The sequence below is a fragment of the Hoplias malabaricus genome, chromosome X2, assembly GCF_029633855.1.
Source record: "Hoplias malabaricus isolate fHopMal1 chromosome X2, fHopMal1.hap1, whole genome shotgun sequence".
In the NCBI taxonomy this organism is placed as follows: domain Eukaryota; kingdom Metazoa; phylum Chordata; class Actinopteri; order Characiformes; family Erythrinidae; genus Hoplias; species Hoplias malabaricus.
Window position 1 is genome coordinate 46,380,808 of NC_089819.1, and position 121,896 is coordinate 46,502,703.

Here is a 121,896-nt window from a genome sequence, read left to right on the forward strand (position 1 = left end):
ACCCAGTCATGTGACGGACCAACCATCTGACCACAGTGACGTACGAGACCTCAGGTTACTTACGATAGAAGGCTTTCTTTCTAAAGTTTTTTTTATGTTAAATGTTGTTGAGAGGTGGTTGTACACATAAGATTTTTCCCCTATTCTTTTTTTTCTCGCAAAAGAACAACATGGGAATACAATAAAGTTAGAATTAAATTCCTTTCTGTGGTATACAATCCAGCAAATTCTCTAATTGTTTAGGATTTCTGAACTCAAGGCCTACGGTTTCCACAAACTGGGGAGATTAAGTAATCCACATGTACGCGAAATTATAAATTTAGATGTGATGTATTGGCTTTGTGATCCTGTTATTCTAAAGAAAATGAATGGAAACGGTGCTAGAATAAGAAAAAAAGTTAAAACAAGCATAAATGCAAATACAACGTAAACATCAGAAGACCCCAGTAAAATAAAACACATCAAAAATAAAGGAAATCAAAATAAGTATCAAAATAGTATGTAATAATAGTAATACATTTTAGTAATAATAATAAATGTTAAATATATATCTATAATAATTGATATAATAAAAATATCACAATACCATAAACAAGGTAAGGAGCACTGGTTTTACAGGATTTTTCTTTCCTGTTGTGCATGCTTTTGTGTTCATAAAGTTCCAGTAAGAGTCCCTTTTTAATATTATCTTTTATTTGTTTATTGTTTACAAACATTAAAAGCATATAGCTTAAATAAATCAAACAAGTATAGGAAATGATTGTGATGCTATTGCTGTTTGCTAAATGCACTATACCAAGAAATGATATTGACTTGCTGTTCCACCAAAATAACCGTAAGTGCAGAAATACAAGTTACTCATTTTTTCTTTGAACAAGAAATTAAGTGAAATCATCTTAATGTAGTCTCAGTAAAAGCTTGCTCTATTTAAACACAGAAGCATGCAGTCCCTGGTAATTGTCCATATCATGGTTATCAAGCTTCAGTATTATATAGTTACAAGTAAAGAACACAATTCTTTTATTTTCACACAAACCTTTTATTTTCAGAAAAGAAACTTTACACAGGTAAGATATAAATAACAAAACAAAACAAACAAAAAAATTTCGTTTCAGTTAATGTAAAAAGATTTTACTTGAAGTAATTTTGAATGATGATAATGATTTGGATGATGATAACAATAATAATAAATATGATAGTATAATTATATATGCAAATAGATTAAATTATTTATTTTGTTAATTTCTAACTGAAAGTTATCACAAACTTTATAGAGTAAATATTTAAAAGTGTAATCTTCCAGCAAGGTTTAATTTATATGTTGAGTTTAATATAACAAATACTGGAAAAGAAAAAAAAAAAACACAAAACATAGAATATAAACTTTTGCACCGGATATATTATGTTTTATTCTTGTTTGCAGTATAATTTTAGCAAACAGCAATTGTCCATAAATGAGCTGGACTGTGTTCTCTGTAGAGGATTTATACTTACATTTACTTTGAAAATTGACCAAACAAGTCACTTGACCAGACACACCAAATATTCACATACAACAGAACAGAGCATGACAAACATGGGGGCTTGTGTTGACTGGGACACAATGTTTTAAGCATCTTAATTCAATCCTACTTAGTGCTCACATCATATACTACTCATCAATATCTATTTCCCCATATTTCCTTTCCATTACCCCAATTCTGATTAAAACAAGCATTATGGGGCAGGACTGATTGAAGTTGATGTGCAGACCCATGGAAATTTATTGCTTGTTCCCTGTATTTGCAGAGCTTGGATGCTTTACTGCGTCACTGATTTAAAAAGACCTACCAGAGTCACCAGCTCATGGAGGATGTATTAACTTCAATGCTTCTTCTACTGCAGTGTTTACCAAGCAGCAATAAACGGAAGTGTAGAAATTAAATGGTCATTTTGTTCTCTGAGAGGTCTACACACACACACACACACACACACACACACACACACACACACACATTGTTTTCTGGATTCTTAAAAGGGGCATTGGAAAGATGAAAATAATAATAATAACAATGAAAATTTTAAAAAGCAACCATTCCTGTCCTGACCTCACTAATGTCAACATGGCAGAAGCAGATCTTCATAGAAATGTTCCATCATCTAGTCCAAAGCCATCTTAGATTAGTGTAAATTGCTCCTGCAGCCAAGAGAGACAAACTACATATTATAATCTTCAGGAGCAATGTTTGATGTGGTGTCCACAAACGTTTGGCAATATGGAGTATGCAAAATAGGAAGGGGCAAATATTTTTTCATATCACCATACAAAAGGGGCAAATTGTGAAAATTTGATTCTATACTAAATCTGTATTAAACATCCACCTAAGCATAAAATGGTTAATTATGAGACTAACAAATGGTAACTTTCATAAGTATTGTTTGCTAAAGTTATATATTATATTATATCTTTAAAGGATTAGTTTTGTGGTATTTTGCTTGTCTATGAATTACAACCATATTTTCAGAAAATCAAGAAAACCATAAATCACTGATGTGTCAGTTCTCTAGGAGCTTATTTAGCTGACAAATGTACAAAGCAATGTTTCCTATGATTTCACTGATGAACTTATAAAATATATTCATTTAAAACTCACTCCAAAAAAGTTGCAACAGGGGAATGTTCATTTTACCAAGGTGTCATATTACTTTCCATTTAGTTGCCTTTTTTAATGATTTGGGAACTGAGGATACTAATTGTTGCTGTTTTAAAATTGGAATTATTACATATTTTTGTGTAATACAAGACTCCAGCTGCTCAAATGTCTCTGGTCATTGTTTTCTCTCTTCTCTTCTTGATGACACATCTGGACTCCAGGCATTCATTCATTCATTCTCTGGAATCGTTTATTCAGTTTAGAGTCACTGTGGGTCCAGAGCCTACCCAGAATCACTGGGTACAATTTGGGAACACACCCTGGAGGGGGTGCCCATCCTTCACAAGGCAACCAACCTGTACCAAGCCCAGTTCTCAGAGCTTGGGTTTAAAGAACTTCCCATGGTGCTTCTGCAAAGAATTGATATATGCCTTTCTCCTTGAAGTCACATAGAATGATGCTGTTACAGACTGTGCTAATTTTTCCTGAATCCACGTAGCTGTATTTGTCACAGTAGCATTACATTTTCTCATGCATCTGAACTTGAGAATGAATACATCACAGATTCTTGTTTTTATTGCAGTTTACAAAACACCCCAACTTTTTTTAGCTGAATTTGCTGTAGATGTTAACTGAACTGAGCATATAGCCAACATCAGGAAAGTAATACCAATATAGGTAGTTTGTTTGTGTGTGTGTGTCTGAAAACAGGCATTAGAGACCACACCCCCCCTCCCCTGATTAGGATCATGTGGCCCTCCTCCAAACTCTGAGACTTTTATAAAGCTGAGAGTTGCACACACCCTTAACAAAGGATCAGGAATACTGCAGGTATGAGACATACACATATGGAGAGACAAAAGGCATGCCTACATAAATACATGCACATATACTTATGCTTCTGAGTAAACATGTTATTGTGTGCTTCAGTCAGCTTTAAGCCTCATATAAGAGGTTTCTTGGGCTAAATCCCAGACTCATGTTCATTTTGTGGCTTTTCTTGTATTTTTGTTAATTTGTTCATGATTTAGAACTTCTTGTAATCTGCTTCTGGGAAACCAGCATTATACAAACGGCTTGGCTTTTGGCTGCAGGGGGCTTTATGAATATGAATCTTTATACCATGCTTTATGCTTAGGAATAACTGGGCCCATTTAAATCAGTGTATTTTTATGTGACCTATTAACTGTTGAATCAAATGACTTCTATGTTGATGGCTGATTATTTTTGTCAGACCATATTTTCTAGAGTCTAGATATTTTAATGCAGTGTCATGAAGTGTAGTTTGTAGTTGCTTTTATTTTAAAAGGTTGTGAAAGTGAAGGACACTGGATCTTTGACAATGCTGAGTCTTGCAATCTACTGCTGGATAAGTCTGAGCATGGTGAATGTGGCGTCCAGCCTCATCCGGACTACCCGCATGGAGGACACGCGTCCAACTATGAAGAGAACAGACAGTTCCTATTTCTCAGACATTAGTAAGTGATGTGTATTTAGACCAAATATGATTGTAGAAAGCATGGGAAATAAAAAAATCTACATTCTTTTCTTGCTGCTAGTGATGTATTCAGACTTCTGTTATTATTCTGAAGTAATTTTTCAAGCTCATAAAAAGTTAATAGAACTGCCACTTTGTACAAGCCATTCTCTTTTACGTATGATGTAAACAGTTGCAGTGTCTCCAAGTAAATATATTCATTTGCTATCTAAACAATCAGGGTGGTATTCTACAATGCAGGATTTTTCAGTTGAGCCAGATGACATAAACCTGATGTCAAGCTTGTCTAATAGGAAATGAGATGAGGAGCACTCCTATTGGACAACTCTCAACATTGGGTTTAACCTTTCTGGCTAAATGAGATTCACTTACTGGTGAATAAAACCCTACATGTCACCCACATGTCTTCTCAGTTTTAAGTGTATGTTTAATGATGATAATTTGGAAGTCTGTGAACAAATCATTCAGTATGTTTTTCTCTCTATAAATGGACTGGTTTAAATTGTAATTTTGTTAATTTTAGAGGCAGGTTCATTTTAATAACTTCTTAGTGTGTTGGATGATAGTGGTGCAGCAGGTAATGTTGCAATCACACAGCTCCAGGTTATGAGTTCAAGTTCTGCTCCGGGTGACTGTCTGTGAGGAGATTGTGTTCTCCCTGTGTCTGTGTGGGTTTCCTCCAGGTGCTCTGTTTTCCTCCTGCGGTCCAAAAAGCACACATTTGGTAGGTGGATTGGCGATTCAAGTGTCCATAGGTGTCCCTCTTTGAAGGACTGGTGCCCTCTCCAGGGTGTGTTCCCACCTTGCCCCCAATGATTCTGGGTAGCCTCTGGACCCACCGAAACCCTGAACTGGATGAGCGGTTTCAGATGAATGGATGGCATTGGATTATCTTATTAGTTACATGATGTTTAATGCATGATCATGATTTAAACTTTAAACTGAAATGTTCAAATATTGTTTTGACTGTTTTGTAGCTGTTCAAGACTCTGTTCCTGGCGTGGAACCTGTACGACCAAGAATTGACTCACAGGAAGAACAACTGCTAATGGATTCTGGTTCCTATGATGAAGTAGGATTTACTCCCATTTAAAACTAGCCATGCTCCTTTTTGCATAATGCATTATACTCTGTTTAATTTTAGGGCAGATAAACATGCTTGTCTGAGGGGGTGGGGTGGAAAGTTTATTTTTTGTACCAAGGATCCATTCATAACTTGCTATGTAGACACCTTATTGTTTAAGTTGAACTCATTCTGGTGCTATTTTAAAAAACATGTCCTATAAATTCTTTATGGGGCGTTCAAATGGTTGGCTTAATGGTCTAGGCTTTATATATAGATTACTATCCAGAATTTCTAGTGATAAAAATAACACCTGTACATGCTGCACACCGCTGAATGTTAAATGTTTACTGACCTCAGGAACAAAATTTACCCCTTCATCTAGGGAATTAGTAATGATGCCCCAGGAGTGGATAGAGTGAGAATGGCAGAGTGGCCATTAATAAAATCCTAAAAGCGGTATTATAATATTTGGTGCAATGCATTTAGTGAAATGACTGACCATTTTAAAAAAATTAACTGTAGTCTGTATTCTGCTATATCCACACTTCCTGTAAAACAGGTACTCATTATCTCAGTACTGGAGATCTCATACTTCCCTTTGCCCATTTGACCCAGAACATAAGATTGTATATTAGCTGATGAGTTTGAAATAAATTATGAAAGAGATTGGTCAGATACGGCTCATCCAAAATTTCTTGAATCAAAAATAACAGGAAGGCTTTGTTAGATGTTGGGGCATTGCTATGAAGATTTGATGGCAATCGGCTATCAAGTAATGAGGTCACAAATCATCCCTGAAAATGCTCTATAGCCTTATGTGCTTGTATACTCCTTTAGGTGAAACTTGGAATTGATCTTAAAGTTTTTAGGCTCAGTTGCTGCTTCTAAAGAGTTTCCCATTGTACTTTCCTATGGAAATTATGCAGCTGTACAGTATTCACTAAATGTGTATGTATAACATGTATATTGTCTGTGCTGTTTTTATCCAGTACCCACAGGAGGTTGCTTACACAGTACAGTTGCAGAGAAGAGGGACCCGCTCTCCTGGACGCTGTATTCCACACCAGCAGTCCTGCCTTGGACACCAGCTTCCCTGCTGCGACTCCTGTGACACCTGCTACTGCCGCTTCTTCAAAGCCTTCTGCTACTGCCGCAGTATGGACCACAGTTGTAAGCATGGACGAGCCTAGCATTTACCAGCAAAGGGGCCAGTGGCTGGGAACCTGCACAATGTAGTCAAACTCGCGCATACACACACACACACGGAAAACGTGCAAGATGCACCTTTATTTTTTTTTTTTTTTTTTTTTTTAAGTTTTTAACCACGGTACCACATTCAGTATCGTATCTCAGTATTATTTGACTTTTGTATTTTTTATGCATACATGTAGTTCTACTATGCTTTACATAGTTGTTAAAACGATAACCATAGCAAATTATGTACTACTGTATCAGAGTTTTGTAAATTTAAAGTTGAATGAGAAATGCTTTAGAATTTTAATGTAACTTAATAAAACATTTAAAAGCAGTTTAAACCATTTCTACTTTCCGTACATCACGCATTTTTACACAAAGAAAAGCATTTTCAAAAAGTGTTCTAATAGTGACTAGATTTGTAATAACATCAAAAATTGTCCTTTACAGAGATAGGAAAATGAATCCCTTGCAAAGGTTGTTTAATAAACATTACGGGTAAAAATATTTTGTTTTAAATGTGGCCTTAATGCAACTGCTGTACACAATTTCAAGAGTTCTGGTGTAAGCTTTTTTCTCTTTTCATTTAAAGGTCCTAAAATGTTTGAGCTTAGTATTGCCCTGGATTCAGATATAAACAACATTCCTGTCCATGTAATATCCCAGTGCCATTTACTGTTAATTCTGCTTCAGCTTTTGTACAGATTTCATGCGAACTTTGTCTGAAAATGTGTTGCATCAATAAACGGTGAGCAAAGCAAGAAGCCGTGTTTGTTTTGTATGGTTGATTAGTTTATTAGCATTTGTTTCTGTCCTAATCTTTGAAATGGAAACAGGAGGACTGTGGATCATTTAAAACAATGTTGCTTAACTCAGTTCTAAGTCAAAACTATTAGAATTATGAATATTTTGTATTGGAGAATATTACAACTACTATTGCTGAAGGTGAACGTTATCAGTTAAATAGGTTTTCTTTAATTTGAAATGAAAAAATGTTTTTCACTTGTGCATTATTTACTAAAAATCTATCTAAATATAAAACAATATTAGCATTGATAACATCTGTCTAGTTTAGCTCTTATAGACATCCAAAGATATTCAGAAACATGCACACACACAAATACACACGCAGACATTCATCTTCAAAGTACGCAGCCAATTCACGTGTCTATGAGCATGAAGAAATATAAAGTGTCTCTTTGTGGATCTTTCTGACCCTAGGCTCAGCAAAGGACAGAGACAGCTGACTTATTCCCCCTCATCAGTTTTGCTCATATTTCCATGTAATGTGTCCCGAGATTTTCCAGTAGGGTAAACCCCTTCTCAGGATAACACTTCACTGGCGCACTCAAATACATGCCTGTATGTATTTCAGAAATGTATCATGAGTCAGTAAGCAGTCAACACCATAGCTTAGCATTTCCTCCAAAGACTGTGTCAAAGGCAGGTGTGGCGAGTGTATATGGAGTTAGAGGCAGGGCTGATATATTCATACACATGCATATTCATACATCAGCGTGTACAGAGTTAATTAAGGAATTATAATTAAAAATTTAAAGATACTAATTCAGTTAATAAATTGACTGAAACAGTAAAGGAGAGAAATAATGTAGTTCAGATTCCCTGTAGGCTCCGGACCCACCACAACCCTGAATTTGATAAGTGGTTACAGACAATGAATGAACAATACAGTTAATTTTTTTAATTTCTTGACAGGAATGGGCTTCTATAGGTTTCTCTGATGTAGAAGTAATGGTAGTTTAATGTCTACTAATGCATGTGAGTTATTTTCAAAATCATAACTGCAAAAACTGTACTTTTTCTCTTTTTATTTGAGGTCTTTTTATTTTCAGCAGCATTTCATCTTGTCTGAGTATTTCATGAGGAATGATCCAATTAGAAATGTTACAAAATTGAGTGGGATAAAATATCTTTGCATTAATATAATCTTTCACTTCGTTTTTAAAACTAACATTAATAAGTGATGTGGTTTCAGAAACAGCCATATTCAGGATTATAGAAGTATACCCGCCAGAGCTGCATAGACACTGAATTGACTTATTTTGACTCAGCTTATAACTGGTCTTAATCCCATATTAACAGCCTACATTATTATTAAGTGAAAAATTCTTTCCCTTTTAGAGCAGTATTAAAGCCAGCATTGAGCTATGAATTAGTATTTGATTGTTTTGATTTGTGTTTGTAGCATTAAAAGCTCTTTTCTGATTTGCAAAATACAAGAAAATAGTAGAATGGATATTAAGATATCAAGGCATTTTATTGATGTTGAATGGACATGAGTTAAGATGCCTTAATTAGCAGCAATGGTCTGGTCCATCCAGGCACGGAGTTCAGTGACCCGAGCATACACTCCAGGTGTGGTAGGGGTGCATGTGCCACTGCCCCAAGAAACGATACCAACCAAGGTCCAAGCTCCTGCCTTCTGACACACCAGAGGACCACCTGAGTCACCCTGAATAACACATAGAAATGTCTTTTCAGTCAGATCTAAGCAGAAAATGATAACTTGTAAACATGAGTGTAAGACTTGTCAGAACGAGACTTGTAAGAGCAGAATGCAATAATCTTCCTTAAAGATGACCCTGCTCACACCCCAGTAAAAAGCTATTAGAATTCTTTAATAGTGCCACAGCAGGGAAATTAACGTTGTTACAGCAGCATAGGTATAGCAAGGACCACGAAAGCCTTCTAGTTCATGCTAAAATCTAATTTAAGGTTGTTTTGATTTGTATTTTTCTAGATCTGATGGCCTACCATGCATGACGAAGCTCCAGATGCTCCAGCACAGATCATCAAGTCAGAGATCTTAGAGCCCCAGTAACGCTTGCAGTCGTCATTTGTCAGCAGAGGCAGAGTGGCCTGCTGGAGCAGGGCGGGGGTGTCAGGAGCTGGTACACAGTACAGAAAAACAGCCATTTAAATGACAGGATTTGAGTGCATTTTATTCCTAACCAAACAAATGTTCGATTTAGTCAGGTACCACAACTTCCTATTTACTGGAAAAGCAAGTGTCTGCAAACTTTTCCATACAATGTATTTTCTGAGGGAAACTGTAATAGGAAATATTAGCTGTTAATTTTAATGTTTATAATAAGAAAATCTAATCTGATCAGACAATGTGTATTTGAATTCTTGTTATTTTTTGTTTTGAAGCTACAGTGCTAATGTTATTACAAAATAAGTTTTTTTTTTCACCAATAAGATTCCTATAAATGAAATACATTCCTAAATCATCACCAATATGCTCAGCATCAGAAAAACTGACATGACATATAAATAATATTTTTGCAGCCATCTTGAAACTTCAATTGTTTTCATTTGTGTAGCTGTTAATCATAATTCCTTAGCCTTATAGCTCTAGTGCAAAAGTAAATGGATGCCAAAGAAAGTGTAGAATGGTACCATTGTATCTGGTCAGGCCCCATCCAGAGGTCACACACTTCATGCCACCGGGGAAGTTGTCAGTGGTCTCAGCCACACAAACAGGGGACACACGAGGATTCAGCTGAGCAGGGGAGGCCAGCTTGATCAGGAGGATGTCATTGTTGATAGTGAAACTATTGTACTTGGGGTGCTTGAAAACCTGATGTGGAATTTAAATAGAGTTTTATTAAGTTAATTAAACCAGGCAAAAATTAATACACAACAATATACAAAAATATATATTTGTATCTATCTATAATTAAATTTAAAATATTATTAATTTCCCCAATGCTATAATTCAAATAATTCCGTCAACATTTGTAATTCATACTCTGCCAACTGTCATGGTCTGAATGGGTTCAGCATTGGATGAACGGTCATGCTCTCCCAGGATCACACGGTGGGAAGTTCTGTAAGACATTAAAGTTAGTTGGTACATTATATCAACATAAAAATATTAGGTTCTCTTACTGAACAGGTTTGGGAGCAAAAAATGTTTAGACTCACTTCACATTGCAGTGGGCAGCAGTCACAACCCACCACTCATTGACCAGGGAGCCACCACAGAAGTGGAAGCCAGTGTAGTCCTGTAAAATGTAAAGATTTTTTGTACACTTAAATTGCAAAATTCTACTACACAACTCTCCAAGTAATGAATGTTTGGATAGTACAAGCCTCTGATTATATTCATCCTTTAGTGCTGTTGTCCATGTATTTATTAAATCATGCAAACACTCTGCTTTTAGAAATTAAGGCTCCTAAATTTTAATTGGATTGATCTCATGATCTTAGGGAATGTGTTAATAGTAATTAGTATAGAACTAGAGGTATTTTTAAAATTAATTTTTAAAATGTCATACGTGTAAAGACAACCTAGGGAACCACAGTTGGTTCTTCAAAACCTTTTTGGACCTTCGTGTTTAAAGGATCAGTAGAATGGTGCTTATCTTCACAGAAAGGAACGGTCTATTCAATTTTATGTTTAAATATATGTGACTCAATATTGATTCATACCTGCAGAGACACCTGCCAGGGCCAGGAGTGGGGCACTGCCTCCTCACCATTCACAATCCTGGAGTAGCCAGAGATGATTGGAGGGATTGCAGGAACTCCACAGCCTGTGAGAAATATACACCTCAGTCAGTAAATAAATGTTGACCAGTTTCTACCAAGTGAAACATTTAAATTGTGCCACTGAACAGTATTTTGGAATAAACATCTCTATTATAAAATCCACATAATCTTTTAGCAACATTAGAATATCTCTCAAGTTCTTACCATAGGCTGTGCCGATGAAGGCAAGGCAGGAGAGGATCCAGAGGAAGGCCATGTTTTCAACTGAATGACTGTCCTGACTCTGAGGGCATTATATACCTACCACCAGTCCCTAGCCCTCATATCTTATCTCCAGCCTGTGGGATAGTGTACACCTTGCAAAAGAGTGAGCACATTTTTCCCCCACAAGATATAAAAAAAAATCCACTGGCACTGAATTGAAACTTTCCATTCTTCATAGACCCAACCTACTTTACCTGCTTTAGCTTTCACCTACAGAGCACAGTTTAACCATACACTTTATAAGTAAAGATCAATGAGATATGTCAATAAGTTGCAATTTGTTTTTTGATCATCTTCTCGTGTTATTGATAAAATCGAAGATTATTATTGTCATATAATGTCATATTAATGTCATAATGTAATGTAAAAAGTCATTCAATGAAATGTGTCCAAGCATTTATTCTGGTTTTCAAACGTCTATGAAAAATGTATCTTTTTTAATAATTGTATTATAAAGAGCAGCCTGGCTCCCAGTGTTTCTGGGTAGGCTCCAACCCACCCACCAACTGAATAAGCAGTTACAGACAATGAATGAATGAATGAATGAATTATAAAGAGCATGATGCAAACATTTATGTAGCATTAGGCGTCTTGCCGAGTGACTCCTGTAAAGCATGGTGTTCCAGCCCAAGCAGGACCCTTGAACTCTTAATCCAGTGCTCCAGACCACTGCAAGGACAGTGATGTTTTCTTCTACACCACTTCAATTATCAATATTAATTACTTTTTAAACCTTTTTTAAGGAATTGTTGCATCTTTCTATGTTTGTTTGAATGTTAAAAGAGAATGTTTGCTCCTGGGGCTTCCCTTATTGTAATTCCTATACTTTTGTAGCTGTCTAAGAATAAAAGAGTGTACAAAAATGGTGACCAACAATTTTCAAGTCTAGTTAAACTTTCTCTGGAGTGAATTTCTGTGGGCTAACCCTACCCTCACATCAGTGGGCAATTAAAGTGCATATTGTTCTACAGATCTGTTGCTTGCAGCATAAGTATGTTTTACTTTTGGAGGCACCAGACTTAAGGAAAGGTCATTGTGATGAAATACGTGATTCCATGCATTCAGCAGAAACCTTGACTTGGGCTGCTCATCTGGCAGTCTTTCCCAGTACACACCTGCAGTTTTCTCATGCATATTGAGGCAGCTGGCCAGATCGCAAGGACTTAAAATACTAGGGTGTGAGTTAAGGTTCCTGAGCGGGCTACAGCCAATGAGCACTGCTGAATTTGCAGGTTTAGCATGTGGATGTTTGGGAGCTGTACAATAAGCATGGTTCATGTTAGATCGTTATGTTGGTTGGTGTGTGTGTGTGTGTGTGTGTGTGTGTGTGTTCACCCTAGAGTAGAAGGCAGGTGACAATGGTAGCATGGATGCTGTTGCAGCTATTGAGTAGCCAATAAAGGGGTTCATTTAAGCCTCAAGCTCTACTTTCTTTTCTGTTAAGCTTTATTTCTAAGAATGAAAGTAGAAATGTTTCCAAGAGCCTCTTCCTTGATTATGTTGATGCAATATAACATACAAATTATACCACACACACACACACACACACACACACATACATATATATATATATATATATATATATATATATATAGAGCCACATTTTTTGTTTTATTTATAAAAAATAAAGTAATACTAGATTATTATAGATTTTTAATTTTGTTTCTGTTGTCTATGAAGGAACCCTATTCATACTGGTTTTTTTTATTTTGCATTTGGCATTTCGTTTCCTTTTGCAAAAGGAGTAGTTTCTCTTCATCTTTTTAGAAGTCTTTATTTAAAAAAAACTTTCCACAAATATATGAAGGCATTGTGTGTGTTTGGAGCTATATGTTAAGAAGTTCAAGCTGTATTTACTGTGTTAAGAAAATAAAAAGTATCTCTGCCAGAAAGACAAACCTCACTTGAACCGGCTTCTTCAGCCATTAATAAGCTCATTACTGCAATCGAAGCACACAGGGAAAGAGATGTATCTTACTGCAGACTGTGTCAATAAAGGCAAAGCAAGACCAGAGGAGAGGAGTTTGATCATACTTAATCACATCCCTCAGAGTTTCCATGTATTTACTTAGTATCGTCATCGAAAACCATGACACAAAACTGGCCACTCTGGAGCATCTTCTCATGAGCCTAAAAACACTGTGCCCAAGGCCAAAAGACTGCAAGTAGGGCATCAATCCTGCAAACCATGGACTGGTAAGTAATGTTACTGTGTTCTCTGGAGCCATGCAATTCCTTTCAGTACCTTTGGAATGAGTTGGAATTGAGGTGTGATCCAGAACTAACCATCCAATTTTAGTACCTGACAATTATTCAGAGCAATGTTCTAAAATCTAGTCTATAGTCTTGTCAGAGTTCTAAAAGTCTAAACTACATGTTGGGACATGCATTAAAACATATATAGACAGTACATTTGTGCTAGAACATAAAATATAGATTTTTATAGTTATGTATGTGTTCCTTTTGTGCCTAGGAAGTGAAATATTCTCTCTCTCTCTCTCTCTCTCTCTCTCTCTCTCTGTCTCTCTCACTCTCACACGCACTTTTTTTAGCATAGAATCTAGAAATTGATTTAATATGCAAATTTTAATTTAAGCATGTCATTGCTTTTTGAATTTGGAGATATTCTTAAATCCACCATGATGAATACAAAACCTGTGTTCGCATTTTCAACTACGCCGCCTAATTCTTGGTATCCTTACACACAGTAAATTCACCCGTGTTAAATCAAGACTATTAGTGTTAAATTAACACTGTTAGTGTAATATTTTAACACTCCCAGTGTTAAGTTAACTAATAGTGTTGATTTAACATGGGTGAATTTACAGTAACTGTATTGCAAGAGCAGGTTAGTTGTCTTGGGCATCCAAGAATCCAAAATGAAGCACTATACATTTGTAATATCCAGGGATTGGGGAAAAGTGGTAAAAGTGTGATAGCATTCATTTTTTGTGACTTTACCTCTGTCAATACAATTAGAGGGTTTTGGATTTTTTTTAAACCGATGACTAATTTTGCATAAGTGATTCTTAATAAAACAGTGACATTTGTAATGGCAGCACCCCAAATACATCCTAAAACTGTGTGATTCTTTGATCACATCATTTCTCTTACGCTATATCATACAGCCATGGGCTGTAAGAAAAACATCCAACTCAGAAATATGGTGATAATAGAAGAGTCATCAAAGTCAGTTAAAAGAAAGCTGTGGGTGTTCTTTCATATTTATGAGACTAAGCTATATAGACAACTCCTGAAGCAGTGAGGAGTGTTGGATGGAGATGTAGGAAGTGACTGATTCAGCTCACTGAGTTGGAAAGAACTACTGGGATAAAAGTTGTGCTGTACCAAATGTAACAAATTTAATTATGTTAGAATTATTAAGTCAAAAATTTAACAGATTTTACTGACAAAGTGTTACCTCTGAGTACAGCTCACAAAAGAGTGACAAAATGGGCTAGAAATACATTTAGCGTAGGAAAATGTGTGGGACGAAAGACTTTGCAATGTCCATGTGGATGGCTCTTTGTAGAAGTAGGTCAGGAAGAAGCAAGCATTTAATTTGCTTATATAGAAAATGTTATATGAAGGTGGAGCCATTGATGAGTGTAGGCTCAAAAGGCTGAGAATGGGAGCACGGTGGGATGTTAGACACTAAGGTCTAAATGTACTAAATCTTCTGGAGCAGTTTTAATATAAATCAGACTTTTGTGCCCATATATTATGCAAAAAATATGCATAAGGTCCAAAACGATAGGTTTAAAGGCAATGCATGGAAATATATGGAAATTGGAGCAAAACATTGGAGCAAATCTTAGGAGGATAACACTGAAAACAGGTGGACATAGTCTGAGCAATTATCTTCGAACAGATAACAGTGGATGGGTTTTCAATTCCACATTGTTAGAGTATTGAAATGTTGGTTTTTGATAGACTTCTTTTAACAATGGCAGAGAACAGAGAGGTTAGATAGAGACAAAGTCATTGAACACATTCTAAAAGTATATTTACCATGAGAATAAGTGTTGAAACTCCCAAGACCAGATGGATGTGCATGAGAAGCATAAAGAATTGCTGTGATGCATTTTCAAAAACTCTCAGCAGGGATAGGATAACATTCCTACATAATGGAATTCAATTGGAAAGAATGATGTAACGGTGTAAAGAAAGTTTTCTTAAAAAGTCTTGGACAAATTGGTTTAGTACCTTTAGATAATAGGGTACTTCTAATCAGTACAAATTTAATAAAACAGATCCATATTACACTAGGATAGAATACATCTCATCCCAGTTGTGTCCAACAAATTAGACAATGTTCTCCAGCACCATCTTCATCCAAACACCAGATCTCTAAGGCTAGATCTTTTCATTTTTCCTTTAAACTGTCAATAAGATGAACAATAAAGAATGAATACACTCTGTCACTGTGATGGTACCTTCTAGTTATAGTACATAATTGTACCACATTCTTTATTACTTGTAAATTTTAAAGCTGTGATAATTTCTTATGCCCAGTTTCATTCGGGACTTTTATTTTACACAGTTCTATAATAAAAGCGTACAAATATTCACCTGTCCTTCTGGATTCACGTTCATGATTTTAATTAAAACAAGACTTTTTATAAAATTCTGAGGATGTTTCCTCTCCATTTGCTAGATCTCCAGTCTGTTTATGTGCTATAAACTGGTCTAATATGTTTACACATGTTTAACAGTGTCTGTAAATTGGTAGAAAACTAAGGACCTTAGTCCGGTATGCTAGGCTTTCTCTCTCTGCCCACAGCAGAGAAACAGCATCTGAAGATTTTTAAGACCTTCAAATGTTGAAAACCATAAACTGAGGTTAGGGTATTGCTCTATACCTGCTCCATAGGAGGGTAAGATTGGCTTATTTTTGCTGTAGATGGATTGAACTCTAAATTTGGCAGACAAGTTAAACTTCAGCCATGTACAAACATATCATTCCACCTTAAAAGACACAGAGCTTCTGAACATAAACAAACGAGAGAACAGTGTTTTCCCACTGAAAACATTGCCTTGAAAGTTCCATCAATACTGTCTGTATCTTTAGTGACGATAATGTAACTCTACTGTACCTTTTTATCTGAGAGTGTAAAAATAAATAAATAAAATGTGCTGAATTTATTTTAATTTTTTAAATTATATGCATACTTGCATATATGGCCAAACGTTGCAGTATATGGGCAAAGGGAGAGTTGATCCTCTAATATGTCTTGTGAAGCAGCTATTTTTAGGTAAACTCTCCCTGTTTTCAATTTACTTTAGTCTTATAGACCAGATGTAGATGCATTCAACCATGACAATATTTGTATGGCATGTTTGGATGACTAATTGGATGATTCATCACTGCAGAAAAGGCAGTTCCACTATTCTATAGCCCATTGCTAAGGGTCTTAATACCCTCTATCTGGTGCATTTCATTGTGCATGGGGACCTTAAGCTCATGTGCAGCTGCTCCAGAGAACCGAATTCCCAAATGCCTATCGATTGTGATTATTCAAGGTGTACACAATTTAATGCCCCTGCTCATTATCAGTACACCTTGAAACAGAATTCACTCAGTTTAAGGGGCATCAAAAATATTTGCTCATATACCACATTTGCAAATGCAAAATTACCCATCATAGCTCATATCTGGGTGTATTAATCCTCTCACTGTATTATTTGTCAGATTGTCTCATAAATTATATCTGAAATACATTTTTTCTTTTAAACTATCTGAGCTTGTGTCTGTGAGTTGGGTTCCTTTTATTACAGCACACCTACGCCTCATATATTTGACCTTATGATGTGGAAATTTTGCTCTGAATTGATTAGTAGGGCTTTTACTGAAAATAATCATTCATTTAGGTGATATAATTGTTGTGAAGTCTTTCAGATTCATTAGTTCTACACCTCTCTCAACAATAGGGAAAAGACTAAGCTTAATCTAAATATACCACAGCTAATGCCACTTCTAAAATGTAGCAATATACAATACATTGAATGCAGTTATGTTTGCGGTCAAGAGAAAAACCTGCCAAAATGAAAAAAAAAAAGGGTAGGAGATAATGGATTAGGTTTCAAATGATTTTGGGACCATTTCATTCAGTCATTCATTATCTTTAACCACTTATCCAGTTCAGGGTCGCGGTGGGTCCAGAGCCTACCTGGAATCATTGGGTGCAAGGCAGGAATACACCCTGGAGGGGGCGCCGGTCCTTCACAGGGCAACACAGACACACACACACACACACTCACACATTCACTCACACACTCACACCTACGGACACTTTTGAGTCGCCAATCCACCTACCAACGTGTGTTTTTGGACTGTGGGAGGAAACTGGAGCACCCGGAGGAAACCCATGCGGACACAGGGAGAACACATCAACTCCTCACAGACAGTCACCCGGAGCGGGAAACGAACCCACAACCTCCAAGCTCCTGAAGCTGTGTGACTGTGACACTACCTGCTGCGCCATCGAGCCGCCCCGGGACCATTTCTATTAGTACATAAAAAAATAGTCAACACAAAATGAAAATCCAAAATCCAGCTTTAGGTAGAAGCAATGCTTTGGTAGTGGGATTGGCTACTCAAATGTGTCCATAGGTGTGAGTGTATGTCACCCTGCGAAGGACTGGTGGCCCCTCAAGGGTGTGTTCCCGCATTGTGCCCAATGTATCTGGGTAGGCTTCGGACCTACCGCGACCCTGAACTGAATAAGCGGTTACAGACACTGAATGAGTAGTGAACCGCTCAGAATCTGAGAAAGTAACTTTACAAACTCTACTTAAAAGATTTCTTCATTATCTATGCATCAGAAAGACTCCAGACATTAAAGGTATCTGGTGTTTGTCTGTTCTTTAAAGTTAGGTAAAGATTATTTTTTTTACCATAGACTGTTAATGAAGGCAAGGCACCCAGAGGACAGGTGTGACTCAAGCAGAAGTAAATCACCAACATCTGGATATTTTTATACTGCAATATTATCATTATATGTGTTAATCACAGCGTATGTGCATCTCTATTTATATCTTTCTGTCTTTCTCTCACTCTCTCTATGTCTATGTGTGTGTGTGTAGGTGTGTGTATTTTCTAGATTTTATGGAAAAATCACAGCAAATCACTGTATAAAAAGAACAACAGATATAATGAGGTTAAGATTTATGTTGAATTATCACACACACACACACACACACACACACACACACACACACACACACACACACACACATATATACCAAACTCTAGCCAACTTTTAATCCTTTGGACTGTGGAAGTCCACTCCACTGAGCAGGACATTCCCGTAGGAATTTTAAATATTGACAGTACTTTTATTTCAGTGTGCTGGAATTCAAGATAAATCCTTTCATGAAAAAGGGAAAATGTCTTGATGCTGATAATATTTATTAAAATACCAGTCCCAGAGTCAATATATGTAATGACTGTGATAGGATTATTTAAAATATAAATCCAACTCTGTAATTAACTTTGCTGAATTATAAGTTGTTATAATGTTATCATTGAAAATTAGTAGCTTGTTAAAGTGCATGTATTTTTTTTTATTTAGATCAGTCTCAGCCTAAACACTTTTAGCATTGTGACCGGAAACAATGCTTTAAGACAACAGAAAATTTCCCCCCTACACTAAATGCAGATTTGAAGTTCACGTTCCAAATAGTGCCACCTAGTGTTTCGTGTCAGTGTCTACTGGTCATCACTAAATGGTTCCATATAAACCCAAAGCAGAATCTATACTGAACAGACATTCAGAAATTAAAGTGTCACGTCTTTAGATGAAGAGTTACATCCTATGTGATGAAAATTGTATAGATAGTACATATGCTGATTTTTTATATTTTAATGTTGATTATTATTATAAAAGTTAGGATAAGAATACACTTTCATGTTTTTAAATACTTTCTCAGACAGATCCAAAAAACTAATTCATATTCAGAAGTTATTTAATATAATATATAAAAGACAAAATTTTTAAATAAACCTTGCAGGTTTGTGATATAATAAACCCTGCCTGTTGGAATCCGTTTTTGAGCTTGCCTTTGGTAAACGGCAGTTTCAAAGCAGAAATGCATAGCCATGATATTATTTCACTTATAATACATCTTCATGAAACAACCCCTCACAATCATGTATTAATCATGAGACAGCACTTATATGTCTTGAATGTGGACAAAACTAACCATATAAACATAGATTCTGAAGCTGAAATCTATAACACATTCCAAAATAAGTCGGTTTTAGTTGGTTAATTGAGTTAAAGCGTCGTGATTGGTCATTGGGGTTTTAAGTATTCTATTGTGTAAAATTTCCACAGATCAGCTTTAAAAACTGAATCAATTATTGTCTTTGGTGCCCAAATTATTATATGCAACTGAAATGAAAAGTGAAGAAACAGTGATAAACATGTATAAACTAAATTTATACATACATTTTACATGTAAAAATATCAGATTTGTTTTAATAAGTAAAAAATTATTGTTTGTTTTCTGTTTTGACTAGAATTAAAACAGCATGCAAGGGTAAAAATCAGCTTCTATATATTTTATGAATCATATACAGTACTGTGCTCATCTTAGGCACCTAAGATTATTATATATATGTAAACTAATGCTTTCTCAGTAAGAGTGATGCTTGTATAAAGTTATATATAATCACAGTAAATACAAAATAATAATGATATGAAACAAATAAGAAATATAAGATAATATTTATTTTCTACAAAGTAGTAGGTGAGAGTGAGTTTGAAGAACAATGTTTTGTTCAGATTCGCCTTGATTGCATGAATTTGTTAAATCAACAGCACACTTATTTAAAATCATTATTTATTAACTAGGTATTTGATGATAACCTCTAATAATACGGACTGCCATGAGATTAGTTAAACCAACAATTCAAACACAGAATATCACCCTTATTGGAATAATGTTATTTCTAATGCTGGGTGTTATTTGTTGCTTGTTTGTTTGTTTGTTTTAGCAAATAAACACTTACTGCTCAGATAAATAGCTTTTCAAATCTCTGGTGCCCAAAATTTTAAACAGTGCTGTATGTGCCTGCTTATTTCAGTGAAGGTCAGTGTCTGATATTGGACCAAAAGAGGGAACCGGTTAGGAAAATTGGTGAGAATTAGGAGACTAGCCACAGGTGAGACACAGCCGACGCTGGATTTCCTATTCTGAGTGACGTGTTGGGTTTAGAGCAGCGCATTGGTAAGAGTGTGGTTATGCAAAAGACTTAAATAAGGCCACTGCATTCCTTAGTGGTCAGATACACAGACATGGCTTTCCTGTGGTTAGTATCCTGCCTGGCCTTGGTCAGCGCAGCCTACGGTGAGTGATTTCATGTGCCCACCATTTGAATAACCTGTTTTTATTATTTGTAGTAGAAGTAGTAGTAGTAGTAGTAGCCGCAGCAGTATTATTATTATTATTATTTATTTATTTATTTTAATAAAAAACAGAATTGAAATATTTGATTTTTTTATTTGACTAAATGTTTAGCAACACTTTATAAACTCATATTGCGACTTGCTTGTGGGGAAAAATTTTTAAGTTTGGTAAAAGAGTAAATGGGCGGCACGGTGGCACAGCAGATAGTGTCACAGTCACACAGCTCCAGGGAGTTTTTGTGTGTTCTCCCCGTGTCTGCGTGGGTTTCCTCCGGGTGCTCCGGTTTCCTCCCACAGTCCAAAAACACAGATTAGTAAGTGAATTGGCGACTCGAAAGTGTCCGTAGGTGTGAGTGTGTGAGCGAATGTTTGTGTGTTGCCCTGTGAAGGACTGGCGCCCCCTCCAGGGTGTGTTCCTGCCTTGCGCCCAATGATTCCAGGTAGGCTCTGGACCCACCGCAACTCTGAATTGGAAAAAGCGGTTACAGATAATGAATGAATGAATGATAAAAGAGTAAATGAGAGTCTATGTAATGTCCCCACAATTTACAAATACAATAAATGTATGTGTGTTTTTGAGATAATACTCAGGTTATAGTGTCTGTGCTGCTTTACATTGAAATGCTGATTGTATGTTACTGTGCACTGTGAGCTGTTGAGGAATTAGACACATACATTGTATTCACAAATATTCTTGGCCAGCAAAGCCTGATTCTGATAAGCATTTCATGACAAACAGAATAAACCTCTCTCTCTCTCTCTCTCTCTCTCTCTCTCTCTCTCTCTCTAGGTTGTGGGGTACCTGCTATCACCCCTGTGGTGACAGGCTATGCTCGTATTGTGAACGGTGAAGAGGCAGTTCCTCACTCTTGGCCGTGGCAGGTGTCTCTGCAGGTCTGAAGCTTAAGCAATGACATTCAGTTTCATTCCAACTCATAGTAACATCAACATTGCTCAGGACTGGTCAAAAGTCAGTGCAAGCTAGGGATAGAAATATATGTAAAATGTTTGAACACCCTGTTTTAATATTAGGTTGAGATATCCTCGCCTTAGAGCAAATGAAATTTTTAAAAATTAAATAAATAATAATTTATTGAATTATTATTATTTTTATTATTAATAAATAATAAAATTAAATATTTTGTAAATTTTATCATTTGATTAGTTTAATGTTGTGGAAAATTATTTAATATGCCTTGATGTAAACACAACAATTTTATTTATTTTATTATATATTTATATTTACTACATTCATTCATTCATTATCTGTAACCGCTTATCCAGTTCAGGGTCACGGTGGGTCAGGAGCCTACCTAGAATCATTGGGCACAAGGCAGGAACACACCATGGAGGGGGCGCCTGTCCTTCACAGGGCGACTCACACTCACACATTCACTCACACCTACGGACACTTTTTGAGTCGCCAATCCACCTACCAACGTGTGTTTTTGGGCCGTGGGAGGAAACCGGAGCACCCAGAGGAAACCATTGCAGACACTGTGAGAACACACCAAACTCCTCACAGACTGTCACCAGGAGTGGGACTTGAACCCACAACCTCCAGGTCCCCGGATCTGTATGATTGCGACACTACCTGCAGCGCCAACATGCCGCCTCATTTACTACATTTGACAGACAAAGCTAAACAGCGCATGCAATAAATATGATTATCATCCATTCATTCATTCATTATCTGTGAATATGATTATAATTTATTTTAATGTTAGGCGTCTTGCTTAAGAACCTGGGGTTACCTAAACCAAACTCAAACCCTAGAATTAATCTTACACCAACCAGCAAAAAACATTAAAATGGCCACCTTGTTTCTATAACTCATTGTGCATTTTATCATCTCCACTTAACACATAGGTGCCCTTTGTAGTTCTAATATTTTGGCTGACCTCTGTATGTTAATCAAAATAGTGTTAATGCAGTGTGTTCTCTTGAGAGTTTGTGTATTTATTTGCACATTACACCATGGGTGCTAAAACTCTGCACACCTCTGTACATTGTGAGACATTGCCAGACGTTTTTGCTTTATAAGATTTACCTCAGTTGTGGAAGTGAAGGTCTCAGCCCATGCGTGATTTCACGTATCACACCACTACTTATGAATTACAGGATTTCACTGGATTTCACTTCTGTGGTGCTTCTCTGATCAATGAGAACTGGGTGGTGACGGCTGCCCACTGCAATGTCAGGTATGACTTACAAGCACACACACATACACACACACACGCACACACACACAGACACACACACACACGCATACGTGTGCATTTGACATATATTGGCATTGAGCATCGTCACTTATATTTATACTTGGCATTAAACAGGGTTGCTTTAGGCCATTGGCTGCACAGAGTCAACATTGCTTTTCTTCTTCTCCATGGAGAGTGTGTAGAACACTTGTCTTCACAATGAGGGCACCTTAAAGTAGTTAAAAGTGGATATATTTTTTTTAATACTTTTGATGTCTGGGCTGAAAAACCAAATGAATGAAAGCCCTATGTGTGCTTAAAATGGTATGGTTCTTGTACCTGTTATATTTACAGAACTAGTCATCGTGTGATCCTTGGAGAGCATGACAAAGGCAAGAGTGGAGAGAAAATTCAGACCCTGAGAGTGAGCAAGGTAAATACTAAAAGAGAAAATCTAAAGATCTGCTTCAGGAAAAGAGTGGATAGGTAATATTAACAATGTTATCATTAAACCAGTATCTTTTGTAGACCCCCTATTCATTTATAAAATCTCCACTTAAAATGGTCGTAATATAAAACTGATTAATGTCAGTGTCAGATTAAATATATCAGCATTACGAGTATGAGTGATGTTTTCCCCACATTGTTAGTGGTTTCCACAGAAAACTGAATCATCAAGGGTGGTCTCTGACTGTCACACCACTGTAAATAAGCTGAAAACTCTTTAAGACCAATTATAATTAAATTCTCAACTACAGAGCTCAATTTTAAGCTGATGTAGCTTATTAAGATGATAAATGTCAAATGGCTTAAGGTGCTTCTTTTTTTTGGATTTTGTTCTTTTATTCAATGTTCTTCTGAATCATAAATATATCTGACAGAACAAATCAAAAAAATCCAATGCAGGTTTTCACGCATCCCAACTGGAACCCCAGCACTATCAACAATGACATTGCTCTGATTAAGCTGGCCTCCCCTGCCTCTATCGAAACCACTGTCTCCCCTGTATGTCTGGCTGAAAGCAGTGATGTGTTCGCCCCAGGCATGAAATGTGTGACCACTGGATGGGGCCTGACCCGTCATAATGGTGAGATTGAACACATTACTGTAGGGAAGCTCCAATATGAGACTTATGTGCTGTTTCAGATAAGCAATACAAATTAAAATATATAATAATATGTATGCATGCAGAACTTTGAGATTAGTAACACATGTAAAAACTGTGCTCCTCCGCAGTACAAAGAAATACATCAGTAAATTCACACATCTCTTGCCAAATAATGATACTTTTTAAGCTCACAAGAGACAAATGTGATGCAATATAATTCCAATACCATTGTGCAGCCATTTTGTACTCATTATTATTAATTAATAATATTACTACTATTTATTACTATTTACTACGACTGTTTACTCCTGTTGAGCCACTGTAAACAAATAATAATTTAGCAAAAAAAATAACATAATGTATTAACAAATACTTGGCAAATACACTCATGCATTTAAGCAAACGTTCATCAATCAGAAATCAAAATCATACAATTCCCTCTTTTCCCCAATTTAATTTTGTAAAAAGAAAAAAAATGCCTGCTTTAGTTTTGCGCTGACACTAAGAGGCTAGATGAAGTCTGTCCTGACCAATTAACACTGTTTAATAATAGAATAAATGGTGTGCCATCATTTCTCCCCATCTCACTTCCGGATGGATTTAAACTCCACCTGTCGATTCTTGCCACTGAGCATGATAACGCTGAGCTGATGTACAGCTATTTCAGAGCATACTACGTAGTGTTCACAATGGGTGCAATTGTTCACTAATTATAAAAGGACATAAAGTAAAATGTAAAGGAAAAACATTTTTTTCTGCTCTTGTCTCCTCTTTTCCTTAGCTATGTTTACTCCTGATAAGCTGCAGCAGGCTGCTCTGCCTCTGCTCTCTAACGAAGACTGCAAGAAACACTGGGGAAGCAACGTCAGTGACGTCATGATCTGCGCTGGGGCTGATGGAGCTTCTTCTTGCATGGTGAGAAACATGCAGCTGACTTTTACTTAGTCCTGTTATTATTTATTAATAACAGAAATGCAGAAAATGAAAAAATAAGGTAAAGACGGTTTTCTAACAAAAAAAAAAAGAAAATGGCTGGATGAATCTGTTTACACAACAGATTAAAAAGATAACATAGCACTGTTATCATACCACTGACCCTTTCTTACAGAAACGATAGATGCGCAATGTGCATATTTCCAGTCAGTTTTGATTTCTTATTCGTTCTTTTTTCCCCTCTTTCTGCAGGGTGACTCTGGTGGTCCTCTGGTGTGTCAGAAGGGTAGTGTATGGACTCTGGTGGGCATCGTGTCCTGGGGCAGCAGTACTTGCTCCACCACCACTCCTGCTGCATATGCTCGGGTCACTGAGCTCCGTGCCTGGGTGGACCAGACCCTGGCGTCCAACTAAACCACAACAAAATTCCTTTTGTTTCCCTTCAAACTGTACAACAGCCTACTCTTCACAACCTAATAAAACTTACTTTTCTTTTCAATCAAGGTCTAAAAACAAGGTCTCTGTTGCTCAATGGCTGATTTCTGACAGATGGGGGCACTAGTGGCTCAGCTCTTACACCACGTATCAGGGTTTGAAGGTCTACCGTACATGATTTACCTTTGCTATCAACCATTCATTTGTTTTGATGTTGAAGCATTGAGTTGTTAATGCTGTCCAGCAAATGCTCTAAATGTAGCTCATTTCTGATTGTTGCTGGTGACTCTGACAAGCGCCGGCAAATGAGATCAGTAAATTAAGCTCAGCATGATAGGTTTCATTAAATAGAAGAGTTACAATCACCAGACATAGTGTTCAGCCACAGGCAACTGATTTATTTCAATCACTTATTGGTGAGAGTCCAAAAAAAAGCAGCAAATGGCACCAATAAACCTTTCTCATGAAGGACCTGGAAACCTAGACTCATTTTACTGATCAAGAGTTATTGATTGATGGGGAGTTAATGATGATTTCTTTTGAATTACCAAGAAACAGTAGCTACTAAAAGGAAACTGAAGACATCTGTGGCCTAGATAATAAAGGATAACACCTATTTACAGCATCAGTACAGAGAAGGTCCTTAAAGTTGGATTCAAAATGGTCACATATTTAAGAGATTCCTGGGAACAAAGCTGGGCATCAGAAGACTACTTTCTGTGACTGATCTTGTTATTGTCTAGGAGAAACAACTACAAAAGAAACAGAAATATTATACAAAAAAAATCTTATTGCTGTTGGGTTCCTATGGGCATGAGCATGAGACAAAGAAAGGGAAGAAAGACCCTCTGAGTGTAGTGGCTCCTAGGCGATCATCTCTTTGTCTTTTCTGCAGCAGCGTGTGTAATAATCTGAGTGCAAATTGACAGGTTTTCTTTACTGGAGAGAGTCCTAGCCCTGGGGATTTTTCTAGTGCTCTGAGCAAGAGAGAAAAAAGCTTCAGGTATTTCCATGACAACGGCTTGATCCTCCTTAAGTAGCCTATGGAGTGGAGTAGGTCACTTGTTGCGCCGAAGCAAAGCATAGTAGAAAGAGAGGCAGAAAAGATGGCATGACTCAAATAGTACAATATGAGAGGCACTTAAAATCCCTCTGTGATCCTGTTAGAAGCTATTATTATACAGAACACAACAGAACACTAGGCAAGAAAACAAGGCCCCCAAGCATGCAATCCTCTTTTATTTAATGTACATAAGCACATATATCGAACTGCGGAAGACAATAAGGTGCAATTTGCTCTGAGTGCCTTTCCATGAATCCATCCACTGGTATTAGTTTCTGGTGAGTGAAGCTGACTACCAAAACATCTATCTTCTCTTGCTGCCATTTTATTTCAGTGCTTGCTCAATGCATGCTCATGGCTAGACTCCAGCCAAGCTGGAATTGAATGTTCTTGACAGAATGAGTAGAATCCAATTCGACTCACAGCTCTAGAGCTATTTTTGTAATGGCCAGCTCTATAAACTGCATAACTGTTGACAGAGGTTATAGGTTTTTAGGGAGGTGTGTAAAGGTGGTGGGTGGTTCTCTAGTTCTCCACAGGGTAAGAGTGGTCATTACTTGGGCAAAGTCAGAATAACTCCATGGCTAAGTGTGCTCAATTTGCTTGTACGGGCAACCATGCAAGACTGGGCAAGATATTTGGTATTACATTAAAAAGAAGAGATAAAAAAAAGAAAACAATTATCATAATCAGCATTCATTGAAGTCTATAGTCCTAATTATGATGAAGTAGGAGGCTTATGAGTAGTTACATGATGAATTAATTGTAATTACTTTTGTGGAATAGTGCTTTCAGCAGTGAATACACAACTAATTTTTATAGAAGAGCTTAAAACGTGATGCTCTAACCATGCTCAATGTCAAGTGTTGACCATATGGGTATAAAGCCCCCCCCCACTTCCATTTTATACACTCATTGATCTTAATTAGTATGAAAAATGAATATTATCCAGGGCTAAGTTTCCACTAGGACCACAGCACTTAGGGCATGTCCCAGTTTTTTCAAAGACAGTCCCACCTATGACAGATCTGGTTCAGCAGTGTTCAAAAAAGTTTTATTAGCACATTTAACAAGGCTTTAAAAGTACAGTAAGTTTTATCGCTGTGGTATTTCTTACTTTTGTTCTTCACGTGATAACTAATTTAAAAGATGCTGTGTTGAGACTTCTTTCACACCACCCTTATACATCACCCTCTGGCTCTTACACCCCTCTGAGACCACCTGTCAGCCCTCTACTGCTCCAGCCTATTAACCACCAGATCCACCTCCCTCATCAGTGACAGTACCCCTCTCTCATCAAACTTGCTTGTGAAGTTTTCACACAGTGTTGTCATTAGTACAAGTCAGGAGAGTTCAAAAAGCAATTAAAAGATATGAAGACAATAGAACACTATACAATGATGCAGACACAGAAGGCCACCCCAACAGACAAATAGATTTTAAAGCTATGTTACTATCCTTCAGCGTGCTGTGAGAAGACAACTCAGCAAACTGGGTCTGAAAGGACATGGAGCTGTAAAGAAGCCATCTCTAAAAATGAAGGTGAATGATAGTTACCGTTACAGGTAGTGTAGATGAATTGTTTTTGAAAATACTTTTTCCCAGAATACTCTTTACATCCGAACAGTAACAGGTAAATGCTCTGGGGACATAAATACAATTATCCTTTTTTTATAAAAAAAACAGAATTGTAAATATTCTGACCAAACTTATAATTCAGACCAAATGAAATGATTGAATGTCTTACCTGTCTTTGTACTACATCAGCCTTCCATCAGTATTCTCTGTCCACATGCGCCAGCTGGATGGAGAGAGCTGCAGAATATGAAGAAAAAGATAGAGAAAGCTTTCTAACAAAAAAGATAAAGAAGCCTTACATCACCTAGCGCAATGCAAATTGTTTGATGCAGTGGTGTTAAGTATGCCACCACTGGCCTCTAGAGCAGTGGAGTTCTCTGGAGTGACGAATCATACTTCTACATCTGGTAACGGATAAGTCTGGGTTTGGCAGTTGCCAGGAGAATGCCACTTGTATGACCGAATTGTGCCAAGTGTAAAGTTTGGTGGAGGTGGGGTTATGGTGTGGTGCCCTTTCCTGTTCCAACATGACTGTGCACCAGTGCACAAAGCAAGGTCCATAAAGACATAAATGAGCAAGTTAGGTATAAAAGATCTTGACTGGCCTCAACCTCAGTCCTAACCTCAACCTGATAGACCACCTTTGGGATGAATTAGAGTGGAGACTTTGAGTCAGGCCTTCTCATTCAATATATGTGTCTGACTTCACAAATGTGCTTCTGGATGAATGGTGAAATATTTCCATAAACACACTCCTAAACCTTGTGGAAAGCCTTGCCTGAAGAGTTGAAACTGTTACAGCTGCCAAGGGTGGGCTGACATCATGTTAAACCCTGTGAATTAAGAATGAGATGTCGCTCAAGTTCATATGAGTGCAAAGGCAAATGAGCAAATACTTTTGGCAATAATTTCCAAAAAGAAAGTTGCTGGCATCAACTAAAATTGGCAAATATCTAATATATTTAATAAAAAAAATTACATTTCTTAGTTTCAACATCTGAAATAATAAATAAATATAGGGTTTAAATAATTTGCATATTGCTGCATTCAAAATGGGGCAGCACGGTGACACAGCATGTAGTGTCAAAGTCACACAGTGCAAGGGTCCTTGGGTTGTGGGTTCAAGTCCTGCTCTGGGTGACTGTGAGTCTGTGTTCTCCCTGTTTTTGCTTGGGTTTCCTCTGGGTGCTCTGGGTTCCTCCCATGGTACAAAAACACACATTTGTAGATGATTGGCTACTCAAAAGTGTCCTTAGGTGTGAGTGTGTGTTGCCCTGTGAAGGACTGGCACCCCCTCCATGGTGTGTTCCTGCCTTGCGCCCAGTGATTCTGGGTAGGCTCTGAAACATTTAAAACAGGTCTAATGACGTCCATGCTTGATAGATATAAAAGGTCTCCAACATTGTGCTGGGGTATAGTGGAGCTGTGCTCTCTGAGTGATGGAGACCTATTCAATATCTTTGGGATGTGGCTGATGTGGCTTTTGTGATCCTGCGCTAATATTTCAGCATCAGTGAAAAATTAATGCCATTCAGCAACAAGAACATTAAAGAGGTCAACCTGACCTTCTTAATGTTCTTGTGGCTGAATGCCATCTACCTGACCTCTCTAATTGTCTTGCAGTTGAATCCCATCCAGGTTTCACAGAAATGATCCAACATCTAGTACAAATCTGTCCTAAAAGATTTGAAGCTGTTACTGGACAGAGGGTTAAAAACTGCATATTGAGACCTTTTCAGGCCAAATGTTGGATCAGCCGGTGTCCACATGCATATGGCCATCTTATCAACATCATCTGAAGTGAGATTTTCTGGTTTTTAACCCAAGGTCTCACTCTAGGGATTACTTTAGAATGCTGAAAAAAGTTGAAGGTGGTCTTTTGCTAGAACTATATTCCAAAGCCAAGAACAATTTAGAAACTCTTTTAAGAATGCAGTCTAAAGTGTTGAAGTTCTTCTTCAGAACAGATAGCGGAAATGTCAAGACTAAGCAAACACCTTCAACTGAGAGAACAGGCTTCTAAAATTGACTTACTGTATTAAATGGTGCAATCTAGCAATAGATTAAAACAGGGCAGGGCTAATGATACAAAATCTCTTTGAGGATGGAATCCAAAACGTCCTTGTTCAACATAAATATTAAAATTTAGATGGGGGTAAATAAATTATCTAAGGATCTCTGGGGACAGCTGCTAATCACTCTCAACTCTTTCATTTTGATTCTCTTACTCCCTCCCCTGAAGAGGACAGCTTCTAAACTAATGGGACTATTTTCCACCTCGCTGTGGGAGAGATTCCTTTTTCTAGATCAGAACTCCTGCCGACAAGGGAACAGAATTAACTCCCACTGGGACTCCAAACTGCGCTGCAACAGCTTGTGTTAGCTTAAAATGTCTAGTTCTGAAAGGCAAAATTATCCAAAGCATAGACAAATGGAATAATGAATTGTGGATGTAGAAGCAGGTATTTTAAAGTGTATGAATCTATCATGCCAGTATGGTTTTCTCAAAACAAATAAAAAATAAAAAGTGAAACCATCATTAATAGCTGATCGTTTACTTTCCAAAGTAGAGTTCAAAAGCATTATTAAGACCTAAAAATAAATGAAAACTACCTGTAGCAGTTATTAGGAAGCTTCTAGAATGCATTCTTGAAAAGTGACAAAGCTCACAGTTTGCTGTTTATGCAGTTTAGGCAACAGATAGGCAAAGTGCCTACAGCTCTTTTCCAGATTTATCTTCAGAAACTGCCCTCACTACTCTCTATGAGTGAACAGATAGCGTGCCAAATGTTGCATAAGTCAACCTCTAGAGATGATGACAAGAAAGAAAAATATTACTAAGAAGAACAGTGATGTTATTACGTCCTCACTGAAGGTCTGTAGTCCAGAGGTGGACTGTGAGAATGCTAACAAAGGTAGGATGTATGGAATAATCAATTATATTTTTTTAATAAATAAGTGGAAGACATACAGTGACAAAGAACATCAAAATGTACAAAAGACAGTTACTGAAGTTAATTGTAAGATCTGTGCACTGACAAACTAGGCTTTATTTTAAACCTTAACTAGCAATACAAAAACTAACTGCTACACTTGGCCACACTAAAGAAGACCTATTGTGGTAACTGCCCTCTATTCTAATGTGTCTAGACAGTAGTTACACAACATAGGTGCACACATATCTAAACCATCCTCCTTTCCAGGGAAACAGAGGAACCAGAACAGACAGGGTGTTATGTGAAGAGGGGCAAAAACAACAACAGCATCAGCAGCAACAGTAATACAAGGACATTAAGAGTATCGGAGCAAAGCTTTAACAACACTAATCTATATATGCTATATATAATCTATAGATAAATCTATATATGCTACTAAACCTATACAAAGTACCATAGCAAACAAGATATATTACCCATAGGATAGTAGCTCAAACAAGACAGAAATGCCCCATAAACCAACCAAATTACAAGTGAGACTAGAAGCCAATTAGCATGGAGCAGCTTATGAACTCACAGCCTCACACCATTTGGACCAGTAATGTACTGTAAAGACACTGAGGGTCAATTAAGTTTGATGCTCCAGTCCTCCTATAAGGGGAGCGAGAGAGAGAGAGAGAGAGAGAGAGAGAGAGCAATAGTCTAGACTGATGTTCTCCTAAAGTACTCTGGGTGGTGACACCTGCAGGACTTGCATGGTTTTTATGAGTCCCATTTTTTGGGCTCCAGTTTCAATAAAGATTCACTGCTTTGCCAAACTTAATGGCATTTTGACAGGAATCTCTGTCTCTGGTACAGCTTTTAAGATGGAATTCGAGTTGTTTAGTTTTGTAGCATTTTAGGTAATACAGTTTGCCATGTCGCCAATTTGAAGTGATTCCACATTAAGTAAACCGAAACCAAAAACATGCCAATGTTACCAACCTATGGAATGTGAATAGAGCAAAATCCTAATCTCTATTCATTCTTTTCAATGTTTGGAGTTTTCTCTGTGGTCTAAAAACTCCAGAATCCTAGCACACCTGACTGAGACTGTTTTTTTTTTTATTGATTTACTGAAACCCTGACTTTGTAAACACAGACTGGCTTCAAGCATGCACGTCGCCTTAAAGTGATGAATGCTAACACATCAAACACAGATAGAAAGACACAGTGAGACCCCAGTGAGACAACTCAAGATATGGTGAGACCCAAGCCAGCGTGGGCTAAGATAGCTCCTGTCACTGATGAGTGAGGTGGAGCTGGTGGTTAATGGTCCAAAGCAGTAGAGGGTTGACAGGTGGTCTCAGAACCAGAGTCTGGCTGAAAGCCAGAGTCTGATGTGTCATGATACTGTGAAAGACATCACATCTTTTAAATTGGTTATCATGTGAAGAACAACAATAATGATTGCTACAATCAGAGGCATTTTCTTCTGCTACTGGCTCGGGGACTGCAGACGGTCATGGGTGGTATGAGTCCTGTTTAAATTTGTATAATTAGCATCACTCAACACGACACAAGTGCGTCATCCTGAGTTATAAGGATATTTAACTCAGGCTTTGATAAGCATGGGCACATTGCCAATAATCGGCAGAATGAATGACCACAAACTTTTAGCACTGTTCAACTGCTTGCTGTAGGCATCCCTTTACTCCATAACAACTTCAGTACATCCTTTCAGAACCATGAATTTGATCTGTCTTCTCACAGTGAAAGGAGTTTCAAACACCTGTGGATTATTTCAGATCTACAACAATAGTAGTTTAAAGGTCCTGTGCCTTGGTTTTGGGTTCAGTAGAAGTTTTGTGGCCTGTGCTGGATAATTTATCTTTCAGGACAGATTTAATAGGTGCTGTAGAGTGGAACATGCCCCAAGTGTCTCATTCCTGGTGGAATATGTGATGGCTGGGTTAAAAATTTTGACTTTCTGCAGGTATGCACACACCGGGGGTTGGAGAGGACATTATAGAATACCGAGAAAGTGTTGGGTTAAAGGGTCTTCTCAGCACTTTTCACAGTGGTCCTACTTTCAGAAACATTCAGAAAGTTAAAACACCTGTTTTTATGTTGTTTTCCCTGGCAAGATTTTACTGTCTGTCTCTCTCTCTCTCTCTCTCTCTCTCTCTTTCTCTCTCTCTCTCTCTCTCTCTCTGACTCAGCAACTCTTTCAGAGTTTTCCTCCTCTAATTAACATTAACACTAGAAAGTGGTCCTAAAGGGAAAACCTCCTGCTGTTTCTCCTCATTTGTTTATGGCATTGGTTTATTGTGTGGGATTATGAACTAGATAACAATAACACTCATAATTCATCTTTACGTGACCCTTTTCCAACTTCAATTTATCCTTTAGTATAACAGTTTTTCTCAATTGCTAAAACACAAAACTCTGTTGTCTGAACCAACTTCTCAATATCCTAAACCCATTTATTAAAATTGTCACCCATTTGCCAGAGCCATAAGTACATTTCACGTAGTTAGCCACAACAGACTAACTATTTTTGGCAGAACCTTAAGCAATTTTCACTTATTAAGATACAATTAGCAAACGTATTTTCACCCACTAAAACACATTTTGCACTGTGATGCACTTGAGCTGCATAATGGTAAGCAGAGGTAGCAAAAGTGAAACTCAAATAAAGCACAGGTGTCACAGCTTAAACACAGGCACTCTAAACTGATCACACATGTGACAAATGATGTGAAGAAGCCAATATAAGCCAGTACAAGGAGGCCCAGTCGTAGAAGTTTCACTTTGGGTAGAAAGAGTCAGAGAGGCAGAGTAAGAGTAACAGGTGGAAGAGGAGGAAGAAGAGGAGGGATGAGATGAAGAACGATAATTTCAGATGAAATACGGGCAACCATCATTGACCACGTTCTTGTCCATGGATGGACTATGATGGAAGCAGGACTTTGAGTTCAGTTCAACCTGAGTAGATTCATCGTGTCCACCATAGTTTAAACATTCAGAGAGGAGAACAGGTAATTGCTCATTCATTTTGTAAATGTTTACATTATGACTCAATAAAGATCTGTAAAAAGTTGTTTCATTTCATGAATTTCCTAAAACATTTGTAGGCTTAGTGCTGTGTGTAATATTTTGTAACCACATGTTCTTTTGTAGAATTGCAAGACTGCCACATTTGGGGGGGGGGGGTATGTCTATGTTGAACCCACACCAAGAGACCCTCATTGTTGACATGGTCCGTCAGATCAATGGATGAAGCTGGGTTCAATCACAGGAACGTGGTTGGCCAATGAGCCATTGTTGCAGTCCCTGTCCAGCATGGTGGCAATGTCACGTTATGTGCTGCCATCAGCAATCATGGGGTTCTCCACCATCATGCCACATTGGGGCCATACAACACCTAACATCTCTTGGCATTTTTGAGTGATCTTCGAGATTGTGTTAGGGCGTGAGCAGCAGGAACATGAACAAACAGGGCATCCTGTCTATGTCATTGTATGGGACAATGTGAGTTTTCACCGTGCCATCCAGGTCAGACAGTGGGTCAATATCAACCAAGATTCCCTAAATGATTTTCTTCCACCATACTCCCTTTTCCTCAGCCCAACAGAGGAGTTCTTCTCTTCATGACCTTGGAAGGTTTATGACCGGCAACCCTACACCAGGGAAAATCTCTTGCAGGCCATGGAACTGGCCTGTAATGACATAGGGGTGGATACATGCCAAGCATACTAGGAGTTATACTCCTATTTACTAGGCGTTTATTCGCCTGGCCAGGGAGATTGTGGCCTGTGATCTAGATGAAGTCCTGTGGCCTGACCCAGCACGTCGACATGATGCTGCAGTAGAGTAGATACTGTATGCACTTCTGCTGTAATGTATTTATATATATATATTTTTTTTTTTTTTCTTTTACACAGTACATAATTACTCATTTTTGATAAACAAGTGTTGTTTTGAAACTGCATTTTCCTTTGTGGACAATGAAGATTATTTCTACAGCTTCATGATCTGATCATAATGTTTTCTTTTTTTCTGTGTTGTGTGTAATGACTGTTCAGTGCTGTTTTTTGAGGTCTGATTTGCCAACATTGTTTGGTTTTGACACTGCTTGAACCGTTTTGAGGAAATGGTTTGGTTCTGGAGGAAGAGAGGTTTTGTTAATTTAGTGTGTGAATTGGGTTTTGTGTTTACAGTTTGTAGAAAGGGATGCATGGTCTCAGGAAATGTGTCTTGGCAATTGAGAAAAACTGTAAACAAGGCAAAATAACATAATGACATCACGAACGTTTATTTCAGGTTATTTATTTATTTTATTTTTTTTGAGGGGGTAGGGTCAGCCCTTCACATTGTGTGAAAATTTCATGATGAATGGACCAGTGCTCCAAAATTTCTTAGAATATAATGTGTGTGTGGTTTTTTTTTGTTTGTTTTTTTTTTTACTTTTGGACAGTATGTCAAAAAAGGTATGATGTTATGGAATGAAGAGATCTTAACAATGATGTCATTAAATATTGAAGGCTCTGAATCTACATTAAATATGTCAAAAAGCTGGGTCATTAAATTGCTCATGAGAAATAAGGTTATAAAATTAGTTTTTATAATACAGCACCAAAACACTAAATCACTGTGTTCTGTGTTTAATACTGTATATTGCCATTGCACTGATTTACAGCACTAGGACTTGTGCACACATACATACCCTTAAAATGACATTGTCCATTACATATATATATATATATATATATATATATATATATATACTGACGTGGTGATGTGTTACAATGTGTGTGTTACGATGGTACAAGTGGATCAGACATACCAGCGCTGCTGAATCTTTGAAATTCTGTGTCCTCTCACTGTACACTCTATTAGATACATCAGTAGACACATGATGCTTGTTTTTCACTGTGTTCAGTCTTGTCAATGATAAAATAATAAATATATATCTGATACAGTTACATATGGTATGAGCCTTTGAACTTGATAGTTCTCTGTACAGAGATGTCTGACATGTCTTAAGACAAGTTACAACATCTGGATTGCATTTGGCCAAAGAGCGCCTCTTTGTTCCAAAGTTAAATTTATTAGGACACACTCTGGGTCCTAATATTTTCCCGTCATAAATCCTTCCTGCCTCATGTGTTGTCCAACATATGTCATACCGTGCTTTGCAGCCACATCTGTTTAAAAAATCTTTGTGGGATTACACAACATTGCTAAGGAGATTTTATGCCTTTCATTTCCCTAATGGCATTCAGGTATTGAATGATACACAATCAATTCAAAGAATAGTTACAATAATCCATATTATTATATACTTTGAGCTGATACTTAGCATTGAGCATATTGAGTTTAGGCTCGAGTGCAGCTGGTGCAGAGCATGTTATTTCATTCACACATCAGTGTCAACAAATGATACATGTTAAAGTAGATGAATTCACCAAATTTATTTATTTATTTTTTTGTATTTGGCTGTTTGTCAATGAAATCATCCAAGGAAACACAAGTGTGTTAAATCATGCGGCATATGCAAATCTTTTGAAATCTCACAGATTTATAGCAGCTTAAAGAATGGGAATAAAATCTCATTAGTGTCAAACAGAACCAACTGAATACAAATTCAATAGCCCAACACTTCAGAGCAGTCACCATTTCTCAGTCTCCAAGCCTCATTCCAAATGTGCTGCCTGTAACACGTTCCACAACAAAGAACAAGGACACGTTACACCACCTTCACAACACAACACCATTTGGAGACTGAAAACCATCACTCCAGAAGACGTAGTTCTAATGTATAACTGCAATACAGGTCTTTTTTACATGGGGTTTTTCTTCTCCCTCTGTCTCACACATTGAGCATTGTGTGATAAGCTCATGCAATTTTTTGTGCTTTTCTAAGGAACTTGAACAGAACTGAGCATCTGTGTCCACAATAGTGCAACTTACAATAATTCAATAATTATAAGATGTATTACATCTTATAACATTAGGATTTGTAGTGTATGTTGCCCTTGCATTGATTTGCTGAAATAAACCCCATGCTCATGTTAAATTATATGGATAGTAAATGTACAAATTAAAAGCCAATTTTTAATGTTAAGGCAGATTTTTTTTACACTTTTTCCACTCCTTTTTTGGCCTCCCAGCCTCACAAAAAAATTGTTTTCTCTAGCTGAAAATACAGGAATCTGAAAACGCATTCCAAAATGGAGATTTTTGAAAGGTCTGGGCAAAAGCAGACATCTGTGTATAAAAGCTTTTTGAGAACCTCAGTGATTCAGAAGAGGTATGATTTGAGATATGTCTTTGCCTCATCATGGCTGAGCCCGTGTTTAGAGGTGGTGGTGTAGCCATGGCAACATAAACAACAACCGCCAAGAAGGGCCTTACTGCTTGTGATGCCTTGATTTTCTGTCAAATTTGTATGAAATATTGAATCATGGAGGACTAGAGCTCTGCCAGTTAAATCCTGGAGTTTTTGGTAACATCTCTTTATTTCACAGAATCTTTGTACACTGCCTTAAGTATGTGGTTCTTGAGGAGCTTAAGGTCATGTTTTATGAATATTTTATCACCCTAATGGAAGCCCTGAGTGACACAATAAAATAATAATAAAAAATAACAATAAAATGTTTTTTGTTACCCCTTTGGCATACCTCATTAGTAGGGAAAATAAACTGAAGAAAAAATATATATATTTAAAATATGTAAGTGATGCTAGAAACTTTTTGTCAACAGTGTGTAGAACAGGCAAATAATAATAATAATAATAATAATAATAATAATCTCAAGGAAATATACTGAACAAAAATATAAATGCAACACTTGTTTTTGCTCCCATTTTTCATGGGCTGACTTGAAATATCTAAGACTTTCTCTATGTACACAAAAAGACTTTTTCTCTCAAATATTGTTCAACAAATTTGTCTAGATATGTGGTAGTGAGCACTTCTCCTTTACTGAGATAATCCATCCACCTCACAAGTATGGCCAGAGCCCCATATGCTCACTACACCACCGCCCCATATGCTCACTATGCATGCTGCGTAGGGCCCCGCATATTAACGAAGGCCCCCTCGACACCCCGTTGCTTAGTGCATCAACTGTATGAAGCGAAATCTTTCTGAATATGAAAAGAGCAGAAAATGAGACTCCACAAGACTGAGCTGCAGGAACAGCAGACATGTAAACCTGTGACTGTTCTTCTCGAGGTTGGATTGTTAACTAATAATAGTCTAGTAACAGTGGGCTTTGGACTTTCCACAACATTAAAAGTGTTGCAGCACCACAGTAAACCTGCATGAACCAAACTTTGAAGAAATGTGAAAAGTGAACACATAATCTTAATTTTATTGTATCTGATTCTCTAAACTCCCCCAAATACACCAGTTCACTCTGAAAATTCCTTACTATACGATTTCACCTTAAACAGTGAATTAGTTATTTCCAAGTGCTAAACTGAGCTCTCGAAAGTTTATGTCCATTTTAAATGCTCCCTCTATATTTACACAATCACACTAACAGCAGCTTTCGATGAAACTGCTGCACTATTTAATGCGACACAAAGCTGCTAGCTTTTTTTCTTCTATTTCACCTTAAATGGTGCATCTGTTATAGAATTAGTATTGGCTTCTTGTTTACACTTCTGTACCATTTTAAAATAAGGCAATGGTTATCCACTCTCTCAGGCTTTCGTTGTAGCCTAGTTACATCTGGACTTAAGGTGGAAAGTAATTAACACTAAAGTTTGAACTGAATGGAACTGAATTTTGATTAGCTGTGTATACCGGGCCAATAGACACATTTGGAATGGACGTCACGTTTACGTCACTGACAGCTGCACGCGCATTATGGAGGCAGTAAAACAGCATAAACAAGTGAAGCGTGTTGTTTGAAACGGGAGCGATACACAACATAGGGGCATAATATGTCATGTTGTGCTGTTGGATACCAGAATCGGAATGGAAAAGCAAATTATCTTCATTTTTATAGAATACCATCATCGAAAACGCCCTTCGAGGCAAACGGCAGATGTTTATGGTTACAAGCTATTAAACGGACAGATTGGACGGATGAAAGCATCCAAAATTCTCTCCTCTGCAGTGTCAAATTTCATATCAGGCAATGTTTTTCGCCACTGTTAATCACGCATCATAATCAATGATGTACTTAGTAACAACAAATTAGTAAAAGCAGCAACCACAAAGCTGGCATTCTCAGCTAGTTTATAATTGTAAATACCATAGGCAATACGTCGGTCCGTAAAACACAAAAAGCATCTGTCAAATCTTGGTATTCAATGTCCTGGACATTGTAAGCATCGAGAGATTTTATGCCTTGAGTGATTCTTTTGTATGCATGCTGGGTTTTTCCACAAGCTATATGAAGATGTCCGGACACTGTAATTTTGGCCATTTTGTTTGATCTTGGACCCACTTAACCGACAGTGAGTATGGGTCAGGAACCCTCACCCCATTATTAAGAGTAAGCTCCTTAGTATAGAACACCCTCTCTTTTACTCGTAAGCTAATAAAATAACTGGAGAAAGCATCCGGATTAGCCATATTAACATTTTCCTACACTTGACACTGCTATGTCACTGTGACATTCTGCCATCAATTAAGCTCTGCCCACAAACTATGTCATTTTTGTTTGCAAACAAAAATATTGTCTATACATATGCACAACACATCTCATTCAATTATTTCCATTGAGCATTCAGATAATGGTATAAATAGTCACCTACCCTTGAAAAAACTCTTTGAAGAACTGGAACATGTTGTCATTTACGCCGACCCAGAGCATCCAAAACATGCTCTTAACGTCCGATGAATATGCTGGCCATGCAACAACTGGGCTGTTTTCAGCTTCCAGGAATTGTGTACAGATCCTTGCAGCATGGGGCCGTGCATTATCATGCTGCCTCATGAGGTGATGGTCGTGGATGAATGGCACAAAAATGGGCCTCGGGATCTCATCACGGTATCTCTGTGCATTTAAAATGCCATAAACAAAATGCGCCTCTGCTGTCTATAATATATGTCTGCCATAACATAACCCCACCACTAACATGAGCCATTCGATTCACAACGTCAACATCAGCAAACTGCTCACCCACACAATGCCATATATGCAGTCTGCCATCTGCCCTGTTCAGTGAAAACTGGAATTCATCAGTGAAGAGAACACCTCTCCAACGTATCATACGCCATCAAATATGAGCATTTGCCCACTCAAGTCGGTTAAAATGACAAACTGCAGTCAGTTGGAGACAGCGATGAGGATGACGAGCATGCAGATGAGCTTCCCTGAGATGGTCTCTGACAGTTTGTGCAGACATTCTTTGGTTATACAAACCGATTGTTGCAGCAGCAGTCCAGATGGCTGGTCTCAGACGATCTTGGCGGTGAAGATGCTGGATGTGGAGGTCTTGGACTGCTGTGGTTACACATGGTCCGCGGTTGTGGGACCGGTTGGATGTACTGCCAAATTGTCTGAAATGCCTTTGGAGACCTATGGTATAGAAATATACATTCAATTCACGGGCAACAGCTCTGGTAGAAATTATTATTATTATTTGCCTGTTATACACACTGTTGACAAAAAGTTTATTGCATCACTTATTTAGCCATAAAAAGCATATTTTTTTCCTTCAGTTTATTTTCCCCACTAGAGTGGTGAGCCACAGGGGTAACAAAATTAATCTATAATTTTAATGGTTAACATTTATCATGTTATACCAGCATATTCTACTTTTTTGTTACCCCTCCAGACTTCATTTAAGTAGAGGAAAATATTCTGAAAAGCTAGATGCTAAATGTTAACATGTGTTGCTAGAAATATTTTCAGCTGTTACTGCTGTGTAACACTGTGTAAATGTCCCACTACTTGGCTGACATGTTTATATTAACATTTCCTTGAAGACAGATTTTCAAAAGTCCAACTTGAACAAACCAAAAAGTGAGCATACATTGATCCACTGGCATAAAAAAGTTGCCACACTACTGACTGTAGACCACTGCATGTCCACCATTGGACCACTCAGTTTACTGTCCTGTGTACAGGATATAACTTATTTTAATCTTCTCAAACAAATTTAAAATTCACAGAGACTTTTATTCTAGAAAACAAAATAATGACCAATAATTACAAACAATTAATAATAAACAAAAATGACCAAAAACTATGAGTGATATTATAATGAATATGTCTGATATAATAAGGATTATGCTGAAAATGTACTGGATTAAAATAATTTACGAATATAATTTATAAAAAAATAACAAAAGAACATAAGGAAGGAAAAAAAATTAATTGGAAAGTGATTGAAAAGTGCTAAAATGTGGCATTTTGACTAACATTCTGTTTAATCACCAGTGGTCTGCCCAGAAAACTGTGCAAAACACCAGTGGCCCTCCAAATTTGATCCCAGTGGACCAACCATGGTCCGCCATCTTCTTGCTATCATGGAAAACATTATGAAATAGATATATTTTAAAAATAAAAATATGTAATAACAGTGAGCTGTGTCATTTATGTTGTTGCTTCATCAGCCACATGACCTTGACTGACCTTGCAAGGCACACATTCTTTCTTTTTTTCCTCTCTCTATCACTCAGAACTGATAGGGAGACAGTTTATTGCCTTTCATAAAACCATGGACAATTTTGACCCTATAGACAAAGACAACATAAAAAAATGATGTTCGGAAATTCAAGCTTATTTCAAGTTTTTGCTTATTGTAGTATTTAAATGAGTCATTCAGTTGGCTTTTCATAACAGTTTCATCTGTTGGAAGGTTTTCAAATAAATTTCCTCTTAAGGCTGACTGTCAAAAGCCTGAAAAAGTCCAAGTTATCCAGAGTTCCAACACAACAGGACTTGGAACAATCAAGTCAATGGTATTGGTTCTGCTCTTGGTTACATCCCTTGTAGTAGAAGTCTTAAAATGGTGGGTATGTGAAACACATAAACAGCGAACACAGTGGTGGCTGATTTTCTGTGCAACATATTTTCCAGGAAAATGAGACTGTACCCCTTTTGCTTTGGTGATACACCCTTGTTCTTATCCAAATTGTCTCACTTTGCTGATCCCTAAAGACCTGGACTGCAAAAGGAATCTCATCATCAATCTATGAATAAAGTCCTGTCAAGGAGGACCTGTTCCCTGTGATCCAGAATGTTTTGTCAAATGTCTCTTGTTGAACAGCTGTGACCCACGCATAGGCCTAATTTGCAGGGAGGTGATAAGAAGGGTTGCAACTTTCTTAATAATCATAACAGCCCAATAATTCATTTGGATAATTCTTATTTGGCAATAACACATGACAAAACTACTGGGTTTAATGATGTACAAGTTTTATTCATATAGATATAATGAACACAGTTTCAGATATGTGTGTCACTTTATTTCTCCTGTGGCTACAAGGAAGGTTTTGTTGAACTCATAACACACAGCTCCATGTTTGTACTCATCGTCAGTTCTGTACACCAGCTGCAGAGCTGGGGAAATGAGGGTTAGCTTATGCTTTCTCAGAGACATATGAAGCTAAGTACACTTGGGGAGCACTAACTGTGCTAAACACACTCAGGAATTCATTATCCTTCTAGGAGACAGACTTTTCAAAAAAGAAAATATTTAAAGTCTTTCTCATTTTATGATGTACCACTTAGCATTAGATGCGTATAGCTCACTTGAAGAGGAAATACTGCACCATGCTTCATTATTTGAATAACGAAGCATGTTTTGAAATGTATCCATGTATTCTGTGTGCTCTCACTGTGCTACACTGTTGTAGTCACCTAATACCAGCCGTAAAAAATTAAGTCTACAACAATATGTTAATGTACGTGTTGATGTTTGCAACTGATTGATTTTTCCAATTTTTTCCAAAAAGTATTGCATAGCCTGTAACCGACAAGGCAGCAAAGTAGTGCTATATAAAGTTGTGATGAGGTCTTACTAGGTGGGAGTGTGTCAGTCAAGTGTGATAATGTGAGTGAAATTGCATTTACCTTTAATCAGTTAGGAGCATGTTTAATGATATTGAGTTATTACCTTACATCATTGGTTCTGAGTGATTACAGAAGGTCCAAATATTATCTGGGCATGTGGAGTATCTATTACCTGTGGTAATGACTCTGAGGTGCTAAGAATGTATGATGAATTATTTTTTTTCATCCTCAACACTGAATTTCTGAATTTTCTGCATGATCTGATAATTTGACCTGGCTTTACTTTACCTTAAATTGACTATTACATAATATTGGATAAGGAAATTATGTCCTGGCTGTTGCTAGGGATACGCTATGTGTTAGAGAGTTTGTAGACTCCTGAAATCAAAGCTATTAACAGTGAGCCTCTCCAGTTTGTTGCACTAAAAGCCTCTACTCTTCTATGAAGGTTTTATACTATATGTAGGAACATTGTTCTGCAAACTTGATGGCATTCATTCATCATAAGATGCTCCTGTTCATTAATTAATTCTAGATCAGAAAAAGGATCACAAAGAGCTTGATTTTTGACCATAGGCTGTTCTTCAAGATCTGTTTCAGTGAGGCAAATAAATGTGTTTCCATGGTAATAATCACTTTTTTTCACCTGGGTGCCCCTTTGTGGTCAGTTTATTGAGATTTTGCCTCAATAAACTCCAGCTTTTGACATATTTACCAATACATCTGTGCTTGCAATACCACAAACAAAGCACTGATGATCTAGCATAAAACTGCATAATGTGGGTATACTGAACGTCTATACACATGACAGAAAGTGCTCCTAAGAAGTTACTAAAACAAGATGTCATTTTAATAAAGATATTTTAGGCTCTGAGAAGGTCTTAAATAGAACTACAGAATGTATACAGTAATTTGATAGCAATAGGTTACATTATAGCCATTGTATGGTGGATTTTAGTCTATACGTGTCTGCTTCAGATAAAAAGAATTAATAATAATAACCTAGTGAATTTAAAAATTAGTTTGCTTTCCTCTGAAACATGATTCCACTGCTCTCTTTAGATTGCAGATAATTAACTTAATTTCACTGTTCCACAGACCTGCTGTAAGGGGCTTCATTGCAATTTAATTAAAACTTGCCATTGGGCACTGTGACATTAGACTCATGGTTCTGCCGCTCCATAGCCTCCCATTTTATATATCAATAATACATGCACAACTGATCAGTGTCTATTACTGCACCTTAAAACTCACTAACAAGAAGGTGTGACTGGACACTTTAGGACATTTAACACTTTTTTTTTACTAAATACTTGCTTTATTATACTGTGTTATCATTTGAATGCAAAGTTTAAAAAATGGATGTATGGATTTTAAATGATTAAGGTTTAGAGAAAATAATATATATAATACAAAGATCAAACGATGACAGACACTGAAACATCTTCCCCTTAATTTAAATGTTTTATTTTATCATAATGGATATGTCTCATGTGCCTTAAAATGGCAGTTTTATCTTTCAGAAAAAAGATCTCAAAAAATATGTATGTCAGTGGGAACCTTAAATCATTTCTTGGCAAGTGACTCAGACCAGCCTTCATACTTCCATGAGCTGCTTGGGTAAAGTGCTCCATACTTTATGACCTCAAAAATATGCAATTATTTTTATCATTTAATGAATTCACTCAGGTATAAAGATATAGTGGGTGGCTAGGAGAAGGGAGGACTTTATTTTCCTTCCCAGCATTTTTAGCTCTCCATGTTCTTCATGCATTAACACTTTGAGAACATTCTAGTCTACGTACCCCTCAGCACAGCCTTAACAAAGCAGATTCAACAATTTGAGTTCTTGCTTGCACATTTTAAAAACAGGAGAGTGATGTTTTTTATTTATGTTACGTAAAAATTTTACTCCATGTAAGAGTTTCCTGTCTTCATATGAGATTTACATTTAGTTTTTTCAAATTAAGTTGTATGACTATTTTTCCATAAAATTACTCCAAGTCTATTATAAGACAATGATTGAATTTACTGCTTCTAATTTTGGCAAGTAATCCCAAAATCTTGGTCTATAGTTTTGATAAACATGGCAGGTCCTTAGTTTTATTTGCAAATTCTTTATTTATTTATTTATTTATTTGTGTTTTGTTTTGTTTTTTTTGCTGCAGGTTTCACTCTGCATGTACTACTAAAGCTTGGCTTCATAGACCCAGACTCCTGAACTGACTCCTTTGGTGTATCATTAGAAGCATCAGAAAACTATGACCACAGACTGTTGATCAGCTACAGGAAAATGTGCTGTATGACAGTGGTGTCCAAAATTTTTTGCTGTGTTTTACAGGTTTCAGACTCAAAACAGGTTTATATATACGTCATTGGTCAGTAATAAAAATGCAGTTATTAGCAGATCAAATGTTATATTTATATCAAAATCAAAATGACATCTATTCCAGAAATACGGGTGTTATAGCATTAATTTATATTTTATGATTAATCTTTTTAACGGCCGTTATGTCACGTGCCTGCGCCCACATATGCATTATTACTATGGCGACATGTAGCTGCAATTTACAGGTCAAAATGAGCTCTGTGGGTATATTAGGCGTTTATGGACCAATTGACTTCCCACACACGTGACCAATCCTCTCCACCCACCGACCGACCAGCGAAGCCACGTTCCCCGCACCTTATCCCTGAGGAAGATTGCGCGAGGAAGAGCGGGCAGGTCCTCGCGCGTTTTATGGCGGGAAGGCGTCTAAAGTTCAGCACTTTCGCTCTTTAGCGGAACTCGCGCGGGTGTCCTTCGCAGACGCAGTTTTGAAAGTCGTGAGGCTCTCGAGCTCGGTGACACATGCGCGACCGTAGTCGCCCGCGTGCTCTAAGGATGTGCATGAACGGACTGAGAGGAGAGCTGAGGAACGGCGGCGGGAAACTCTCGTGCCACAGCTAAGTCGCGCGCTGCACCTTGTGGACGAGAACCGTATTTACGCACGCCAAGCTCTTCTCTCCGGCACCTGCGGAAATTCGGCGAGCAGTACGCGTGATGTCCAGTGGACGGGTATCAGGCGCGGAACAGCGGGTCAGAGTGTGTGAAGTTCTGCAAATGAGTACGAGCTGCTGACCACTGTAGAATAACACTCCCGGACATTTCAGTTTATCGAGGAGCGCGCGCCGACCGATGCCTTCAGCGTCAGAACAGAGACGTAGTACATCCTCCTTCATCAAGGTACAGAAAACGTGAATATTGCCTAAAGGGGCAGCCACGGTCTTAACGTTTAGGTTATTACCTTAATTATGTTGCAGATGTACACTTTGGAGTATTTCAGAGGAACAATTGTATCCTTATCTGAACCCTTTTACAAACCCGTTTCCAAATAGAAGACATTGTCAGAGAAGTACACCTCTGATCAATTTAGTATAAATAATGTATGTACTGTCAGCGGAGGAAACGTGGCCAGGAGGGTTATTTTTTTTCTTTAAGCGTACATTTACTTTCCAAGAGGATATGAGCATTTCTGTACCATAAAAAGTATAGACAAATGGAGCTAGCCTAGAGTCTCATAGGAGAATACTGGAAGGAAACATAGATAGAAATAATGTAAATGTCTATTAAAAGGCAAAACAATGGACATAAAGTCCCACATTATTCCCTTAAATGAGTACAAATGGTAGTGCCTTGGAATCACCTTCATATATAAATTACAACTAATTAAAATTGCATATCTTTGCCATTTTACAACATAATATTTTGTACGTACTCACAGAAAAAGATGTGGCAGTAACCCGCAACCTGTCACTGTGCTGATACCTTTTCCCTAACACTGTGTTCAGTACATTTAGATGGGGAACATAATTTCAATGTTTTCTGTTTTAATTGTGCATTTATATAAGGTTTTTCTGTTTTTTTTTAGAACTTGTTCATGTTTTCATCAGAAAAAGAGAATGATGTTTGGTTTTAGGGAACACAGCTTAATATATATATAAGAGTCCATTTATTGTCATTGTTGTACATTTTGTGAACAATAACATACCTGTACTGTACAAAATTTAAAGTCATGTCATTCAGGGATTTTTCTGAGTGTGAAAAAATTAATATACCTAAGTAACTACTGATCAGGAGAACAGAACCTTTAGGGCACCACACCAGTGACAGTGGAGTACCTTGTAATTAGATTAAAAGATTAATATGGTTCGGAGAAGATAGGCTACTCATGAGGGCACCACTCCAGTGAAAAGAGGGGTCTTAAAAATGACTTTACAAAAAAATCTTCCCTCACTAAAGGGACTAAAGATGCAAAAATAACGGTGATGTCCCAGAGATAGCTTTATGTTTTCTGTCTGAGAGGTTTCTGTCAGGTTAAGGAATGTATATGGTTTAAAAATAAAGGTAGTTGAGATGTAACTTTCACAGTACCACGGCTGAATGGTGATGGTGCACTGCGTCATTATTCCCTAATGAAATGTACTGAAGCTGCCCTTGAAGACACCACTCCAGTGACAGTGTACCTTTTTATCTGGGATTGTTGTGGTATCATACAAAAAAACTAATACTGTACTATTTTGTTCATTAATAGGACACCACCCCAGTGATGCCAGACAAGATGGGCTTGTCCAGGAATGAAACATTGCTGTGGTCTCACGAGCAAGCAGACACCAATCAAACGGCCAAAGACTCTATTGGCCCAGAGGTGGTGCTGGTGCCAGTCATCTTTGGCTGCATCTTCTTTTTGGGCATCGTGGGGAATGCTCTGGTCATGGTGGTCATTGGGCGGATTAAATCTGGACGCTCCAGGAGCACTACAAACATCTTCATCCTGAACCTGAGCATCGCAGACCTGTCCTTCCTGCTCTTCTGCGTGCCCTTCCAGGCCACCATCTACTCTCTACCAGAGTGGATCTTCGGTGCTTTCCTGTGCAAGTCAGTGCACTACTTTGTGACGGTCACCATGCTGGTCAGCATCTTTACACTGGTGGCCATGTCAGTGGACCGTTATGTGGCCGTAGTGCTCTCCAAAAAGTCACCGTGCATACGGAACCGCAGGAATGCACTGCTGGGCGTCTGGCTCATCTGGCTGCTCTCGCTGGTCTTCGCTGTGCCTGTAGCACAGCACCAGGTGGTGACGAACCATCCGGATGCCCCCAACAGCTCCTTTTGCTGGGAGGTCTGGGGTGAGCGCCTGGCCAGGCAGACCTACAAGGTGACCATCCTGGTCATTGGCTACCTCCTGCCTCTGGTGCTGATCACCTGCTGCTATGCTAGGGTAAGTTTCTTTTGCCAGGTGTAATTTCTTAAAGGTGTGTGGGAGAATAGTGATGTGGATTAAGTGTGCATAAAACAAGTCAATAGCTTAAACACATTGTATTGTAATTTGTGGAAGTTAGAAAGCAGTCCTCTTGTGCTTAGAAGCTGTTTTCTGTTCTTGTTGCCTTCATTACCTCCTCAATATAAAAATGCATCAGTGCCTGAACTTAGCCTTTTCTGGCAGCGTCTGGTCATTTATAAGAATTTACAGGCTTCTTCAGGATGCATTACGCATCTTATAATAAATGCTGGACTGTAGGTGGACACAGTTATGTGTAATGTTCGATTTTATGTTGTAAGATGTCTTTGAGGTTTTATTTGGCATTTCGCCACAAGAAGCGCAGTGAAAAATGTGGGTACAATTTCTTACTGCAAGTATCCAGAATAATATAATTATTTAAAAGCAGTTGAGCTCTTGCAGCAAAAAAAAAAAAACACGTCAACCATTTCTGTGTTTTTTGTTTTTTTGTTTTTTTTTATCAACATTGCCTGCGAGTACTGTCTTAACCATGGAGATAAGCAGTTTTTCAGCATGAACTTGAGTTTAAACTTAAAAGAAAACAGTTATAAACAGAACATTGCAATGACAATGCTGAATCATCTTTAATATAACTACATTACTTATGTGTTTAGGTTAAGTGAGGTGGAGTATTGATCTTGGATCCCACTCAGGAGGCTTTATCACTCCAGACACTACAGAGAATGGAGTTTTACTGCTCCTCAGCCCAGTGCTTTGACACATTGAACCTCTCTGCGCAAAGCTTGGTATTAAACATTGAGCCTTAAAACTCATGTGTAGATGCTCCAGAGCAACCCAATTAATTTAGTAATCTTTTGTGCAGATTATGCATGTTCTACTGTATCGAGTGGTTGTACCATACGGTAACTCAAAATGGAATTTAGAAAGGATGGATTCATTCCCGTGCTGAGAGAGCCATATTATAAACTGTGTTAAGGTATAAAGTTGGTATTTGAGTTGCCCATGCACCTCCATTGAGGGAGGTGATAATGCATTTAAAGACATGAAAGACCACTAATGAACCTGCACTGTTCCAAAGGTGCCTTGAATATGTGTCACATAATAATGTATAGTGGAGTGATATTATGAAAATGTTCCCTGTGGCTCTAGGGTGCTGTTAAGCTGTGCTAATGTGAAAAATATATTCAACATCTTCCTTCCATTATACTGAAATTTTCCCTGTTGTTTGTGTGGTTAAAATAAGTCATTATTAAAATTTGCACACCTCTATTCTAAACTCCCCTTATCTCTTATACTCAAACAAGTTTATTAAAGATACTACTGTCATGTTACTGTACCTTAAAGACTATATGTATAGTATGTATTAAGCCTCTTTTGACAGAAAGTCCATGGAGAAACACTAATTATAACTTCAGTGTGAATGCAGGGTTACACTGCTGTAGGTAGATCAAATAATTGAGTGCATTGAACTGATGGCATTGCCCTGTAATGACCGTAAGTCAGTGACACATGCTGTAAATAATATATATAAAAATATTGGAAATGTGTATAACAATATATCATTGTTATTGAAACATTTCATATTGCGATACATATTGATATTTAAGTATTGTCCAGCCCTAGACTCATGTCTGAAAAGTTTTCTTTTTTAAATAGCTAACTGTAGATTTGTCCCAGCCTGATCTGGAGAGTGTTGGGAGAACATTAGTTGTAAATACATGTGCTTGCTGTGTTCAAAGCTTTGAAAACAGCTTTCATTCTGCTCCTAGTACAGAGACTATACTATTCTTCCCACTAACACTGCTTTGTGCAGCGAGCTACTGCTGAGCTTGAATGATGGTGAAATGGCAGCCCTGTCACCATAGCTCCTTTTGATGTGATATTTGTTTATTTAAAGAATAAAATTATAATTTATTGCTAAAGTATGTCATTTCTGCCACTTTCTGGTGCATGTTGGGTGGTAGTTTTGGATGGTAGAAGTAAAACAAAAAAATGTCATCCGATCAATTACTGGCTGGTTGGTGAGTGGGTGAATGAGTAGGTGGCTACAAGCCAATTCCATGAGGTGCTTCACATCTATAATTCCCAGATTTTTGGACCTCAGTGTAAAAAAAGTTTGTTTTCAGGATTTTACAAAAACAATATATTCATAGAGGACCTTTTTGAAATGCCATTTTTGAAACTGTTAATATAGCACATCACAGTAATTAGAAAACTGAATTGTTGGGCCTTCTGCAAAGGGTTTTTAAAATGTTATAATTCTCTGTTACTGTCTGATTTTGATTTTAGATAAATCGTCCAAATATTTGGCCATGAATAAAAAAATCTAAATCAGGTAGATCAGCTTTAATGGATTGTCTCAATGATTAGATCATGCTGTGCACAAGCCACCTGTTTGTTTGAAGTTTATTAGAGAAATACTTCAGCAGGATTCAGTATAATCTCTCTCTGACACAGTTTTGATTCAGCAGGTTTATGAGTTCCTTTCTAAGTTTGTGTAATCAACATAATAAGTGAAGCACATAGAGATTAGGTTGAAAATAACTTCAAGGTCTGTTTCTCTGCCAGATTTGGAGAATCATGGTTAATTGTATTTGTGTACACCTGTACTCTGGGAAGTCTGTTTTATCTCTGTTACATTACTTATTATACAAGTTCCTTTCAGGCAAACAAAATTATTCCTTATTGTGTGATAAATATTGTAAAAATATTGATTATACTGAGTATCCCAAAGTAATGAATTATATAACATCAGTGTTGTGCAACAGGTCATTTCCCTTTCCACACACTTCCAGGGCTCTGGGTTTAATTCCCACCCGTCTTGTAACGAGGTTGGTGTGTTCTTTCTGTGTCTGAGAGGGTTTCCTCCGGGTGCTTCACAGTCTTAAAAAAACATTGGTCGAATGCGTGAGTGACAGTGTGAGTGTGTGATTCATTGTTAAGGACCGGTGTCCTGTCCAGGATGTGTTCGTGACTTGCGCCCAATGATTCTGGGTAGGTTTCAGATACAGCTCAACCCTGAACAGGATGAAGTGGTTACCGAAGATGAACAAATGAATAAATGAATGAATTTATTCATTCATTTATGTAAATATTGAATAGAATATCGATTCGATCACTCACAATTTTGAGATTTGCTAGAGATGATATGTATCCAAAAGTAGTTATTACATTTTTAAAACATTATAGTTTATACTACACAGATGTGCACACATATATGTTCATCAGTCATAAACACATGCCAAAGTGAACCTTTGCATGATTTATAATGTTATCTATGTTAATTATATGTTAAATGGAAGTAAATAGAAATTAAGCTTGAAATGTGCAGAAAAGCCATATTTAGGTTATTTACGCTTATTTTCAAGTAGAATACTAGCTAAATATTCTGCTCAAACTTTTACATAGCTCCTTTTATGATCTGCTTGTCATAAAATTAGAATATCATGAAAAAGTTGATCTATTTCAGTAATTCCGTTCAAAAAGTGAAACTTCTATATTATATACATTCATTACACACAGACTGATATATTACAATCGCTTATTTCTTTTAATTTGATGATTATAACTGACAACTAATAAAAACCCCAAATTCAGTATCGCATAAAATTTGAATATTACTTAAGACCAATACAAAAAAAGAAATGCTGGCCATCTAAAAGTAGGAACATGAAAAGTATGAGCATAAGTAAGTACAGCGCTCAATACTTAGTTGGGACTTCAGCTCTTCTGCATTGTTGGGTCTGGCATATTGCATCTTCCTCTTCACAATACCTCATAGATTTTCTTTGGGGTTAAGGTCAGGTGAGTTTGCCAGCCAATTAAGAACAGGGATACCATGGTCCTTAAACCAGGTGCTCATAGCTTTGGAAAATGAAATCTGCATCTCCATAAAGTTGGTCAGCAGCAGGAAGCATGAAGTGCTCTAAAACTTCCTGGTAGACGGCTGCGTTGACCTTGGACCTCAAAAAACACAGTGGAACAACACCAGCAGATGACATGGAACTCCACTGGAACTCCAACAACATGGATTCTGTGCCTCTCCTCTCTTCCTCCAGACTCTGGGACCTTGATTTCCAAAGGAAATGCAAAATTAAATTTAATCAAAATGGCTCAACACAAGGAATGCGACAGCTAAAACCCATGTCTTACATACATCTGTGCGGGGTGGTTCTTGAAGCATTGACTCCAGCTGCAGTCCAGTCTTGGTGAATCTCCCCCACATTTTTGAATGGGTGTTGTTTCACAATCCTCTCCAGGGTGTGATTATCCCTATTGCTTGTATACTTTTTTCTACCACATATTTTCCTTCCCTTCACATCTCTGTTAATGTGCTTGGACACAGCTCTGTGAACAGCCAGCCTCTTTAGCAATGACCTTTTGTGTAAGTTGTCAATGGTTTGTCTTTTGGACATCTGTCAAGTCAGCAGTTTTCCCCATGATTGTGTAGTCTACAGAAACAGACTGAGAGACCTTTTAAAGGCCTTTGCGGGTGTTTTGAGTTAATTAGCTGATTAGAGTGTGGCACAGGTGTATTTTCACAATATTCTCATTTTCTGAGATACTGAATTTGGGGTTTTCATTAGTTGTCAGTTATAATAATCAATTTAAAAGAAATAAACATATGAAATATATCAGTCTGTGTGTAATTATTGAGTATAATGTACAAGTTTCACTTTTTGAATGGAATTACTGAAATAAATAAACTATTTCATGATATTCTACTTTTATAACCAGCACCTTTAAGGTTGAAATATGAAAGCCTTTGAATGCTGCTGATTTTCAATTGAATTCAGATACACAGCTGTCATTTCATCTGTAAGAATAAAAATCCATGTAGAATCATTTACACCCTTGTTTTTTGTCTGTATTTTAAGGAGCCACCCATTGCTATTTATATAAAAATATGAATTGCTTTGCTTTGCATATGAATAAGAAATGGCACCCCAGAAGCTCTCTTACAAAACCAGTGCATTTTCAAACTCATCTGGCTTTGAAACAGAAGTGAACTGAACTCTGTAACAGTGGTTTTCACTGGTGATGTACATTAACCTTTGGCCGAAAGTCTTTAGAGGGGACAAAGTAAAAGCCTTAATGAGAACATACTCCTACAGACTGCTGCTACTTTGACAGAACCCATGTTCTCCTGTCCTTTGACAATAAGCACAGCTTCTGTATAAATATGACACTCAGCAGCTGTGGGCATAGCTGGACATGAGCAGTAGATTTCTTTATTTTATGTAACTGCTTTTGTATTCTGAGGTCTGTTTTTCCTGCAGTTCATAGAGTTCAGAGCTTAGTTAGGAATCAAATCATGAGTCATATCTTATCTTATGTCCATTGTGTACCTCTCCAGGCTTTAAAACCATGCAAAAATCAAGCTAATTATTTTATTTTTATTAGAAACAGAATTCTTCTACTAATTTCCACTCATTTTTGTGAGAAAATAAGTTTCATCTTTCTTGTCCAACAGCAAGAAATAGCAAATTAAGCATCTCATTTATCTCAAATATATTTGTCACTGTGGTGGTACCCTCAAGGGTACATATTTGTGCCTTTAAATAGGGAACATAATTGTACCTTATTCTATTATAATTGTAGATTTTAAAATCCAGGACTTGTTATATATTATGTTGTCTTATTTTACACAGTTCTATAATGAAAATTTAAAAATATTAACCTCTCCTTCTGGAGAAGAGAATGTAATGTACCATTAGGAAACACAACTGGAGTTTTAATCAATGGTGTACCTTTAAAAGTACATTTAGACGGTTTGTAGCTTTAATGACCAATAGTGTACCTCTACAGTACCTTTTTTTTTAGAGGGTAATAGCTAGTTCCTCTTTTGCAGCTGTAGCAGTAACTGTTGTACTTGGAAGGATTCATGTTAGATGTTGGTACATTTTGGCCATTTTGGCAAGCATCTGAGGACATGCCATAGCTAACTGGCAGGTATTATAAATGCTGGTTTCATCATCATTTTGGAGTCAAGGTAAAATCGAACATGTCTTGTCATGACATATGATTATGACACTTTCTGTGTGAAAAAAATGGCTTGTTATGATAAATGATTTTGTTGTTGAATAACAGAGAGCACTAGGCTAATGCTACTGGACATAGCCTGACCAAGTGAGGCCTGTGGAGCAGATCTGTTCTCTTTAGAAGACACTCCACAGTAGCTTTACCTGGCAGTTGATATGTTTTTTGTATACAGCAATATGATATAACTCCAGGGAACATTGTAATAATAAACAATGATGCTCTGAGATGATTCATAACCTCATTCATAATCAGTCATAGACAGACAAAGAACTCACTGATTCATCTTCACCTTTAAAACAAAACAGAATCCACAGTTTGTTCCAACTTTTGAACAATTAAAGTAAACTTACTTTAATTAAACAGTTGTTCCTGTGTTATGGTAGAAAATGTAACATCCACTGTACCAAGAAAAATGTTTAGGTTACATAGGACAACTGGAAAATTGCAAGAAGTGCCTCATTAAAGTGGTTTTCATTTCAAAACAGCCAGTATATAGACTTTATGTACTCAGTGTCAGGAAAACCCAACAAACATTAAACACAATAAAAGCCTCAACAGCTAAATATATTATTTCAGTATTTAGTTCCCACGGTTGTGTCTAGTATTATCTCCTGTTTTCTGTTTATTTCGTGTGTCCCTGTTGTCTGTGTGCTTATGTTCTGCTGTTCCTTATGCTGTGATGTTTACTTCTCTGCCCCCTCTGACAAGTCCTAGTGTTCTGTGTTTTTACCAGTTCAGTTTAGCTCTTGGATGTGTCTTTCCCAGTAGAAGTTTCCCATGTTTCTCCTAAATGTTTATTGAGTGTTTATTTCAGCTGTAGCATTTGTGTTTTTCAGTTTGCTTTATTCCTTGCTGGGCTTACTTACTCTTCAAAGTTTTGTGTTTATTTCCCCAATATTTGTTTTCTGTTTTTCTTTGTTTTATGTTTTCATTACATATTTCAGTTTCTGCATGTTGATATGCCTTCCAGTCTCCTGTTAGACGCCTCCAAATCTCCTGTCTCTGACGACATTACTCCAACATTCTGCTTTTATTACAGGTTATTTTCTTTTTGGAGACATTGTTTTTTACGCTCAGTCTCTATTGTTTATTGCATTCTCTGCTACTGGCAGTACAAGTAATACCCAACACATTTAATGATAGGGCGGTCCATCAGTTTTTCTGAGAACTTCTTCAGTTTTGTTTACTTTATATAAGCCCCATTTTCAGTGAACTTATATATAATTTTTGAACTCCAATTATGATTTTCCCTTTTATCTTCTCTTCCTTATGAAAAAGGTCAACCTTATATCTTATTTCTTTAGAAATATCTATTACAGTATCTCTTATAACTTAATATTAATGGGCATAGAAACTGGAAATTAACCCCTAGGCTAGATGTGATCTCTGAATATTACGTGGTACCTGTACCGGAATTCCTGTGTATAACAACAAAGTAATAAAGAAATATAATAACGCAACACCTTTTGCAGTTAGTAGTCTTTATTCATGTCAGTCTTAACACCAGGTGCCAAATATATGACACTGTAGATCAGTTTCAGTTTTTCAGTTGGTCTGTCAATATGCAATAAGAAAAGCAAATGTGTGAAACAAAGCAAAGATTCCAAGATTGTATTAATAGTTATGAGATTATGATATTATTATTATTATGAGGTGTGTAGGTTGTTGGACAACACCACTAAATCCAATACTCCTGATTTTATTGCATTTGTCGACAGAGTCATATTTGAATTGTAAAATAATTCATTGAACTTTTAATTATTAAACCCAGAACCAATGTTATCAACTATTCAAATATTTCTTTTTCATTTAAGGAGTTCAGTTTAACTTTCACAATGGTGAGAAATTATTTTAATTATTTGAGTGCATCCATTATGCATTATGCAGTTCCACAAATTTGGTTTAGCCTAAGTCCATTCCATTTGGTAAAAGATTAAATGCTGCATTAAGCAGATGGTTAATCTTTGTTTCCAGGGGACCTGCAGCACTTGAAAAAAGGTGGCTTTATGGAATTCAACCTGAATTTTCTTCTGTTTCTAGGTGTTGTATCATCTTCATAAAAAAATCAAGAATATGTCCAAAAAATCTGAACGCTCAAAGAGAAAGGTAAGAGCACCACTGTTGTCTGTGTCTTGTGCCTTTTCTTCTTGGACCTTTGACTGTTGTACTCAATGCATGTGTAATTTTAATAAGTTAAAATCACAATATAGACCTCTGATGTTTTGTAGTTTGTTTTATGTCCATTGAGGAACTCGGGGTCTAAGCATGTTTACTCTATGGGGAATATGAAGAGAATATAATAAGACAAATTAATAAATTAAAATAATGACCTCTTGTATTTAAAAAATATTCAAATTAATTGTTTTGAATAGTACCCCATTATCTGTGGTTTAATGGTAGAAAGCATGGTAAGTGCTATCTTTGGGTTGTAGACTTCTTGTTCTTGCTTGCTGCTCTTGCGTTAACAAATTGGGTAATTAACTCATAATCTTTACGCCACTTTGACTTTGTCGCTGCCTTAACAGCTCCCATTAAAGCTATTAGAAACCTGTAAATAGTGGTTGATTGCTCACAAGCCTGCATTTCATCTAAAGGAAATTTAGAGGTCACCTCCTGATGAGTGGAGTTGAAAATTGACACCTTTTTAGTGATTGAAACTTTGTGAACAAGTGAATTGTATGCTTTAATAGCATATATACACTTCAGATTCACCTGGAGACATTCGGATTTTCAAGGCAGGCTTTTAAAATGCAGCAAGTGGAACATTTGTAATTGAGCTGTGTGTCTCTGACTCTATTTAACACTCTTCCATCTCTGGTCTTGGCCCTTTACTTCTACTAATGAACCTTAATAGAGAGAATTTAAGAGCTACTCCTGTACCAGTGCTGTCACTTTGTTGCAGTGAGCAAGAGGGACGAATTATCCAGAAAAAAAATGTGCATTGAACAGTTGATATGACTAAGGCGAATTTAACCACTGTGAAAGACATTATTACAATATCTCACTCAAACACCTGACTTAGAGTGAAATGTAATTATTATAATGAAGTGAAATTGACTTCTGATGTGCCAGAGAAAGGTAGCTTTTAGGAGCATGATGACAGGGCTGTATCTATAGTAACACATCACTGGCCTTGGATCATTTCAGAGGCGGAAGCTTTCTGAGACAGCAGTCACGAATTTTATGGATGGAATGGGGTTTTTTTCCCCCCTCTAAAACGTGTTTAGAGCAGAGCTGATCTTTTGCTGCTGTAAGTCGGCAAGTAGTACACACAAAAAGGGACAAGAGCGTATGGAAAGATTGTAGTTGACAACCTTGAAAGAAAACTATCATTCAGAAGTCAGCCCTGTGCCAGTTATGGCTGCATGTTAAGATTAATCACTTTACAGGAAATTGAAGAGTGGTTCAGAGTTCAAGGCGGAGTCAAACAGATATCAAACAGACCCCTGTCCTTTGTTGTAAAATGCCAAGTGAAATGCATTCGCTATGTTGTAACCCACAAAGAAAAGGCCATTTTATTTTTGTTTGTGTTCTTGTAACATGAGAATTGAGAGCATGTTTAATTGTTAAATTGCTAGTGGCACAATGTGCTTCAGTTACTGGTGGAATATAATAGACTTATGAGCTTAGCATATCATTTTCATGGTAGAATTAATAGAATGAATAGACTGCATAGACACCTGACTAAAGCCTCAAAGGCATGTAAGGATTAAAAAAAAATGACAGAATATACTAATAGGATGCTATCATTTTGGTCATTAACTCCACTTGCATTCATGCCATCTCATGAAATGGAGGGTTGGGAATAGGCTGGGAGCAGGTGGACTATCAAATTTTAAATTAATTAAATAATTTATGTATTTATTTATTTATTTCTCAAGCCAATAAAAGGGCCAGCTAGCCTGTAATGGTCAACCAACCGAGAACCCACTGTATTAATTCTTTCTACCTGTTGATATCTGCTTGACTGTGAATGGAGGTTTACACCATTTTATACTGTTTAAAAGTGGATGTGCACATGTCTATGCACATCATGCCATTGTAAGGAACTCCAGGTATAAGCAGTTTATGGGAAAAATGATCAGCACTTTCAGATATCACCTTGTGATATGTGATAATCTAACATCATACAGTGGATCTCAGCTCTTTATTATCAATATATAATTTAAGGACATTAGATCTCATGTGTAGTTACTGACAGTGTCTGATAGAGATGATCTTTAAAACTGACTAAATAAAATGAATAATAAAAAATTATATTTTCTATGACCACATACTCACATGATCTATGTAAATGCTGCAACAATTGCCTTAACTTAAGGTAAGTAATAGTCCAGTGTTCCTCATCGTAAGCTACACTACATGGCAAAGTGTTTGTGGACATGATTAGAAGAACTCAGTTTCACTGCTCCACAGCTTAATGCTTGGGGAACTTTTTGTCCCTCTAGCCAAAGCTTGTTTGTGGTGTATCCAGTGTCCCCTGTTTTTTCATGTCTTTCTCTCTAGAGCATATAGAAGCTGTACATGCACAGTTGAAAGTCTGCGTGCACCATGGGTGCACCTTAAGGTATCAGAATTCACTCATTATAAGGGAGGGCCAAAAAAGTTTTAGACATATTCCCTTACTGAGTGTGCTGAGCAGGTTAAAAGACAGAAATTGATGTCTTTTTTGGCTTGTGTTTCTTATCATCACAATAAACACACTAAAACCTGGAGGGGGCTTATACTGAAATACCTTAGTGGTCTTTCTCATTTGCAGTTTTTTTTCCTTATAACCATCCTGCTCTCTCCTCTGCTCACACAGAGCTGTTTCAAAGTTTACAGAAGAGGAGAAGACGAGAGCCCTCACACACTAACAATTCCTCTTAACAACTGATAATGAAAACACACTCGAGAGCACAAGAGGGACTCTCACACACCAACTGGTTTAAACACACTCCATTATCGCGAGTATTTATTCTTGCTCACATCTAACACACAGCATTACACACTTTTAGCGCAGTATATAGCAACAGGAAGAAGGATCTTTGTTTTTTCCTGTGTGCTTACGTGTATTCATTTATTTGGGAGCACTATAAACGAGGTGTTAGATCAAAGCTACTTGGCATTTTGAAGGCTGGGGCCATATATGGGGCTAATCATTTACAGAGTGCATATTATTAGTTAACATGACCTATGATATGATAAGAAATTTGAGAAACATTGGTAGTTAATGTTGTTTGAGCTTCTCTTTTAATTTTTGGCTTTATCTTATATTTTAAATCTTATTTTTAGCAGCAGAATGCCTACATGTTCCAGCAGTAGGGTGCTAATGTTGGGTCATATAGAAAATATTACAGATGCCAAAAATAGTGGCACCCACAATTGTATAAACATTTATAATGAAGGTGCTCTCTGGAATTGGGCCTCCCAATCGTGTGTAAAGTCTCATGGTAGACTTACCAGAATTATAAGGCTTTGTTTAAGTCTTATCAAAACACCCAATTCCAAATATTTATGGACACCTAGTTGACCAAACATCCTCAAAACTTTAGTATATTAAAAGAGGCTATTTAAAAAATAAAAGCATCAGAGCATCTCATTTCGTTTTATGGTTTACTATAGAGATCATGCAGGCAACTGAACTTCTGTTTCCAAAGTGGCTGAAACTTACTGGAGCCTGTAGTGTTTGGTCATACAGTGTAAGAAGCAGCAGTGTATTGAAAACCATTACACTTTCATAATTAGGGTAGATATATATTTGCTGTTTGGCACTGCGTTCACATAGACACCATCTGTGTCGTGAACGCAACTGTTCATATTCTTGCCTGTGTGTTATGCTTCTAATTGGAGTCTTCCACTAGAGGGCAGATCAGAGAAAGACATGGGTAACTTGCAGACTTGTCTGTGACACAGCTTTCTTCAAAACTCTCTTCAATTGTGATGCTGTTGATCGCCTACCCTGCCCCTACCATTTACCCATGTACTGTACCTTGCGTACATGTAGCATTTCTTTTCCAAGGTTGTACACAGCGAACATGCAAAACTGACGCAGGAAACATGAAGCAGCCATGATGCATACGTGAACACGTAGTTAACAGCAAGTATATCTCTACCCTTAGAATATATTTTGAAAATCACAAGTCATTTTATTATAACTAAGACTGTTGAAGAAAGTGGCCATCATGTCAGTATGAAGCATCAAGTGTCTGCACAGCTCTGGAAGGAGGTCACGGTGGAGTGGTGAGATACAACTTTTAGTTCTATGTGGAAACAGGGAGGAAAGTTCTTGAGTGAGTTGAATGAAATGTGAATTATCACTGAAGTAGAATTGGTAGAGGAAAGCTCAATTTTAGAATGATAACAACCCCCATCCTTACAAAAAAATGCATGTTTACTGATAAGAAGCTTATCTATGTTGTTTCTCAATTAATAATTCATTATTTTGTTTCCATTCTGACAAGGGAGTATATTTCCCTGCTGATGAATTGTATTCATAATGCACAAGCACCTCTGCCAGGATTTTTATTGTTATTATCACATGTTATGGGAATACAACACTTAACGTGACCCATTTATAGAGGCGACTTGTACAAAGAAATATTTCAGCCTTGAACTGTACTAGAATTTTCCATTCTTTTGATGTATACTAGATAGTTGTTGTTTTGCACACTTTCATTACAAATTACTCTATATTCATTAATAACAGTTTTTCAAAGGGATAAAAACTGCTGGGTAATGGAAATGCATTAATAATTATAATATTTTTTTATTCATAAGAAACTTTCAAAATACAATCACATGGGCATGGTACAATCACACAAAAAAAGGACAACAAAACACTACTGCTCTACTGAAGGGGATATACATCACATGAATATTTCTTGTGTGTGTAAAGTTAACTCCTAACACAGTGTTTCCCACACCTTCAATACTGTGTCCCCTTTTGTAGATAAGAATATTTTGGATCCCCATCTGTGATACATAGTGCTAGCAGAAGACAAACATGCCTCATTCATTTGCCTTGCTGTACTCTGGGAGGGCATCCTAGTTTTGGTAACCACTGCACCTCCAAAACCTGTTATACCTCAAAAATTTAATAGGCCACATATTATGAAGTGATATCCACAAATTTAAGGTGCATGCATTGATAATCTTCATTCGTGACATTTTCATGGTGAATGAAACAATAGAAATGCACCAGATTTAGTTGGAATAAAATCTTATACATTGACTTTTGGAATTTTGGAGATACGTGTTTTTAATTGGACGGCGATGATTTGTATTTGACCTAATTGAGGTTTGTATGGCTGATTACTATCAGCTTCTCACAACAACGTTCCAATTTTTACTTTAAAGACTTCACAGTTTAGTAGATTCTGTTACTGAATGGAAATTGAAGGGCATACTCCCTATTGATCTCCTTCAGGATAATTTCAGAAGAAAATATTGTTCGGTTGACTTCCATATATATTTTTCCTCCTTCTGTAAAGTCACTCTTGTTAATATGACAGCAATTTTCTTTATTATATTGGCAATAAAAAATGACACATATCTGTGTTTACAAGCGGAGGAAGGGGTTTATCATATTCCAGTAGATGAGTTTATATCAGGACATTAAATATTGTGGAGAGTTTACAGAGTAACGGCCAAAGTAGCAATCAAATTTCATGAGTAGTCATGACAGAACGTAAATCATGGATAAAGTGAAATTGATGACTGTCATATTTGTCAACATTACTGTGACATCAGACAAAGATATCTAATTACACATTGGAAACACAGATGAAGATTCAGTTTGGGTATAGTTCAGCATTGTTCTGCAACATGTGGATAATGTGTTACAGCTATAATTTGCTGCACCATATAATGCAATTGAATGTCACTAAATCATCTTTGATCTCCCAGTGTTCCAAACGCTTGTATGTTAAAAATGTTAAAGACAGTTCCACTGTTATTTCTTTTACTATCAATAGCACTTAATATGTTTGAAATTGTAGTAAACAGTTCTATTTACTTTTACTTCTCCAAGCCTGAGCTTGAGTGTGAAGTATATTAAGCTTTGTGTAGTTTTTGGAGCGCTCAGGTGGGCTTACAAGGGGATGTAAATTACACCTGCAAATGAAAGAGAAAGCATTCAAGATCTATGATGTTAAGAGAAGACAGCAGGAGCTGTTTAACACTAACAGCGCTGAGTTGACCAGGAGCACCTTCACAGCTTCAGATTTCTTTTTATAGGATTCTTTTTAATTTTCAGATATGCACAAAAAATGCACCCACGGCAAGCAGAGAAACTTACAGTGGCAAAAATTCACCATTCTAAAATCTAAAGCCAAAATATTATGTAAATTATATAATTTAATATAATTTAAATTAACATAATACCTCCCCCAAGTAGGCTCTGGACCTACCACGACCCTGAACTGGATAAGCGGTTACAGATAATGAATGAATATTGCAGAATGAGTTCAGATGGCTACTGGAAATCTCAGATCAGCAAAATCAACAAGAGCAACTCAACCCACCAACATTTCATGTGTTCAATATTTAATTAATTGGCAGTAATAATAGCTGAATCCCCAATGTCTGAAAGCAAACTGATACCTTTCCATTCGTATGATGTATTAACAGGGAAAAATAGTATAATTGCTGTCCAGATGGTGATGGTACAGGAGGCAAAAACAGTTTTTATTTAAAGTTCATGTGAAGAGATTTTATTCCAAGACATTTCAGTTGTTCTATTTATCAATCAACATTCATACAGTGCAAAGGACAGCTGCTATGTTCAAAAGATTTAGTAAAAAAAAAAAAAAAGGAATAGTTTGGGGCTCTAGGCTATTTTTGGCTTTGTTTATATATATTCAGATTGTGAAAAATGTTTGCATCTACACTTTTAGACTCTAGTGACTAAGCCTTTTGTATCAGTATCTTGCTCACATCAGATACATTTTGCCTACATGTTGGCACATACATTTAAGGCCAAATTTTGTGTTGTGTGTTATGGAAAAAATTGGTTTCTTTTTCTCTCTCTGCCTGTTTATTTGAGAGGAATCATTAAAAACACAGAAAGGGTTTGTGTTGATTTGCTCGGCCTGAACCTTGACAAAAATGTCCATGTTGGAAGACCTCTATAAACATTGACAGTAGAAGCTGTGATAAGATGGGGACACGAACCTCAAACAATAATACTAATTCAGCTGTTGGGATCACATGTGAGAAGATGTGGTACAGATTGTGCCTTGATCTGGTCTTAATATGTGCGAACATGTGTAAGCATCACATGCATGATCTCCAGGTTTATTGTAAATCACTGCCCAGCAAGAGTGTTTTTTTCTGTGTAAAATCTGCAGTAAAGTCCCTTTTTTGCCTGGCATTTAAAGCCAGATTGATGTTCTGTTAATTCACCTACACAGATGTAGGTGGGTGTTGTTGTTCATTGCATGTGCAGTAGTGCCATCAGCAAATTTGATTACGTGACAGGTTTTACAGGCTGTACAGACTTGTAAAATGAGCACACATTCAGGTTCAGATATTACACTGTGGTCAGTGTCAGCAGTGGTTGTAGAATTTTATTTCCTGAGTTTAAACACCACTGATAAAATCACACATATAAAATATACCATGTATGCTCTTACAGCATAATGGAAGAATAGTAGTCTAGCGTAAGTAAGCATCCTTTGTTGTGAAGAAGGTCACAGGGACTTTTTGTCATTATATAATTTTGACACATAGCCATTCTGTAGCCCCAGTGCTTCTGACCCACACCACTGTTTATTAATGACAGCCTGGAATGGTGGGCACATAAACCTGCTGTATTGCTTTTTCCATTGTGAATGTGGGGAATGTAGAGGTGATTTGTGTATGCATCTATTCTGACTTGTGCTTTCTAAGAGACTCCTTTTTGATCTTTTAGCAGATGTTTACTGAAAATTGGATGTAGTTTCTCTTGCCAAACTCTAAGAGATGTTAATGGATGGACAATGGAAAAGCATGTTATGCTGTAAATTAAATCTCTACAGAAGAATTCTCTTTGCTCTGTCAAAATGTTATTATTTCCTTTCAGAGAAGTGTGGCCAACTCAAAAAGATCTCACTGTTTACTTTGGGTGGCTTAGTTGTAATCCCATTTTAAAACTAACCCTGCCGTGTGAGTTGGATATATCTTTCCAAATGTTGCTGTATTACAGGAACTAAGAAACAGATGTGAATTCTCAGACTCGTGCACCGTGCTGAGTAACTGAGAAACAGCTGTGATGCACTGTAGTGTATACCACTTTTTATTATTCTTATTTACAGGGAACAATATAGAATCCTAAACAGCTCAATTTATTTCAGCTTCCATTTTTCATGGAGCCTTGCTTTTTTAGCATTTCAAAGAAATCTGCAGAGCTTGTTTAGCTCATTTTTGGAAATCACTCCAGGAATTGGGTTACACTTTCTTATGATTTTTATGATGGAAGCAGGCACTGCAGTGATGCAGTAGCTTCTGTGTTTGTATTACAATTTGTTCTCAGTTTCCCCTTTTCTCAGCACTGTTGATTTCATTTTTCTGGTCATTTGCCTTGTGTTCCTTGAGGGTATTTGGAAATGTTTTTTGGAATGATTTGGAAACTTTTTCCATATGGGAGCTGAAAACATGGAGAGTAAATATATAACTGTCAAAGTTAATCATAATATTATACTATATGCCTTGTTTCTACCCTCAGTGTCTGTTCTCCTGGCTCAACTGACCATACCCCTTTTACCTCATTCTTCAATGATCAGCACCACCACTAAACATGTATGATAGTCAACCAACTTACTGTTATAGTGTATATACTCTTGTAGCCTGTTCCTACTTGCCATAACAGGTTTCAGGTATTTTTGTCTCCTAGTTTAATAAAAGTGTGAAGATTATTCTAGTTCTCCTTCTTCATAAAATGTAAAGCTGAATGCCAGAAGTGCTGTTCCTGTTGTTTGCTGATGATATTAAACTGCACTTTTTTGGATTCTGGCACAGTCTATAAACAGCAGCTAGATGAAAATTATCTTGATAAAAAAAGATATTGACACAGGCTTGAGATTAAATGAGAAAGATTTGGCGAGGGCTTAAAGAGTCTTGCAGCTGTCATTGGTGTGTAAGCAAACACTTCCACCTTGGTGGCAGTGTTTGTGCTCCTCTCTGTGTGAGTTGGAGGTTTGGACAGTTCAGATTCCAATTGAGCACTAGGTATGCTGTCCACTAAAGGCCTGAAATCCAGCCATGAAGATTATCAATGTTATTGTGTAGGGTCTGGTTTGTTAAAAATAGTAAACAGTCGCCTGGAGGGGTTAATTACTTCATACTAAAGATCAGGAAAAACATTTCATTAATATTTTTAATTAATTATTAGCAGTGGATTCAGAAGAACTGTAGTGCAAGCAGGTTTGGAGCCTCCTCAGAATCACTGGGCGCAAGGTGGATACACACCCTGGAGGGGGTGCCATTCCATCGCAGGGCAACACACACTCACACTTAATGGACACTCTGAGTAGCATGAGTAGTTATGGACATTTTGAGTAAAAAAAAAAACAAGGCAGAATTTTTTTAGTTTCTTTAAAATGTGTTAAATTCTTTAAAGTTTTTTTAATTCATCATTGTGTAGGGAAATACATATAAATAAATATATACAGTAAATTAATGAATGACCATTAATTTCTGACTAGACAACAGTATCAACAGGTTCTATATACTCAGTCAGCAGATACAGAGCTGGCCAGAGAGGAGAATGATCCAACACCTAAATAGGACCTGTGGGGTTCCTGACCCTTCAAATAACAGGTTAAAAGTGGTCTATAAATATGCAGAGTAACAGGACTACAAATTGTAATTGTAGATCTACAAGTAAGTGGATCTGAAAATGGACAATGAGGTCATTTTAATGTTCTGTCTGGATTGGTGTATATATCTATACAGAGAGAGAGAGAGAGAGAGAGAGAGAGAGGGGGGGGGGGGGGTGGGAGGAAGAGTGCAGTTTATGACCAATCACAGGTGCAGACAGACTCCAGCAGCGAGCCTGAGCCTCAGCCCGTTTAATTTCAGATTGTAGAAGTACGGTCACAGTGGATGTGTGTAAGGGTCATTCGTGAAGGTCTCTTTCTGCAGTGTGAGGCTCAGCTCCAGTAGAGCTGGGAGGGTCAGGAGTTCTCAGAGCTTCATCATTCTTGGGTGCCTCCTTATAAATGTAATACCAAGCACCTGAACACCAGATGTTTTACCTCAGTAATTTTATAATTCCATAAAGACTTTATTTTGAACCTCAAAAATGAAGCAGCTTTAGAGGACATTAATCACTTGCTAAACCAGAATATATTCTAAAAAAATCAGGGACTAGCAAAGCCTGTAGCCAAAGTAACTGTGTAATGATGCACTCTCCTGAACTGGAAATAGGGGCCTTCTACATAATTGCTCTTCATTAATGAAAAGAGTATTTGTTCTTCTGCTTCAGACATTATTTTTTAATCACTGATTCTAAGTGAACTCCACCTTCGTAATATTTGAATGTTGTAATGAGATGAGATATAATGCAAGGCCTTGCCATATTCCTACCTTGTCCTCCAACCAGGGTGCTGACCGTAATGCTCCTAAAGTTTCAAAATTGCCTACACAGCAGGGACATTAAGAAGAAGCTATAAAACATATATTAAACACACTCAGTCAAAAAGAACTGTGATGAAGGCACACTGGTGTGTTAGTCATAGTCCTCTGCGTGGTTTCATTTCTCTGCATTTTTCGTCAATAGGTTTCTGTAAAATTGCAGTGCTTCTAATCATGTCTAGTCATTTTCTAACTAGAGAGGATTTGCTTATGGCTTATGTCATGAATATACACATCTTCAGTAAAAATGTTTTAAAATAATTAAATAATATATATGGGCCTTCCCTAAAAAGCATAGTCTATAAAAACAAAAAAGAGGTTTTAACCTCTCTTTGCCTTTAACATAACAGCATAGTTACTGCCATTGATCAAAATGGTCTATGTACTGTAACTAAACTCTATAATATTGTTAAAGTTAACTAAACAGTTTCATGAGAACAATTAAAATATCTGTAAAACATAATTGTAAATACTGTCTATATTGTTGAAATTTCTTTGTTCACTTTAGAAACCTTTATGTGAGTAATTGTGCGGCACGGTGGCGCAGCAGGTAGTGTCGCAGTCACACAGCTCCAGGGGCCGGGTGACTGTCTGTGAGGAGTTGGTGTGTTCTCCCCGTGTCCACATGGGTTTCCTCCAGGTGCTCTGGTTTCCTCCCACAGTCCAAAAACACACGTTGGTAGATGGATTAGCGACTCAAAAGTGTCCGTGTGTGTGTGAGTGAGTGAGTGTGTGTGTCTGTGTTGCCCTGTGAAGGACTGGCGCCCCCTCCAGGGTGTATTCCTGCCTTGTGCCCAATGATTCCAGGTATTATTATTATTATTATTATTATACTTATATAGCGCCTTTCTAGACACCCAAGGACGCTTTACAATCTACACTGCTCAGAACGCTCAATTCACACACACACAGGCGAGAAGCGGCAGCCAAACGCGCACAGCGTACTCTCAACCAGAAACGACCGTCCACCTGGAGGACTGCATCGGGCACTAGGGTTTAACCCAGGACAGAGCGCCAATCCATATCTGGGCTCACACATACAGACATTCATTCACACACCAGGACAGTTATTAGAGAAGCCAATTCACCTACCCTCCATGTTTTTGGACCGTGGGAGGAAACCGGAGCCCCCGGAGGAAACCCACGCAGACACGGGGAGAACATGGAAACTCCACCCAGATGGGACTTGAATAATTTCATCCTTCAAATTTACAGTTACTTTCTAAATTAAAATATGAAACCTAGAAATGAATGGCTGAATATTCCTGAAATGTTGGAACATCCTTATCTTATTAATAATGAAGTAGTTGCTTTGGGACAATGGTCCACATTTTGACTGAAAAAGAATGCTCCACATCTAGTGGACTGGCGCTGACTCTACAGAGATTCAGAAAAAAGATACTGGACTATGAGTCCATGTCAAGGATGTTGTAGAATATCAGAAATGCATTGTTTTTGCCCTCACTGTGCCAGAAATGACTCAGAAGTGACTCCTATCATCCCCAAACCATCCGTTTCTTGTTTGTGTTTTTATCACTCTGTGTGTTTATATGTCTTGAGAGTAGGAGTTTATAGCAGGATCATCCAGCTGGTTTCTCGGCTTGACTGTCAGATTTCTCTGCAATTAAAATGTCGAGGATTTAGTGAGGAGGTTAATTCCTACAGCTTGTGTTTTTCTGGTATTTCTTCTGGCTACACAATCACCTGTGGATTAATGAGTTAGTACTTACATTATTATGCCTCTAAGCTTGTAATTACTTCACACATTAGGGCTCATATTATGACAAATATTACATTGCCTGGCAAGAACACCAAAGTTATTTACTATGTTTAATCCCAGGAATGTTTTTAAGAGCAAGACATTATTAAATGACAGATGGTACACTGCAATTATCACATTATTATTAGAGAGAGTGCCAATCCATATCTGGGCACACATACAGACATTTTGAAATACCATGCATTCTAGGCAATAATAATGTAATCAAATGATAATTTGTTCCATTTTCTCATTTTGTTTTTATAAATACTTCAAAAATATTTTGCCTTTATTAAATTAACAGCAGTTGGCAAGGTGGCGCAGCAGGTAGTGTCACAGTCACACAGCTCCAGGGACCTCGAGGTTGTGGGTTTGAGTCCCGCTCTGGGTGACTGTCTGTGAGGAGTTTGGTGTGTTCTCCCAGTGTCCGTGTGGGTTTCCTCCCAGTCCAAAAACACACGTTGGTAGGTGGATTGGCGACTCAAAAAGTGTCCATAGGTGTGAGTGTGTGTGTTGCCCTGGGAAGGACTGGCGCCCCCTCCAGGGTGTATTCCCACCTTGTGCCCAGTGACTCCAGGTAGGCTCTGGACCCACCGCGACCCTGAACTGGATAAGCGCTTACAGATAATGAATTAATTCATCAGCATTTCTTTTTTCTAAAGATTAGTTTCAGTTCTTTAGATAAATCTATACGTTTTTTTCCTCTGTCTTCAGTCTTAGAAGTTTCTTCTAGAATCTCAAACAAATTTAATGATGTTGAGGTCTGGGCTGTGATTTGGTCAGACCACCAGCAGCCCCTATCAGTGCCACAGGGTTGTGGCTTATTCTCAGAGGGGACAATGAACACAAATAACTTTGTATTTGCTTAGATCTAAAGCAAGTGGAGCTGGTTTATATCCTCTTTGTCAAAGATGAAAGCTTTAAGTATTATTTTCTAATGGAGTAGTGTTGGTGGTCTCCCAGTCTTGCCTGGTTGTTAAAAGTCATATTTTCACTGTATCTTTTATGATTTTTACTTTAATATTATTTTGGTGCTAGTGTATTATCTTATCTATCTCTAAACTCTCAAAAAATATCTCCTGAAAAAAAAAGAATATCTTACACTTGTAATTGCCATTTTGGCTAAAAATTAAATAGAGGATAGTCTCTGACTTTTGCAGAGTAAAGTAATTATATTCATTGGATATGTTATAATAAAATATCAAGGTTACGTTATTTACAGCCTTTGTTTATACTATGCACTGAGGGCCACTCAAAGTATCTGTCCACTAAAATATGTAAATCAGACATGAATTTGAGCTGGCTGGTGGCCAAACACAAATCAAATAAGAAATAATTACATTGGTTACAGAAAAATCTTGTAAACACACAACAACATGTGACAGGAGACTATTACGCTGATTGAATTTCTATTTTTAAGTAAATGTTAGGCCTGATTTTACAATCGGGAGTGTTTTTAATCATGGAACATCAGAGAACAAAAGTGACAGTTCATTCCTATTATTCAACAATGCTACATAAATGTAAAAAAATATATATAAAACGGTTATAGAGCACACATTCTGTAATTTTCCTCTAAAAACACTTGTTGGTTTGTTGATACAACAGAGGTGTGAGTGATTTGGTGAGTGTGTGCAGTGCAGTATACTGACCCCTGTACAAGGTGTGTTCTTGCATTTGTGCTCAAAAAATTATACAATTTAATTAAGGAACATCTGTGGCAATATTACACAATATTTCTGTGGCCAGTCCTCAAACAGTCCTCAGACTACTCCATTTGGGTTTCAGTTTTTTAATTTTTTGGATCTGGTGACTTTGCCCTCTGACTCATCTTGTTCTTAGTTTTCTGTACAGGTGTAGTTCATATTTTTCAGCCTCCTGTACTTTGGCCTTGTGGACTAAAAGATCCCAGATAAAAACGATTAACAGACACAAAAAGCCAGCATTGGTTCATTAATAGGTTATGGATTTTTTTTAATACTAACATAAACATGTCTGACTCCCAAACATATCTGGTGCTATTCTCTATTCTAGAGAAAATAAAAATTCAGCAGAGCTTGTACTAAAGCAAGCAGGGCGACACAGATATGATTTACACTGTGTGTGATACCAGATAAGAAGTTTATTGACTCAGCTTTCAGCTTCAGAACATACTCTTTTTGTTTACACATTAAGTGGCAGATTTGCTGATGTTATTAGTGGGTTACAGTAAAATGTCTTACACAGACGGGAAAGTTGGCTTACATGGTGTCTGCATGGTTTGTGAAATATTCCACTCGTTTACTGCCGGGTTTTTTTTTTTTTTTTCTTTTTTTGTAGGTATAATTTTAACATGCACAGATAAGTTTGTCTGTGGTCACCCAGAAATATCAAAATGACACACATTTACAGTAATGATAACCTTTTAACAGAGATCAAGGCTTTATCAAGGCCCCAGTCTCTACAGTTAGAGACTGTAGTAGATATGTTGTTCTGCATACTTTATAAGTCCCCATTTCACCATGTTCTTCAATGGCCAGGGCCATTTTTGTTTGTTTTCTTTTTTTGTTCTCTAATAGTTCAATAATAGTTTCTGGCCAGCAACACATCCTTTTCAGACCCTTGTAGAGTCTTTAGGGTCTGAAAATGTATTAATACAGACAAGAACACATTAAGTTAAAACAGCATTATTTTGAATGATTTGCCATTAAGCCAAACACACAAAAACTCTGAAGTATATAAGTGTGCTTTGAAACATATGGGGTATATCTCATTTTTAATTCACTCAGCGGAGACAATCAACCCAGAGTTTCAAAGCACAGACACTGAAGTTTTGTGAAAAAATGAAGGCATTAACACTGTAATGTTCTCCTTGTTGTCGTAGTGTTCTGTCTTAATTATAATCCTGCGTTCTGTCAGCCTGTATTTTGGGATTTTGGTGTTATATAACACTAAGCATGGGATAAGTGTGGATTTTGAAGGGGTGTGGAAGGATTTTTATCTTTCCATAGCAATCTTCAGTGAATAAATCATTTTGTAGAGTTCTCACCAGAATAATGTGATTAAAATGAAATGCTTGTTTTTTTGCTGTAATTAAATCAACAATTTTAATTAAGTCTGTATCCCTTGGTCTTTGTGTTTTTTTTGGGGGAAAATTAGATGAAATTAGTGTGATTTCTTTCCTGACAAAAGCAGTGGTCACCACTTTCTCCAGGAGATCTTTCTTCCTGCAGATATTAGCTCTAATCAGCCCCTTTTGATTCGTCTAATTATTGCCTTGAAAAGTACTTGATTAGTCAAATGATGAGTGGTAGTTTCAGTTTGGATATGAAACACTGAGCAAAATGAACCACTGAACTTCAGAACATACACTGCTCATTTCCTAACATTATTTGTTCCCATTTGTTGCAGTAGCTGCTTCTACTCTTTTGGGGAACATTTCATGATGGTGCCCAAATAGAAATCCATTAACAAGCAGACACACAACTGCAAGACTGAGGTTTCCCAAAGAAGATGAAAATAAGCCTAATGAATATTGGCAGTGTGTTCTCTGGTCTAGCCGGGCCATCACAGCTAAATGAAACATGGACGTGGAAATCTGTTTATATAAATTTACCGATTCTACAGGTGTCGGGGAAATGGCTTTTATAATAAGTATTATGTATTCTAAATTTTCCACCAAAATTACATGGGGAAAAAAAAAGATTCCCAGTCTCAGGATGCATGGCAGTAAAAGGACTATAGAAACAAGACAATGAGCCTTAACGCACAACCAAAAGCATATATATCGTTTGTATGTCACCTAACCTAAATTCCACAGAGATGATTTTGGTGGTCTTAAAGTAATTTCTGTTCTGTTATTTTATACAGTATTTAATTCAAATTCTTACCCATAAATATACAGGAGTTGGTCAATGAAACTGAAACACTTGGTTTTAGACCACAATAGTTTATTAGTATGGTGTGGGGCCTCCTTTTGCGGCCAATACAGTGTCAATTTGTTTTGGGAATGACATATACAAAGCCTGCACAGTGGTCAGAGGGATTTTAAGCCATTCTTCTTGCAGGATAGTGGTCAGGCCACTACATGATGCTGGTGGAGGAAAACGTTTCCTGACTCGCTCCTCCAAAACACTCCAAAGTGTCTCAATAATATTTAGATGTGGTGACTGTGCAGGCCATGGGAGATGTTCAACTTCACTTTCATGTTCATCAAACCAGTCTTTCACCAGTCTTGCTGTGTGTATTGGTGCATTGTCGTCCTGATACACGGTACCACATTCAGGTCACAATGTTTGAACCACTGGATGCACATGGTCTTACTGGTGCAATTAATGAAGATTTGCCACCAGGCTGGTCCAGTTTAACCATGAAACCTCCCACACTAAAATGACAGGTGTTTCAGATTCATTGTCTAAACCCTGTATGTTACAACTAAATTGTTTTTAATTTTATTGTATTTTAGTGCAATTAAAGATGGGTGTAATCGCTTTTTATATATTTCAGAATTCTCAGAATGAAAAATATTAGTAAATTAAAGTATTAATTTGTTTTTTTTGTTTTTTTTTTTAATGTAGAAGGACTAAAGCTCTGCACCTGTGTGTTGTGTCCCAGTGTAACCCCTGGTACAAAGTTAATGATGGTAAATGTTAACTTTTCTACACTGGGTTTAATATTACTCAGTGTACATGCAGGATGAGCTGGATATAACTGTGCTGATTCATTTTTCTCTCAGTCAGTCTGGCCTCTCCCTCTCTCTCTCTCTCTCTCTCTCTCCCCTTCTCTCTTATTGTGTTTGTATGCTGTGACTATGAGGAGAATAAAGCATTTTGCTGAGTGATTTATGCACACTTTTTCAAAACTGGATGCACAGGGTTGAACAGAGTTGATGCAATCAAATCCTTACTGCACACTCACTATATATTATAAGTTGGAGTGTACCGGACTTCACTAATGCTCTCATGTCTGGTTCTAGTCAATTTATTTTGGCCAACCCAAGACATTTTGGCACCCCTGATCTAATTTAAAGCTTTTACAGTTGAGTAGTTGTTTTGTTAGTAAAGTGATTGCAAGCATTCTTTTAATCATAGCCTTTATTTCAGATGGAAATATGTGTATTACTAAAGATTTAATTGTTTTTGGATGTTTTAGATGTTTTTACACCTAAACAGATGGGCACAGTGATTTAATGGTAAGTTTCCTAAGTAAAGACAAAGTATTATTTCTTGTTAGACTCTGTTGCCATTGATTTTACATGTGACCAAAATATAGATTATAATGTTTCCTGCATTCAGTTTATCATCAGGAATGTATGATTTCCTAGGAGTTGGCATTCTTTTATGTAGACAGGACAGGTAGTGCATGTCAAAAATAAAGCAAGGGACCCCACGTAGATGTAGCCATGTTCCTTGCGCCTGGTGATTCCGGGTAAGCTGCAGACTGAACTGGAAAAGCAGTTATGGAAAATAAATGAATGGATGAATGAACTCTGATTCAGTCAGGCTATTTGTTGGCAGAATGATGGCTATTTCATATCATGAAGAAAAAGCAATATAGAAAATAGCTGACTGATCGTTTATTTCTGCAGAATGTGAAATACAGCATGTAGTGCCCTCTAAAAGTCCTATGAAAAGCACCTACTTGTACTAGGTGGCTACATATGCATTGTTAAATGTGTGTAGACAACGGGTCTTTCCTTCAGATTTTCATAAGACGAGTTTCATAAAAGCGATTACACCCATCTTTATTAATAGCACTAAAATGCAATAAAATTAAAAACAATTTAGTTGTAACATACAGGGTTTAGACAATGAACCTGAAACACTTGTCATTTTAGTGTGGGAGGTTTCGTGGCTAAATTGGAGCAGCCTGGTGGCCAGTCTTCATTAATTACATAAGATTTTCATAACTATGTTAACATGCATCCCAGATATTTGTAAATCATTTATACATCTAGTTTAGATTCTTCAGATTCCACAGACAGACAAAGACTGCAGTCAGATTAAATCTAACATGAGCTTAAATGTGAAGGTAGCAAAATACACACAGGAATTACTTGGTGTCCTGAGGGTTAAATTCTGAATGTTTTAAAGCCTTGAACAACTGTGCTACAGAAATTATTTGAGTACTTGGTCTCTGTCTACGAGGCATGAACAAGGTCAGCGAGAGTGCTTTAAAAAAATCCAAAATGTTTCAGCCCAACTTTTCAGCTGAAAGCATCTTCCCTGGAAGGAATGGAAACTGTACACAGTAATCATACTGTCACTGACATGCGTCACACTGTACACTCCCCTAATGAGAACAGGTTAAAAGGGAGCAGAGTATTAACAGATGAACTAAAACCTGTAATTGTGGAAGTACAGAGTGCTCCTGCGTGGTCAGTGGAGCTAAGAGAATGGAGAGTGAATGTAGAAACAGTGGGCGTAATATTATTGATGATTGGTGTACACTCTTAACACACACAGACTCTCAGACGCATCGTTTAATAAAGGTCAACCACAAATAACTTCAGTGCCGTTAGCTGACTTGAAAATCCAACTTAATTTGTTCATAAACTTTCCCTTTCTAATTTTTGTTTGTCACAATTGTTTGCTGAAGCCAGTCATTTTTTATCGGCACTCTTCTGTCAGTATGCCCTATAGATATAATAAGAATAACAGTAATATATGACTCAACTGACTGAGCAAGTGTGTTTCTCAGGGCTCACTAGTGCTGTATTTCCATAATGATCATCTAATTGCTTTAATTTAATATATAAATGCTTAACAATTTCAACAATGAATTTATCACTGTAGTTTAATGAGCCTGAACAGTAGAAAATTAATTGAATTTTCATTATTGCAACATGGTTAATTCCAAAATAATTATGCTAATTTGTTAACAACATTTTTTTAAGAATACCCTGACTGCATCTGGGAAACAAGATAAGATATATTTAAATAAACAGTTGCACATAAGGTTAAAGCCATACTTTCTTTATTTGTGTATGTATGGAAAATGTACTGGCCATTTTTCTGCTACAATATTGTGAAAGTCTAGCAAATGTCCTGATCATTGACAGTTTAGATTCTTTCCTTCATACATGCACATGTGTGGCTGCAGAGCATGTTTTTGCAGAGTATTTCTTTTTCTTTTTTTTTTAACTTCAATACAGTGTCTTTGATGCACCAGTCTTAATACTAAGAGTGAGATTTCTTGTTCCTTACTGCATCTCAATGAGACTGGGATACAGAGTTTGTATGAGCTAGGCAGGATAAGGAAAGATGTTTATTAAAGCAACTGCTTGTTAACAAAGTCCCAACAGTGCATCTGACTTTTCCCTAAATCACTCGCCATGCTGCTTGCAGACGTTTACATGTGTTCCTTTGTGGAGTGTAACATAGAGCAGGGTTGGTTGCCTTTGTGGAGGATAGTGGAAGGAAAATAACCGTAATTACATATGAGCCAGATGGAGCTGTAATTAGCCTTTCTCCTTCCCCTATTTTTTGGATTTACAAAAAGCTTTCTTCGTTTTTAAGCATTCAGACTAATGTTTAATCTTTGAGACTCAGTGATGTCAACACGTACAACTGGCATGGTGTATTATTATTATTATTAATAGTGCACATAAGCAAGAAAAAGTTGATCATAGCTGTTTTAGTAGTCATTGTTTCTTTGTGTATAGCAAGTAGTGTTGTCACAGTGTCAAAGAAGCAGACATTTTTATCAGTGATTCTTAATGTTATGAACATGGTGGAGGGACATAAAGTATTTTTCTGACCTTGATGTGGCAGGAACTGAGGAAAACAATAAACAATGAAGTAATCAACTGCCTGCCTGTTACATAAGCACAGCTTGGCACAGCTTGGGCTCCTCCATGCATGAACACATGTATGTGCACACACACACACACACACACACACAAAAGAACGCACAACACATCTTTGTGGTCTTTTACTTAATCCTTTCAAATAAATGCATCTGTGAGCCAAAAGTAACAGCCTTGATTTATGGCTGATGTCATCCTTATCTCATTCAACGTCTTCAGAGAAATCATCAATTTCAGTGCAATGTGATGTTCTGTCATATCAGAAAAGAGCCGCTTGAGACTCTTAAAAACCTCTTTGAATATATGTCCATCCGAAATAACTAGGATGAGCTGGCCAAGGTGTTATCCAAGGTGATGTGAGGATACAAATTACTTTAGTAATCATACATCAGCCATGTGAACCCCTACCGATTTCATAAATATTGTTGCATATTTTGATACATATTTAATAATAAAACAGGCCAAAATAAACACATTTATTCATTTATTTGTTTATTTGCATATATTTGACCCAGCTAAAAGAATGAATATGCAGCAGGAAAATTCTCTTTGTTGTGCCATAAGTGTTGTGAGAACTGTGGAGAATAATTGCAATCTGCTCAAACAACCACAGTCAGGCGATTATGGAATAATTGTGAAGAGGTCTGGTTTTCTGCATTAGTCCAACCATTAAAACTGGAGCATAATTAATTGTAATATGTGTGGTGATTAGATTGTTACATTGCTGTAGAATAGCTTTTGTCATTTCTTTGTTTCCCATGAATGCATGCCTCCAGAAAAGAAGGGCCTGTTTAAACTTCTAAGGTTCAGCCTATAGTTATTTCCCTGGCAGCAGTGCATTGTTATAAAACAGGAGCCAATCAAATCCACAAAGGTTTGCCATTGAGGATATATTTTAGTTGGGCCATTGTGAATGTGGTCATCATCTGGAAACACTCTCATTCCCCGAAGTACATGGATACTACACTGTCACACACATTTCTTGTACCACCAAGTCCATATTCAGGTGTTTTCTAGAGGGTTATAATGTCCCTCAGCATAGTGCTGGGGAGCAGTGGAAATGCTTAAATAACTTTAAGAAAACATCAAGTGGCATTTTTGATCCTGAGTTAATCATCTAAATTCACTGGTCTAACGTCACAAATGTTCTTGTGACTGGATGCTTTCCTAAAAGACTAAAAGCTGCTAGCACGGCAGTAAGGGGCCAGACTACCTAGTCATTCCAATGATTTCAGAAAAAATGCTGGATGGGTAGTGATCAAACTCTTGGCCACTGTGTACGATGAAGAGAAAATAAAAGATTTTCCCTTGTATGTTTTTAAAAAACAGGTAGACTGTCTCTACTGTATATGATGTTGCAGAAAATGCTAGGAAATGTGGAAACCACTTTTGAATTGAAGTAGGACACCTTAATAACTGTTGATGTCTATTGTGGTCATTTATTATCACTCTGTTAGAAGCTAACACATTAGTGTGTGTCAGAACAGGCTTAATTGTATATGAAGGTACCAGCATAAGGCACAGAAAGATATCTGCAGGCAATGAAAAATACGTCTAGTGAGGCACATGCTTTTTATTCAGTGAAATCTTTCAGTACTGGACTCTTCCACCCACACATGTATCAAATATACATAATTACATATGTTTTTTTCAAAATGCATATTTCAAACCAAATAATAGGCTTCAATACAAGATTCAAGCACATCTATTCAGTCCTTGCCTTCCAACTTTGAGCTGTCAACTAGTGGTTCTCCAGGGAATTCAAGCTTTATCCATGACCTATGCGATGATTTGGGGTTGTGTTTGTGGGCCAAATACATTACATTTTACGTATATATTATTCTAGGCCACATTAAGAATTATAATATAACTCCTCATCTTATTTTAGGTAAATTATATGCTTCTTGCTTTTTTTTCTTTTTTCTTCTGATGGAATTCTAAAAAACTTAAATGTAATAGGAATTGTTGTTAATTATTAATGTGTTGTTAATTCCGTGTCATTTTATGTTCACTTGTATCATGATAAAAGGCACTGTAAGTAATCCACCCTTGAAGATATGTGGCACTATAACAGGTCTCCTCGGCTGCTCTTCACCTAGATCTTTTCAGCAGTGACCTTTGCACATAGATTCTAATGCTCATATTGAGCTTTCTCTCCTAGTTTAGTATTCAGAATGAGAAAAGCTCTTTTAACATACCAGCATTTTTTAAATGTGATTCTTTGTCAAGGGCAGCACAGCGGCACAACGGGCAGTGTTCGTTGTCACACAGCTCCTGGTGTGAGTGTGTGTCGCTCTGCGGAGGACAGGCGCCCCTTCAGGGTGTGCTCCCACCTTGTGCCCAGTGACTATGGGTAGGCTCCGGACCCACTGTGACCCTGAAATGCATAAGCAGTTACAGATAATTAATGAATGAATACTTTGTCAATTTGAAACCTTTTCTGCGGGAGATGTTGCTGGAAATGTGTTAGTTGTTGTACTAAGATAAATAAATGAAAGCAGATCTGGAAGTTCCCTCTCCCTCTGGGCAGAAAGGACAGAATGGATGAATACAGAACAGAATGAGAGAGGTGTGTGAGAATATAAAGAGCCAGACTGAAGTTCCTGTCCACAGCATCATCCAAACTCATACTTATGCCTTCAAGGACAAATATTCACTGACATGAAGCCAGTTCTGTACATGATCATTATTAATTCAGAGACTAAATGTCTTGATGCTCTATATAGTCAGATTGGCTAATGAGCTGGGTTAAACAGAAATAAATAAATAAATAAATATCAAATAAATCTGAAATAGGGGGCAGCACGGTAGCGCAGCAGGTAGTGTCGCAGTCATACAGCTCCAGGGACCTGGAGGTTGTGGGTTCGATTCCAGGTGACTGTCTGTGAGGAGTTTGCGTGTTCTCCCCTTGTCTGCGTGGGTTTCCTCCAGGTGCTCTGGTTTCCTCCCACAGTCCAAAAACAAACGTTGGTAGGTGGATTGGCGACTCAAAAATGACCATAGGTGTGAGTGTGTGTGTTGCCCTGTGAAGAACAGAGGCTCAAAACGTATATTTAGAGGATAAAGCCTCATCTGTGAGCACAAAGTCGACTGAAGGGTTTGCCTAACATTTTGTCTGTGTTTTTAGCTTCCTTTCATCCTCTTTTAACCAAAGCTCAGTGCTAAACTCACAACTCTGGTGAATTACTGGGCTTGTTTTTCCCCACATTTTTTCAGAACATCACATCAGCAGTCAGTGAGCTCCCCCCTCCCTGCGGGTCTCTTAAATGCACATGAATTAACATTTTAGCCGTGTTCTTAAAGACACAAAACAGAAGTTTGATTGGTTAAAGCATAATTTTGTGTTTTTAAACAACTATATCAATAGTGTTATGCAAAATGAAAGTCCTCTTAAAATGAGCAAGCAATTGGCTGTTAATCATCAGGTGACTGTCTGTGAGGAGTTTGCGTGTTCTCCCCGTGTCCGCGTGGGTTTCCTCCAGGTGCTCTGGTTTCCTCCCACAGTCCAAAAACAAACGTTGGTAGGTGGATTGGCGACTCAAAAATGACCATAGGTGTGAGTGTGTGTGTTGCCCTGTGAAGAACAGAGGCTCAAAACGTATATTTAGAGGATAAAGCCTCATCTGTGAGCACAAAGTCGACTGAAGGGTTTGCCTAACATTTTGTCTGTGTTTTTAGCTTCCTTTCATCCTCTTTTAACCAAAGCTCAGTGCTAAACTCACAACTCTGGTGAATTACTGGGCTTGTTTTTCCCCACATTTTTTCAGAACATCACATCAGCAGTCAGTGAGCTCCCCCCTCCCTGCGAGTCTCTTAAATGCACATGAATTAACATTTTAGCCGTGTTCTTAAAGACACAAAACAGAAGTTTGACACCACACATTTCATAAATACCACCCGCACATTGAGATACTGGCCACATTTTTAAATACAGCAGTATAAAGCACTACCTTTATACCGCCCAAACCTACAGTGTATATATTTTACCACCATTTTATCTAATAACACATGATGACTTTGACTGCTGTACTGTGGAAACAGATTCTTTGTCCCTTTTGAGTCAAGACACAGAAGTTTAAATAGTCCATAACTTCAGAGTCTTCTTTGTAATTTTGACACATTTACATAGAAGGTCTGTGTTAGTCTGAAAAAAATGTCATGTCATACTGGCTCTAACCTTTAAAAGTAAAAAAAAAAAACTTGGCTTACATCCACATTCATAGAAAATAATTACACTTTAAATTTTACCCCAATTTTCAGCTCTATCCAAATGATAGTAATATATAATTTATTGAGGTTCTTGTGGTGCATTCATCAAAATGAGTCTCGTTTTGTAGTTTTCACACTAATGACTAATGTCCCCTTCAGATTATTGGCACAATAAAGCAGCTGTGCATACGCAGGAGGACTTTAAATCACCAGTGCCGATGGACACCATGAATAATCCATTAGCGATGTTAGCTCTTACAGGTAAACATTTTCTTTCAGGAAGTATCTCTGGCTCATTTTCATTCACAGATGCTGTAGACGCATTGTATTTAGGTTTAAATTCTGATCTAATGTTCTGAGGAATGCCACACCACAAAACATCTCTTCTACTATACTATTTAGCCAGAAGTTTTTGCTAGTGTCATTTTAAATCAAGGGTATTATTATCTCTACTCTTCGGGAAAGTCTCTACACCTTGCGTTAGAACTATTCTGTGAGAATTTGATTGCAGGAATTGTTCTCAAGTCCCCACTTTGTTCTTCCCAGTATATGTATCCCCATATTGGTCTTGTTTTATTTTTCCTGTGGATTCTGTGTTCTAGTGTTTGCTTTTAGTTCTCTGGTTAATTTCCTGAGGCCACCAAACCACTACGCTCTTTTGCGTGTCAAGCTAGATCTGGTTTCTTGCATAAGCTCATAGTGGAATAAGGAGGATTTTGGCCTTTTTGGCAGAAGTTTGGCCTTTGTCAAGGACTCCCAGGCTTGCACAATTATCCTGCTTCCAACGCATCAACTACAAGGACTGACTGTTAGCTTGCTGCCAAACATATTCCACTCCTGGACAGTTACCATTGTAATGAGATGTTGTTCAGTTAATCACCTGTCAGCAGTTTTAACCTTCTGGTTGATTGTGTTCTGTAGACACATTAATCGTTGCATACGTATTCAGTCACTGGGTAAGAAACATTTGCTAAAAGCTGTGGAAGTTAAGATCTTCCTTTTGTGTTCACTGCTTTTACAATAAATGCTTAGAGAAAGAGAGCAGGCTAGAATAAGCTGTCACTGATCTCCACTGCTGTTCTGTTAGTGAAACAAACGCAAGTCCTAGTCTGTACTGAGTCATCTCTCGTTGTTATGCACAAATTGTCCAATTAAATTCAGTATGTGATTTGGATACTCTTTGTTTTTGCTGATGTCACAGGCTTTCACATGTGTCTCCTAGAGCCTTTTAGCCATTTATCAGACTCGTGTTAAGACTCCTCTGTGCTTGGATCATCTGTATATTTTGGAATGTCATATGATGTCCCTGGTCAAATAATATATTTTGTTTATTTTTAGAATCCTTCTTAAGTCCTAATGTAAATGTATGTAAGTAATGTTGTAGCTGTTATATTAGTTCTTTCTTCATGAAAGTCACACAAGTTCTGTACTCAAATGATATTGAAAATCTAAATGAGAAACTGACATTTATACATTTACACTGAACAATCACTGGATTAGAAACACCTACCTTGTATCTGTCAATTTTATTACCATCTCCACTGAGCATACAGGAGCACCTTATAGTTCTACAATTACCAACTGTAGTCCACCTGTTTCTCTGCGTATTTTTTCTTCCCCATTTCACTCTGTTCTTCAATGGTCAGGAGTAGGGCTGCAACTATGGAATATTTTTGGAATCGAGTATTCCGTCGATTTATTTCATCGATTAATCAGTTGATTGGTTAAAGCATAATTTTGTGTTTTTAAACAACTATATCAATAGTGTTATGCAAAATGAAAGTCCTCTTAAAATGAGCAAGCAATTGGCTGTTAATCATGTAGTCATAAATTAATTTGTCCGTCTGTTGCATTTATTATTACTACCTTATATATGGGGAAAGTGTGTTTTGAGATGTAACCTCTCAGTGTGTGTGTGTGTGTGTGTGTGTGTGTGTGTGTTCAGATGCTGCAGCATTGACGAAGTACTATTATGCCCAGGTTCATTTTACAATGTATACACTACATTGTCCGCTTTAGGCCATTTAGACCATCACAGAGCAGGTACAATTTGGGTGGTGGATCATTCTCAATGCTGCAGTGACACTGATGTTTTGTTTTGTTAATGTTAGTGACACAGCAGGTCTGCTGGTGTTTTCAAACTCCTCAGTGTTACTGCTGGGCTGAGAATAGTTCACAAACAAAAAATATCCAGCCAACAGTGTCCTGTGTCCACTGATGAAGGACTAGAGGACAACCAACACAAACTGTGCAGCAACTGATGAGCTACTGCGTGTGACTTTATATCTACAAGGTGGACCAGCAAGGTAGGAGTGTCTAACAGAGTGGACACAGTGTTAAAAACCGCTGTGTCTGATCCATTCGTATCAGCTAAACACACACTAAGACACCACCACCATGTCAAAGTCACTGCAGCACTAAGAATGATCTACCATCCAAATCAAACCTGCCCCCTGGTGGTCCTGGCCATTGAAGAACAGAGTGAAATGGGGTAGGAAAATACAGAGAAACACGTGGACTACAGTTGGTAACTGTAGAACTGCAAAATGCTCCTCTATGGTCAGTGGAGATGATAAAATGGAAAGTGAATTGAGGTACAAGGTAGTTGTTCCTAATCCAGTGATTGTTCTTATGAATATAAGACTGGCACAAATTATGTTTAATGTTTAAGGCAATTAAGTGTGTCTTCAGATATTATTTATCATATCCCTGAACCATAGTGATATCCTGTCCCTAACCAGGGGTGTTATATAAACCATATCATAACTTTATATTGACCTCTCTCTCTCTCTCTCTCTCTCTCTCTCTCTCATCCATAGACAGCTCAGACAGTGCTGCTGGTGGTTGCTGCATTCCTCCTCTGCTGGATGCCTCACCACATCATCGCCATGTGGGTAGAGTTTGGTGACTTTCCGCTGAACGATGCCTCATTTGCATTCCGCATAGTGTCCCACTGCCTCGCCTACGGTAACTCCTGCGTGAACCCCATCCTATATGCCTTTCTGTCAGAGAACTTCCGCAAATCATGCCGCCAAGTCTTCACATGCCACCTCTTTTACCCTCCTCCACCTGTCAAGAAAATAGCACGGATCAGGATGGAGAACTTTTCTACCACACACTCCACCACAAACGTCTGAAAAGAAGAATTCTGAGCCCCAACAAGCTCCACCCAGCTGAACCTGAGTCATTGTTTATCCTGCAAATAACATGAAATTGCATGCCCAGTGGAAACACCTAAACTACTTATCATTATTCACATCAGAGACTCATGCTAGCAGTCACGCTGAGCACAGGGCTGCAAGCTGTTAAACAGTGCTGCTAGCATTAGCAGGACAACTGCCTCATTAACACTGTTACCTATTTGAAGGTGAGACTTCAAGGGCTCAAAGCAATCAAACCCTGAAGAACTGTCAAATTGCTCCATTTTCATTTTGCACATGCTCTGGTCAGCAGTGGCCAGGAGAGGCCCAGGCTATCTGGGGCGAGTGTTGGTTAACATTTAATTGAATTTGCTGATGACACTTGAGGGTTAAAAAAAAAAAAAAAAAAGCTGCAAAATTCGGGTTTGAAGGGAAAGGCCAGCTCTTTACAAGCAGCCAGGGCTCTTCAAAAACGTTTTAGTTTGTTTAAAAAATATCTCAATTTAGAAAAATATGTTACCGCCCCGTAAAATATCGTAATGGTGTTGTGATTACTTTGTGATTTTTGAGACGGAATCAAGGTAAAACTATTTTTTTGGGAAGAAGATGCTGTAAACTTGCTAAGTGTTTTGTGATTGAGCAGTAGTCATTTAAGTAGTCATTTGACCAGTGCTAGTCTAGTCTTTGTATCACATGCCAAAAAAAAATGTGTTATGTTTATAATGATTAAATATGTTTTATGTAAAGCCTCTATGGCTTTCTGCCCATCGTTACGACAAAAGTGCCCCTGTATACCTTTGTATACATATGTTTGGGCACCTGTGGCCAAAGTTATATTTTGCTGATTTTTTTAATGTGTAAATCTCAAAACTGACTCCAGCCGTATATTATATTTATACTATGTGGAATATCATTATTAAAAAGGCAAATACTGTGATTTTTAAAATCAAGACAAGGTCTGGAAAGCAGAGGAAATCGTCAGAAAGGACTGCTACAATGCCGGCCAAAAAGGCAAAGAAGAACAACTAAGACAGAAAAGGACATGCTTGATGGTGTAGTCAACAGTTATCGTGGTGCATCATTTGGCTGTGGAGCATTTGTCATCGGCAAGTTAAAGTCATCATGGCTCTCTGCATCTGCATGGAAACTCAGCATAAATGAATGCACGCATGAATTCAGCATAAAATAATAGTCTGGAATCCGCAAAGTATCATTCAGAAAAAAATACACACCGTTTGGTATCAAGTGATGAGAATCTACTAAGTAAAAATTAAATGCTTATACCACAGTCATCAGAGGTATATTTTGAGACAGAAGGAGCAGCATTTGATGAAAAAAACACTTTGCCACCTATTGAGCACATGAATGGATTTGTTACGCTTTGGGGGTTGTGTAGCAGATGGTGGAACGGGAAACATAAGCACATTTGACACTGAATATAAATATAAACTGAATATAATAATAGACTGTTGTCCAAAACACCTTAAAATTCACCATGAACTACATCAGGAAACTTTCAGAATGTCCCTCACATTATTTGAACATCACAGAACACCTGAGGGTTTCTAAAGAGTTTCATTTCACTTAAAGCAATCAGCAAAATATGTGATTTGGTCACAGGCATCCGTGTCACACAACTTATGAATGCATTTCAAGCTTATAATGCCAGCCCTTTCTGAACAAACCCAAGCGAGGTCATGCTTATGAATATCTGTATTGTATCTAATCTTGAAATAAATGCTTATGGAACATCATCTTCCTTGTATTCTGTTATTGTTAAAACTGAAATGTGTACATCTAAGGTCAAAGAAGATTTTTGAGACGCTGCAGTCAGATGGCAAAGTCTACAGCTCTAATAGAAAGCAGGTACCTTTGCAGAAACACTCGCACTCAGAGCATGCCACCTAGCCCTGGGTATTTCTGCCTTTGATGTGAAAAGGATAGAAACCAGACGAGACACAAGAGAGGGCTGGGGGTGTTTTCGCTTCATAGCTGGATTTTTACACACGAGACAACCATAAGTAACTCGTACGTCAGTCAGTAAGTCCCACACAGGGTTTCTGTCTTACGGAAAAGTACTATTGCACATGGCAGCTACAGTGCTGTATTTTATCACTAAAAGCTAACCAAGCACTGAATTACAGCCTAAAAGAAAAGGCCCCTGACCTACTCTTCGGATGTAGTCTGTAAACACTCTCAAAATGCATTGGGTTTCTGCCCAGTTCATATATAGACTCTAAGCTCCAAAAACAGCCTCTTTTGATGCATTAGTGATATAATTAAAGCCAGTGTTTTAAATATATCCAAAAATTCTTCTTCAGAAACAGACTTTAAGAACCCCGGCATTAATGTGAACTATTTGCTAGGACATTTTAAAGCATTGGGCTATGGAGCAATGGAACTGCAGAGCAACACGTGGACAACACTTTAATTGTAGGATTACAACGTGCTCCTCTACGGCCAGTGGAGCTGAGAGAACGGAAAGTGAGTGCAGAAACGTGAAGGTGATCATAAGGTTATGGGTGACATGTGTAAATGCTGTATTATTCACAGACATGAGAGACACATTGTTTATTCCTACTGGACAAAATATATTTTAAAAATAAATAAATACAAATGCAATGCAGATATCCTGAAACAGACATAGTGATGCATTTTTGTTACTTTGCTACACCTTTGTGACAGTACTCAACCACAGAATGAAATCCATAGGGATATTTCAAGCCAGAAATGAAATCCCCATAAGTCTTTTTCCATTGGACAGAATTTGATGCTGACCTGGGTTTAACTGTCCCACTGAGAAATCCTGCTTTGTGAAACGCCACACAGGGAGCTTTATCGTACTTGGACAGTGGGGCCTGTTTTCTAGCACAGTATAGTTTCTGACAGTGCAGAAGTTTTCAACATTGTTGTACGGCCTCAAATCAATGTTTATGAAAAAGTAACCCTCCTCCAGGCCACGACGTCATGCACTGGCAGGGTAAATATAGGCCCTATCTCGTGGCAACCCTCCTGTTGTGCTACGATAATAAACAGTGGGTGGTAGAGCGTGCCTTCACTCCTCCCCATCTCTGGCAAACGCATGCCAACACACACATCAGTCCCAGTGTAATCTGCCCTTTGGAATTAGTCAATTTCCCTCCCTCAATTTATTCCTATAGTTTTACATAATACCTTGTTAAAACACCAACACAACATCAGTTGGGAAACTTTTAAAACTCTTGGCACTAACTTGATGCACACAGTCAACTTTTATTTTCTGCTAGAACTTTTTTTGCTGCACAGAACTGCTTACGTGAGTTTTTAAAATCTAGTCAGTTCACTGTGACCCGACTGGAATCTTGAACACAGCAAGTTCATTAATCGCTCTGGGAATTTAATATAATGGAAGAAAATAAAATAGAAACGGTGTGAAATATTGCACCGGCCTCACTGTCCTCAATATGCTGAATAAAGCAATGTTTGTGTAATCGAAAATTAAATTTGCTGCCTTCAAGTCCTGTCGGAAATATCCGAATGCAAGATGAGCACCTAGGTACACCACAATATTGTATTCACTAGAAGGAAATTATAAGTTTTTGATAAGCCCTAACTTGCCAATACACCACAGGAAAGTTGCCGTGGTGGGTTTAATGTGCAGGGCACCTGTCAATCATTTTCAAACACAGACAATGAAGTTCGAAATACCAGTTTTTAACCACTTTTTACATAGAGATCATTTCCAGCCAAAAACCATTTGAATGCTTATCATTTCGTAACTATGACATTCAGGGCGGCACAGTGGCACAGCAGGTAGTGTCGCAGTCACACAGCTCCAGGGGCCTGGAGGTTGTGGATTCGATTACCGCTCCGGGTGACTGTCTGTGAGGAGTTGGTGTGTTCTCCCCGTGTGTTTCCTCCGGGTGCTCCGGTTTCCTCCCACAGTCCAAAAACACACATTGCAGGTGGATTGGCGACTCAAAACTGTCCGTAGGTGTGAATGTGTGACTGTGTGAGAGTTGCCCTGTGAAGGACTGGCGCCCCCTCCAGGGTGTGTTCCCGCCTTGTGCCCAATGATTCCAGGTAGGCTCTGGACCCACCGCGACCCTGAACTGGATAAGCGCTTACAGATAATGGATGAATTAATGAACTATGACATCCATACTCGTAAGTAGAGACTTCTGAGGAGGACTTGAAGGCAGCATATGGGTAGAAAGGAATATGTTCACTGCAGAGAATATGCATTTACATTCACCAAGGGCAACAGAATTTTGAATACAAGAAGTATTTCTGTTAAGAAAATCGAGCACTAATAAATGTTCATTACTAATGAAGACTCTTTCCTTTCGTACAGTAACTACGCCACCTAACAATAACCACTGCATACAAGGACAACCGAACAACTGTCAATGCAAAGATATACATTGATCGAAAGCTTCAGCATCTCTATCAGTACAATCTGTATTAAGTAAAAAAATTAATTACATTTTCATTGCCCATGAATCTGCATGGATTATATTTGGAGTATTTAAATTGCCTTGAGTTTTTCTTCACTATTTCCCACCACAGCAGGGGATCCATATATTTAATGTAGAATAAATAAAATATAGACATATAGAAAAAAGCCAAAAATGTCCAGTAAAAAAGACAAAAATATAACGAATGCTACTGTTGCAATAATAAAAAAAATATTGAAATATATTTGCATTGCACTGTGAAAAATATCTTAAAATATTCAGATCTATAAAGGTCATGAACAATGAATTGAACTGAGAATCAGTTACACACCTTTTTATAAAATGGAAATGATACTTTCAAAGGTTTGAGAATAACATTTTACTGCCACATAGGACCTGAAATTACACAGCATGCAAATCTCTCTCTACTTACAAATTTGTAAAGGGAAATAATCCTTTTATAGTATTTATGTGTTGTATTTATTACAATAATATGTAACTTTATACAAGCATCACACTTGTTGAGAAGACATTTAAACAGTACCCCAACATGTGTATGTGCATACATAATATACATAAAATGCCAGAAAGGAATGTGTACATTTATGTGACTCGAGAAACCCTCCTCATTCCCCTAAAAAAGTTATTACAAAGATGTGAGTGTGAAACTGATTAATTGGAACAGTTTTGTTGGGAGCAGAAAACCCACAAAATATTGAGACAAATGTGACAGTGCACATCAAAGAAAGAAAATAATAAAAAAAACATTCACAGAATAAAACAGTTTAACTGTTTTATTGCCTTTATGTAAATAAATTAAAATTATATGAATTGGATACTTTTGAAAAGCAGCATCTAAGAAAAGCACAAATAAGTGTATTCGTATTTTTTTATTCAAATAATACATATTTCTGTATACCATCAGTTTAAATCCAATTATTACAATGAAAAATATAAAACCCATTCTATTCTTTAACAATACATATGCCATGCTGTTTGTGCTCATTTGTTCTCATTTAAATCTACATTGGCGATGGGTTTTTTAATCTCTTTTTCCATGCCTGGTAAACACATTCTTCTTCTGGCTGCGGTCTCAATGCTCTGCACCAGCTCTACATCCCAAGGATGTGTGACAAAACTGAGAACGTGTCCTCCACCTGAGCCTCCAGCCCTGCCCACACGGCCAGCTCGATGGATATAGTCTGTATGAGATTCAGGGAAGTCATAGTTGACCACCAGTCCCACTCTTTGTGTATCCAGTCCTCGTGAAGCAATGTCAGTAGAAACCAGTATGTCGATGTGTCCTTTCTGGAACTTCTGGAAGATTCCTTCTCTCATTGCTGCCGGCATTTCTCCCTGAAGACGCACGTGACGTACACCCATCTCCTCCAGTGTGTAACCAAGCCAGTTCACTGTGGATGCTGTATTGCAAAACACCAGGACACCCTTATGCTCAGGCTCCACTTCTTTCAGGGCTTGATGAAGCTCCAGAATTTTATCAGAGCCCCTCACTTTCAGAAACGTCTGCTTGACGTGTGGCATGAGAAAATGAAGATTGTGGCTCTTGACCGTGACAATGCTGCCCAGGTCTGTCACTTTGCTGAGGAGCTCTCCGACTCCTCCAGGAAAAGTGGCCCCCACCACCACCAGCTGGGCTTTAGGGCTCAGGCCAGAGGTTTCTGCGAGGCTGGCTGCAATCTGTGTTTGGGAAAAGATCTTTTCCAGCATGCCCACAAAGCTGGGGTCAAACATGGTGTCCGCTTCGTCCACTACAATGAAACGAAGCTCACTCAGGTCTACCAGGCGTCTCCAAAGGCCCTTGAGCAGAGCTCCAGGGGTGGCTATGAGGATGTGGGGCTGGCCAGCACTAAAGGCCACCTTAATATTCCCAATACCTTGCCCTCCTCCCACTACTTTCACAACTAATCCAAATGGTCTTCCCAGGGACTTTGCAACTGAAGTGACCTGCTCTGCCAGCTCTCGGGAAGGGACAAGAATCAAGGCCTGTATTCGTTGTTCTGCGTCCACTGCTTGTTCTAAAATAATTTCCTTTTGCAACCTCTGAATGATGGGGAGGAGGTAGGCGAGCGTTTTGCCACTACCCGTCTCTGCAGCACAGAGAACATTGTGGCCTTTGAGGAGTTTGGGAATCGTTTTCATTTGCACACTTGTGGGATGAGTTATATTTTGACCCTGCAGAATCTCTACCACTTCTGAGCAAAGATGTAAATTGTCAAATGTCCGTCGATGACCATCCTCTTTACCCTCCTTCAAGTCCGAGGTGAACGGCGGCGCACTCTGTGTGCTATTTATGATAAAGTAGTCCCCAAATGATTTATTATTTTTCCACCCCTTCGATGTGAGAATAGGTTCCTCAAATTTCCCCAGAGTGTAGCTAACAGACTGGTTGCGTAGTGGGTTTTTGCTTTTAATAAGCAGTTTACCAGCTTTGACTGTAGGAACTCTGGAGAAGTTCTTGTTTTTCACCTGCTTGATGTTCTCTATCCTCTCTCGCGTGCGTCTTGGGACGCGGATAACAACAGGCTCAGAAATAGCTGTGGTTAATTCTCCAACTCCACCGCTGGAAAAGAGACTCTGGATACAAATTACAGGAGAAAGACATCTGGAACTGAGGCGGTTTCTCCTCAGCAGCTGTTCAGATACGAGGCGAAAGCACAGCGCAGAGACAGACAGCATGACTCTCAAGAAGCCGAACCTCAGCTAACGGCTAACTAACAGAAAACAGAAAACCGTTTCATTAGTACTTTTCACACGATGAGGCGGGTCTCTGGATAAAAACCTCCGTTACGCTGTCCGCAAAAATGTACACATGCCGTGGTTTCTACCGAACAAAATTAAACATAAACCTTTGACTCATATTTATCTGAAGCTCCGCCACTGTGTGGAGCCTAAAGAACACGCTGACGAACTCTATAATAAAAGTCCTTAAAATCCGTGAGAAAAGTTTTAGCGATACTTATTTTCTCCCCAAACTCTGTTAAGAGATTGTTTTATTGTTACAACAGACTGCATTATTATACAAATACTGAATGAAAACTGAGTTACTAAACCTGAAAAAACATGAACATATTCTATATAAACTACTATGTATTTTTTTATTTGACATAAAAATATAAACATTATTATTATTATTATTATTATTATTATTATTATTATGCATCCAGTACCCAGCAAACACACAACTTCCACACAACGTTGTATTTTAGGAGTGGTTATGTTGGTGGCCACGTTACTTAACAGGCACTCTCTTACTATGTTGTTAATATGTTGCACTAAGGTTGGTGGCAATAAAACCCTGCATCTACTTTCTATCAACCTATTGATAAAGGTTGCAGTTATGAACTATGTGGGTTGGTGCCAACATAACCAATGAAGTACGTTATGACAACTGCGCGAATCAGATTCTACTGGTCCCGCTGCAACCTTGTGTCCACCTTTCTGCAACCTGCTCCTAGAGGGCACGAGAGAAATTCAATTTTTTGTCAGTTGGCGAAGAACCGTTGCTGCGTAGAAGTCTCACAGGATTTCAGGTGAGTGATTTATAAATTATGACTATAAAATATAAATTTTAGAACATTTTCGAATGTATATTTTGTATACTATATACGTACTACCATAGTCCCCATTTACAGACAATTCTGGGTAGATAGGTCAGTATTCTTGCTTAGTTTATCAGCATTGTTTGTACAATTGATGTTAGCTAGTTAGCTAATGTTACTGAACAGAACGTATAACTAATAAGTTATACTAATATACTAATATTTAAAACTATAATTTTAAAGAGCATTCGAGTCCCACACCTCTTCCAATAGTCGCCTGCCTTTTTCGTTGGTCCTGAAGTTATTTTGACGTTTTAAACGAGTATTAGTGTGGCAAAAGGGTGTTGTGAGTCGACTCTTCTGATTCTAAAACTCCTATGACTACAATAGACAAAATACTTTTGTCTTTTTGCCATCGTACTGTATAGCTACAACTGAGGGAAATGTTGATAGAGGTGTGTGTCTGAACAAAAGAGAGTTTGAGTGACTGCGAGTGCCATGAATGGGTTAATTGGCAAATGCTAACGCATCTCACTGTAAGTTCAGTCAGACGCATTTCACATAAATGTCTTGGTATGTCTACCTTTTAACTGCCCAAACAATAAATTGTAGGCAATTTCACTTGCTGTTGTGTTATGTGGATACTATGAGGTAGCTGGACTTAATGTGTGCATTTCTTTTTTCCGTTTTCCTGTCGTCCACATGTTGAAATACATTTATCATCTCGTAATTAATAATTGCGTATAGGTCTAACCTACCATTTAGAAGTTTAGAATAATAATACAAAAGTTTTTAATCCATATTCTCAATAATGTAAAACCCATTTACTTTAGTTAAAATGTTTAAAACGTTTCTATTCTACACTTAAATACTACTAATGTGCAAATTTACAGGTCTCGGGTAATTAGGACACTATCAAGGATGCTCTAAACAAAAATGAATTATTCAGAATAATGAACTCATGCATTAACTCATTATACATCAATGTATATTTATTTATCAATTTATTGTTCAAAGAATTTTTAAAATATGTAATCAAATATGTAAAAATACTGTAAATGAATAGTTTGTAATATTTATTTTCCCAATGCGATATTTATTAATGTACAGTGACATGCCAAATGTCATGGAGTAGCGTTATGTAAATTGATTTTCAAGTGTTACCTCAGAGGATGACTTGGCAATGCCCGTACCTGTATACATTGTGAGGTGTTATCCTGTGAGTGAGGTTGAACATTGGCCAGCATGCTAATGTCAAGGCGACATATATTATCAGAGTTTGGAAAAGGCAAGAGAGCATGTGTCAGACAGATGGCATGTTCCACTTCCAAAGTTGAGTGGGCATTTAACATTCCTCTATCTACAGTATAACATGTGCAAGGAATACATAATCGAAGACTTTACCAAGACAAGCGATCACAGGTCAGTGCAATGTTCTTTAGCTTCAGCAGGATATGGGAGCACAAGGTCCACCAGTCCATGTCTTCATGGGGTCTGGGTCACATACACACTGTACAATCAGTCCAAAACAACCGATTCATTGGACCAAGCCACATGTTGCCAGTCTTCTAGCGTCCTTTTAGCAACCTTCTGAGCCCATGTAATGTGGTGTTTGGTTTCATGGTTTGAACAGAGGCACTCTGGTAGGTCTTCTTGTGGGTGGACACTGTGCTATAAACTGTGGGTGGTAATGCCTTCTATGATGTATTCCCTGTACAATGGATTGAGTAATATTAAATGGCCACAAAACTTTGAAAATGTTATGTCCCATCTGTCTGGCACCCACTATCACGTCGTTCAAACAGTCTTTTAAGGTAACATCACTTAATAATCAATTCACAAACTGCTATTCTACGACATTTGGCATGTCAGAGTAAATTATATTTTAAATTATTTAATGACCCAGTCACTCCTACACTCTTATTTTACAGCAATATAATAATGGATTTGTGATAACAGTTGATGAGTTTCTGACTTTAAATTGGACCTCTTAATATTTAAGGATGGTTAAAAGAGGATGGAGCAGGAAAGACTACCTCAAAAGATGGAGATCAGCCAGGAGAATTCTTGGAGGATTAGGGGTCTCAGAAAACAAAACAGAAAAAAATATGATAACAATTTCTTCTCTCATATCTGAGGCAAGCAGCCAGGAGCCTATTGTAGGGACAATTTGCAGTCCTTACTTGTCTGAGGAATACAGCCAGGAAGACAATGAGACTGACTGCAATTATTCCTTATTTGAGGCAAACAGCGAAGATGCCACTGTTGAGATTGGCTGCAGTGTTGCATGTAACACATGTACATATAATGCAACAACTCCCTCTCAGTCAAGTCTGAGGAAAAAGGAGCTGAAACAAGATATACAGAAACAGCTTGCATGCTGGGTGAATGATAACAGTGCTTCACATAGGGCTGTTGATGATCTTTTGAAAATCCTTAGCTCTGTTGGTTTAACAGTACCTTTAACCACCCGCACACTTCTGAAGACAGCTAGATCTGTAGAAACAACAATTAAATCTGGAATGCAGTATGTACATTTTCAGTTAAGACACCAACTGTCAAGACTAATGGAACGCTATTCACAGGACAAAATAGCATCATTAGAGTATTTGGAGCTTTCCCTAAATATTGATGGGCTGCCACTATTTAAGAGCTCAGCAACTTGCTTGTGGCCAGTGCTATGCGCAGTGCATTTAGATCCATTATTTGTCTTCCCTCTCACTCTAACCTCAGGAAACCATAGACCAACAGACTTGTCCTTTCTTGAAGATGCCATTTCTGATCTAAAAGATGTACTACAAAATGGTTTTGACATAGGAGGAAAGAATATCAAAATCAAAATAAAATGTGTTGTCTGTGATGCACCTGCACGTGCAATGGTTAAAAACACCAAGCAATACTCTGCTTACTATGGGTGTGATAGATGTCACCAGAGAGGCACCTGGCAGAATACTGTGACATACCAACAAATAGATCACTTATTTCTCAGAACAGATAGGACATTCCGTACACAGAGCCAAGCTGAACACCATCATGGTGGTACACCATTTTGTGAACTACCAATTGACATGGTAAAAGCTTTTCCAATTGATTATATGCACCAGACTTGTCTTGGTGTCATGAAAAAATTACTACTCATCTGGACAAGAGGAGAAAGAGGACGAAGCAGGGAGACAATGATGTCTGCAGGACAGGTTGAAATTGTTAGTACTAGGCTCATAGATCTCCAGAAAAACATTCCCACATGTTTTGCCCGAAGACCCAGGAGTCTGAAACACCTAGACAGATGGAAGGCAACTGAACTTAGACAGTTTATGCTATATACAGGTAAAGTTGTTTTGCCTGGTGTACTTAGACAAGACCTATATGAGCATTTTCTTTGTTTCAGTGTTGCACTGTGCATTTTGTTAAGTCCTGACCACGTGAAACAATATGGGATGTATGCACAAAGTCTTTTGGAGTACTTTGTAGCTGAAGGCAGGGACCTATATGGATCTCAGTTTTTAATATACAATGTGCATTCTTTGCTACATATAGCAACTGATGGAATCATTCATGATTCTCTGGATAACTGTTCTGGATTTCCTTTTGAGAACTACATGCAGACACTGAAGAAAATGGTTAGATCCCCTAAAAACCCACTAGTGCAGATTGCAAAAAGAATTTGGGAGAGTGAGACAGGAATGGCATTACAAACCAAAAAAAGAGGAGAAACATTCACTTGTCACACACCAGATAATGCTTTTCTGTCAGTGGATGGACAGTGTTGTGAAATTGTTGATGACACAAAGAATGGATATTTGTGCCGCATTTATAGCCAACCAATGCCAATGTTTGTGGAGCCATGTGATTCAACATTCATTGGAGCATATACATTTCACTGTGGAGACATGACCATAAGGATGGTGCCAAAAAATAAAATCATGAAAAGGGCAATCAAAATTCACCGAGGAAATCATATTTTGTACCTTACCCTTCTTCATAAGGAGTGAATGAATGAACTGCATTCAGTAACTAGCCGTCCCAGCAATAACAAGAACTATGTATATATGTAAATGAACAAACAAGGAATAAATAATGAATTCAATAATTGTAAAATGGAATTGTGAAATTTCGTGGCCAAGAAAAAAGTCAGGTACCTCATATTTACATTTGCTTGTCATTCAGCATCAATAATACAGCACAGGTCTTCGACTCCAAATCCTGAATCAGTTTACTGCTCCTGAATTCTAAAATGACTAGACTAAACACTGGTAGGCAGCGCAAAACATAAATAATTATTTAAAATTCAGGACTAGAAACTGGATTCAAGGTTAAGTTGATGACGTGCAATAGAATATCAGATTCCAACTTATATATGTTTTTTTATATGTTAACAGTATGTATTCAGTTCTTGAATTTGTACAAGAGCGAAGTGTGGCTGTTGTCCCGGATTCCTGGGTGGAGAGAACATCTGAAGTAAGATTTTTATTTTAATGTAATGCATGTAATTCCTATACCATTATTATGTGATTGGTACACAGTTTTTTGTAGTTTTTATAACAAAACCTATGACAATTGACCTATCCATACTGGTTTGTACACAGGTATGAACTTTACAGTATGCTGACAAAACCTCATTTCAGTTAAAATACTGTTAGAGTTTAGAGCTTACAGTTTAAAACACTAAGGTAGTTAACAATTTATACACTGAATTAGGAAAACCTACCTTGTGTCTATACTCATCATCCAGTTTATCAGCTCCACTGAAAACACCAGAACACTTTGTAGTTCTACATTTAGACTGCAGTCATCTGTTTCTCTGCGTACTTTCTTATCCTGATTTCACCCTGTTTTTCATTGGTCAGAACCACTACAGGATGCACAGAGCAGGCATGAATTGGGTGGTGGATCATTCTCAGCGCTGCAGTGACACTGACGTGTTGGTGATGTGTTAGTGTGTGTTGTGCTGGCACAAGAGGTCAGACACAGCTGCTGAATTTTTAAAGCCCTCAGGGTCACTGCTGTACTCAGAATAGTCCATCAACCAAAAATTTCCAGCCAACAGTGTCCTGTGTGCTGCATCCTGTGTCCACTGATGGACTAGAGGAAAACCTATACAAACTCTGCAGCACCAGATCAGCTACTGTCTTTGACTTTACATCTACATGGTGGACTAACAAGTTAGGAGTGTCTATTAGAGTGGACAGTGAGTGTGCATAGGTTTTAAAAGCTCTGATGTGTGAAGCACTGATGTGTCGGATCCACTCACACCACCACAATGTCAGTGTCACTGCAGCACTGAGAATGATCCAACACCCAAATCATACCCTCTGTGGGGGTTCTGTATGGGTCCTGTCCATTGAATAACAGGGGGAACTACAAAGTGCTCCTGTATGGTCAGTGGAGCTAATAAAAGAACAGTGAATGTAGATTTAAGGTAGGTAGTCCCTGATCCTAGGATCATTCAATATATAACACTAATATGAAATTAACAATACTCCTTACATTTTTAGACATGTGTATTGCAATTTACTATTTTGTTAAATTGGATTTTTGTCACCAGTCTGTAAAGCTTGTCCAGTGTTTCAAGAGTAGTATTGAAAGTATGTAACATGATCTTACTTGCTAGTAAACTTGAAATGCTAGTAAATTTTATGGCTTCCTGTTCTGGCTTTAGAGTAGCCCTTACATGCACATTTTGATGTTTTCCTTAAACACACTCACTTGAATGACGTAGAAAATCGCTGCTTAATTAAATCTAGAAAGCAGCAAATATGAGAGTTTGCAAAACAAAGGTTGAGGCCCATCAAAGTAATTCAACTTCACTTATATGTTTAGGGACACTTTTGCTACTGGCCACCTAAAAATAAACAAAAATTGATTCAACGTGGATCTTTGCCCGACAAAGCGTTGTGGAAAAAACTTGAAGTCAGAGTTTTTAAATCATCAGGTGTGTATCAATTTCTGAAGGCTCATTGTAATCATTATTGTTAATTGTTTAGAAGCAAATATTTTAACTCTTGGGCACCAATTCTTTGCAAAGTTGATTATAAAACAGCTCATCAGCTAATGAGGAAGGCAGAGAACACTTCTTGTTTAGAGGAGTCAGATGGGAGTGGGAAGAAGCTAAGGGAAAAGAGGCCACCATCTCGCTATTTGTGTTATACCTCTGCCAGTGAGGATGGTAAATATTTAATATGATGCATGTATTTTAAAGGGCAATGTGTCTTAATATATTAAGAATTTGGTGTTCAATATATCAGTAAATATTACTTAACTGTGTGCTGCAGATGATAGTTTCCAACCTACCAAGGGTCCTAAAGTTCAAGCTAGATCTCCACCTAGATTGTCTGACTTTCTTGCACAAACAAGATGTGCTCTCTACCAAGGTAAGGCATTATTTATTTGATCAATATTAAAACTGTTGTATGTCTGAATGCATTCATGTATATGTAATGTTTATATTGCCTGTGTTAGATATGGAAAGAGGGTTGGATATGGCAAGAGAACCAGCAAGTTTGCCGAATTGTGAGTTATTTTCTTTTTATAACAAACAGCCACATGCACATATACATACAAACAATAATAGAAGGGAAAATCTGGCATGTTTAAATAAATGAAATAATGTAGACATTATTATGTTACTTATAGGGTCCGAGATTCCTGTGGTTGTGGGTAGAGAACTGGAAATGGCCCAAAGTGAGTTACAGAGAATACATTTTGTTTTATTTTCTGTGATGCAGGTTTGGTATTGGTTTTCATGTATGGAAAATGTACATTGTTATTTATTTATTTATTTTATTATTATTATTGTTTCGTGTACCCTTTCTAGTTTACTTGACTAGTTTTAAGGCTTTATTGTGACTTTTATATTTGTCAGTGAAGAATCTTAATATAATATTGGAAGCCAAAATGCTGATTTGATTGAAGCATTACATCTTACTACTTCTTACATGCTTTATGATTGTACAATAGTACAACAAAGTTTGACCACTGCATTTAACTCATTCATGGCAGTGAACACACTCTCATACTAGGGATTAGGGGCAGTAAACACACATACATACACACACAGAGCAGCATTAGTTAGAATAATTAAGAGTGGGCATTGATTGGAATGATTTAGAACATGCATGAATGACAAGAAATGCAGGCTGCTGATATCTGAAAAACAAAAAAATTGTTTGTTTGTACTTTTAAACATTATAGCAAATACTGTGGAAATGTCTCTGTTGCATTTCAACAGTTGCTGAATTGTGACTATGAGAAGCATTAGCCCTCAGACAGTGATGTTTGTTTATATGGAAAACAACCAGTAAAATAATAATTTACTACACAGCCTTTGCCTGTTGGAATTTTAACAGAATATTAAGAATATAAATGTTTTCTGCAATTATTTTAGGACCACCCATTCAACCAGAGTGCCCTCCTCAAAGAGACAGTAAGTTTCTTTGTAAGTGTTCATTAATGTTATTGATAATGTTTGGAAATTATATTGACAAAATTCTGTTTCATAGATTTTCAAATGCATGTCCTCATGAAACTTGACCAGCTACTGCAGAAGCAGGAGGAACAAAGCCTTCTCCTTAAACAGCTGATTAATGCTAGAAGTGAGGTGCCAATGGATATGGAGTTTGTCACTGTGGATGATATGGAGGGTTTTAATAAGATTGAAATTAAGCTGAAAGATGAAGAAGAAGAAAGAAAAATGGTGACAAGCTCAATTAATCCAATGATATAAAATAAATTCATAATTACAAATCCAATTTAAATGCAGCATAGACAACTACACAGTTAAAATTGATGGTTTTATAAGGATTCTTTATTAAGGGAAATGGTGTGAACCCTGAACACTCGAAGAACCTTTTGCATGATTAAATGGTTCTTTGCATCATGAAGGAGTTCTTCAGACTGATGGAGAATGTGCTATAGATGGTTCTTTTCAGAAAAGTAATCTTCTATTGTTATGATGTTAAGCTTGTAACAATAGAACCATTTTTGGTGCCATACAGAACTCTTCTCTTAAAGGCACTATACAGAAACCGTCTATAGCACATTTTCAATCAATCTGAAGAAACCCTTCATGATGCAAAGAACCATTTAATTGTTAATCTGTAAAAGGTTTTTTTTTGACTTATCAATGTAAATATAAAACCATTTTCATTACTAAATAACCATTTCAAACTTACCTCTAACACACGCTGTCAATCCTCTCATACACACCATCAAACTCTGACACACCATCAAACCCTTTTATACACACCATTGAACTTCTCACACACACCATCAAACGCTCTCACACTCACCATTAAACTTTCTCTCACACACACCATCAAACCCTCTCATACGCACCATCAATCCATTGTTTATAAGTTGAAATATTTCCAATAAATAGGAAAATTAAAACTGTAAACTATACAATTCTCTTCATAGGTCAGGTACCTTGCCACCTTAGGGGGGCATTCCCTTGGAGATTCAGTAAGACGTACAATGCGCACAATTGCATCCTCAAGAATATGGGCTTCATTTAGTCTGAAAGGAAGGAAAGGGAAAATCTCACTTCAGAATCTAACCATTTACAGAGTAATAATGAGTGAGTGTATTTCTCTGTACTTGCGAGCTTAGATGTTTATGGAAAAAAATCAATGTTGATTGGGTTTAAAAATGTATGCTTCATCTATGCAGAAGCAGTGATGAGAAGCCAACCAGGATCAAACGCAGCAGACATTGAGGCTCACATATCTGAAACTCTGAAGCATGCACCAGGGATTGCACGACGAAAAGGGAATGTAAGTAAAAATCTAGTGAAACATGCAGTGTGTAAGATTTAGGGGAGTAATTAGCAGAAATGCAATATAAAACCATATGCTTATTAGAGTATAATCACCTGTAACTACAAATCTGTGTGCTAGAAGCATTATGAGAAGCATCATTAGGTATTAGAAGTAGGGATGCACCGATTTTTATTTTTTCAACATTTGTTTGACAGTAAAACATACTTTAAGGAGGCAAAAACACTGCACAGCTTGCATGAGGTCATTGTACCAGTCAGATGTCAGTCACTTCTACTGTTAACCTTTCATACTTCCAGTCCCATATACTCAAATCCTCACCTAGGATCGTTTCTGGAATTGGTTGGGCAAGAAGCTCATAGTTGGTTTACTTTCACATACAAAAACTCCATCTGAACCTTGGATTGATTTCGTAATTTCATACATCACTTTTCTGTAGGTTTGCAAATTGACAGGAAGCTTCATGCTGATTTCCATTATTTTTTGTTGGATATAAACACTCAGGGGCTTTTGGGATGCATGGCATTTCACAGTGCATGACCACGTGCAAACAAGGAGCCGCTCTCCAAAGCAATAAAAAATTAGATAAAAGTTTTTTAGATGGTTATGTTCAAGAGTCACAGAACATGAATTCAGTGATCATTTTCATAGATGATGATGTTTGGCCATGCAGGTGCTGCAGCTCGAGACATGCGTTTTCTGCCTTGCTCTCAGTACATGCACCAAACTTATATCTTATATCTGTGCAGTAGAAAAAAAAACGAAAGAATGAGCCCCACTAAAAACTTGGATAGGTGCAGAGAAGATGGGGATGCACCAGAAGGGAGGGATTTTCCAATTCACTGCTACATGTCACTAAATCTTACACAGTGCTCCTTATATGGCAATTGTAGCACAATTATAGGGATACAAGCAATGTTCATCACTTTTGAATTGTCTCATTTCCTCCCCTCCACAGCCTTTGGCGAACTCAGACCCAGTGGAATCTGAATCACCATCTTATAATTTCTTTACTTCTACATGAACATTTTCCAACCTCACTGTTCCTTAGAATTCATCAGACTGTTTTTGTTGTGTGAATAAATGAACTTTGTTCTGACTGACTCCTGTTTATTGTGCTCTGTGTTTAAAATTTGTTCTTAACTTCAATGTGAGTGGATGGAGCTTAACTGTTGTAAAGAGTGTATGTTTGTGTTTGTGTGTAATGTGTATAAACGTGCATACTCTTTTTGTAAAATTATTTTTGATTAAACTGCATTCTGAATTTTATTGTGATTGTCTGATATTTATTATGTTTGTGTAATGCTTGTAGTTATGTTTTGCATCATTGCAATTTTGGAAACAAAACTATGACAAGTACATTATCATGTAATTATGCTGAAATATGAAAACAAAATGGAAGACATAATTTAATCTATGATATCTCGTTTTTTAAGTATCTCTGTTCTGGCCACAGTAATGTCCGTATTTTGTAACAGACTAAAAATGATTGATGATGTGGATCAGGAAAAATGCACTGACAATGTTACTATGAGAAATATAGAACAGTATTTGCATAATGTGATGTAACTTTATGTCTACTTTGTGACTATAAATGAGTAATTACATTTTAGGTTGTCAGAATGTTGCAGAATACAGGAAAGGGGCCTTCTGGAATGTTGCAAATCTGTTGCTGAATGGTAGTGTAATGTTGCACAAAAACGTTGTGACAACCCTATAAAGTGTTTCATTTTGACTTTCTGACAATATTTACACAACGTTCCAAATGACTAATATAGTGGTTTTTACCACGTTGTGAATACGTAGCTGTGTTTGCTGGGTATATATTATGCTCATTTGTACATTATAAATAATAATAATAATAATAATAATAAGAGCAATAATGATAATAATAATTATTATTATTTAAGTTATAATTCATTTATTTTAATTTAATTCATTTACATCATTTATTTATTTGTCTATGGCATCTAATGGCAAATACTGAACTGCCAGTAGTTCACTGTTTAAAGTCTATCTACAGGAATAACATTCAACCCATATATATATATATATATCCATCCATCCATTATCTGTAACCGCTTATCCAATTTAGGGTCGCGGGGGTCCAGAGCCTACCTGGAATCATCGGGCGCAAGGCGGGAATACACCCTGGAGGGGGCGCCAGTCCTTCACAGGGCAACACAGACACACACACATTCACTCACACACTCACACCTACGGACACTTTTGAGTCGCCAATCCACCTGCAACGTGTGTTTTTGGACTGTGGGAGGAAACCGGAGCACCCGGAGGAAACCCACGCGGACACGGGGAGAACACACCAACTCCTCACAGACAGTCACCCGGAGCAGGAATCAAACCCACAACCTCCAGGTTCCTGGAGCTGTGTGACTGCGACATCTACCTGCTGCGCCACCGTGCCGCCATATATATATATATATCATTCAAAATCAATATTAAATTTCTTTATATATATATATATATATATATATATATAAAGAAATTTAATATTGATTTTGAATGTGCTTGAAATGTGCTCAGATTTCCAACGACACACAACACATCCAAAACAGTGTTCTCAAACTGTGATACCACTATGGTACGTTAAGCAGCAAATGGTGGTACACCAGGTGACCTCGAAATAATTACTATTTTAAAAAAAATAATAACTGAAAATCTGAAACTGGAAAATGTTAATGTGTAAACTATATGTTTCACGGTTTTCATAATTAAGCTTAATTTGTTTAAAAAAAAAAAAAAATAGTACATGTGCTACAACTCCCGCTTCTTTTTTTTCCAGGGAGGGAACGGGATCTTCGAGTATTCGAGCAAGCGCATGCCCCTGTGTTTATTTGCATTTAATGTTGTATTATTTAAGCAAAAAATACACTCTGTGTTCCTGCTAAAACGTGAGATAGTGGCACTGGTGTGCTACAGTTGTTGGCACGAAGCCACACGCAACTGTTACGTCAGCTAACAGTTACCAGTATTGGCAGAGTAATGGGGACGTGGAAGGTTGTGCTATCCAACCAAAATGCCCTTTAATTAACTTTAGTTAAATCATGCAAAAACAAATTTCTCGGGTGTGAAACGCCACGTTAATTTCATGCCTGGAAGACGATAAACCAATAAAAGTCAAACTGGTATTATTTCACCGCCATCCACCGTATTTAGCTTGTCTCCAGGGCCAGAGAAATATGTCAGTTTAAAATACAGTTTGCACACACAAAATGACAAGGGCCACATGTTTGAAGTCCATTGTCATTTCTCACTTCATTCCATCCTTAGGTTTGGAATGAGACTTATCATTAACCTTGTAAGTGTCCCGATGTTTATTACACATTACTATAACTTTTTTGTACTTAAGATTTAAGGTGTTATAAGCTTTAGTTTTTATGGTATTAAATCAAGATTTCCCTCCTGTAACTAATTACAATTCCTGACTCTAGAGGCGCTTGGATAATAAATGTGTTTAATAATAATTTTCACATGTTATTTGGCTTGGTATTAGAAAGCAGGGTTGTTTAAATACGGTCTGGTTTATATTATTTAAAAATACATTTTACTTATTACTATATTTTTTAAACTTGTTTAAATAAAAGAGTTTGATGTTATGTCTATCATCCACATTTCACACAATATTTAAATGGAGACTAAACAGTCCTTAAAGCTGTTGTCTTTGAGAGATAAAATCCACAGTAGTTTCTGTCTCTCCTTACATTTTGAGACGAAATTGTGTAGAACCCATTACTGAGAAAAGGAAATAGAATTTTGAAAATTGTGCAAATAATTGTGTCTGAATTTTGCAGAATACTCTGAATATCTTGCTCATAAAGGAGTGTTTCAACCTAGACTTCTCTGAGAATGATGTATAATTTTAAAAACACATTTAAATGTGTTCTGCAGAATCTCTGCACTGATGATTTTTAAAAGTCTGACTCATTTTGCCAAGACCATTTATAAATATCACAGCCAATAAACAGGAGCATGGAATTGAGGAAGTGTATTACTAGTGTGTGTGTGTGTGTGTGTGGGCACTCTTGTTTTTCTCAGCTCTGAGCTGTGCTATGGTCTTGTCTTTGAGCTGTGCTTGGCCCTTGTTGTTTGTTCTCTTCTGTCAAACATGCGGCAGCTCAGGTTTGTAGCTTATGTAAATCATCCATTAAACCTGAGTTTTTTTGTCAGCTTACCTCTTCCCAATACCATTCTTTCAGGGGATTTACACTTCTCTGGTGTGAAAATAACAAAATATGTATTAGATCTACCAGTGCTTGAGCAAAGTTTTGCATTAACAACCTTAACTCATACAGTTATAAACTCATACAGCAGCAGACAAGTTGGATTCAAGGTGACAGACATGGTTAGAATCACAAAGACAGTGAAATAAGCACAAGGACAGGCCCTGGTCCTTGTGCAGATGGATTACAAACAGCTCTGTGTTCTTCATTCTTTTATTCCTGATGAAGAGGTGCCTTCTCTCTCACACACACAAGGCTCTCTGCCTTTCTAGGAAATTTAGTGAAGTGGCTCTCTCAGTACTCCCAAGACCATCAGCATCACTGAAAGAGTGCAAGTGGAGAAAGAGAGACACAAGCAGATCTCTCTCAAATTCCCTACAAGACCTGAAAGACACCCTTGTCAACACTTACAAGAATTCAGTGCAAAGCATCTTACAGCCCCTGCCTCTGTACTTGTAAATAAGTGTGAGTAATGAGTCTGTAGAAGGTTTATGCACCATCTAACCATGCAGCACTCTGAATAATCATATTTTAGCTAAAGAAATAATCATCTTAAATCTAATCTCTATATTTAATATCTCTCTAGAAATAATACTTGAAATAACAAAATTATTTGCTGGAATAAACTCTGGCTAAATTCAGTTAAAATCAGCAAAACTGTATAGGAATAAGGCCTCATATAACATTCATTCATTCATTCATTAACTGTAACTGTTTATCCAGTTCGCGGTGGGTCCAGAACCTACCCGGAATCATTGAGCGCAAGGGGAATACACCCAGTCCTTCACAGGGCAACACACACACTCACATCTTCACTCACACCTACAGACACTTTTGAGTCACACCTACCAATGTGTGCTTTTGGACCCGGGAAGGAAACCGGAGCACCTGGAGGAAACCCACGCGGACACAGAGAGAACACACCAACTCCTCACAGACAGTCACCCGGAGCGGGACTTGAACCCACAACCTCAAGAAAAACTGACGAGTAAACACATCCTCCAGTAAAAATCAAGGTTTGACATGTCAGGGAGGTGTTGTTTACATGCTAGTAATTATTATCATACACAAGATAAGATGTAAAATATCCTATGCCAATCCATTAGACAATGTATCAAGTGCAAAATAAGCAGTCTGGCTGGCCATTATGGCTTTGAAACTGAAGTGTAATAAAGACACCCAGAAGTCTGTCTGGGAAACACAGATTCAGTCAGCCAGGGTTTCTTACATCATAAACCTAAGGAACCAATCTAAACAACTTGCACTGCGGGGATGTCAAGTTGCAGGGTGAAGATAGAGACGGGGACTAATATCTGTTAACTACTCTGTGCAAAGTGAATGAGGCAAAATTGTTGACTTAAATCTAAGCCAATTGGAAGACATTTTCTTGGCTACTTGTTGTTGTGCTGGTTTGTAGCATGTAGTTTTGTCTACCAGGAGGGGCTTTTCTCTGTGTTTGTCTCAAAAGTCTTTTTGAATTGGTTTTTTTTTTCAGTAAACCTTAATGTGGAATTTCCTTTGACTGAACATCACATAATTAATATGTAGTATGTCTCCCTTCTGTTACAATCAAGGCTTATACTGTTCTTGGAATGCTTTAGACAAGATGTTGTGACGTTTCTTTGAGTATTGTATCAGCCACAAGAAATTTAATGTGGCCTGTTACTGATTGTGGATGATTAGATTTGGATCACAAATGCCAAGACTGAACACATTCTTACTGGCTTCAAATCTACCCTCATATAATCAGGTTTTTCACTCTTGTGAAAACACACAGCCACATCCAAGATTCCTCACATTCTGGTTTGTAACCTTGGTGTCATCCTTGAATAGTCTCTTTCATTTGGGTCCCGAATTTAGCTTTGTAGTTAAAACAATTTTTTCCCACATCCATAAAACAGCAAAGATAAAACCATGCCTCCCTCAGTCTGCTGCTGAAACATTCATACATTCATTTATTACTAAGCACTTGGACTACTGCAGCTCTCTTTAAAACTGGCTTTAGCACCTCCTTTCTTCACAAGGAGCTCTGCTGCTCGTCTTCTCATTCACACAACATACCCAATCTCACCACAGCATTACACCAAAATCTACACTGGTTTTCTTAAAATATCACACTCAATTCTTAATAACGTTGCTCTTCCTTATCTGCTTATCATCTATTGTCTTACAAACCTACTCGTGCTATCAGGATTTCCACAGATCAATTCTTTACTCTTCCTCTATCCAGTTCCCATAGCTTTGATACCTGAGCATCCTGCCTCTGGAACTCTCCCACATCGCATATTCAATAGTATACTGTTCCCTCCACATTCAAATCTAAGATTAAAACACATCTGTTCTCTAATCCATTCTCACTTTCTCCTGGACCCAGTCCTGATATCATCATAATGTTGTAATACATGTATTACTGTATTACAATTCTGAAGATTGCATAAATTATTGGACAGGTTCCTTGTTCTATACACTGCATAATTGGAAGCTTATTGAAGTGCTATATTATTATTATTATCATTAGTAGTAGTAGTAGTAGTAGTAGTAGTAGTAGTTTTCATTCATTCATTGTCTGTAACTGCTTAGCCATTATATTATTATCATTGTTCTTGTTGTTGTTATTATTATTGCAAAGTATTGACTGGAAATTTACAGCCTTGGGGACTTAAGTCCCTCTAACTAGGGTTTGGCATTGAGAACTGAGCCTTGAGCTGTATACATTGTGTGACTGATGAGGATGCTAAGAATATATTTACAGCTTGCCAGCTCTGACACAATTTATGGTTTAGATTTATCTAAATGGAGCAACCTTGATTAATAAAACTATGCCTGAAAGCTGAAGTCTGCCATTTTGGCAGGCATTACACTATACATTTTTGTGCTATGTATTTAATCACAGTGTTAGTGCTACATGGCAGGGGAGATGGGGATGGAGCTGAAGCGTCTCCAAGACATTTCTCTTCACTCTTCATAGCTTCTCATTCCAAATTGTGTGGCAGTTTTGTTTATGGTATTAGAAGAAAGAAGATAATTCTCTGGAGCTGAATGATACGAGCACATGGCAAAATGATAATAAGAATATGACAAATTAAAAAAGTAAATAATTATATGTGTCTGGGGTACTGAGATTGCAGAAGGGCAAAACATTGTGAATGATTTTATACCAACTATATTGTCAAAAGTATTTATTCACCTATCCAAATAATTTAATTCAGGGGTTCAACTCACTTCCATGGCCACAGGTGTATAAACCCAAGCACCTATGCATGCAGACTGCTTCTACAAGCATTAGTGAAAGAATTAGTGAAGAAAGTCCATTCGTGAAATTTCCTTGCTACCAAATATTCCACAGTCGACTTTCAGTGCTATTATAACAAAGTGGATATGACTAGGAACTACAGCAACTCAGCCATGAAGTGGTAGGACAAGTAAAATAACAGAATCGGGTCAGTGGATACTGAGGTGAATATTGTGAGCAGAATTTGCAAAATTTTAATCGCTACAGGCCTCCAAACTCTATATGGCCTTCATATTAGCCCAAGAACAGTGCATAGAGAGCTTCATAAAATGAGTTTCCATATCTAAGCAGCTGCATCCAAGCCTTACATCAAGAAGCACAATGTAAAGCATCCGAAGCAGTGGTATATAGCACAATCCCACTGAACCTTAGAGCAGTACTGGCTTGTGCTCTGGTGTGACAAATAACAGTTCTCCGTCCAGCAATCTGATGTATGAGTCTGGGTTTGGAGGTTGCCAGGAGAACAGTACTTGACTGAATGCATTGTGCCAAATGTAAAGTTTGGTGGAAGGGGGATTATAGTGTGGGGTTGTTTTTCAAGGAGTTGGGCTCAGACCCTTAGTTCCAGTGGTAGAAACCCTTAATGCTTCAGCATGCCAGAATATTCAGGACAATTTCATGCTCCCAACTTTGTGGGAACAGTTTGAGGGCGGCCCCTTCCTGTTCCAACATAACTGAGCACCTGTGCAAAAAGCAAGGTCCATAAAGACATGGAAGAGCAAGTTTTCAAAGCAAATATTTCAATTGTTTTGTTCTTAGATTGAAACTAACACTTGAAACTATCCTTTCTTATATTTTTTAATGCTGCTATTGAAATATATAGGAAAAAAATTACTAAAAGCTATTGTTCCATTCAGTTCTGTTTTTTGAACGTACAATGTTTTGCTTTAACATCCACGACTAACATAAACACACACACACACGCACACAAACACACGCGCGCACACACGCGCACACACACACACACACACACACTCACACACACACACACACACACACTTTATTTCATAGATAGATGGATGAATAGACAGATATTCATTCTGCCCACTTTATCTTCACTGTGATAACTTCTTATCAGCTGTGTGAGATGAAGCAGCTCTGATTTGAGAGTCTCTTTACAGAACAGTGAGCATGCTTCATCAGTGTTCACTCTGCTGTTCTGCCTGTTGCTCTGGAGTGGCTTGTTTATGAATTGCTGCTGACACAGTTGGTCAGACTAGAGCTTTAGCACAGATCACAATCTGTTCTGCTCTGTTCTGTTCTGTTCTCCTCTTTTCAAACTTCCTCTGTTATATTCTGTTTTCTCCTCTCTTCTTCTCTATTTTCTTGTTTTTTTCTGCTTCCTTCCCTTCTCTGCTTAATGTTCACTGGTTTTCACCTCAAACTCTTCTCTTCTCTTTTTTTGGGTACCTTTGGAGAAGAAACTTATGCAGAAACACCAAAACAATGAGAACACACCAAACTCCTCGCAGACAGTGACCCGAGATGGGATTTGAACCTCTGTTATATACTCTTTTCTTCGCTCCAGTTCTCTTTTGTTCAGTTCTGACCCTTCCATTCACATTTCCTTTCTCCTCTTCTCTCCGCTCTTCTCCACTCCCTCTTCTTTTTTCCTCCTCTTGTTTGTGTTCTTCGGGGTTAAAGCAGCACAAACACATCAGAGTCTACCAGTGTGCCAATGAAGAGAGAGAGAGCGAGAGAGAGAGAGAGAGAGAGAGAGAGAGAGAGAGAGAGAGCGAGAGAGAGAGAGAGAGAGAGAGAGAGAGGATTTGAGAGTCTTTTGGAGTTAATGGTAATGCATGTGGATAAAAGCCCTGTGTTTGTTAGTGTTTATTCACTAAAATGTGCTCCATAAGTAACTGGACTGTGATGTTATTTGTGGTTGCTGATTTGGGACTGACCTCTCGCAAATTGGTTTTGAAATAATAATGTTAAAGAGCAGAACGCAGTATGTAGTAATGGGTAGGTCAGGTTTGAGTGGACCACAGGAATCACATAGAGACCATATTCCTTAGAGACCAATGTAACTGGACAAATATAAATCATTTCTATTAATCTGAATAGTCCATTCTCTTCTCTTCTCTTCTCTTCTCTTCTCTTCTCTTCTCTTCGATCCAAAAATAATTGGGAAAGCAATACAATGTTAAATACATTTATTGTTCATTTGTAAATCTTTGCAGTTAATGAGTGCCAAAGTTCTGAGAGCCTGGAACATCACACAGTCCAGTTGATGCCATCTCTGGTGATGCTCTGCCAGGCCTGAAATTGCAGCCAATTTATGTCACAGCTTGTTTCAGTAGCTTTTTCATCTTCAGTAAGCACTCAAATTCTCTCATGCCAGCATATTTCACACATGGCATGGTGTTCTTTCAAGCAGTTTTGACTTGGTAACAATGTCATATTTACACACCATTGTTTGACATCTTTTTGATATATCAGAAACACAGAGCTACATCAGTGGGTGAGTAAATCCATGTTGTAAATCCACTAATGTATTCTTTTTTTTGCCTGGGTTTTCAGAAAAAAAAAATAGTGCTAATTTCTGTGCTCCCATTACATTCAGCTCCCTTAATAGTAGAAGTACATGACATGGCCAAGGTCATCCGTGATCACAATTCATTTATTTATAGTAAAACAGCATAATCATTGTGTGAGTATGTAATTTATGATGATGAATATATCAATAAATTGTGCGTGTGTGTGTGTGTCACAATTATAGTTCAATAAGTTCAGCTGTTGTCAGGAGGTGCAGTGTGTGAGAACCATTCAGAAACCCGATGGCCTGTGGATAAAATAGTTTGTCTGTCTTGCTGTCCTGAACACTTCTGTAGCATCTGCCTGATGGTAAAATTGTGAAGAGTCTGTGTTAGGGATGTGAACTGTCCCTGGCCCTGCTGTTGGCCTCCATGATTATTCTGGTGCAGGAAACATCCTGCACTGTGGGGAAGGCTGCTCCTAAGGTGGACTGTGCAATTTTGACCACTCACTGGAAAGCATTCCTGTCCTGAGCAGTGTGTTTTCACTTGACTACACTCTGTAATTGTAGAACTACAAAGTGTTCCTATATGGTCAGTGGAGCTGATGTGCAAAAACAAGGAGGTGACTATAATATATGGCTAATCAGTATATTGTGCATCTGCTTGCTTCCTTTATGAAAAAAAAAGAATTAGGTGTTGTATCTAACTGCTTTAACTGGAGAGCAAATATATAAAATGTGGTCTTTGGCTCTGAGGCCAAGTTTAAATGACAGAAGATGTTAGGTCAGATTATTTTAGTGATCAGATCTGTCTGATACTAAAGCAGTATGCCACTAGAAACATGCAAAATACCCTCCAGTGATTTTAACATTTGCTAAACCTAAATAGCTCAGTAAAACCAAAATGTGACATTGTTTTTCTGGTAATGTCCTCCCCAAGGCCATCATGAGCCCTCCCCAGGGACTCAGAAATTAGTTGGACATGTTGGGATGTAGAACACACACACACACAGAATAAAAGAAGAGTCTGTCACACTCATGGAATTTATTCTATGCTTTAATAACAGCACCTGTTTAAGAAATAGATAAGCACAAGGTGTCCATTAAATGGTAAATGAAAAGAACAATTCTAACTAAATTAAGCCTAAACAGATCTGTGTTAGTTATATTTACTCATGTGTTTTAAACAAAGCGTCAAGCTTTGGATAAAGTGAAACCAGCAGGAAATGCTTAAATAATATTTAGTTTGACAGCATGAAACACAGAATCACATTATGAACATCTACCATCCATCCACCCAGACAATGAAGCCAAATATACTCTCTTAGGACTCATAGAATTGGATGGCTGAGGCATCTCTGGGGATCAACCCGGCAGTCTCCAATGTTTAGATAAAAAGGCCACTCAGGAGCTCCAAATGTGAAGTGATTAAAAGAAATATGAATTTTGCTACATGTAAACTAATACATGGACAGTCACTGCATGACAGGCAGCTTCATCAAAATACCCCAAACACACCAGCTGGATTAGTCCCGTGTGGATGGAATGCTGCTCTGGTGGTAGTAGAGTACAGTTTGTCCATGGCACTTTACACCATGTATAGGTATGTGTCTTCTGGTCTGCTTAGTCACTTTAAGTGTCACAGTAGCAATAGTGTAAGCAAAGGAACAAAGACATCTCTGTCCTTCATAGCTTTCTCTAGCTTCTCCTGGTGATTCACAGGTGTTTCTAAGCAAACTGGGAGATATCAGTCCTCCAGCAAGCCCTGGGTCCCCAGGTCCCCTCTCAGTTGGTTGTGCCTGGTTGGATTTTTTAAAATTTTATGTGGAATGGACGCTTGAAATCAGCACTGGATCAACCCTGTATAATCCCAACACACAGAATAAGAATCAGGACAGCTCTACAAGAGACACAGACTTGGGCTTTTTCCTGATGAACAGTCATTGTTCCATCTGACATGCAGAGTGAACTTAAAAAAAACACTGCCAACAGTCAATTATTAACTGCACTGTAGAATGTTCTAAGATAAGAGAGAGACTAAAATCCCCCCAACAGCTGCTTGGCCCAACATGAAAACATTATGACTTGTCCTGGTCTTTACTCTGACTGGTCTTTACTGTGACTGTTAGCTGGTGCCAAACAAGGGCCTTTGAAGAAGTTGTGGAATATGTGGCTGTTTCCTTAAGGAGACTTTTTAGCAGCAGCAAGCCACCCGCTTTTAAGGTGTGACAACATGGCACATGGCCTTCTTTGGAAAATAAAGCAGGCAAATCTAAGGGGCTAATACAAAGCAGAAGTGCCGTTTGAATTGACAACATTTCCTTTGAGCACTTTTGGTGTCAGTGGGGTTCTCACGAGCTAATGTTCCCGCCCGGAGCTTTATTTATTTATTTATTTATTTATTATGAACTCAACAGACCCTAATACCCATGAAGACAGCTGATGCCTTTCGGCTTTTATGTGTTCGGCGGGTTCAGATCATATTCACCTTAAATGTCCAAACCCTGAGAGTGTGAAAGTCTCAGTAATGATGCCTGTGGGATTACTGCGGAAAAGCCTATGTCTCTGTGGCAGGGAAAGCGAAGGAGATTCAGCTGATACGATGCCAGCCACCTCCTTCTTTCTCACTCACTGGTATTTACTCTCATGTCTTGGCAAAAATGGCTTTTTTTTCCCTGTCTATCACCAAACAGCCAAATAAGCTTTTATGTTGGCTCGAAATTGTGTATCTGTAACTAAGCCTTTGTTGCAAGATTCTCAGCTCTCCTTGGCTTTCCCTTAATGGCTGATTTAGACATAGAAACGTGCTCATGTTCTAGTGCAATACATTTCTGCACACAGCATTAAAAATTACACCATGGACTTCAGGCAAAAAAAAAGTGTTAGCAGCAGCTACAGCATAATATTGGCCTTTTTTTTAATATCCAATTTTCTCCCCAATTGAGTCGTTTCCATTTCAAGCCTCGAGTCAGGTTTCACCCCAATTATAGGATGCAGCCAAGCCAGGAGGGTGAAGACCAGCTCCTTTTTGAATGCCAATAATGGACTATCGTTGAACAGCTCAACATGCTTGAAAGAAAGCATGAAATGAAATGGGACACTCCAGAGGATTTGCAAATGAGTCTAAGGTCACCATGCCCAAAGCTAAGTGTCAGCTAGATGGGTAAAGCTCTCCAGCATTGAACTGTGTGTGCCATTATATACAACATATCTATTCCTTTGGTTCAGAAGCAATATTGAATGAACAGGTGTCCAGATACATTTGGCCAAATTATGCATGCGATTACTAAGAAAATTAGACATCATAAATAACAGCTTCAAAGCCATTACATAGCATCCAGTCAGTATTAATGACATGAAGTAGGTGCTTTTTTGTAATTTATTTCACTCTTTTGTCCTTTGAGATTGAAAGCCACATAAATGCATTCGCAATTGGCAAGATGACAAAAGTCAAGCACCTTCAGCTCTTATCTGTTAATGTCACTGAAGGTACCCTGCCACGTTATGAAACCTGGGTCAACGAGGAGCAAGTTTGCTGTTCTGCATATGTTAGAGATATGCTGCTGTTTATTGTCTGTTGTTCAACTGCAATAAAATTAATATTTATATATTTAATATAGTCTAATATATGGCATGTTTTTTTAGGCCACTGAATTACACAGAAAAAGAAGAAATATTGTTGTATAAAAGTCTAAAGTCTAAATTTTAATCCAAAAATTTGTAGATAGCTATACTAATATATACACACATATAGTTTGTACAAAATTAATATAAAAACATTGATCAACAGAATAGGTTGCTCTGAAGCAGCTGCACATAAGCTTCAAGTCCTCACACACTGTATAATATGTCAAGTGGAGAAGTATAAAACCACACATTATTTGGATGTGGAGTAGTGGAGCTGCATTAGGAGTGATGTTTTTAGAATGAACTGGAGTAGCTTTTCTGACATAGAAATAGACATTCTGACCTAATTTCTTTGTGAGTGAATGCAGTCAAGTGCTCACGGTAATGTTCCAGTATTATAAAGTGAACATAGAAGAGTTGAGGTTGCTGCATCAAGAGGGGCTTCCTAAAAATACATTTAATTTCAGATGAAACACTGGGTGAGTCAGACAGTTGTGGCCATATAAAAATACAGGTTAGTAGGTTGTAAAATAATGGCAAAATCTAAGCACACTCCTTGCTGGCTCAGTCACAGAATTTTTCTATTGCTGCTACATTAATAAAAGTGGAATGTAAATTTTGCTGCCAGCTGTCCAGCATCATAATGTATATGCAGGATTAGAAATTCCTTTGTGACATTTATTTCTGCAGCTAACATATTACTGCAGATGTACCACTGTGGCTGACCTGAAATTCAACAGTGCTTTAAGTTGCCATTTTACTGTCGACTCATAAATAAGGCACAGATTAAATACTAAGAAACAAAACCAAGGGTGTGCTTGTTTCTGCCACTTGCTGTTGACTGGCATTGGCGTATGGCCTGTGGTGTTCCAGTGCTAAGGAAAGGGATGTAATTAGATGTCATTCTAGGAAGGAGTGCTTTAACTTTTACTTCGAAGGTGTTTTTATTTCTAAAGAGTGTTTGTGTTTATAAATGTCCATTTACTGTATCTTCTTCTCTTGGGCTTCTATAACTGGAATGCCTTGGAGAAGAGTGGAGTTAGAGATGGCAGTAGTTGAAATTTTCTGAGTGAATCGACTATAGAACTTTCAAGTTCAAGTGTATTGCTCAAGGGCACAACAACATGGCTTTGATTGTGAAATCAAAGGTTTGAATAACAAGGTTTCCCTGAATAAGGAGCTCTTTCAAGGGGAATAAATAATTTATTTTGGTTTTAGTACTGTTTCTAACATGTCCTTGCTGACTTTCCTTGTGAACTGAAAGTGCATATACATACATTATACCAACTGCCAATACAAAAATGCCTGGAAAAACAAGAAAAAACAATATATTCAAATGAAAAGCACTTGCTCTTGGCTAGGTTGGCTTCAGTGAGCTGATTCACTAATCTAGCAAACTTTTCAATGCAATACACGTTTCATAAAGTTCAGTAGGATGGTACTGCTTTTGGCTGGGGCTAGCCTTGGTGGGCAAATTAGCTAACAAAGTTAGCTAACTTTAAAATGCTGGTCAGTTTTGAGTTCAATTAGGTGACACGCACTGAGCTGATACGCTAGCTTAGCACACTTTTAAATGTCATCACTTTTCTGAGATATTTTAGCAAGATCTACATTTTGTCTGGTTAAAGCATCAAAGGTTCAAAATGCAAAGTTTGATAACCTTGTTTTTTGTAGTTGCTATGGGTTATGGTAAAATAGCTAATTGAATGGTTTGAAATATGCTTTTAGAAGTATTAAAAGGTATCTGGTACCTCTAAAGCTTTGTCCACTCCTTTTTCAAGTTTAAAATGTACCCAGATCAGATTGTGATAATGTTTTGTTGCCAAACTCTCCATTTATGCTGACTTATTATCCAGCGTTCTAGGACTATACTTCAACCATTGGAAGTAATGCTCCATAAAGAAAGAATACACACAGTCTGAATGGTCTCATTCATCTTTGGCACAGAGAGAATGATATCTGTTTTTCCCAAAAAATAACTTGTTTTTATGAAGTACTCCCAAAGTCCTGTGGTTATACTTATCCTAGTGGCATGCAGTTTCTCATGTTATTCCATCTGAGGGTTCAAAGTCAGACTCATTCAACTGTGATTTCTGCCTTGCCCTTCACAGACAGATGGTACATGGCATAAGATCTAAATAATTTTCAGTCTTGCATTAAGAAAGTTGTTTTTTTAATTATTATTTTATAAGATATTCTCAACTGATGTTTGGTGGAATGTGCTGAGCACAATGTAAAAGTGTAGTTTAAGAGAATGAACAAATCACAGATGCTTTAGGTAATTTTGCAAAGAAATCCCTACTTCTCCATTTGTACATAATACACAGTTAGTGGTTCCATCCAGCAGTGAAAATGTCATGTGGTGTCTGGCTTAACATGTCTTAGGAAGCCTGTGTTAGCCTTCATACTCCTAACTTGGTAGCACTGAGTGATAGAGCAGACCTAGCAAGTTCAGGTAATAGGCAAAAGCTAAAGATCTAATGAGAAAACTGGCTAAACAAAGAAAAAAACATGATAAACATACAATATATATATATATATTCTGGTTTCAAACAAGGTGTTTTGTGAATTATCCTTCACCTTATACACAGAATGGATTTGTCTGTACTTTTATGTCCCAAGTCACAGTCAACAAAAAAATCATAAATTGTCTGCACATCATATCATACAACACACACAGAGAGAGAGAGAGAGAGAGAGAGAGAGAGAGAGAGAGAGAGAGAGAGAGAGAGAGAGAGAGAATGGATGGAACAGATATGGGACTGCACTTGTTAAACCAGTGATGCATGTAATGTTGAAATATGTCTGATGTACATTTTTCTCTAATTCCTTCAGCAGGATCATATACAATTCTCTATATGACAATCCTAACAGCAGTTTCTGGCCTAAAGTTTGGCTTCAAGTATGTTTCACTTTCTCCATGGTTTTATTTCAAATGAATAAGTAAACAAAGGACCAGAAATGTATTGATTTTTCAGAACAAACAGGATTGAGATAAAGGCTGAATTTTCTCTTAAATAATTTTCTGTGCTGTTATATTTTAAGTGAGTTCTCCATTGCATTTTTAAACGTGTCTGAACTGTTAGAGCACTTTTGAAAGTGATGCCATGTTTGCCAGGAGCTGGATTCTGAAATTAAAGTTTATGATTTGTGTGGTGCAGTATATTTTATATATCCATGGTCTAATAAATGCTAATACTGATGAAAGTTTATTCTAAAGTTCTAAAAATACATTTCTATATAAATGAATAATAACAAGTAATATTTGATAGTATTAATAATGTTTTTTTTTCTTTTTGCATAAGCTCTACAAATTATCAAAATATTTTATGTTTTTAATCGCTATTCAAGACATAGTTAACTCTAGAGACTGAAGAATTCCTATTAAAATTCCAGGCCGGCAGGTAGTGTCGCAGTCACGCAGCTCCAGGAACCTGGAGGTTGTGGGGTCGATTCCCGCTCTGGGTGACTGTCTGTGAGGAGTTGGTGTGTTCTCCCCGTGTCCGCGTGGGTTTCCTCCGGGTGCTCCGGTTTCCTCCCACAGTCCAAAAACACATGTTGGTATGTGGATTGGCGACTCAAAATGTCCATAGGTGTGAGTGAATGTGTCTGTGTCACCCTGTCAAGGACTGGCGCCTTGCTCCCAATGATTCCAGGTAGGCTCTGGACCCACCGCGACCCTGAACTGGATAAGCGGTTACAGATAATGAATGAATATTAATATTCCAACATTGAGATATGAAGACGTGTTTTACTTGGCTAGAAGATAAAGAGCTTCTTTTACAAAACTTTATGACTTCATTGGCTTTTCCTGTAAATAAAGCTTATATGAGAGTTTCCCATTACATTTCTCATAAGTTTCATCAGCTTAAGACAGTTCAGTAGTCACGTATCATCTGAGCCAAGGGACCAGTCAAACTGGCACTGATCAGTGGGATCAATGTATTCCATGCTGAAATTAGGAATAGTTCCTCTTTCTTCCCAGCTGCCACTTTCTACAGTTGATGCCAGAGAAAGCAGATGCCTTTTGGCCATAATGAATGCATCAATAATGAAACTACCATCTGTTTCCAGGGTGAATGAATGACTAGAATTGCACTACATACCTATGTAACTATAGTAGGCTTTCTTTATCATTTCTTTGTTTCGAATATTGAGACATGGTGACATGAATCTAGAATTACAGAGATTGTGATTGGCTCAATTCTGTGAACTTTGGTACCGGTCCTCAGTCATGCCATTGCCAATTTAGATCAGGAGTCCAAGACCGCTCATTTGGCCTCAATCTCTCTGAGTAGGAAGAATGACCCTGCCTTTGTTCCATCTTTCAGCACAGTGCAAGCCTGTGTAGGCAATGATAACGTAACAGACCTAGCCTGTTAGTTTTCTCCTCTAAGTGTGTCTTGCTGTTCAGTAACTTTTTGTTAGCATCAGTTTGAAAATGCATCAGCATCACACTAAATTAAAGATCAGCCACAATATAAGTCCAAATTTGACACAACAAAGCCAGAAATGTGATGAGCAAAAACAAAAGGTCACTTAATTCAGGAAGTGGATCTAGCACTTCCACATTTCCAAAAGACCTCCACTATATTTGTGAACAACAACAATAGCAGCTAAGTTAGTGTTAAAATAAGCCAAGTTGTCACTGATGTATGGTGTGGCATCATTCATTGTCTGGAACCACTTATCCAATTCAGGGTCGTGGAGGGTCCGGAACCTACCTGGAATCACTGGGCGCAAGGCAGGAACACAGCCTGGAGGGGGCGCCACTCCCCCACAGGGCGACACACACTCAAACATTCACTCACATAGGGACACTTCTGAGTCACCAATCCACCTACCAACATGTGTTGGGGATGGTGGAAATCTACATGGACACTGGGAGAATGCACCAAACTCCTCTCAGACTGTCACCCGGAACTGGGCTTGAACCCACAACCACAGGACCCTGGAGCTGTGTGACAGTGATACTGTCTGCAATCATTAAACATTAAACCAGTATTTACAGTCAGTCTTGTAAATCAGAGGAAAGTCTTTAATTATAAAATATTCCAATAATTTTTGTGTTCTGAGCTGAGAGGGAAGGTTCTATAATAAACCTCAGCTAGCAAAATAACATGGGATATTATTTATGCCTAAGCTGTTATTTTTTAAGGTTCCAAAAATCAATCATGGGATGTCTTTTCTTGCAGCATGCTATAACCAAAACTGGACCCTATTTGATTATTGCTGTAAGTCCCCTACATGCCATTCCCTTATATCCCCTAAATGCCATAAATTATGGCATGGACCAAAACAGAACATTTATATATGTTGAGAGGACATCACCTCCTAGCTATTTGCCAATCAAATACCATCAAGCCCTCACAGAAATGTTCCAACATCTGGTGTATGGCCTTCCCAGAAGACTAGAAGCTGTTTTTGCAAAAACAAGGGACAAACTATGCGGTAATATGGTGCCTGGGGGTCAAATTACAAAAAAAAAAAAAATTCATATTGTTCTTAAACTTTAAAATGAAAATACTTTATTTAAAAGTATAAAGATTTCATTTCTGAGATTTCCTTTGGTCTATTTAACATGGTTTCACACCATGACAAAGAGGAAGGTTGTTTTCTGTGGACAGTGGCAATATTCATTCATTCATTCATTCATTGTCTGTAAACGCTTATTCAGTTCAGGGTCACAGTGGGGTCGGAGCGTCCTGGGAATCACTGTTTGTAAGGCGGGAACACACCCTGGAGGGGGCGCCAGTCCTTCACAGGGTGACACACACTCACACATTCCAGTGTCAATATTATGCAATGTGAAAAGTTTTGTTTTTTTTGTCATGTGATCTTTTGTGATATATTTTGTGATATTACCCCTAAGCTCAGCTCTCTTTGCCGTATTTTAGTTTAGCCTCACTTACCTCTACTAACAACTTCTTTTAACTCTTTTCTCAGGTGGAATTGTGAAGAACCTTTTGGAAGAAAGATGAAGGTTTACAATAGCTCATTTGAACTTAGTTTCAAATTCCTATTTATATCATGTCTCCCTTTAGATTTGATGATCTCACTCTTCCCCCAGTCTTATTGATGATGAACGAGTCAGTTACATTGCTCTGATTACATTTTAAAGTTCACTGAAGGGATGAAAATGTCACCCTCCAGACTGACACCCACACATTCCCTTTGAAAGCAGAGTATTCTTGATAAGAGAAGCTTAGCACTCAGCAGGAGTGAGGAGAAAGGCAATGAGCAGCAAATGGCTGACATCTCAGTGAGCTTTAGTCGTTTGTTTAAAGTGAGTGCATCACTTCAGTAAATGATCATATGAAAATATTAAATTACATGTTTTGCTGATTGTCTGGGTGAAATAAATACACATTATATAAAAAGCACATTTGAATAAGGCATTTTCTAGATATTGAATGCCCAATTTCTATTTGTGCTATTTATCATATTAAACAAAAGTAAACAATAGTAAATAAAAAACAAATCATCTGTAATAAGACTTCTGTGTATAACCAATTATACAAGCATTGGTGCTGTGTCTCGGCGATGGCTCAGCCATCTATGTCCAGGAGTCAAGGAAATTAAACTGGCCTTGCAATCTCTTTGTGGGAAGGATGGTGCTCAGTCTCCTACCTCTCCTCAGCAAGCTACTTGCCAATGCAAACATTTCTGGCTGATCTGGGCAGTAGGTGTTCTCAGTAGAGGTAAAAAGCAGTGGGTGAATGTCTCATACATGCTCTGTGCTCTGACTTGTTGTTTCTACCATATATAGTTTTGGAATAGTTACCAAGGTCCTTAATGAACAAGCACATTTAGCCCAGTTTTTCCCAGTTCTGCATGCATAGACAATACTGCTTGGTCCTTCACTCCTCGACCTGAATGCTTTAGTCCCTAGCCCTGTGGTTACCACATGCTATGTCCTTCACCTTATTGCCATTTTTATCAGTAGTTTCTGGGCTTAAAAATAAACTTCCCATCAACATGCTTTAATAAAATTCAATAATATCTACACATTTATTAATTATACCCTCATATGAGCTAAGATAATATTAAAAAAGATTAAAAAAGAAAAAATATATGTATCTAGGTTGCATGTGTCAACAAATGTATTCATATGTACTGTCTCTTTCCTTGATACCTTCAAGCACTTTTAATATGCCCTTCAAGAGGGTGGATTTGGAAGATTCAAGCTCAGATTTTGACTGACAAATATATCTGCTATATTCTAGTTCAAACTAGGATCAAATGAGGCAATATAAAGAACGTACAGACACATTTATAAAATGTGTCACACATGATGAGATAAATACGAGTTTCTGAAATGACTCTAAGGCAAGTTTAAATTAAATAAAATTTTGCATATGTCTCCTGTGGGGAAATGCTATGAGACTCAGACAGGCTGTGATTGGTCTGTTTCATCACAATGAGACTTATTTATGCGTGCAATACACTTGTGTTTTTAAAGCAACCCATAAGCTGTTTTGCCTGCAGTGAGTTCTCACCATAACTCTTCTGCATACTCTCAGAAATAACACTCCCATTTACATCTAGAGACATAATTTTACATAAGCATAAGCATTTGTTATAGTTGTCTTTATTACGTGGATGTTACCTTAATGGTTTTGCAATTCAGATGAAACATTTCCATTATAACAAGGCTTTGTTTAATCAGGTTTAAATGTATTTATGGTAATGGAATTTGGAGAGGATTTTCTATCAGCACAAAGCTTGTGTTTCTGATTGTGTTTACAGTATTCAGAGCAACTCCAATGGACAACAGCAACTAACAGAGATGGAGAAAGATTGAAAATGTATGTTGTTTTTCAGCAGTTTTTTGGCAGAGGAGCACTATGAGTAAATCTTCTCATTATTGAAAC

General features: G+C 37.6%; 7 protein-coding genes across 9 annotated transcripts in view; 4 read left to right on the forward strand and 3 right to left on the reverse strand.

Moving 5' to 3' along the window:
* Positions 1-20, reverse strand: part of LOC136676734 (V-type proton ATPase subunit d 1) — a 12,457-nt gene extending 12,437 nt beyond the window's left edge. The window contains exon 1 of the mRNA XM_066653931.1: positions 1-20. This exon is cut by the window's left edge and continues 208 nt beyond it. The gene's annotated coding sequence lies outside the window, so the exon portion shown is untranslated.
* Positions 21-3,360: 3,340 nt separating this feature from the next.
* Positions 3,361-7,146, forward strand: LOC136677160 (agouti-related protein-like). Its single transcript, XM_066654598.1, has 4 exons — positions 3,361-3,464; positions 3,943-4,111; positions 5,109-5,203; positions 6,187-7,146. Exons 2-4 carry the CDS (start codon positions 3,976-3,978, stop codon positions 6,385-6,387), a joined length of 432 nt encoding a protein of 143 aa, XP_066510695.1. The 5' UTR covers positions 3,361-3,464; positions 3,943-3,975; the 3' UTR covers positions 6,388-7,146.
* Positions 7,147-8,702: 1,556 nt separating this feature from the next.
* On the reverse strand, positions 8,703-11,165 carry LOC136676254 (chymotrypsin A-like). The gene is made up of 7 exons (XM_066653112.1): positions 11,114-11,165; positions 10,850-10,953; positions 10,343-10,422; positions 10,167-10,245; positions 9,815-9,995; positions 9,167-9,300; positions 8,703-8,864 (listed from the first exon to the last, which is right to left on the reverse strand). Exons 1-7 carry the CDS (start codon positions 11,163-11,165, stop codon positions 8,703-8,705), a joined length of 792 nt encoding a protein of 263 aa, XP_066509209.1.
* Positions 11,166-20,475: 9,310 nt separating this feature from the next.
* Positions 20,476-25,292, forward strand: LOC136676253 (chymotrypsin B-like). The gene is made up of 7 exons (XM_066653111.1): positions 20,476-20,527; positions 21,377-21,480; positions 22,708-22,787; positions 23,142-23,220; positions 23,694-23,874; positions 24,677-24,810; positions 25,081-25,292. The coding sequence occupies exons 1-7, from the start codon at positions 20,476-20,478 to the stop codon at positions 25,240-25,242; spliced, it is 792 nt and encodes a 263-aa protein (XP_066509208.1). The 3' UTR covers positions 25,243-25,292.
* A 20,330-nt stretch (positions 25,293-45,622) lies between these two features.
* On the forward strand, positions 45,623-83,764 carry LOC136677157 (galanin receptor type 1-like). The gene is made up of 4 exons (XM_066654595.1): positions 45,623-46,030; positions 47,379-48,065; positions 56,169-56,234; positions 83,296-83,764. Exons 1-4 carry the CDS (start codon positions 45,983-45,985, stop codon positions 83,611-83,613), a joined length of 1,119 nt encoding a protein of 372 aa, XP_066510692.1. The 5' UTR covers positions 45,623-45,982; the 3' UTR covers positions 83,614-83,764.
* Positions 83,765-88,544: 4,780 nt separating this feature from the next.
* LOC136677077 (probable ATP-dependent RNA helicase DDX28) lies at positions 88,545-90,968 on the reverse strand. Its single transcript, XM_066654468.1, has one exon. It carries the CDS (start codon positions 90,747-90,749, stop codon positions 89,055-89,057), a length of 1,695 nt encoding a protein of 564 aa, XP_066510565.1. The 5' UTR covers positions 90,750-90,968; the 3' UTR covers positions 88,545-89,054.
* Positions 90,969-91,295: 327 nt separating this feature from the next.
* Positions 91,296-101,764, forward strand: LOC136677329 (uncharacterized). 3 transcript variants are annotated; one of them, XM_066654846.1, is made up of 12 exons: positions 91,296-91,603; positions 95,992-96,070; positions 97,433-97,544; positions 97,638-97,778; positions 97,885-97,983; positions 98,072-98,122; positions 98,246-98,293; positions 98,997-99,035; positions 99,112-99,305; positions 100,028-100,187; positions 100,280-100,383; positions 101,345-101,764. In XM_066654846.1, the coding sequence occupies exons 1-12, from the start codon at positions 91,443-91,445 to the stop codon at positions 101,408-101,410; spliced, it is 1,254 nt and encodes a 417-aa protein (XP_066510943.1). In that variant the 5' UTR covers positions 91,296-91,442; the 3' UTR covers positions 101,411-101,764. The 3 variants fall into 3 exon arrangements, with proteins under 3 accessions (XP_066510943.1, XP_066510944.1, XP_066510945.1); XM_066654847.1 differs by having other exon boundaries at positions 99,112-99,209; XM_066654848.1 differs by lacking the exon at positions 91,296-91,603 and having other exon boundaries at positions 96,024-96,070; positions 96,460-97,544.
* Positions 101,765-121,896: the final 20,132 nt, after the last annotated feature.

Excerpts from the sequence above, each read along its gene's own strand:
- LOC136677160 (XM_066654598.1), top strand. The coding sequence starts at position 3,976 with ATGCTGAGTCTTGCAATCTACTGCTGGATAAGTCTGAGCATGGTGAAT. Across the intron at positions 4,112-5,108 it reads TTCCTATTTCTCAGACATTA|CTGTTCAAGACTCTGTTCCT; the intron begins GTAAGTGATGTG and ends ACTGTTTTGTAG. Across the intron at positions 5,204-6,186 it reads ATTCTGGTTCCTATGATGAA|TACCCACAGGAGGTTGCTTA; the intron begins GTAGGATTTACT and ends GTTTTTATCCAG.
- LOC136676254 (XM_066653112.1), bottom strand. The coding sequence starts at position 11,165 with ATGGCCTTCCTCTGGATCCTCTCCTGCCTTGCCTTCATCGGCACAGCC. Across the intron at positions 10,954-11,113 it reads CTTCATCGGCACAGCCTATG|GCTGTGGAGTTCCTGCAATC; the intron begins GTAAGAACTTGA and ends TATTTCTCACAG. Across the intron at positions 9,996-10,166 it reads AGACCATGACAGTTGGCAGA|GTTTTCAAGCACCCCAAGTA; the intron begins GTATGAATTACA and ends ATTCCACATCAG.
- LOC136676253 (XM_066653111.1), top strand. The coding sequence starts at position 20,476 with ATGGCTTTCCTGTGGTTAGTATCCTGCCTGGCCTTGGTCAGCGCAGCC. Across the intron at positions 21,481-22,707 it reads CGTGGCAGGTGTCTCTGCAG|GATTTCACTGGATTTCACTT; the intron begins GTCTGAAGCTTA and ends TATGAATTACAG. Across the intron at positions 23,875-24,676 it reads GGGCCTGACCCGTCATAATG|CTATGTTTACTCCTGATAAG; the intron begins GTGAGATTGAAC and ends TCTTTTCCTTAG.
- LOC136677157 (XM_066654595.1), top strand. The coding sequence starts at position 45,983 with ATGCCTTCAGCGTCAGAACAGAGACGTAGTACATCCTCCTTCATCAAG. Across the intron at positions 46,031-47,378 it reads GTACATCCTCCTTCATCAAG|GACACCACCCCAGTGATGCC; the intron begins GTACAGAAAACG and ends GTTCATTAATAG. Across the intron at positions 56,235-83,295 it reads CTGAACGCTCAAAGAGAAAG|ACAGCTCAGACAGTGCTGCT; the intron begins GTAAGAGCACCA and ends TCTCATCCATAG.
- LOC136677077 (XM_066654468.1), bottom strand. The coding sequence starts at position 90,749 with ATGCTGTCTGTCTCTGCGCTGTGCTTTCGCCTCGTATCTGAACAGCTG.
- LOC136677329 (XM_066654846.1), top strand. The coding sequence starts at position 91,443 with ATGAAGTACGTTATGACAACTGCGCGAATCAGATTCTACTGGTCCCGC. Across the intron at positions 99,036-99,111 it reads GTGCCCTCCTCAAAGAGACA|ATTTTCAAATGCATGTCCTC; the intron begins GTAAGTTTCTTT and ends TCTGTTTCATAG. Across the intron at positions 100,384-101,344 it reads TTGCACGACGAAAAGGGAAT|CCTTTGGCGAACTCAGACCC; the intron begins GTAAGTAAAAAT and ends TCCCCTCCACAG.